Source organism: Choloepus didactylus, chromosome 24 (assembly GCF_015220235.1).
Source record: "Choloepus didactylus isolate mChoDid1 chromosome 24, mChoDid1.pri, whole genome shotgun sequence".
In the NCBI taxonomy this organism is placed as follows: domain Eukaryota; kingdom Metazoa; phylum Chordata; class Mammalia; order Pilosa; family Megalonychidae; genus Choloepus; species Choloepus didactylus.
In genome coordinates, this window is record NC_051330.1 from 311,186 (window position 1) to 455,364 (window position 144,179).

General features: G+C 40.4%; 1 protein-coding gene across 2 annotated transcripts; it reads right to left on the reverse strand.

Moving 5' to 3' along the window:
* Nucleotides 1-5,531: 5,531 nt before the first annotated feature.
* On the reverse strand, nt 5,532-106,052 carry CNOT6 (CCR4-NOT transcription complex subunit 6). Of its 2 annotated transcripts, XM_037817644.1 has the most exons (12): nt 105,862-106,052; nt 75,220-75,333; nt 36,835-37,021; nt 34,995-35,080; nt 18,985-19,089; nt 18,835-18,903; nt 17,684-17,841; nt 16,742-16,896; nt 15,944-16,098; nt 14,873-15,103; nt 12,988-13,190; nt 5,532-9,647 (listed from the first exon to the last, which is right to left on the reverse strand). In XM_037817644.1, exons 2-12 carry the CDS (start codon nt 75,329-75,331, stop codon nt 9,435-9,437), a joined length of 1,674 nt encoding a protein of 557 aa, XP_037673572.1. In that variant the 5' UTR covers nt 75,332-75,333; nt 105,862-106,052; the 3' UTR covers nt 5,532-9,434. The 2 variants fall into 2 exon arrangements, with proteins under 2 accessions (XP_037673572.1, XP_037673573.1); XM_037817645.1 differs by lacking the exons at nt 75,220-75,333; nt 105,862-106,052 and adding an exon at nt 38,093-38,275.
* Nucleotides 106,053-144,179: the final 38,127 nt, after the last annotated feature.

The window sequence follows — 144,179 nt, forward strand, 5'->3', positions numbered from 1 at the left end:
GAAGCCTATCTAGTAAAGCTGAACATATGCATGCCCTACCACCCAGCAATTCTGAGCTTTACACTCCAGAGACGGTGCTCACAAACCTGCACAAATATACCTATCAGAATACTCAGAACAGAAGCGTTTATAAGAGAAAAAATAAATAAAACTAGAAACTTCAAAGATATTTTGAGAGAATGGATAAATGTATTTGGGTTTGTTCATACAATGCAATATCACAACAGCACAACGAATATGAATAAACTACAGTTACTACAGCTGCAAGGATTAATAGGAATGAACCTCAAAAGCATATTATTGAGCGAATAAATAAAGTTCTAGAAGAAAGTATACTATTCTATTGTAGGTATTTAAATTTTATTTTTTTATTGAGGTAATTCATATACCATATAATTTACCCTTTTAAAGTACACAATCCAGAGGCTTTTAGTGTATTCATAGTTGTGCAAACATCACCACTGTTTAATTTCATTTTCATCACTTCAAATGGAAAAGAAAACCCATTAGCAGTCAAACACTCACCATTCCAGTATACACCCCTTCCCAACCTCAGTCCCTTACAACCGCTAATCTACATTTTGTGTCCAAGGATTTGCCAATTCTGGACATTTCTTGTAATGGCAATCACACAATATATGGACTTTTGTGATGGGCATCTTTCACTTAGCATGTTCTCGAAGTTCATTCATGTTGTAACATGTATCAGTACTTCATTTCTTCTTATGTGGCAATAATATTCTATTGTGTGGATATCACATTTTATTTGTCCACTGATCATCCAAATGTTGATTTGGCTACTATTTTTTTCACTAGAGCTTTTATAAAATATACAGTTGGAAAGTAGATTCCACAGCCAATTTGTCCCAAAGATACTTAAGTTTTCAAATTACTGAATTAAATCCCAAAAAAATCATTTAAAAAAGATTTCAGATCCACTGGTTATCATTTTTTTTTTCAGAAGAACTGAATTAATCTGTAACTTAATGGTTTTCGTCCAAGTTTAGTAAATCTTCTCTTATCAATTCAAGACTATTACCATCAAATTCAAAGGGATATTGCATAATCTGAAAAGCAACTCTACCGATACCAGCAAAGTGTTCTTCAAATCGTTCTTGTAGTTTTTGCAACCAATTACAAAATGCTGTCAACCACAAAATCTATAAATAACAATGTAAGAAGAACGTGTAAAATCAATATTCTTGTTTTGTACTGAGGTTTTGATTTGAGCATGAGTTCTTGCACAGACAGGCTTACTTTCTTTGCAGCTTCAGCTGTGGTTCATTCACATGCAATGTGATACTGGTGGTAAAATGTGTATCACGCTGCCATTTTTCTACTTTTCATTACTAACTATTTGGCAAGTGTTCCTTCTCTTTCAAGATAATCTTGAATTGGAATTGTAAATCTTCATAAAACCCCTCTACAATTAAAGCATTGAGCATTAGCAAAGAATGCAAGACCATTTAATTGTCATTCTCTGATGACACTGGTTGTTGAATGTTTTCTTTGGACAGTCCTGTACACTGGTGCCAATTCATCGATTTGAACAATTTTATCAACTGTATCCATGACACTTTCCAGTCTGCTCCAGAAAACTGAGCACAACTATTTTTAGTAAGTATCATATAGTAAAATAAAACAATAAAGGAAGATATTAATCTCATTTTAAAATTCCAGCAAATCCAGGTTTTTGACTTAACATAGCTGGAGCACTATCTGGAGTGATAGGAAGAATGCTTTCTTACTTCTTTGGCAGGTGTAAGAGGCTAAAAAATATTTGTGCCATAAAGTCAATCTTTTAAGCCAAGAATCCACATTTCTTGGTAAATCTGGAAGTCCTTTAAGACGAAATATATAGCCCAAGTATTAACCAGGCTGTATCTTTTATAATGCACAACTCATCTAAAGCTAAAGAGAAGTATCTGTAATTTTTCAAATTTTGAATCAGCTTATCTTTAATATTGTTAGGAAAGTCTAGTTAAGGGCAAACTATTTGTTACCTTAATTGAAGATTTTTCATTTTTAAAAAATATCTTTTTTTGTCTTTTCCTCCTAATTTCCTAGCAAAATTTCCATAACTGAAATACTCTATCGACCTAATTTTTTTTTTCTTTTGGTACAAACAATACAAGCTGTTTTATATCTGGCCAAATCGTCAAGCTCAGATCCTGTTAAAAATCATTTTAAAAACATGGACATTTATTTCTGATTTCAGGTGGTTAATTTCACCTATTTTTGGATTAACAGGATCATTAACATACTAAATTCAGTACGTTATTTACTGGAAATGTGTCAATATTGTTCACTATTTCTCTCAATTTTTTTTTTTTTACACAACAAATGATTGTTTTCCTTTTGCTCTGACAAAGCACAGTACACTTTTCAATGAGGAATGTGTGCCACACCTTCTGATCTCTAGGATTCCGGCTGGGGTAATAGCTCTGTTATCGACACTCAGTTGCACATCAATAGAACCAAATAAAAAATCTGTCCATATTCATTTTTTTACTAGAAAGATAGTTTAAGTATATTACAATGAAAGTACTTCAGTTTAACACGTTACAATGTTACTTTGTTGAGCAGTGAAACATCATCAGGATGGAATCCATTCTTCGACCTGGTTAATGTGTTTATGTATAGCATGGGCATGCAAGACAATGGTTCTGCATCTTCCTCAACAAGAAATGTGTTCCTACCAAAATAACACACTGTGTTTAGCAGGAAACTATTTTACAGTTCCACAGTCTCACCCACCACATTTCAAGCACTCAAAAGCCACATGTGGCCAGAGGCCACACTGGTAGCACAGATCTACCTCCAGCACGAGGGGCAACTTGCCCAGGTTTAGAATTCTTGCACCCCTTCCTCTTGTTGTGTGCTGCTCTATTAAAGTACCTTCTAATGCCTGGTCTTACTGGAAACCTCTGAAACGCAGTCTTTTATGCTTAAACCATTAAAGGAAGGAAGACGCAATTTGAGAAACAAACTCCTTGACTAAACATTTTTGTCAGGATGGTAAAGGAAAAAAGTGTCTTGTGAAGACACAGGACATAGGGTTTGCATAAGGAACTAGGAAATGACTGGACATGAACCATTCAAGCAGCTTTATTCAAAACTCACTCACCTGTCTCTTCACCTACATCTGACTGAGGCAGGAACTGAAGTTCTTGATTCTATTTCCTAAACACTTCGAATCCCTCTCCCTGTCTATTCTCACAGCCCTCCAAGTAGTTCTCAGTTTATCATTTGTCACCTGGACCACATCACGAGCCAGCGAATACTCTAAGACTGGTGTTCTTTAATCCAGCTTCCACAGTGCTGCTCGGGATCTTTCTAAAACACAAATCTAGTAATGTGATTCCTATTGGAAGCCCTGCACGGCTCTCCACCACTACCTACAGGACCAAGTTCAAACTTCAGCATGTGGTTCCAGGTTCAAAAGGCCCCGAGTCTGCCCACTTCCTGGGTGTACTCTCCACCCATGGACTCATACCATCCATTTGCATCGCTTCACACATTCTAGAGAGGCCTGCAGTATGGTTCTCTGTTATTCCGGGAAACAAGTTCTCAGTCCTTCAGAACCCAGCTCAAAGTCGCCTCTGAGATTTTAGACCACGGAGATGGCTGCTTGCTCCACAACTGGCTATCTCTTGAGCACACACTGTATTGGACTATAATCATCAGTGAGCAACTTGAAAGCAGGGACTGTGTCTGACGAATCTTTACCTCCAAAGGAAGTGCAGTCTCTGACAAGAAAAATCTAAATACATGCTGATCAGTATGGTGTCCAGGAAGCAATTTAAGAACAAGTGAGTCACCAAACCGGACCAATGCCTCACAGCCTTCCACCCACCGGGTCTAGCTCAGCCACCACTACTGCGTATGCACCATGTGGTCAGCAGTGAGGGGAGAAGGTTCTGGTAACTCCCAGCCAAGGCTCGGGAGAACACACGCCCTCTCCACCCCATCACTGCCATGAGACTCGAACCCCCTCTGTGGAGTCTTGCAGATTTCTTCTGTCTGGATTTGGTCCCATCATCATTCCATTCCAACAGCCTTCATGCACCAGGTTTTCAAAAATTAAACAAAGGCAGGAACTGAAGTATTACTAGTGGGACTGCCATGAGGGAAGACGGGGAATCTGTGGGATCAGGCAGGAGGCATTGAGCTGTCCGGCTCTGTCAGCTCTCTGAAGCCCTCCTCAGGGCTTGCTATTCTAAGCAAAGCCTGCTGCAAAAGACCAAAGCAATTTAAGAGCTCCTGGGTAAATGCGAGTGATCTGAAGTTTGCAGTTCAAAGAAAATGAGAAAACTGACATCTTATTCATTTGATTAACGATATTAAATGTTGCTTTAAAAACAAAAGCTGCAGAAATAGGCTTTCCAGCCACCTTGTAATCCAGTAGTTTTTCCCGATTCTGACTACAGCCTATTTGGTTAGTGTCATTTGGGGAACAATTACTTAAAACATTTTGTATTTTATTATTTGGGGGAAACTTACTTAGAGAAATAGTTCTCAAAACTCTTAAAATTATCATAAAAGCTATTTTAATAATACTCTCATATATAACTCATATATTAAAATTGTCTTTAAAGTATTTATGAAGGCATATTTTAATATAAATGTAAATCTTAAAACTAAACAATACCGCCAAAAGAGAATTCTCAATATATTAAACATTGTTACCTAGAATCTTTATTCTAAACATACTGCAGTTATGTTTCTTTAGGTATTTGTTCCTTGAAAGAACGTTAACTGGAATTTATAAAGTAACATGGACATACTTCATTAATTTTTACATATATTTTTTTGTGTGTGGCAATTATAAGGACCCAAACTCCCGCTATGTATGGGTAGAGATAAAATTACATATTAAGGATTAAGTAGAAAATGTCTACTTTAATGTCCATTTTATTTAAATTATCTTCTGATTCTAATTGCAAATCATTTTTTCCAGCTTCTACATAACTTTCATTTATTTGTTTATTATTTGTTTTCTTAAAAAAAGCAAACAAATAATGCTCTTTCCTCAACTGTGAGCCAACTCTCAATATCTTAACAGTTGGGAAGTCACACACTTTAAGTTTATATGTACAACAAAAATATACATTAACAAGGAAAACATTTAATGAATTAGTATGACCTCACCAACACAGTGCTTGCTACTGTATTAATAGCTTTTATTTAAAATAAGTCAATCTCCTTCCAAAAGATGGGAGGACACCAGTCCATTTCTCATATTACGAGGTATATGTTGACAACACCAACAAAAGTCCTGAATGCAAAAAGACTATCAGCTGTCTGAATATCAAATCTAACTTTGGCAAAGTTATGAGCATCATAGACAACAACACAGACAATGAGGAAATATGTAAGTTCACGCCATTTCTCCATATCACAACCCTGTCCCCACAGAAAGGAGTTAAAACCCTGTCCCAGATGTCTTGGAGTTTCAAATACGTGGTCTGCTAATTAATTTATTTTTCTCAAACCTCAGTACTATGGCTATAGAAATTACACTTTAAAAGTATTTGAAACAGATATTGAATTTATTGGTTGGCTATGAGTAGGAAAATACATTGGTAAGGAAAAGAGACCCTGTATATAAATATAATACTAGCTAGTTACAGTCGGACCAGGAAGATCCACTGAAGAGAACAGTAAGAGCCCTTGTTACCGCCAGTCCATCTTGTACACAGTCAGCTCCCCATCACCCCTTTCCAAGAGGCGCCTTGGCAGATGCAACACTCCACAAGCTTCGTGCAGACAACACCTTGGGTTTTGTTACATGAATGGTAAACAAGAGTCAGTTCAGTGCATTACACAATATAATGTACTGTGAATAAAGACTAGATACTCTATTTTAGACACTACTCCAAAAAACCAAGACATTTGAGTTATTAAAATGTACATAACCTAAAAGAAGAGCAAAGCGAAATCTTTAAAATACTGTTAAAATACTGTTTATGTGGGGGGTGGGGGTGGGGAGAAACACTCGCTAAAGTTGTTGTTTCAATTACCTGCAGCATTTGTACTGGATATTCTGATTGTTTCATTAAAAGAACAAACTGCTCTAATGGTTTTGCCTGGGTTGGCTTCTGTCCTTACATGACATGACCCCAAAACCTTAAAAGGGACCATGGACACTGGCTCCATGGGTTTAAATAGTAAAGAGGGGAATACTAACACTTGAATTTCTTACTGAAAACCTGGATCTTAGAAGAGCTTTGAATTTTAATTTCAACATTCAGAAGTGCATTCCACCCAATTTAATAAATATCCTTAAGTTTCAAAGTGCTAACCAAGCATAAGTTTTCCTGGTTGTTACCAAATCAAATCAAATAAAAAACAAAAACACTTCTCCTGGAGATTTCTCCACCTATCTTCTGGGACTATTAAGGTATTCAACAATTTACTTCTGCAACTTTAGTTAAATTGTGTCATAAATTAATTTTGATGAACATTATTTAAATTCTCAAAGAATAAATAATTACCACTAACACTGTAGACTGTATGCACTTCAAAAGATTTACAAGGAACTGAATGCTCCAAATTTCTGATCTTTAAAACAGAAGATATACCCCAAATTTTCTATAAAACATTCATAAAATGGGTTTATCGGCAAGAGCACTGAACTTACATTATAACAATACCACATTAAATATACTTGTTACAGAACTTTTGGGACAAAACCTGCACTATGAAAACATACAGTTTTTATTGCATTTTAGGGAGTATGAACTATTGGAAATTATTCAGGATAGAAAACATTTAAAACACAAACCTTGCTTAACAAAAGTACTGCAGTTTATTTTGGTGCGACCATTTATTCCGCATAAGCCCAAAATACTTCTTTCCCTCTTGAAGGTTACAGCTGTAAATCTACACCCTTGGTTTGATTTATCACTATCTAAATAAGGTGGAGAAGCCGTTCAAACCGACCCAGAAAATGCGGTGTGCCTCTAAGAGACAAGAACAAATATTTTCAAGACACAACAGGCCATTATATCTTACTATGCTGCCCCAGAATTCAAATACATTGTAGACAATAACAAAGACATGAAAACATTTGTGTAAAGCTCAAACCTTTAGCATCTAACAAGTGCACTCCAGTTCCAGCATCTATGGAAAGAGTATCACCTTCCAGTAACAATTACAGAACGAGGAAGTGCTTCTCCCACCCCCTTCCCTAAAGCTTTCTGGACCCGCGGCTACATAATGCAGATCACAGGGGAGGCAGTTTCCTTCGTCTGATCAGTCCACCGCCTCCAGCTCACCCTCACTGGGAATTGTCATGATGCATATTACCAACACAGTGTTTAGGAAAAATGAGTAAACATACCTTTTATTCACACTTTACAAAAAATTAAAAACAAAAATCTCATAAAAAGCTATGCACTGGTTCTACATCAATTAATACCAGCTTTCCAATGTACTGATTATAAACTGGACATGTTTGGTGTCAGTGCAACTTAAAATTAAAAAAAAAAAAAAAAAAAATTAAAGAAACAAAACACACATACACACACAAAACATCACAACAAAACCTTTAAAAACAAGAAAACACTCAAAGGAAAAACCAGGTCCCCAGGTCCCAGACAAACAGTCTAAAATCGAAACCTTTCTGGAGTATTTTAAAAAAAAGGAAAATCTTTGAGTTTAAACAGGATGTAACTGTAATTTTATTTTCTCTTAAAAACAGAATAGTAAGCACATTTTAAGTGCTCAACATTTTTCATAAAATTTTAAGTCATCCAACATGACCTTCTCTGTATAAAAATTGTTAATAACATTTAACAATTTTTTTCTTAATGCTCACATGGTGTCCTTTTGCTCTCCTGCCTGCAGTTGAAACAAAAGCAGTTAGATCAAGCTTTCTTAGAAATAATTTGATTTTCTGAGAGAAGAATGAATGAAAGAGAACAGAGTGTGCACACAAGTTAACCCTGGAAAGTTAAAGCTGGCTTTACCTCTCTAAGTCGACGAATGGCACTATCGGAAGAATACAGGGCACAAATAACTTTCATCTTGGATGACATATTAAAATGACTCAGTCACCTTAAAAATGATCTGAAGAATTGTCTGGGGGACCTGCTGCATCTAATTTATACTGCTGCATACACAGAAAGTTACTTCTTTTTTTTTTTCTTAAAAAAAGGAATGCTTAAGACAACAACACATGAAGACTAAGGAATACATGGGAAACAAAAAGGATTCGCATGATAGTAGTAATCTGGGTGGCGAACAGCACTGTGCAGTGACACCAAGAAGCAAAGCCCCAGGGACCCACCCTCTGAACACATCCCCAAATGTGATAGTCAAGGCTTCACACAATGGAAAGAAAGCCACAGCTCATACAAAAGCAGTTTCATAAAATTCTCACAAATGTTAAACAGCATTTAAAAATATAAAAGAGGATGCACAGATTTTCTCTGTATGCACAGGCAGTGCTTGGTGAGAACAAATTTAGGCAGGCACAGTGGAGATAGGACAGGAAGTATCTCAAAGAGAAGTTAAGAAGCTGTACCTAAGCAGCTGTAATTTTTGAACTTAAAAAAGTCAAAGATTTAAAAATATCAGAATGTACATGTATCAACCATTACATTCAGTCAATAAATGCCTACAGATCATTCACTGCTCAGCTTATCTGTCCTGGTAGATAGTTTTCATAAAAATTCAGGAATTCATGCATACGTAGTTACCTCTGGTCAGAGAAAATGTCCTAAGGTTTAAACAGATTTAGATTTAAAAAGCAATGTTCTCAATTTAAAAATAAAGTAGTACAAAAGGGCTAACAAAAACCCTAACAGTGCAAATCATTAGAGAAAGTCTGTTGCAACTTCTTTTACAAGCTGGCCTTTATTATAACACATGAAACAGGTAAAAAAATTTAGCCTTAGTTTACAATACAATCATTTCCAAATCTGATTTTTTTAGTACAAAATTTCATAAATCAGGTCTTCCGTGGATCATATACAATCATAAAGGCTAAATTCAAATTCTCTATTTTACAAATGAGTCTGAAAAAGGAGGGAGTCAAGTATGGAAGAATGGTCTCTGGATGTTACTACTGGCCTCAGAAAAGTAGTGCTACAGATTTCTGTGCAAAGAGAATATGCTGTTCAAACATTTTCCTATTTCAAGGCATGAAAATATTATATTGGAGAGAAGAAACAGGAAAATTACTTGTAACAAATTATAGATAGGTGCAAACACACCAATCCCTGTCTAACAGTTTGTAAAGCATATTGGGCTCAGAATTTGTCTGTTGCTAGCACCTGGCTTTCATCTATATCCTTATCAAATCGTTGGGCTGAAAATTCAAATCATCATCAGGAAAAAAAAACCCTAGTGGCCGTACCTCACTCCCCTGTACTCGGATTTTTTCGAGTTTACACACGACACCGAGGCTGTCCCCTGAAGGTGCTTGACTACCTCCTGCCAGGAAGGTGGACGCCGTTCACCGGGGGCAGCAAGGGCAGCAGGAGCTCCAGTTGTGCAAAAAGGGAGAAGTGGTCAGAGGGGATGAGTGGGTGTGGGCAGCCGCTGATGTTGTTCTCCACGAGCCAGTGGTGGTCCAGAGGCCCCAGGATGCCTAAAGTGTTCAGCTGAGGTTTCGAGTAGAAAATGTAATCAATTATACCCTGAAAAACAGAAAAAAGAGACAAGGCATCCACATAAGGTATCACTGAAATCCTGAAAGCTTTCAAGGTATACCCTTATTGTCATGTGTAGGAAACAAAACAAAAAGAAAATTTATTAGCTTGAAAATCAAATGATCCCCCCAAAGGTCGAATCCAGTAAGAATGAAAGAAGTTTAAGGGATGATAACCACTTACCTATCTTCTGCCTGGAACTTTTCAAGATCTTTAATGAGACCTAAAAGCCCCTTCATGACATGGCCTCGGCTTCTCTTTCCTAACTTAACCTGTGCCACTCTCCCTTGCTCTGACTCACTGCCACACACCCCTTTCTGTGGGTGTGGGTGAACCCCCTGAACGTGTCACGCTGTCTCTGGCCTCAGGGCTTCCATGTATGCTCTCCGCTGGCCTGGAACTCGTCCTCTACCTGTGACCTGGTGAACCACAAATCCACCTTCCAAGTCTCAGCTTCCATCACCTTCCTGAATCCCCAGTGCCTTGCACCCTCGTGCTTCCTCCCTCCCTCACCGACCCTCTTCCCTTACTAACTAGAGGCCCGTCCCCAGCCTGCCACCCGCAGGCTCTTGCAGAGTAGGGCTACTCCTCCATCTACCATGTGTGCCCTGGCACCAAGCACAACTCCTGGCACACGGCAGAGGAGCGCAGGCTCACCTTGTCCCGTAACTGCAGCCTCGCCTCACCTTGCACTTGGCCAAAAGCACTTAGGCACATGCAAGTGCCTTCTTCCTACTTCTATACCAGAAACAAGAGAAAAACGTCTCTCAATCTCCCCCACTCTTTCCTCCTCTTCAATCCATCTGCTTGGAAGAGGAGTCCAAAGTTGTCTTTACTAGCCTCTCTTCCCAATTATCACTCCCCGCCCTCCACATTCTCATCTCTGCCTCACCTGCCAGTGGAATATCTCTCAGCATCTTCCTGAAGCTTGGCGCCGGCGCCTCTTCCCCTTGACAGGTGTTCTTTCCTTGGCATTTAACTTCTACACTCCTGGCTTTCCTCCCCTTCTCTGGCTATCCTCTATCTCGTAAATGTCAGCATTCTCCAGGGTCTACTCCAGCCCCCCTCAACTCTGCCCCTTCATCTGTTCCCAGGCTAAAGTGCTAGCTGTGGTCCTGCGAATTCCACAAAGACAAATGAAAAAAAACTGCACGGGTTTCACTGCTTTCTCCAAGGGGTTGCTAAACCACCTTCCCCTCCAAAATTAAGAACCAGTTAACACTATCAACTTCCAAATCTCTATCTTCAATCCCTCCCTGTCTCTGCAGTTCAAATCTGTTTCTCTGCTTTAGAATACCCCGCCCCCCACCTAGTGGCTTCACAGGGACTTCTAAACTCAGTTTGTCTAAACACGGATCATTGTCCCAGTTCAAACTGGTGCTTTCTCCAATAATTCTTATCTTGGAGAACAAAATTTGTCCAAAACAGAAAACTGGGAGGCATCTATGATTCTTTCCTCCCTCTTTCTCAACATTCGAACATCAAATCAATCACAGTATTCTGTCAATTACTGACTTCCTAAATGTCTTTTGAGTTGGTTCACTTTTCTACAAGTCTACCGACACTATCTTAGTTCAAACTATCATCACTTACTGTCTGGCCAACTCAGCCTCCCACGTGGTCTGTCTGCTTCTGTTTGCCCCTCCAATCAGTCCACCAGAGGCTTCAAGACAAACTCTTGCTTAGAGTTCTTCAGTGTCTCCCCAGTGCCTCAGGATAGAGTCCTAACTGCTCAACTCCACAGAGGTTCCTCCTTTGGGCCCCAGTCAAACCTCCACACAACTCACCCAGGTGAGACTCCACATGCTATACCTCTCGTAATTCCTCATGATCTTTTCATGAAGTGCTTGTACTTTCTTCTAGAAGCATTTTTTCTCACCAACTCTTCATCTGACTAATTTCTTTAAGATTCAGCTTAGGCATCCCTTCTTATAAGCACTCCATGACCTCGCCATGGCTGTGTGTGTGTGTGTGTGTGTGTGTGTGTGTTTTACATCTTCCTGTGATGCCCTCTGCCACATTAGGCTGTAATCAATCGCCTGTTTACTGGCCCGTTTTCAGGCTGGACTGTAAGGTCCCTGTAAGGAAGCCATGCTACGCCCATCACTACAGACTCAAACCCTAACAGTGATGGGCACAGAAGAGGACTTTCAGTGTTAATGGAATGAAAAAAAGCCCAAAGGACTTCAGCTTTGGTACTGCATGAAGAGATATATAGAAAGGTAAGCCCAAATTAATCTAAAACTTTTGACACCTAATTTTTCATTTATCACCCAATACAGCTTTAACAGTAACTGATAAACCAATTTCAGAGAAAAATTATACTAGTGAAGAGAATTAAGCAATCTATGCCACTGGATTATACTTTCCAATGACCCAAGGTGAGTATCAGGAGGTTCACATCTTATACACATGCCAGTAAAACTTTTGGTGGCCTTTTCTCCTATAATGTACAATTTTCAAGTGGGATCTTCATTTTAAGCTTCATTGGCAAGGCTGCTGCCAACTTACTGTCGGTGTGGCACTGCCTTACTCCCCGGAGATGACTCTCAGAGAAGCCCTGACCCAAGTCTCTAAGCATGACGGGAGAAAGGGGCACTTGAAGGACAAACAGTGGTCACCACCATGCTGTCCTGAGACTCTACCTAAGCTCCTACTTACACTCTACTATACAATCTAACCCAAATGATTATTTTACCAGCAGCCTAGAATAAAAAAAAAACTGGCAATTTAAGAGAACAGACATCCAAAAAGTGACCAAAAGGACAGCTAAATGCAAGGAAAGTGACAGTCTAAATTAGTCACTAATATAAAATATGATGAGTTACAGACAAAAGGCTCCATACTGTGAACAGTTAACTGTGCAAAAAGGCATGTGAGCATAAAATATATTTTAGAAACATTAAAAAAAATGGGTAATATAAAATACATTCGGCACTCAAAGGAATATACGGTTTCCGTTAAGTTAAAATATGAACTAGAATACCTCACCCCAAATGACACCAAATTAGCTGTGACGGTTCTGCATACTCTGCATATTCAGTAGTGAACACATAAGAAACATAGTTGCTTAAAAAAAAGATGAATTAGCTTTATACTGTTGTTTGATCTGAGTCTGCCTCCTGGTATTCTAATAGAGTAAGGATAAGACCTTAATTACGTGGAATCCTACAAAAGGATGATTAAAAGAATATTGCTGCCAACTAATTCAAGCTTGCTTATTCCAGTCTGAATATATCTATCAACATTTTAAAGACATATTTAAGTGAAGGTACAAGACTCTCTAGTAAAATGGAGGTTTTAAAAGCATATAAATCTCAACACTCACCTTAAAGTCAAATGTATAATTTGTGTAAGGCATCAGGCCATTCTCATAGGCACTCTTTAACTTGAAACCATGAGTGATCCTTCCGTTGGTTGTTCCATTTTTCCCATTACAGCTGAAGTTTGTGAGACTTTCATTGTATCTCAGTTCCTTAAAGTCTTTATGATTTGTTTCTACTCCACCAGTGCTCAAATATTCTACAACACCTATAATGAAGATCATTGTAGTTTTATGACTGTCAAAGTCTGAATTAGTATAGGGTACAAAATGTGATTAAAAAAGATCACGTAATAGTAAACAGTTTTAAACCACACATACACCCTCCCCCACTTTCTAAAATGTTGCACTTTGTATTTTATATTTGCCAGCACTTGTCCAAATCCATTTTTACATAGTTTAAATAATAGTGTACTGAACACCTTATACTATGTTGTTTTTTCATTTAATACTGTATCACATATGTTCATACGGGACTTTGAAATTATCATTTTTTAAAGTTACACAATGCATCTCGGCTGGTATATGACATTTGCTAAACTAGTTCTCTTACTTTTAAAAATTCAAGTTGCTTCAAATTTTCAAAAAGAATTAAAAATCCCAAGATTAGTACTGAATGTACTGTTTTATAATTCACCAACTGTGGAAGAGAATACTACCAGTTAGTTACAGAGCAACTTTACCATCCCAGGGCATTATTTTTCAAATTTCGTAAAACACACGATGGGCACTACAAACACATTTTAATTTTCACTGAATTAGTTAGCAAGGTTGAACATCTTCCCATGTGTTTGCTGTTTAAAAGAGTAGATTTTGAACACAGAAATGTGTCTTAACACAGGGAGTATTTGACAATAGAGTCTCTCCTTGCCCCTCAGGTACTTCGGAGAGATGTGGCCATAGAATAACCTTCCACAGCCCCAGAGCAGTGATCCCCAGACAGCTTTATGAGACGGACAAAAGAATTATGGGATCTCAGATACCTTTATTTTCCTTGAATAGTTTCTACCTTCTTGGTGTCTCTCATCTAGTGAGATGGCAATGAGGCGGTACTTAATGAACCCAATCCAAAGTGTGCCTGGCAGACAGGTACACGTGCACACGCACAGGTCGAAGGAGAAGCACACTTGTGTGTATGAGCGAGTATGGATGAGGAGTTGAAATATAAAAAGGAAAAAATCTTGGGCTTGATATTACAAGGGCTATGGTTAAGTGACTGTATGAATGACAAGCTCATTAATGAATGACCGTGAACTAAGGATGGTGGAAAAGCACTCAAAAATCAGACCCTCTATAGTCTTCTATTCGGTGATAAAATCCAGATCCTTATTCTTTTCTTTCCTTTTTTTTGGTGTTGTTAAAATCACTTGCCTGATCTGTGTCAACAAAGGGTCCTCAAATTTCCACCTGGGGTAAATTTTTCTCATCAAGCCAAACAAAAGAAATGAAATTTGAAATCCCATAATGTACGGTCAAATTTACAATGTGATTATATTACCACATGCTGGAATCCCAAAGGGAGCTGTCCTAATAAATTTTTCCAGAGACTGGATTACATGACTCGGGGATAATAAAATACAGTTCTACGTTCTTTGATAAGCTGTTTTAAGTTATTGTCTGCATGTTTGCCAAACATGATTAATGTCCATCCTCCACATTAGGTTTTCTTAATACTGTTCCATTTTCAAAATAGTCTCCCTACCACACACACACACACACACACACACACACACACACACACACACACACACACAAATTAAGACTTCATTTGTGGCTGCCACTACAAACTGAATTTTCATTTGACTACATTTGAAATTATCAGATATACAATACATCACAAAAAGATGTTAAGTTGCAAGAGTATTCTACACAAAACACATCCTCTTCTCACCAGAGTCTGGCAAAGAATTAAGATCTGCACATAACACAAGTGGGATAGTTCCCAGCTCCCCCACTACACTGGATCTGAGGCTCCAGGAGGCTTTGTCAATAATGTTCTTCACTTCGGACAGGAACATCATAGTCTGCACCAGCTTCACATCCGAGTATTCAGGGTCCCAGTGCATGTGAGCATTTGCCACGAGAATAAGTTGTTTTTCTGTTCCAAGATGTGGCTTTCCAGCTATAATTAGATAAAAAGAAAACAAACAAACACACAAAAGCCCACCCATCAGCCCATATATTCTTGAGTATCAGAAAGCAAGTGATCTGTCTTAGAATAGAAAAATACCTAAAAAATCCACCCTCCCACAAACCTGAGAACAAGATAGCGCCACCTGTAAGTGAGTGTTCCCAGCCCGGCACGCTCACTGCCCGTTCTACGTGGGGCAGCTGTGATTTTTACACAGTTCTTTCTTCTTGAAACTTTTAGGCTGAGTTCAGATGTCCTAAACTAAGTCTCACAAAAAGATATGGACATCTTCTTTCTTAGATATATTTAAGACAGTCATTAAGTTCTCTCTCTCCTCCTCTCTATCCTTTCAGATTAAATACCCCCACTTCCAACTGTTCTTCAAACAACAAAAGTTTAGGTTCTCAGCATACTCAACACTGATATACTTTTAATTTGAAATAAGTGGTCCATTTATCCAAAACTCAAGACCTTTAAAATAACTCTAAGTACGTTAGGAAGAAAAGTTGGCTTAACAGAATATTCTGTCATGAAATTATGGAAGTATACGGAGTTAGTTCTTATCTCCGAAATGTTATTTTAACTCATATTTACTTCAACATTTCTTTTGAAATGTTTTTTGGCTTTATGCCTTTTCATCTTAAGCTTTGTGGTAGAGAAAAAAAGAGTATGATATTTTAGAAAATATTTAAATTCCAACTGAGTTTCTTCAGGTGTTACACAAGATCATTAATACATAATGTATTTTCTGTTTTATTCTTTTCAAAGATGTCAAGAAAGAACATTTAAATTTGGGAGGTCAATTTCACAAGAAGTGAAAGGGTCACTCACATGACATTTCAACCAATTCCTTTCGAAGTTCTAGCAGTACTGCAACTCCGATGTTATCTTTTGTCATGACTCTGTTCAGCATAGCTTCAGACCCTTCTGAATTTGCCATTGCTAGCTGGTTAAACTCAACAGTGTGTTTCTGAACCAAAGTAAATCTAAAACGAAAACAAAAACACACACACAAACATAGAATTGGGAATACCAAGATATTAGCTTAGTGGGAAATGTAGTTTCCCCAAACTTCCATAACAGATATGGTGGCACTTAAACCACATTATGGAAAATCCTCCACACTTAACACCTAGCTGCCCATCTCCACTTAAGGTTGCTCTCAGCCTGTCACTGCTACAAATAATATCTTGAGGTACCTTTACAACCTAAGATAAAGTAATCATCTTCTGTTTAGGTTTCAGGTTGAAATACTCCATCTTGTAATTTTTGAGCAATTCTTTTCCCAAGTATCCATTTAAGAATCCCTCCAGCATCCTAGAGGGAATGTTAACTACATGGTGTTTCAATTAACAATTGGAGTGAAACCCTAAACACCTGAAGAAACAACAGTACTTTTAAACATGTCTCCAAAACAAGACAATTTCTGACAATTAAAAAAAAAACCCAAAACAAAAAAAACAACACCCGCCCTCACACACAAAAAAATCAAAACCCAAAACAGTGCTGTTTTCTTGAATAAAATAACATGGTGCCTCGTTCTCTTATTTGCCAACTAATCGCCACACTGTTGGTCCCAACACTACAAATACCGAGAACATTTTCTTTTGCAAAAATAAAATGACTTACTTTTCTGTCTTGAAGAATATTGCACAGCCGTCAACATGCTTTCGTTCTTGTTCTGACATCGTCCTAGCTCTAGACTTAGGGCTAAAGAATCCATTATAACCACGGTCTTTCAGTTCTACCAGAAAAAAACTGTAATACTGTTCCGTTTCAACCTCCTGAAAAATTATAAACAGCAGACTTATTTCATGAGACAAAAAGGAGTCCTATATATTAACTTTGTGTATACAGTTTGAGAGCTCAAAATAATATCAAAGGACAGAGCTACAGAATTAAAAATGTAACATCTTTTCAATGTAATTTTTCTAAACCAGCTGGAACACCTACTTGTCATTTTACAGGGATCATCTGCCAAGGTCAATTCTTTGTTGTTGAGGAGTAAAGGAATGGAAAGATATATAACATCCATTTTCCTTTTATTTTAGAATTGATGGGGAACAAAAATCTTCTGAGGCGGAGGGAACTTCACAGATCATAATTTTAGACCCGTGGGGAGAAAAGTGACTTGCCCAGAGTCACAAAGGTTAGTATGAGGTGAACTGAGAACCCAACATCACTGAGCACCAGGTTCAAATGCTCTTTCCACCATGCCCTAATTACTCTAGTAACACTGGTGGTAAAGCAAAATTATACCCTGGCAATGCCATAATTGCTATCCAATTCAAAATAGTGTGCAGGACATTGGAGTAGAAAAGGTGAATATTTAGCTGTCGGGCAAATGCTTCCCCCCCGGCGTAATCCATGTGCTGAGTGCGGCACCACACAGCACGGCACAGCAGGCAGGTGCTCTCCAGAGCACTAGGAACAGAGCAGGCCACCAGCTGAAGAACTGATAATGGTGGGACTTCAAATGTGTCAGCATAACATATTCCAAGTTTGTTCCTTGCTTTCCCAATGCTGGGGGAATTTGTGCAATTGAAACAAAAAGTCTTCTGTATGACTTACCTGAAGACTTATGATATCAGCATTGCAGCTCAAGATTTCTTGAATAATGGCCTTTTTCCTGTAGTCCCAATTTAGTGCCCATGATGGACAGTAGCCGTATAACTGCCGGGTCGCATATTTATCACAAAGAACATTATAGCACATGACAGAAAATAAGGCTGTAGGAAAGATAACTTTACTTATTCACACACATGGCAGAAACAAAAACATAATTAATTTCAGCAGTTTTTCATTTAAATACTAAATTTCACTTAAGTCATTCAATACATAGTCATTGATAAGCTACTATACGTCACATGGGTTATAGAAATAAAATCAGGTAACAATGGAAGGACAAATACGTGAACAAATTATCATATGTTACCTGCTAAGGAGGTAAGTACAGAAGATCCGGAAGCTAAAAGACTAAGATTTTGAGACCTTCAGCCTCCTCATTCCTCGTTCCACCACTACACCACCCCATCAACTGTTAAGCAGAATATGAAACTCGACAAGTACATTCCTTACTAGGCATAGCCAGGTTTCATCTACAAAACAACCACTGCTAACTCATGCAAAGTACCATGGACCAAGTCCTGTTACACACACCATGGAAGCTCCCAAACTACTTCTGCACAATTAAAAGTTAAGAGAAGATTAGAGGTCACTAGTTCAATTTCTCTCTCAATTGATGGTTTTGGCTGCCTTACAATTTCGTGGTGTCAACTACATCTGGGACATGAGGAATTCATGCTAGGGTTTGGAAACTTCCATATAGAAAGATTTTGGTATATTTATTATAAGTGAATTTGATTAATACTTAATAGGGGAGTTTCTCAACATTGGTCCTACTGGCGTTTTGGGTGGGGTAATTCTTCGTGGTGGGGGCTGTCTCGTGTCCTGCAGGACGTCTGGCAGCCTCCCGGGCTTCTACCCACGAGATGCCAGTGGCAACCACCCCCACTAGCTGTGACAACCCAACGTATCTCCAGACATTGTCAAATGGCCCCTGGCGGACAAAATCATCCCTAGTTGAGAAGCACTGCATTGTAACAGACTTTCTAGAGCATTCAATACAAAGAGGTCAGAAGAGCGAGAATTAAATCTTTATACAATACATTATATTTACAAAGAAAAACTAAAAATAAGAGTAAAAAAATGAGGCGACCAACCAGTTGGCCTTGTTCTGTCTGGTTCTTGTAACATAATCCAAGATCTTGGAGGTGGCTGTTCTGTTGAAACTAGTTGAATGGAAAACACAAAATTAAACAATATTCTGGTATGTCTTCCTGATAAAAGAGTTCAAACAAATGACCACTTACTTCGTTTTGCAGTACCTGCCAAATTATCAAGCAAATAGTTCAGTAGCCTTCTTGTTCCATCTGGTTCCAGATAGAGGGTCAAGATATCCTGGGTAAGTGGATTTCCTGGAAACATTTTTAAAACAGGTAAAATGACAGCCAGGCAAGTACTAAATAATTCTACACCAAAACAACAAGAAAAACCCAAAACAACAACAAAAAACATCAAAATCATCAGGTCAGCTACTACAAGGCATATGGTTGCTAGAACCAAACAAATTTTTGGAAAATATGATTTTTCCAGTTACTGATATAAAGAATAAAAGCGAGTCATAGCTTGCCCAGTAGTGTCCAAAGAACAATTACTAGTAAGCTGCTGCTGACCCAGAAGCTCTCTAGAGTGTCTGCACTGGGCCCTGCTGCATGAACACTTTCAATAACAGATGGTCCAACTGGTGATCAAAAGCAAGTAAAACTGGATTTGGGGGGAGAAGCAGAGAGAGGGATCAGAGAAGGAAAAGATGACAGCCAGCATAATGAACCTGGCAATCAGAATTCAAAAATGCCACAAAGCCAGTAAGAAAACATCCCGTGACAAGTGTAGTTTTGCACTTAGATTTAAAAAACACTACCAAACAAAGTAACAAGAAAAGACTTAGCTTAAGAGCTAAGGGCAGGAAAAATCCTACGGTCTTAAGCTATCTGCAAATTCAACAATTCACATGTATCTATGGAAGTCTCAAAAGGATTTAAGTATATATGAGGAATAACAGGGTGGTGTCCAGAACAGCAAAGTTCCCATCCATGGAAGTGTGCATCTTGTTCTGGATGTCACAAGCCCACTTAAGATGATTACATGGATTCTACAGATTGACGAAGGCAGCTCTATGGTGAAAGAGATTTATCATACCAAATGAGGAAAAATGAAAGGATATGGAATATAAAAATGATCACAGTCCAGGGGAAAAAAAGTGTTTTTTTCCTTCTCCCTACTCTCCAGTGAAAAACTAAAGACCCAAACGGGGACTGAGGATGAAGGGACAGAATCTAAGGGCCTGCTCCAAATGGAAGAGGCTGGTAAGCACTACCACTATTGAAAACGAAATGCTCTGTCGTACGAGATAACAGAGCCCTCTCCTAGGAAGCTGGATCACAGGGATAGGAAGAGGAACTAAATTAGTCGACCTTTAAGACCTCTTTCAATTTTAAGCTACCAGGATTCTAAGAACTACAAGGGTAGAAATGTATTCAAGTAAGTCCAAACTATGTCTTTGCAGGAAGACAGGTTACAATCATTCCCTCGTGTTTGCACAGTTCTCTATCACTACTGAAGCCCTTTCACATTTTTATTCAGTTCACCACAATCCTGTGAGGCAGGCACACTGGTAACCTAAATGGCCAGGACTCTTTCTTTCTTAAAGATATCTTTGGAAAATGGAGTCAACTAGAAAACTTCACACCAGTTAAGCAGCCCATTCTAACTACACCTAAACTAATGCTGTGTTTTTACTACTCTCTAGTGCAAAAAAATATTTTGAAGTGACCAGTGACTTCTTATAGCTAAGTGATCTTTCCTTCTAGAAGCTTTCTTTATAAATAAAACCCATCTCTCAACACAAACATCTATTTATTTTTTCTTTAAACACTCTTCCTTTATCCCTCCTCCCTCCCCAAAAACCTCTAATCTGCTTTTGTTCTCTGCAGACTTGCTAATTTCTAATCCTTTTAAGTGATAGCATGTAATTTTTGTCCTTCTGGGACTTGCTAGTTTCACTGAGCATTATGTTTTCAAGGTTCTTCCATATTGGAGAGTATCCCATAACTTCATTGTTTCTTACGGCAGAATAATATCCCATTGTGTATATCTACCAAATTTTGTTTATCCAGTTCATTTGTTAAAGGACTTTTGGGTTGTTTCCAGCTTTTGGCTACTGTGAATGATGCTGCTATTAACAGTGGGGAACAAGTATCTGTTGCAACCCTGCTTCAGTATATACTCTCTTAGTATGTACTGAGAAGTGGGGCTGCTGGGTCAAATGATAATCTATATTTAATTTTCTAATTTACATTTAATGTATTGCTTTTCACAGTGGCTGCACCATTTCACGTTCTCACCAACAACGCAATAGGGCTCCAACTTCTCCGCATCCTCTCAAACACTTGTAATTTTCTGTTCTTTTAATAAAAGCCATCCTTGTGGGTGTGAAGTGGTATCTCATTGTGGTTTTAACTTGCTTTTCTACTAGCTAATCATATTGAGCATCTTTTCATGTGTTTATTGGCTACATGTATTTCTTCTTTGGAGAAATGCCTATTTAAGTCCTTCACCCATTTTTAAATTGGGTTGCCTGTCTTTTTGCTGTTGAGATGTAACAATTCTTTATATGTACTGGATATTAAACCCTTATCCAACATATAGTTTGAAACTATTCTTTCCCATTCTGAAGGATGTCTTTTCACTTTCTTGATAATTTCCTTTAGTGCAAAAAAATTTTTAATTTTGATGAAATGAAATTTGTCTATTGCTACTTTTGATTCTTTGGGCTTTTGGTGTCGTATGTAAGAACCCACTGCTGAATCTCAGGTTATGAAGGTTTGCCCCTATGTTATCTTCTAAGATTTTTAGTTTTAGCTCTTGTATTTAGGTCCTTGATCCCTTTTGAGTTGATTTTGAAACATGGTGTGAGAATGGAGTCTGACTTCATTCTCCTGCATGTGAATATGTGGTTTTCCCAACATGATTTTTTTGAAGAGAGCATTCTTTCCCCGCTTAGCACCCTTGTCAAAATCAACTGACGTGCCACAATCTATATATGTCTGTTAGATTTAATTCACTTACATTGTTTGGTTCTCTTTCCTTAGTGGTCCTCTGTCTGGTTGTTCTAGCTACTGAAGTGAGTCGTGTGTTGCAGTCTCCCACTATTACTGTAGAAACGTCTATTGCTACCTTCAGTTTTGCCAGTATTTGCCTCATGTACATTGGAGCTCCCTGACTGGTTATACAAACAATTATGATTGTTATTTCTTCTTGGTGAATTGCTACTTTTATTAGCATATAATGTCCTTGTCTCTTAAGACATCTTTACATTTAAAGTCTATTTTGTCTGATATTAATATAGCTACCCCAGCTTTCTTTTGGTTACTACTTGCATGGATTATCTTTTTCCATCCATTAACTTTCAACCTATTTACATCTTTGGGTCTAATATGAGTCTTTTGTAAACAGCATATAAATAGATCATGTTTTTTAATCAATTCTGCCAATCTGTGTCATTTAATTTGGAAGTTTAATCCATTAACATTCAAAGTTATTATTGTGAAGGCAGTTCATGATTCAACTATCTTATCCTTTGGTTTTTAATTGTCAGATCTATCTTTTTTCTCTCTCTCTTTTTATCCTGTAAGTTACCCTTCTAATACTCTTCAATTCTGAGCCATCCTCCAGGCCTCTCTCTTCTGATGTTTTTTTTCAGCTGACAGAGAACTCCCTTTAGTATTTATTTTAGGGAAGGCCTCTTGTTAACAAATTCTCTCAGCATTTGTTTATCTGTGAAAATTTTAAACTCTCCCTCACTTTTGAAGGACAGTATTGCTGGATAAAGGATTCTCGGCTGGCAATTTTTCTCTTTCAGAATCTTAAATATGTCACACCACTGCCTTCTCACCTCCACGGTGCCCGATGAGCAGTCAGCGCTTCGTCTTATGTGGCTTCCTTTGTATGTGGTGAATCGCTTCTCTCTTGATGCTCTCAGGACTTTCTCCTCCTCTTCAGCATTTGATAATCCGATTAGTATGTGTCTTGGAGTGGGTCTAATTGGAACTCTATTGGAGTTCGTTCAGCTTTTTGATTTCTACATTTATGTCTTTTATAAGGGTTGGGAAGTTTTCCCCAACTATTTCCTCAAATAATCTTCCTAGCCTTTCACTCTTCTCTTCTTCTGGGACACCAGTGTAGATTGCTGCACCCCAACACACCAGGATGTATATTCTTCTCAAGTGCTCATGGAACATTTTCCAGGATAGATCATATGCTGGGACACAAAAATAGGTCTTAATAATTTTAAAAGGACTGAAATTACTCAAAGTACTTTCTCTGATCATAATGAAGTTGGAAATCAATGACCATCGAAGAACCAGAACTTTCACAGATATATGGAGGTTAAACAACACACTCTTAAACTATCAGTGGGTCAAAGAAGGAATTGCAAGAAAAATCAGTAAATATCTGGGGAAGAATGAAAACAAGAATACAATATATCAAAACCTACGGGATGCAGCAGACGTACCAAGAGGGAAATTTATAGCTCTAAATGCCTACATTAAAAAGGAAGAAAGAGCTAAAAACTGAAGACCTAACTCAACAATTGAAGTAACTGAAGGAAGAACAGCAAACTCAACCCAAGGCAAGCAGAAGAAAAGAAATATCGAGGATTAAAGCAGAAATAAATGAATTAGAGAACAACAACATCAACAAAAAAACAACTAAAGAGAATCAACAAAACCAAAAAGATAGTTCTTTGAGAAGATCAACAAGATTGACAAAACGTTAGCTAGATTGACAAAGTCAAAAAGAGAGAAGATACAAATAAATAGAATCAGAAATGATTTTATGGACCCCAAAGAAATAAAAAAAACATAAGAGGATACTATGAACAACTGTATGCCAACAAACTAGACAACTTAGATGAAATGGAAAATTTCCTAAAACACAACCAACAACCTAAACTGACTTGAGAAGAAATAGAAGACCTCAACAAACCAATCAAAAGTAAAGAGATTCACTCAGTCATCAAAAGCTCCCAACAAAGAAAAGTCCAGGGCCAATGGCTTCACAGGGAAATTTTACCAAACAATCCAAGAAGAACCAACACCACTCCGACTAAAACCCTTCCAAACAACTGAAGAAAAGGAATACTACCTAGATCCCCCTATGAAGCAAACATTACTCTAATATCAAAACAAGATAAAAGATACAAGAAAGGAAAACTACAGACCAATCTCTCTAATGAATATAAATGTAAAAATTCTCAACAAAATACTTGCAAATCCAATCCAATGGCATGTTAAAAGAATTATACCCCACGACCAAGTGGGGTTTATTCCAGGCATGCAAGGGCAGTTCAGCACAAGGAAATCAATCAGTGCAACACAACACATTAACAAACTAAAAGGGAAATATCACACGATCCTCATGATTTGACATGGAAAAGGCATTAGACAAAATTCAGCACCCTTTCTTGATAAAAACACTCCAAAAGGTAGGAATTGAAGGAAACTTCCTCAATATGATAAAGGTCATAGGAAATCCCACAGCCAGCATCATACTCAATGTTGAAAGACTCAAAGCCTTCCCCCTAACATCAGGAACGAGACAAGTATGTCTCCATTGTCACCACTGTTATTCAACACCGTGCTAGATGTTCTAGCTAGAGAAATTAGGCAAGAAAAAGAAAGACATCCAAATCAGAAATGAAGACGAAAAACTCTCATTATTTGCAGATCACAGGATCCTATATTTGGAAATCCTGAGAAATCTTCAACAAAGCTACTTGAACTAATAATTCAGCAAAGTGGCAGGATACAAGAATAACGTGCAAAAATCAGTATTTCTATACACTAGTAATGACCTAACCAAGACAATTAAGAAAAAAATTCCATTCATAATAGCAAGTATCTAGGAATAAACTTAATCAAGAATGTAAAGGGCCTGTACACATAAAGCAACAAAACACTGCTAAAAGAAATCAAAGAAGATCTAAATAGATGGAAAGACATTCCATGTTCATGTATAGGAAGGCCAAATATCATTAAGATGTCAATTCTACCCAAACTGATCCACAGATTCAATGCAATACCAATCAAAATTCCAACAACCTACTTTGCAGACTTGGAAAAGCTAGTTATCAAATTTACTTGGAAGGGAAAGGGGCCTCAAATAGCCAAAAGTATCCTTAAAAAGAAGAACAAAGTAGGAAGACTTACACTTCCTGACTTTAAAAGCTTATTAAAAAAACACAGTGGTCAAAACAGTATGGTATTGGCACAAAGACAGACCTCAGAACTATGGTCAATTGATTTTTGACAAGGCCCCCAACTCCACTGAACTGGTACAAAATAGTCTCTTCAATAAATGGGGCTAGCAGAATTGGATTTCCATATGCAAAGGAATGAAAGTGGACCACTACCTCATACCCTATCAAAAATCAACTCGAAATGAGTAAAAGACCTTAATATAAGAGCCAGTACCATAAAACACCTAGAAGAAAACAGGGAAACACTTTGAAGATGTAGTGATAGGAGGAAACGTCTTAGACCTTACACCCATGGCACAAGCAACAAAAGAAAAAATAGATAAATGGGAACTCCTCAAGACTGAACACTTCTGCTCTTCAAAGGACTTTTCAAAAAAGTGAAGAGGCAGCCAACTCAATGGGAGAGAATACTGGTAACCATATATCTGATAAGGTTTTGATACCAAGTATATATAAAGAAATCCTACAACTCAACAATAAAAGGACAAACAACCCTATTATAAAATGGGCAAAAGATATGAACAGACATTTTTCAAACAGGAAATACAAATGGCTAAATGGCACATGAAAAGATGTTCCTCTTCATTAGCTATTAGGGAAATGCAAATCAAAACCACAATGAGGTATCATCACACACCTATAAGAATTGCCGCTATTAAACAAATGGGAAACCACAAATGTCAGAGAGGATTTGGAGAAATAGGAACACTTAGCCACTGCTTGTGGGAATGTAAAATGGTACAGCCACTGTGGAAGACAGTTTGACGGTTCCTCAGAAAACGAAATATTGAGTTAACTTACAACCCAGCAATTCTGCTACTGAGTATATACTCAGAAGATCTAAAAGCAGGGACCCGTACAGACCTTTGAACACCAATGTTCAAAATGGCATTATTCACAATTGCCAAAAGATGGAAACAATCCAAGGGTTCAACAGATGAGTGGATAAACAAAATGTGGTAAATACATACAATGGATGGAATATTAAGCAGCAAGAAAGAATGAGGCCCTAAAGCATGTGACAACATGGATGAACCTTGAGGACCTAATGCTGACTGAAATAAGCCAGACAAAAAAAGGATGGATATTGTACGATTTCACTAACTAGAACACATAAACTCAGAGTCTTAAAATGTAGAATACAGGGTACCTAGAAGCTGGAGAAGGGCAAATGGTTACCTAATATGTACAGAACTGTTAATAAGGTTGACATTAAATGTTTGGGAATGGATAGAGATGAGGGTAGCTTGTTATTAGGATTATAAGCAATAGTGCCAAATTATAGTTCAATCTGATTGAAAGTGGTTGTTTAAAGTCATGTATGTCACCAATTAACACTACAAAATATAAATAAGCTCTTGTATGAACTGCTACAAATTACAATATTTAAAGCAGAAGAACATCACCAGGATTTCCTTCCGTGTAAGGTTTTCTGTAGTGTAATGTCTTAATCATAGACTACCATCAAATATTTTAGGAGTATCTTTAATGTTTAGACAGGATATTAGCAGCATGCAATAATTACATCATAAGCTCTAGAGCAGAGGCAGTCTATTGCAAGGACCTTCTTTGCTGCTAGTTATCATAGGCTGTTCTATTTTAGAAAACATAATAGCAACACTGAATACTGTAGAAATGCACTTTGCATGTAATACTGGAGTTGTTGCAATATTTGATTATCCATTTGGTTGTTACAGAAAAATTCTTAATTGTAATTGATGGTTATTGTCATAATAGTGTACTGCCTGCATTTCTATCTCTAGTAATGGGCTTTATGTGCTCGATTTTAATATCCTTGCACCTGGGCAAGTGCACAAGTCTTTTTAAAAGACACATGGTTTACTTGCACAAAACTGATTAGTTCTGAGATCATTAACGCCCCTGAAGTGGTTTTTGTGGGTGTGAAACAAATGGTGAGAATCTGAATTGGTCCCTCTTATTAAAATATTAGTCTACTTGATTTATCAAATCATGTTCATGCTCTGATTTTACATACTTGTACCCTTCAATAAACAATAAACAGAGTGATGTCAGAGAAAGCTGGTTAAAAGAGAAAGTTGAAATCAGATCCAAGGCTCACAAATAATGAAAGAATGTCCAGGTTTCAACCAAAAAAGCTCATCATACCAAGAACCAGGCATCTTGAAATGAATGAAAAAATGACAAACAACAGATGCCAATACCAAGATGACAGAAATGTTAGAATTATCTAATGAAGACTTTAAAGCAGCCATTATAAAAACGCATCAATTAGAAATTCCAAACATGCCTGAAGTTAATGAAAAATAGGAAGACTCGGCAAAGAAAAAGAAAGCCTTATCAAATAAACAGAAGATGAAGTACCAAATGGAAATTTTAGAACTGAAAAATAAAATAATGATATTAAAAAGTCCAGTGGATGTGATTAACAGAAGAATGGAGGGAGCAGTGGAAAGAAGCAGTAAACCGGAAAATAAAATAATAAAAATTACCCAATCTGAACAAAAGAGAGAAACTAGACTAAAAGAAATGAATGGAGTCTCAGGGACCTGTTGGACTGTAACAAAAGATCTAACATTTGTGCCACTGGGAAAAGGAGGGCAGGGCTGGAAATGCCCCACATTTGGCAAGAAACATAAACTTATACATTCAAGAACTGAAACAACCCCCAAACAGGGTAGCCCCCAAGGGAACATCCATCATAAACAAACTTCTGAAAACCTTACCCATAACAGAAAAATAATTTGAATGATAGCTGATTTCTCATCAGAAACCATATTCAAGTGCTGAAAGAAAAGAACTGTAAACCCAGAACCCTATACCCAGAGAAAACATCCTTTGGAATGAAAGAGAAATAAAGACATTCTCAGATGGAGGAACATTAGGAAAATTTGTTGCCAGCAAACCTACCCTAAAAGAATTGCTAGAGGAAGTTCTCCAGACAGAATGGAAACAATAAAAGAAGGAGCTTTGGAACATCAGAAAGGAAGAAAAAAAGAACACCATAAATAAAACATTTGGACAAATACAATAGGCTTTCTTTTTCCTCTTGAGTTTTTTAAATCATGTCTGGCAGTTAAAAATTTTCTAAGTTATGTGGTTCAATATGTATGTAGAGGAAAATTTAAGACGATTATTACAAACAGGGGACATATATATACACACACATATATATATATAAGGGACGTAAACAAAGTTAAGGCTTCTATACCTCACTCAAACGGGGGAAACTGATGACACCATTAGACTGTGATAAGTTATGTGCATATAATAAGTAAAAACAGAAAGCAGCCAATCAAAAAGTGACACAAAGGGATACACTCAAAAACACTACTGCTAAATCAAAAAGGAATGCTAAAAAATGTTTAATCCATAAGAATACAAGAAAAAGAAATCAGAGAAAGAAAATAAAAGGAGAAACAGAGAACAAAAAATAAAACGGCAGGCTTAAGTCCTAACATATCAATACTTGCACTAAATATGTAAGTGGTCTAACTTAATTACAGTAATTAAAGGACAGAGATTGGCAAAGTGGCTTTGAAACTGCGCGCTATTGTGCTGGTTTGGATGTATTATTTCCCCCAAAACACCATGCTCTTTAATGCAGTCTTGTGGGGGAAGACTGGAATCTTTGGATTAGGTTGTTCCCATGGAGATGTGACCCACTCAACTGTGGGCATACGTTTGATTAGACTATTTCCATGGGCCCTGCCCATTCAGCGTGGATACTGATTAAATCATTGGAGTCCTATATAAGAGCTAAGACAGAAAGAACTCACAGCTGCACCTTGGAGAGACATTTTGAAACGCTATCTAGGAGCAAGCAGACGCCAGCCATGTGCCTTCCCAGCTAACAGGTTTTCCAGATGCCATCGATGTTCTTCAGTGAAGGTATCCTTGTGCTGGTGCCTTAATTTGGACATTTTCATGGCCTTCAGACTGTAAATTTGTAACCAAATAACCCCCCTTTAAAAAAGCCAATCCATTTCTGGTATTTTGCATAACAGCAGCATTAGCAAACAGGAACAGCTAACTATAAGGAATTAACTTCAACTACAAAGGCATAGGCAGGCTGCAAGTAAAAGGATAGAAAAACATGTATCATACAAACATTACTGAGAGGAAAATGGAGTGACTATATTAATATCAGATAAAATAGACTTCAGAGCAAATAAAATGACCAGAGACTGAGAGCAACATTCTATTATGATAAAAGGGTCAATTCCCCAAGAACACATAGCAATCCTAAATGTATTTCCACCAAACAGAACTGTAAAATATTTGAAGCAAAGAGTGATAGAACTGAAAGAAGGATAAATTCACAATTAGAGCTGTGGAGACTTCAACACCCCCTCTCAAAAACTGATAAAAATAACTTAAAACTAGAACTCATAATACCATCAATCTAATAGGCATTTAATTAATAAACAGAATCTAATAGGCATTTATAGAACACTCCATCCAGTAACAGCAGTATATACATTATTTCTCAGTGCCCAAGTAACATACTAAAATAGATCAAATCCTGGGCCATTAAACAAATTTCAACAAACATAAAACAATGGAAATCATGTACAGTATGTTTTCCAACCACAATGAAATCAAACTAGAAATCAATGACAGGCAACAACAACAAAAAACTCCAAATTTTGGAGACTAAACAACATACTTCTAGATAATCCATGGATTAAAGAGGAAGTCTCAAGTAAAATTTTTTAAATGCACTGAACTGAATGAAACTGAAAATAAAACATCAAAATTTATGGGACACAGCTAAAGCAGGGCTGAGCTGAGAGGGGTAGTCACGGTACTAAACACATCCATCAGAAAAGAGGAAATGTCTGACCGGGAAAAAAAGTCAACAACCTAGATAAAAAAGAGAAAAATAAGACCAAAGCAAGCAGAAGGAAAGAATTGTTAAAGAGCAGAAATCAATGGCACTGAAAACAGAAAAACAGAGAAAATCAATAAACAAAGAGATGATTCTTTTCAAGATCAATAATACTGACACAGAGAAAAAGAGAGAAGACAAAAATAACCAATAGCAGGAATGAAATGGGATATCACAGTCCCTGCAGACATCAAAAGGATAATAAAGGAATACCATGAATAATTCTTCATACAAAAACTTGACAACACAGACAAAATGGATCACTGCTTTGAAAACTACAAACTCACAACTCACCCAACATGAAATAGATAATTTGACCAGCTCAGTAACTACTAAGGAAATTGAATTTGTAATTTTAACACTACCAAAAAAGAAATCCTCAGGCCCAGATAGCTTCACTGGAAAATCCCACCAAACATTTAAAGAAGAATTAACACTACACAATCTCTTCAAGAAAAGATGAGAAAAACTTTCCAATTCATTTTATGAAGCTAATATATTGCCCTGATACCAAAATCAAAAACAGTATAAAAAAGAAAACTACAGACAAACACCCTTCATGAATATAGAGCCAAAAATCGTTAAGGAAATATCAGCAAATGGAATTCAGCAATCTATAAAAAGAATTATACACCAGGACCAGGTGAGTTTATTCCAGGGATACAAGGCTGGTTCAATATTAAAAACAAACAAGCAAACAAAAAAATCACCACAATCAATGTAATCCACCATATTAACAGGATAAAGAAGGAAAATCACATGATCACATCAATAAAGGCAGGAAAAGCAGGTGACAAAAATCAATGCCCACTCTCAGAAAAATAGGAATAGAGAGGGAACTTCCTCAAATTGATAAAGAATGTCTACAAAAACCTACTGCTAATATTATACTTAATTATGAATAACTGCATAGGAACAAGACAAGGATATCTGCTCTCATCACTCTAATTTAACACAGTAGTGGAAATTCTAGCCACTGCAAGAAGGTAGGAAGAGGAAATAATAGGCAGACAGATTGGAAAGGAAGAAATAAAACTGTCTCTACCTGTAGATGACATGATTTTCCACAAAGAAAATTCCAAGAAATTAAAAACAAACAAACTCCTAGAAGTGCGTTCAGTAAGGCTGCAGTGCAGGGCACAAGATAAGCCTACAAAATTCGTCACATTTCTATATAATAGTAGAGACAATGTAGGTATCAAGATAAACAAATATAACACCATTTACAATTGCTCAAGAAAAACAGGAAGATTTAGGTGTAAATCGAACAGAACATGTACAGGACTTGTAAACTGAAGAAATCAAAGATCTAAAGAAATGGAGCACCAGATGGTTTTCATGGATTGGAAGACACCACAGAGTAAGGATGTCAATTCTCCCCAAACTGATAATTCAGGTTTAATACAATTCTGATCAAAATTCCAGCAATATATTTGTAGATATAGAAAAGATTATTCTAAAATTTATATGGAAAGGGCAAGGACCTAGAATAGCTAAGATGTTTTGAAAAAGAAGAATGAAGTGTGAGGAATCAGTCCACCCTAGTTCGAGACTCATTAGGGAGGTACAGTTCTCAAGACTGTGATGCCAGTGGAGAGGGCAACTCAGAGACCCATGGACAGAGCAGGGAATGTAAAGACAGACCCACACAGACACGCCCACCTGGTTTCTGCTCAATGTGCAAAAGCAATTTAGTGGAGAAAGGATAGCCTTTTCAACAAATGGTGCCAGAGCAACTGGAGAATTTATAGGGAAAATAAATGAACCTCGACCCAAGTCTTAAACCTTATACAAAAATTAACTCAAAACTGATTACAGACTTAAAAGTAAAACCTAAAACTGTACAACATTTTGAAAAGGAAAAGTTGATAAACTGGACGTCATCAAAGTAAAAATTCTTCAATGCAAAAGATCAAATGCAAAAACTTTCCCTATACAAAAGAGGCTGGAAGGAGAAGCTACAGACTGGGAGAAAATATTTGCAAAGCACATCTCTAACAAAAGATTAGTATCTGAAGTGCATAAAGAACTGTCAAAACTCAACAGTACAAAATCACACAATCCAGTTAGAACATGGGCAAAGAATGAAGAGATATTTCACAGACTATATGTAGATGGCAAGCACATGAAAGTCTTGAGCCATTAGGGAAATGTAAACTCAAACCACAGGCCTCCCTACGCCATCTATCAGAATGGCTAAAATTAAAAAATGCTGACATTTGGTGTGGATATGGAGAAACTGGATCACGCACACATTGCTGATGAGTATGTATAACAGTACCGCTACGCTGGAAAAGTTTGGTAGTTTCTTAGAAAACTAAATATGCAGTTACCATGTGACCCAGCAATTGTTCTGGGCATTGACTGCAGGGATATGGAGACTTCAGTTCACATCAGATCTGCACATGAATGTTCACAGATGCTTTATTAGCAACAGCCAGAACCTGGCAACAGCCCAGATGTCCTTCGATTAGTGAATGGTTAAACAAACTGCAATACATTCATACCACGGACTACTATTCAGCATTAAAAAAGAATGAACTACTGATACACGCCACAATCGGGCTGAATCGCCACAAAGTATGCTGAGTGAAAAAAGCCAACCTCAACAGGTTATATACTGTATGCTTCCATGTATATACCATTCCTGAAATGACAAAACTACAGAAATGAACAGATTAGAGGTTGCCAGAAATTAGGGAGCAAGTTAGGGGGAGGAGGGAAGCAGGTGTAGCTATTAAGAGGGCATTATAAGGGGTTCTTTGGTGATGGCTCTTAAAAAAAAACAAACATTAACATTCCATTATCCACCAAATGAACACCCTCCCTTCCCAGTCATCTCTACTCTACTGTTCTGTGATCTGCCATTTGTAGACATCTCTTGTAACTGACACCATACACTATTTGCCCTTAAGTATCTTGCTTAGGAAACATTTTCGTCTTGACTGAATCAATGTCAACATCCTGGCCATGATGCACTTCCAGTTGTTTTTTTTTGTTGTTGTTGTTGTTTTTAAAACAGTTACCTAAGCTAAGTCAAGTATGTACAGGATAGGACTTAACACCCTGTAGGTACTATAGTTTTGTAAGATGTGTTACCTTTGGAGGAAACTGGTACAGGGAACAAAGGATCACTCTGTAGTGTATCTTACAACTGCATGTGAATCGACAAGTACCTCAAACTAAAAGGTTTATTACACACACACAGAGCAGCTACAAACACAGTCTTGCTGTTCACTGTGAGTACAATTTCTAAGGACATGGAAAAATGTGAAAAAAAATTAGCATACTAGCCTTATGTAACAGACATTTAAAAGAAATAGTATGAACTGATTCATGAGGTAGAAACATTGTGGCTCTGTATGAATGTTAAGATATGACAAACAGACATGATTTTGAACTAAGTGATGACTTTAGCAAATACACGTTCTCTCTTCCAAATAATTTACAGGGCTATTGGGAAAGCAATGACAGAGATTTTCGGAGTGAGCAAGGATGACACAACTGCTGGCACATCAAAGTTCACAAGTAAGCTGCAAAGCTCAGGAAAAAAACATATGGACTTTGTCCCATGAGGGGGAAAATCAGGGAAGCCTGCAATTACAGACAATGTGTAACACTGACCAAAGGATATCTGAAATCAACAAATGGCTCTGTAAAACTACACTTCCAAGGAAGAAACATAAAAACCTATAAAAAGAGGTAAAGGATCTTTCTGAAATGAAAGAGTAAGGGATCACTGAAAACAAAGGTATCATAAAGACTCCCCACCTTCCCCAAGCACTTACTTTCAGAGGCTTTAATGCACATTAAACCAGAAAAAAAATTTCTGATTGATGATCCTAACTTCAAATAGTTAATGGGTTCTTAGAGTAATGAATATGGACTAAGGTATGTAAGATAACTGGAAGGACATATAATAGTAGTTGCCTCTGAGATGAAAAAGGAACTGAAAGAGGAACAAAGAAGGCCTTAAACTTTTCTTATGTTCTATTCCTTTTGCATTAAAAAGGTGATCTAATGTGACAGAATATTAAGATTTGTTAATTTGAAAACAGAAAAGAAAAAGACCCATGCTTACCATGGGGAAATGTAACAGCAAAAGGCACCATCAATTCACTTTTCACAGGCATCTATTTTAAGAAGCTTCAGCCAGTCCAGCCCACAATTGTAAAAATATATTTGTATTTTTTCATTTATTTTTGATTATTTTCCAGGAATCAATTACATACCAAGCTAAAAACACCTATCCAAGACTGGTGAAGAATTACTTGTGATAAAAATTTAAAGGCATTGGCATATTAAAATACGACTTTAAATCTTGCTGGCTGCAGTAGATTGTTATGTACTCCAGAAAAAACATGTTCTTAATCAACTGGATTCCTGTGGGTATAAACCCACTGTAAATAGGACTTCTAAAGATGCTGTTTTTAGTTAAGGTGTGACCAAATGTATTAGGATGGGTCTTAATCCTATTACTGGAGGCCTTTTAAAGAGAAAGCCATCGGGAGGAGTCAGAAGCTGGAAGTCAAAGGAACCCAAAAGAGAAAGGAAAGGACATCACCATGTGACAGGAAAGCCAAGGAACCCGAGGACTAACAGCTAGCCAGAATGCTACCAACCCAGGTAGGAAATAAGCCTTTTAGGCTCTGAAACCATGAGCCAATAAATTCCTATTGTTTAAGCCAACACATTGTGTGGTACTTGTTATATCTGCCAGGAAAGTAAGACATAACTGGCTTTAAAGAAATATTCCCAATCCCAAGATCAAATATGCCCCCAAATTCTAACATATTAATCAAGTTCTCCTAAATCAAGTTTTAAAAAATATGCTCAAATCCTGATAAAAATTTTTCTACTTCTTGTTTTCTGCACTTTGAGAGAATCTTCCTTTTTTTGAGATTTGAACATAAAAGCAAGGCTAGGCCAGGAACAAAAAAAGAATACAAAGACTAACAGTCTATAGTTTAACAGATAAGAGAGAAAACCAGTGGGATATATTCTAAGAGACAAAGGGGTTTGGCACAAAGTGAACCTGCAGATCTCCTGGCAAAATGATTCTCTCTCCCAAGGCTTCTTTAGATTTAACACATACACAAACCATTAGAGCACAAATACAGATGTCATACCTTTCAGGCCTAATGTCTGTAACTGAAACAGTTTTCCCAGTTCAAAAGGTAGAACTCGTAACAGGTTGTTATTTAAATGGAGTTCCCTGTTGATGTAAAAATTCCAGTAAGTCAGAAGACATTTCAACAGTGAAATTTTTAAGAATATAGGCTACTAAAAATGACAAAATTTTATATTATATTGCCTAGCACAGTGCTTCTCAAACCATATGCAGTTAAAAAACAATACAAAACAAAAACAAGAAACTGCCATAAACCAATAGTTTTTTAAACTACAAGAAAAAAGGGAATTACTAGAAAAATCAAATGAGAAAAAAAAAAAAAAACCCCACAAAATACGAGCCCCAACTTAAAAAAACCTTTAAATGCATGTTTAAGAAAGTGAAAATGATAAAACAGCCCTACATGTGAATTGTTAAGGAGCTTTTTATAGCTACACAATTAAATTTATAATTCACTTTTTTCCCACTTTACCAAAGTATCACTTTAGAAAAAAATAGCAGCTATATTAACTTTATTAATGATCATTTTAATGATTTGTTTTAAACAAATATAAATTTCAAAGGAATCTTCAGCAGGGGGAAAACAAACAAACAAAAAACAGAGACTCAATCCTATAATACCGACAATCTCCTATAAGTTTATTTATCAATTTTTAAGTGTGAAAGAACACTAGTCCTATAATTCTTGGTTCTTGAAGTTTAAATGAACCTTGGTTACCACTGAGCAAAAAGAGGTTGGTGAGGCCATAAAATGAACAAGAAAAACTAGTTCTGAATAATTGGTTCCTTTTTATTTCCAAATATATCACATCGGAAAGGAGGTCCTTTATGTAAACTTGGTTCAGGTGATGAAAAATTATAGTATATCCTCAATAATTCAGCATAGAAAAATGTCAAAAGACTCAACTAGGAGCTATAAACAAGAATAGTAAACAAATATTCATGAAGCTTTTTACTGCGTCTAATTGTAAAAAAGACAGTAAAAAAGCCAGTGGAACAACAGAGAAAAGGTGAGTAAGATACAAGGGGCAAGATTTTCTATTGGGCTTAACATAATAGCTGGATTTGGCTTTATATTCAACTTGACTAATCTCATCTATCTTATAAAACACAGTTAATAAGTAATCAGCAACTACCATTTATTCACCACCAAGATATATCAGGCAGGGTGACAGAAGCCATTTATTCTTTATCTCAAATATCCCTAATCTCAGCCTTGCTGAGTAGGTATACATCACTGAGGAAACAGGCTCGGGGAGATTCAGAAGCTTGCCCAAGATCACACCATAGTCAATGGTAAAGTCAGGGCTCCAGCCTGAACTCTGTGACTCCAAAGCCCGTGCTCTGTCTGTCCTATACACCCAGAGTTCCCTAGATTCAATGAAATGCTTCTAGGCTCTTTCAAGTCCAGGCTTTAATACTAGCCCTGGGATGGCAATAAGTTTTCACCACATAGCAGTGGTTTCCTGGACTGCATATTAAGGATCATATGGTACCCCAAGGTTTAGTGGAGGGTAAGCACCGAAACTGATGAGAAATGTCTGTCACAGGTAGGTGGGTGTGTATGTTTAATTTACTTACCCCCAGTTTGTCCGAAAATTTTGGTTTCAGGATAAAGTACATTACACAAAACATACCAATAAAACAAATTTCAGGCAATGAATCTATTTGACTTACTATTTAGTTGACATCAAAATTTTCCAAAAAACTTGAAAGGATTTAGTTATGTACACTTTTGTTCAAATACCCACTAAACTGCCAAATGCTTTTTCGTAACAAAATTAATGCTATATTTTGTTTTAGGGAGCTTACAGTTATATATTATGTTCTCTGCATACCTGAGTGATACCATGTTTCCGAGTTCTGCCGGTAAACTACGGATTTTATTAGAGGACAGGTCCAGATACACCAGATTATGAAGCTTGGCAATGTCTGAAGGAATGCGGGACAAAGAATTGTCACTCAGATGCAAAGCTGTCAAGTGAGTTAGTGACCACAAAGATGAGCTTAAACTTTTTACTTTTCCTGTAAGAGAAGAAAAAATAGGGGAAGAATTATATAACATTCTCCAACATTTTGTCTCTGGGTTAAATAAGATTTAGATGTTTTGCTAAGCAACTTAAAATAATCTATCATCCAAGAAACTGTGGGAAGGGGTTATCCTTAACTATTCTAAAAAATTCACTGCTTTTTAAGATTTAATTATTATTATTTAATTTAATTATTTCCACATAGCATATTAAAAAAAAATTCAGACAATACTGTCAATGCTTAGATTGCATCTTTATTTTAAGAGAATAAAGGGAAAGAATTTGTCCTTTAAAATGGCCTCAAATATGACATCAGAGAATGAGTACAAAAAACTTTATAGTAACTGTAAATCCTAATTCTGAACATAATTCATTTGATCTTAAGCAAAAAAGTCAAACTCGAGTATTGCACAGGCTGTTTACATCCATTCTTCAGAAAAGGATTTGGCCTAAAATCTATAAGGGAAATAAGATATTCTCAGCTCAGTTGAGTTTTCAGACTGGCATACCCAAGTGATAATTGCAACAAGAATCATGTAATTAAACAAAATGTGCATTGTATAAAGTACAAGTAAAAATACTTGCCCCTCAGAAATATTTAGATATGATGTCATAACTATAATCACATTGGTTAACACAGGTTTCGGTGACTAAGAACAAAATGATACTCTCTTTCCACACAATATTAAATCTGTATTTTGGCCCTGCTTGGCAAGATGGTTAATGGTTTCTACAGTCCCTCTAAGAAAGCTATGCATAATCCTCTGAATGGTCCAGTGCCTAGTTTCAGAAAGAATGAAACAGACAGATGCAATGGGAATATATCAGTCTTCAAGAACCATTTTCTATAGGCAGAAAAATCAATCTTGAAATTTCTATTTCCAATCAAGATGAATTAAAAGGGACTAGATTTACCATTCCGCCTGAAACAACTACAGAACCAAACAAAACAGATGAATCAACAATTTTCAGTGACTGAACACCAAGCAGAGCAGAAGAGTGATACCTGAGGGACAGGAAACAAGCAAGGGGGTGGGGAGTGGGGTCCCACAGTGTCTCAGCTTACTTCCTAGATGGCATCTGCAGGAGGTGGAGCAGGGAGGGGATGTCCCCTGTGTTCATGGGACAGAGCAAAGTGTCCAAGGAAGTCAAGGTGGCCGGAATTCACAAGGCAGGGAGAGCTGAACAGACAGAGGAGTCTGTAGATCTGCAGGCGATGCCTCCGAATTTTCAACTGACTGCTGATCAGCACATGCATTTGAGAAACTTCCTAAGCCAGAGAAAAAAAATCATCCAAAAGGAACAGACGCAACAATCTCCAGATTTACACAGAACCAAACGGCAGAGGGTAAACCTCATAACTCATGAGGTATCGGGCGTCATTAGTGGGACAAAACTAGCCTTAAATCAAAGACTGCTCTGGTCACACCTAACAAAGTTTAAAATCAAGGCTTAAAAAAGAATCAACTTGTTTCCAGCAGCTTAACTGCATCACAGACCAAAGCTCAAGAATAGCTAGTGGAATACAAAAAAAAATACCTATTACCCACAGGTAAAATTCACAAGGTATGGCATCCAATAAAAAATTATAAGGCACTCAAAAGGAAAGAGGAAAATACAATCCATAATAAGGACAAAGAAATTAACCGACCGAGAAGTGATAAAGATGACAAAATTAGTACACAAAGACATTAAAAGTTAATGTAACTGTATTTCATATGGTCAAGAAGCTAGAAGATTGAAACTATGAAGTAGAGACACAGATGACAGCAAAGGCACTTGAACTTCTAAAGTTGAAAATGCAGAAAGGAAGATTAGATGGGACTGAAAGCAGACTAACATTACACAAGGAAACAGTGAAACTGAAGATATAACAATAGAAATTATCCAAAATGAAACACAGAGAGAAAAAGAGACTGAAAAAGAGGAGAGAACATCAGTGAGCTCTGGGACAACTTAAGCAGTCTAATACCCATGTAATTGGAGTCGCAATACAGGAATGGAGTGGGGACAGAAAAAAATAAAATAAAGCCAAGGGACAACTAGATGAAGTTGGATGCTGTGGTAGGTTGAATTATGTATCCCAGAAAAAATACACAGCCTTAATCTCAATGCGTCCCTATGGGTGTGGACACACTGCCAATCCTTTTGGAGATGTTATCCTTAGATAAGGTGTGGCCCAACTCAACAAGGGCAGGCCTTAATCCTATCACTGGAGGCTTAATGAAGAGAAAGCCACATGGAGGAACAGAAGCTGGAAGTCAATGGAATGTGGAACAGAATGGAAAGGACAGGAAAGCCAAGGAACCCAAGGATCGCCAGCCAGCCAGAACGCTACCAACCCCAGGAGGAAACAAGCCTTCTGGTCTCTAAAACTGTGAGCCAATAAATTCCCGCTATTTAAGCCGCCCACTGTAGTGTTTGCCTTAGCAGCCTGGGAAACTACAGTTTTTGGCACCAGAAAGTGGGGTGCACTCTTACAAATACTTAAAAACGTGGAAACGGCTCTGAAATTGGGTCATGGGTAGAGGCTGGAAGAACTGTGAGATACCTGACAGAAAAAGCCTAGATGGCTGTGGAGACTGTTGGTAGAAATATGGACATGAAAGGTATTTCCAATGATGAATGTGTCGCTGGAAACTGGAGGAAAGGGGATTCTTTTTATAAAGTAACAGACAACTTGATGAAATTGTGCCCTAATGCTGGATTGAAAGTGGAACTTATACGTGACGAACCTGCATATTCAGCCAAGATTTCCAAGATAAGTGTGGAAGATGCCACCTGGTCTCTCCTTGCAGCTTATAGCAAAATGCAAAAAGGAAAGGGATAAGTTGAGAATTAAACTCTTATGCAAAAAGGAACCAGAAGCTGATGATTTTTTAAACTCTCAGCTCATCCAGAGAGTGTGCTCTGAGACCAGGGCCAGAAGCAGCTCCATCTCCCTGAACTTTCGGGAAGTGAGTCCCCAGAGGACAGGGCTCCATGTGAGGGTTTAACTGAATGACCATCTGCTAAAGACAGTGTGAGTGAAAAATAATCTGGTAAGACATCTCAGAGGAAGTCAGGATTGGAAAGGCAGTTATCCAGGAAGGATTGTGGAAAGTCCTTTAGTCTGATGGCTTGGAACCTTGAGCTGCAAGCAAAGCTGACAAGGCTTTTGGCAAAAGGGACAAATTAGGGAAAACGGAGGGGAGAACTGCTTTAAGGACAGAACCGTGGCAGCTGAGGTCTGGACTGAAGAGACCTCCCCGGTCAAGAGTGAGCCCACCCACGTGCGTAGAAAGGCGAGGTGGGCCTTGTTCCCTAATGTCTTCCACTCTTGGGAATGGTGGGGCCTGGGCCCTGGTGATCGCAGAGCCTGGCTGCCACCCCAAGTCTCAGAGAGGACCAGGCCTACACCCTGTGTTCTAGGGGAGCACAGCCTCTGTGGAAGCACTTGGGAAGGGTCGGGCTGCTGCTCCAGCAGGCCCAGAGGACCAAGTATGGTCCAGAGATGCTTCTCAGACCTTGAAGTCTAATGGAGTTTGCCCTGCTGGGACCCATGACCCATTTTTTCTTCCAATTTCTACCTTCTGGAATGTGAATGTCTATCCTATGCCTGACCCACCATTGTACACTAGAAGCAGATAACTTTTTTTTTTAGGTTTCAAAGGTCTCTCCAACAGAATTTTGCCCCAGGAAGGACAACACCCAAAACTGACTTTGATGAGACTATGTGTTTAGCATGATTACAGAAATGCCTTAAGGCTTTTGGGATGCTGTGATGGAATGAGTTTATTTTGTGTATGAGCAGACTATGGTAGGCTGAATTATGTACTCAGGAAAAAACACATTCTTCATCTTAACCCATTCCTGTGGGTGTGAACTCACTGTAAATAAGATCTTTTACAGATGTTATTGTGGCCAACAGAATGAGCTGGGGTCTTAATCCTATAACTGGAGGCTTTATAAAGAGAAAGCCACAGAAACAGAAGAAGCTGGAAGTCAAGGAAACCCAGAAGAGAAAGGAGAGGACATCGCCATGTGACAGGGAAGCCAAGGAACCCAAGGACTGCCAACCAGTCAGAATGCTACCAAGCCCAGGAGGAAACAAGCCTTTCTAGCCTCTGAACTATTAACCAATAAACTGACAATCTATCTGTGTGGTATTTGTCTTAGCAGTTTGGGAAACTGAGATAGACACCTATCTCCTGCCATATAGAAAAATGAACTCATATGGATCAAAGACCTAAATGTAAGAGCTCAAACTAAAATGCTCAAAAGAAAACAGCATAAACCTTCAGGACCTTGGATCAGACAAAGTCACATCAATATGACAAAAACATAAGAATAAATAAAAAATTGAAATTCATCAAAATTTACAACTTCTTGTACTTCAAAGAACAACATCAATAAAGTGAAAACACACACACACACACACACACACACACACACACACACACACACACACACCCACCCCCAGAGAATAGAGAAAATGTTTGCAAAGCATACATCTGATGAGGGGCTTTTTAGCTAACATATATAAAGAATTCTTTTAACTTAATAAAAATGCAAAATGATCTGATAGGTGTTTCTCCAAAGAAGATATACAAATGGCTAATAAGTATGTCAAAAGATGCTCAGTATCATTAGCCATCAGGGAAATGCAGATCAAAACAATGAGATACCACTTTGCTCACATCTACTAGGACTGCCATAATAAAAAAAAACAGGTAAAATAAATGTTAGCAACAATGTGGAGAAATTGCAATTCCTTGTAGCAATATACTGTTGGTGGGAATGTGAAATGCAGCAGCTGGTTTGAAAAACAATGTGGCAGTTCTTCAAAATGTTAAACATAGAGTTCCATTTGACCAAGCAGTTCCATTTCTAGATACAACCAAAGAGGAGTGAACACATGCCCACAGAAAAACTTACACATGAATGTTCAGTCGCATTCTGCATAATAGCCAGAAAGTGGAAACAACTGAAATGTCCCTCAGCAGCAGAATGCATAAACTAAATGTGGCATAACCAGGCAGTGGAATACTATTCAGCCATAAAAAAAGAATGAAGTACTGATACATGGTACTATTCAGCCATAAAAAAGGAATGAAGTACTGATACATGGTATAACATGAATTAACCTTGAAAACACTGTAGTAAATGGAAGGAGCCACATACAAAAGGCCACATATTGCATGATTCCATTTGTATGAACTGTCCAGAACAGACAGTCTCTAGAGAAAGAATGGAGATTAGTGGTTGTCTAGGTCTGGGGGAAGATGGGTGAGGGGGGCCTGTGGTTGCTAAAGGATACAGGATTTTGTTTTTGTTTTTTAATGCAATTTTATTGGGATATATTCACATACTGGATACTCATCCAAAGGGCAGAATCACCGGTTCAGAGTATCATCATATAGTTGTGTATTTATCACCAAAATCAATTTTTGAACATATTCAATACTCCAAAAAAGAAAAAGTAGTAAGAATAAAAATTAAAAAAAAGAACACCCAAAACATCCCATACACCTTACCCGCCACCGCTCCCACCCCCCACCATTATTTATTTTGTTTTCTTACTCATCTGTCCATACACTGGATAAAGGATTGTCAGTCACACGGTTTTTGCAATAACAGTCACACCTTAAAAGCTATATAGTTATACAATCATCTTCAAGAATCAAGGCTACTGGATTAGAGTTCAACAGTTTTCAGGTATTTCCATTTAGCTATTCTAATACACTAAAAGCTACAAAGGGATAGTTGTATAATGTATAATGTCCAAAATGGCCTTTATTTCTCTTCCCCCCTTTTGGTCAAGAAGGCATTCTTGATTCCATGATGTCAGGGCCAGCATCATCCTGGGAGTCATGTCCCACATTGCTAGGGAGATTTACGCTCCTGGGAGTCATGTCCCATGTAGGGGGAAGGGCAGTGAGTTCACCTGCAGGGTTGGCTTATACAAAGAGGCCACATCTGAGCAACAAAAGAGGTTCTCTGGGGGTGACTCTCAGGCACAATTATAAATAGGCTTAGCCTCTCCTTTGTAGTAACAAACTTTATAAGGGCAAGCCCCCAAATTGAGGGCTTGCTCTATTAAATTTGTAATCCCCAATGCTTGCAAGAATACCAGGAACTCCCCAGGTGGGGAAGTTTAATATTTCCACATTTTTCCTCAGTCCTCAAGGGAACTTTGCAAATAATTTTATTGTCTGTTCAAATTACTCTGGGATGAACAGGATTTCTTTTTTGAGGCAATGAAATGTTCTAAAATTGATTGTGGTGATGGTTGCATAATGCTGTGACTATACTAAAAACCGCTCAATGTACACTTCATTTAAATGGGTAACCTGTTAACATGTGAAATACATCTGAAAGAAAGGTGTTACCAAAAACAAACAAAAAAACCCACATATAAAGCAGAACATTTTCCAAATTTGACAAAAATTTTAAACTCACAGACCCAAAAAGCTCAATGAATCTTAGAAACATGTAACAAAAAGAAAATTACATTAAAGCAAATCAAACGGCTTAAAACAAATGCTAAAGAAATATTAAAAGCAGCCAGAAGCGGGGGAAAAACATTACAGGGGATTAAAGATAAAATGTCAGCAGACTTGAAGATGGTGGTATAGAGAGGTCTGGAATTTAGTTAGTCCTCTAGAGCAACTAGTAAATAGCCAGAAACAACTAGTAAACAGCCTGGAACAACTGCTGGGGGACAATCATGGCTGTCTACAAATCGAACACCAACCCTGATAGAGGGGAATGGCTGAGATGGCAGCATAAATTCTCTAAGTAAAAACTGTAGACCTGTACTGGGACCCCCCAATGGCAGGCTGAGCTGCAAAACCTCACTGTGGGTGAAAGCAGCAGTCCCTATTGGGAGAAAGTGAATACAGCTCAACCTAACTCCAACAGGGGTTTTAATTAACAAATGTGGATTGCTGAATACAAGCTACAAACACAGACAAACCCCTAACAAGCAGCAAGGTACCCAGAGGAAGCTCCTGGTGGAGAGGAGGTGGGGATGACAGAAAAAAAAAACACAGAGGCTTTTGGAGATGACTGTACTTGGAATACTCCAAAAGCATGTGCCCCAAGAAAAGGAGCAAAGAAGACCTGGGCACTATCTGGGCGACAGGCGAAACTGGGGGTCTGGAGACTGGCTCTGAAAAGGGCTTTCTTTCCTCTCTTTTTTCTCTCTAAATCTAGGTGGCTCAGTGGAGAAAGCCTCAGGCATTTTCAGTTCACAGCACTCTGACCAAGGCAGAGGTGAAGATAACAGAGTCAGAGAGACAAAGGAATAACTCAAATGTAGAGGATAATACCCTAGGGTGGTGTATCTTCCCTACGAGGAAGGAGGTGGGACCCAGCTCTAGTGCCTGCCTCCCTTCAGAACTCAGACCCCAGGGCCTGGGGGAAAAGAATCAAAACAGAAACAACCTAAGCTGAGAACTAAAGGGACCACACCTCTTTGCACCAGTGGGGAGCAATAGGCTGACAAGCACCACCTGCTGAGCAGGTTAGGAAAAGCACAGTGGTGAGAGGTGTCACAGGGTGTGTCAATCTTCTAAGACACACCGTTGGGGAACCAAGAGACTGAATATAACCCCCTTGAGACCTGAGCCTGTTCTGGTCTGGGAAAATATGACTGGGGTAATCAAGGAAACTAGATGCCTAGACAACAGAAAACTACCAAATACAATAGGAAAAATGAAGATATGGCTCAGTCAAAGGAACAAACTTACACTTCAACTGAGATACAGGAATTGAAACAAGTAGTTATTAATCAAACAAATCTCCTAAAACATTCCAAAAATCAAAACAACAAGTTGAGGGAAGATACAGCAAAAGAGATGAAGGATTTAAAGAAAACATTGGGAGAACATAAGGAAGAACTCAAAAGCTTGAAAAAACAACTGGCAGAATCTATGGAAATGATAGGCACACCACAAGAGATGAAAAACCCAATGGAGACATACAACAGCATACCTCAAGAGGCAAAAGGAAACATTCAAGAATTGGAGAACAAGACACCTGAAATCCTACACACAAAAGAACAGATAAGGAAAACAATGGAAAAATATGAGCAACGTCTCTGGGAATTGAATGACAACATGAAACGCAAGGATGTACATGTCATAGGTGTCCCAGAAGGAGAAGAGAAGGGAAAAGGGGCAGAAGCAATAATGGAGGAAATAATCAATGAAAATTTCCCATCTCTTATGAAAGACATAAAATTACAGATCCAAAAAGCACAGCGTACCCCAAACAGAACAGATCTGAATAGGCCTACACCAAGACACTCAATAATCAGATTATCAAACATCAAAGATAAAGAGAGAATCCTGAAAGCAGCAAGAGAAAAGTGATCCATCACATACAAAGGAAGCTTGATAAGACTATGTGCGGATTTCTCAGTAGAAACCATGGAGGCAAGAAGGAAGTGGTGTGATATATTTAAGATACTGAAAGAGAAAAACCACCAAACAAGAATTTTATATCCAGCAAAACTGTCCTTCAAATATGAGGGAGAGCTTAAAATATTCTCTGACAAACAGAGAAAGAAAGAGTTTTGTCAACAAGATACCTGCTCTACAGGAAATACTGAAGGGAGCACTACAGACAGGAAAAGAGAGGAGTGAGAGGTTTTGAACACAATTTTAGATGATGATAGCACAACAATGTGGGTACACTGAACAAAGATGACTGTGAGTATGGTGTTGGGGAAAAAATACAATCAATGCAAACTAGAGTCTATAGTTAACAGAAACACTGTATTATGCTTCCTTTAATGTAACAAAGGCAATATACCAAAGCTGAGTGCCTATAAGAGGGGGACATAAGGGAGGGGTATGGGACTCTTGGCATTGGTGATGCTGTCTGACACTTTTATTGTAGTTTAATTTAATTCTATCTTACCTTTTGTTGCTTTTTAGCTGTCATTTTTTTTTCTTTTTTTCTTTTGTCTCTCTACTTTCTTTGACTCTTCCTCCTTCTTTGTGGAAGAAATGGAGATGTCCTTATATAGATAGTGGTGACTGCATAAATATGTGATTATACAGGGAAACATTGATTGTTTACTTAGGACAGAATGTATGGTGTGTGAACGGAACCATCTTAAAAAAAAAAAAACAAGTTGATGAAGAAACCTTGAGGACATTATATTGAGAGAAATAAGTCAAGACACAAAAGGACAAATACTGTATGATTTCACTGATAGGAACTAATTATATGTAAATCATAGACATGAAATATAGGCTACCAGGATATAGAATTAGTCTGAATGGGGAAGCAGTTGCTTAATATGACCAGAACATTTAATTAGGTTGATCTTAAGTGTTTGGAAATGGACAGAGGTGACAGTAGCAAGTTATTGTGAAAATAACTAACACTGCTGAAAGGTGTGTGAATGTGATGGAAAGGGGAAGCTTAGGGTCATGTATGTCACCAGAAGGAAAGTTGGAGGTTAAAATACGGGAACATACAAAACAGCGAATCTTGTGGTGGACACTATACAAATATTAGAAATCTCTTTCATGAACTAGAACAAAACATGACACTATAACTAGAAGTTAATAATACAGGGGTATATAGGGAAAAATATACCTATTGCAAACTATGTACCACAGTTAGTAGTAATTTTAACATTCTTTCATCAACAGTAACAAATGTACTATATGAGTCAAGAATGGGGGGGGTTAGGGATATGGGAGGATTTGAGTTTTCTTTTTTGTTTTTATTTCTCTTCTGGAGTAATGAAAATGTTCTAAATACTGAAAAAAAAATTAATTGTGGTGATGGATGCACAGCTGTAGGACGGTACCGTGGGCAACTGATTGTGCACTTTGCATCTTTGGATGATTGTACGGTATGTGAACAATCTCAATAAAATTGAATTTAAAAATATCAAATGGGAAATTTAAAAATCACCTGTCAACCTCACAACCCAGAAAAAAATTTTTCAAACATGAAGACAAGTTAATGACCTTTTTGATATATAAAAGCTGGAAGAATTCACTGCCAGCAGACCTGTACTACAGGAAATTAGTTAAACAAAGTTCTTTAGGCAGAAGAAAAATAATACCCAGTGGCAATCTGCATCAACACAAAGGAAAGAAGAGCTCCAGAAATGGTGAATAGGCAGGTAAATATGGGAACTTCCTGTATAGAAGTATCTTATTTGACTGTTCAAAGCAAATATAAAATATTGTGGGGTTTATGACATGAAGTGAAATGTATGAAGGCAAAATATAAAGGATGGAAGAGGGAAATAAAGGTGTACTGTTGTACGATTTTTATACTGTAAGTGAAGGGGTATATTATTTGGATACAGACTGATAAGTTAAACATATATACCATTAAAGCTTAATTCAACTAATGAAACAGTTACAGAAAAAAGTCAACAAAGGAGATAAAATAGAATGCTAAAAAATACTCAATCCAAAGCAAGGTAGAAAAAAGAAAAAAATGGAACTAAAAGCAAATGGGACAAACGGGAAACAAAAAGCAAGACAGTAGATTTAAATTCAACCATAGCAATAATCATGTTAAATATGAACCCTGAACACCCCAAGGAAAATGCAGAGATTGTCAGTGTGGATAAACAAGAACCAATTGTATGTTGTCCATGCACTTCAAATATAAAGATAAATAAGCTAAAAGTACGTGCTAACAGTAAGCAAAAGAAAATTGGTGTGGTTATAATAATATCAGACAAAGTATTTTTCGCAGCAAAGATTGCCAAGGATAAAGAAGGTCATTTCATAAAGATAAGATTCAGGTAATTCATCAAGAGGAATAACAAATCTTAAATGTTTACATAACTAATACCAAAACATCAAAATACCTGAATGAAAGTGACAGAACAGCAAGGAGAAACAGATAAACCCACAATCATAGTCAACACTTTCAAAATCCCTTCTCTCAAGTAATATAACAAGGAGAAAGAAAATCAGAAAGGTTATAGAAGACTCAAATAACGTATCAATACACCTGAGCTGACATTTCTATATGTCATTTATATATAATACTCCACCCAAGAGCGGAATACATTTTCTGTTCAAGTATATAAAAAACACTCAGCAAGACAAGCCATATATGAAGAGCCATAAAACAAAGTCTCAATAAATGTAAAGGGATTCAAGTAATAAAAAGTGCATTTTCAAACCAAGGTGTATTGGGATTAAATCAGAAATCACAGATATCTGGAAAATCCCCCCAATACGTGGAAACTAAATAACTCACCTCTTCATAACCTCTAAGTCAAAGAAGCAATCTAAACGGAGATTAGAAAACATATTGAACTGAAAGAAAATGAAAACATATACCAAAAATTGTAGGATGCAGGTACAACAGTACTTAGAAGGACATTCGTAATACTAAATACCTATGCTAGAAAATATATAAGGTCTCAAATCAATGATCTCACCTTCTACCTTGACATGCCAGAAAAGAAATTAAACCCAAAGGAAGCAGAAGAAAAGAGATAAACCTAAGAGCAGAGATCAATGAAATAGAAAAAAGAAAAACAGATTAAATCAAGGAACCAAAAGCTAGTTCTTTGAGAAGCAGAGTAAAATGATAAACCTACCCTGATTTATTAGGAGAAAAAGAGAAAAGACACAAACTATCAATATCTGGGAAACAGTCGAAATCACAACACAGTCTAAAGATATTAAAAAAGATAAAGGTCAAAAAAACCTGTTCGTGTATGTTTGTAGTGGCTTTATTTCTTTATTTATTTACTTCAAATGCAATTTTATTGAGATATATTTACATAACATACAATCCTTCAAAGCATGCAATCAGTTGTTCATAATTGGGCACTGATCACCACAATCGATCTTTGAACCTTTTTATTACTCCATAAAATAAAATTAGAATAAAAAAAGAACATCCCAAACATTCCATTCCCCTCTTCCCCCTTTTCATTTACTTTTTTTCCCAGTCATTCATTGTTTTTTTAACTTAATCAAAAAAATTGAAGAAACACAATAAAAAACATTTCAAAGAAAACCAAAACAAAGAAATAAGAAAAAACAAATAACCTAAAATAACTACATTGCTTTCAACATGTTCCTACCCTACCCCAAGAAATAAACAGACTATAACCCAACAAAGGAATAAGAAAAATAATCTAAAATAACAACATTTCTGTGAATTTGTTCCTCCCATACCCCCCAGAATTGAACAAACCATTTGTTCCTAAGCATTCCCAGAACTTTACCCTCCAATAACTTACCTGTTTTTGTTAGATTATCGGTCCCTGTTCTAGTTTGCTAATGCTGCAGAATGCAAAACACCAGAGATGGACAGGCTTTTATTAAACGGGGGTTTATTTCGCTACACAGTCTTAAGGCCACAAAGCGTCCAAGGTAACACCTCAGCAATCGGGTACCTTCACCGGAGGATGGCCAATGGCATCCGGAAAACCTCTGTTAGCTGGGAAGGCAGCTGGTGTCTGCTCCAAAGCTCCAGCCTCAAAACGGCTTTCTCCCAGGACATTCCTCTCTAGCAAGCTTGCTCCTCTTCAAAACATCACTCCCAGCTGCACTCAGTTTCCTCTCTTTGAGTCAGCTCATTTATATGGCTCCACTGATCAAGGCCCACCCTGAATGGGCGGGGCCACGCCTCCATGGGAACATCTCATCAGAATCATTACCCACAGCTGGGTGGGGCACATTCCAAGCAAATCCAACCATCACCAAAACGTATGCCCCACAAAACTACAAAGACAATAGCATTTGGGGGACACAATACATTCAAACTGGCACAGTCCCCCTTCACTATTTGCTGTCTATTGCTAGGTCCCCTACATCCTACAATGTAAACCAGTTATTTTACATTTTTTACAGTGTTCACATTAGTGGTAAGATACATATTTCTCTTTTTGTGCCTGGTTTGTTCCGCTCAGCAGTACGTCCTCAAGGTTCATATGTTTCAAGACATTGTTACTTCTTACTGCCGCACAGCATTCCATTGTGTGTATGTACCACATTTTGTTTATTCACGCATCTGTAGAAAGACATTTGGGTTGTTTCCATTTCTTGGCAATTAAGAATATTGTGGCCATGAACATGGGCGTGCAGAAATCTGTTTGTGTCACTGCTTTCAGATCTTCCAGGTACATGCTGAGACGTGCAACTGCTGAATCGAAGGGTAACTCTGTATCTAGTTTTCTAAAGAACCGCCAGACTGTCTTCCAGAGTGGCTGTACCATTATACAGTCCCACCAGCAATGAATAAGAGTTCCAATTGCTCCACATCCTTTCCAGCACTTCTAGTTTCCTGTTTGTTTAATGGCAGCTAATATAATTGGTGTGAGATGATATCTCATTGTGGTCTTAATTTACATCTCCCTAACAGCTATGAAGCTGAACATTTTTTCATGTGTTTTTGGGCCATTTGTATTTCCTCTTCATATCTTTTGCCCATTTTATAATTGGGCTGTCTGTACTACTGTCGTTGAGTTGTAGGATTTCTTTACATATGCAAAATATCTGTTGTTTAGAAGGGTTGGGAAGTTTTCTCCAACAATTTCTTTGAATACTCTTCCTAGACCTTTACCCTTCTCTTCCCCTTCTGGAACACCAATGATTCTTATATGCGTGCGCTTTATGTTGTCCATCATATCCCTGAGATCCACTTCAATTTTTTTTTATTTTTTCCTCCATTCTTTCTTTTGTACTTTCACTTTCCATTCTGCACTCTTCCAGTTTGCTTATTCTTTCCTCAGCTTCCTCTAATCTAGTACTTTGTGTATCCAGAATTTTTTTAAATTTGATCAACAGTTTCTTTTATTTCTATAAGATCATCTATTTTTCTAATTTACTCTTGCAAATTCTTCTTTATGCTCTTCTAGGGTCTTCTTCATGTCCTTTATATCCTGTGCCATGATCTTGTTTGTGACTACTTCTTTGACTAACTGCTCTAAGTACTGTGTCTCCTCTGATTTTTTGATGTGGGTATTTGGGTTTGGGTTATCCATCTCTTCTGGTTTCTTCATACACTTTAAATTTTTCTGTTGTTTTTGGCCTCTTGGCATTTGCTTATCTTGATAGGGTTCTTTTAGGATATGCAGGCTTACTGGAACAACTATCTATAATTTGTCAGAGCTACAGCTTGGTAGAGTGCACTTTCCTTGACTTACCAGCAGATGGTGCCCCCGAACCACCTATTAACCCTCAAGCCAGTTCTCCCCAACTTCATCTATGTGGCGACTGGCGGTCCAAATCTTGTGGGGTCCAATCAAGTGCACTAAATTTCCGTGTGCAGTTGGTGTCAACAGCCCTAAAGTTGGGGGGTGTGCCCTGTGCAGTTAGGGAGGGAGGGTGGCTTTAAGACTCAACTCTCCCAGCTGTTCCTGGAAACTTAAAGCTGTTGCCTGAGTCCAACCCTTCAGTTCAGACTCCCCACAATCTCTCTCTGCTTCAGCTCACAAGTCCCTGGGATTGGCGTAGAGCCCTTGGGACTTCATGTAGGACTCTGCCTTCAAGCCTTGCCATCCGCGGGCCTCCGTGGAGGAAGACTGCACAATGTCAAAGGCAAATGAAATCCCCTAGGGAAGCTCTTGGCCTGCAGCACTGAGGAGGGGCATTCCCAGCCCACTGAGAAGATGGCTGTATGGGGTGTGGTAAGCTCCCCCTACTGTGGACCTCCATCTTCCTAGCTCTGGGACAATTAGCTGCGGGTGTGTGAAAGGTTATCACTCATGCCAGATACTGAGGCGGGTGCCTGGGTGGGGAAGGCACTCCCCACCACACTCTACCTGTGGCACTCAACTGTGTGGTTCTTGCTGCCAGATCCGCAGCTGCATTTGGGGTTTTTAAACTAATCCGTCTCCAAACACCGACCCCCAGTTTCTCCCGACTGCAGCGTGGCTGCTGTTTCCCCAGCAGCTTCACTCGTTTCTGAATGGAGATTCTCGGTTTCACCAAGTATACAGTCCCTGTGGATTTACGAGACCTTGCCCAGCCACTGCAACGCTGGAACTGGTATTCTGGAGAACTTTGCCTTTTATCTAGTGTTTTTCATGGAGAAATATTTTGCTCTGTCTCTCCTAATCCGCCATCTTGGGTCCTCCTCTGCCATTATCATTTAAAAAGTTCTTTTGCCGGTGCTCTGGGATCTGCTCCCCACTGTTTCCGCCACCCGCTCCCCATCCACGGCCCCCCGAGGCCCCCTTTATTTTTAACACAGTTTTATTCACACACCATACAGACCATCAGAAGTATACAATCAAAGGCTCTCAGTATAATCACAGAGCTGTGCTTACATTGCCCCTATCAATTTTAGAACATTTTCATAGCTCAAGAAAGAAAACCCCATGCCCCTTACACACCCCTATTACTGACACTTAGCTTTGGTGTGGTACCTTTGTTACAACTGATGGAAGAACATTAAGATACTACTGTTAACTATAGTCTGTAGTTTGCATGAGGTGCATTTTCCCCATATACCACCCTAATACCACAGTAATAATAATTATGTTGTGACATACATTTATTCTAATCCATGGAAGAATATCCCCGTATTTGTACCATCAACCACCTTCATCATCCACAACAGGGTTAGACAGTCCATTCCACTCACGATATTAGTTTGTCATTGTGAAAAGATTATAGCATCTCCAAAGAAGATACACAAATAGCCAATAAGCACATGAAAAGATGCTCAACATCACTAGACATCAGGGAAATGCAAATCAAAACCACAATGAGATGCCACCTGGAGCCACTAGGATGGCTCCAATCAAAAAGGCAGATAATACTGAAACCTAAAAGAACAATTCTCTTAAAGATCCTAATAAGCAGAGGCTATGTAGTGTGTATAGCAATCAATGTCCCAGCACATCCCTATGGTGAGTCCACTATATACATAACGGTTACAACATCTCTGAATCACTCACTGGCTCTACCTTAGATAAGTTTTCACAAACAGTTGGTTTTTAAAGTTTTTTGAATTAAATGGGGCAATGGAAGTAAAACAGAAAATGAGAGAAGGAGGGAAGGAAGGGAGGAAGGGAGGGAGGGAGAAAGGGAGGCAGGGAGATAGAGAGGGTCAAGCTTAAACAATGTTAGTGTACACTGAACAAACTGAATCCATTTCAGTGCACCTGAGATACAAAATAGCAACAACACAACAAAGTAAAGGGAGAAAAATGGGAAGGGAGAGGGAAAGAACTAAGATTTACTGATCAACCGTCAAATATTAGGCAATGAGCAAAATGCCTTGGGTCCATTTTATTATTTATGCCAGCTTTTTAGCAGCTTCTGACTACCCCTTCAAGAAGGATGTGTACAAAAAACACTGAATTTCAGAGGTAAAAGAGACTCTAGAAGTACAGTAGCCAAGGGCTCTCATTTTAAAGGTGAAAAAGGCTCAAAAAGGCTAAGTCTCTTGTCAAATGTCACACATCTAGTGGGAGGCACTTGGTTATGCTGATATTAACAACAGAAAATAAATTTTAAGTTTGGCATCTAATCTGATATCTGGGAGACATTAACCCTAGAATAGGCATAAAACGAGTATCAGCAGTCTTGCGCTCCAGGTTATCTTCTCTTGTATTCCCAAAATCTCATAGACAGTATAGTAGAAAGAAACGAATTACATAAAAAATGAGTTATTTTGACCCATCTACTCTGTATACACTGGTTTTAAGGTTTCCACCTTTGAGAACAGGGGTTGCAGTTGTTAGTTGCTATACTACTGGCATACTAGAACTCTGGTTGGTTGCTGTGAATACACTGAACTATAGTTTTAAACAAATTCTGCTGTGAGTTCAAACACTGTGCTCGAGGTCACAATTTCACCTGTCTTTACAGTAAGAATGGTAATAAGCATCAGGAGAAGTGCTATATTCAAGGAATCATCCAGTATAAACATATAATACAAAACTGAAATTCTGTTTGACATGGCAGGGTCTCAGCTGGAGGATGAACTGTGCCTGCCCCGGTTCACACATGCTGAAGTCATCTGGAGGACTGAGGGGGTTGATTAAGCAGGAGTTTATTTGCCATGGGAGACTGAAGAGTCACCTGGGAAAGACCTCCCCATGAGGATGGAGTCATGCCCCCAAGCATCATCTTCAAAAATAACACCTTGGCTTTGAAGACAGGATGGTGAGTTATTACCCCTTAGCCAGCTGCTATGGGTTCAATCTCACATCCTAGTAAGAATCTGCAAGGAATACCAAAGGACTTTCTTTTTCTCGGTAAACACAATGTTCAAAATTTGTTAAGAGTACATTTTGGAGCAAAAGTCAGGGAATGTGCCAGACCTGAGTTTCCAGCTGCTTCCTTTTCTTCTCCACCTGGATGTCCAAATGACAGCTCACACTCCCAATGTCCAAAATCATTCTCAATGATCATTCACCCAAACCTACATATTTCAGTGCTCCTTCCATGTCTCAGCAAATGACATCAACATTAATTTAGTTCCATGAACCATCTTTCGCATCTTTTTAACTTCTCCCCCTCTTCTCTGCAGTCTCTCTTTCTTAGTTTCTTTAACATACCATACCTTTCTTGCTCAGCACTTCTGCTTGTAAGGTTTCTTCTGTCCTGAGAAACGTCGAACCCCCTTTCCAGCACAATTTCCAGTTATTTTCTCAAATCTTTCAGGCCATCCCTGAATGCAGAGTAACTCCAGTTGTGCAGACTCCTTTAGGGAACCAATGGGCCAAAGCAAAGCCTCTGCTGCAGCTCTACCTGGCCACCTTGTATCTGTTCAGGTTCTGAATCAACAATGGCTTATTAAATCAGCATGTAACAGTGGGTACGTTTACCAGATATCTTCTCTTTAGCCTCCAGACCTACTCACTCTATTTCTCCACACTGCTGGGCCAAGAGCGGTCACTACAAGAGGTGAGAAGGGCTATGGATCCATGAGATTTCTGAGGTTGCCCACTTGCCTCTCACCATGCCAGGGATAAAATTACAGCATCCTACTCCCAAGGCAGCAAAGGCGGAAAACTGGTCTCTGGAGGATTCCCACTACTTGGCTGTTGTTACTCTTCTGGTGTGATTTATCTCCTAACTCTCTTGGGAGCATTTAAAAGCAGTAGTGTTGTGGACCTCTTTTATAGGATCACACACAGTATTAGTGCTTTGCTCATAGTGAATCACAATAATTATTCCTTAATGGTGACTTGAATAATAGTCAATCAAAATGTATTTGTTTGTGTCTTAAATTTAATTTACAATTGAGTAATTACTGAATCATTTGAAACATTCAAGTAAACTAAGGTCCTGTGAAAACTACTTCTCACTTAACTTTTAAAGCACATTATTATATATTATTGGGCCATTTTTGTCAATATTCACAAACTAGCTGACAAGTTTCAATTGGCATACTTCTGCTGATTTGAAGAAATGATGATAAAATAGGATTTCTATAAATGCTTGAATAGTGGAGTAATGTGCATTTGCATTTCACTGACAAAACAGTACTTTTCACAGCCACGTGGTCTCAGGCAGGTCTGATTTCTATCCCAGCACTGACTGCATTTGGCTTTTACATGTGAGAGGCACAGAGGGTCCCCACATTGAGAGTGCACATAACAGGAAGGCAGTCACTGTCCAGATGGAGGAAACACAAGGGGATGAAGCACCAACAAGACCCTAAGGAAAAAGAGACAGCACTGGGGGCTCTTCTGCCACAGAACCAGGTCTACAGCTAAAAGTGACCCAAGAAGTAGTTTTATGGACATGTAACCCACACAAGCCACAAAGCGCTAACTCTGAGATCTTCCAGATAATCTTCTGGCCCAACATCCTCTCTGAACCACACTGGGGGGTGTGGGAGTAAGAGGGGTTTCTTTGACCCCTGACAGATGGCAGACTATGGAGCAGGAAAGAAGGTGTGAATTCTTGCACAGAGGAACCTATATAGCTTTTATTGTGTGACTGAACGACCATGAAAACCTTGTGACTGACACTCGCTTTATCCAGTGTATGGGCATATGAGTAAAAAAAAAAAAATTAAAGACAAAAAATATATATATAAAAATAATGGGGGGTGAGGGGATAAAAGGTATGGGAGGTTTTAGGTTTTTTTTTTATTTTTTTCTTTATTTTGGAGCAACGAAAATGTTCTAAAATTGACTGTGGCAATGAATGCACTATATGATGACACTGTGAGCCACTGATTATATACTTTGAATGGATTATGTGGTGTGTGAGTGTGTCTCAATAAAATTGCATTAAAAAAAGGATAAGGTAGTTCTCTATACACTTATTTAGAAATTTCTCCAAGACACAATGCTAAGTGAAAAAGGTATGATACAGAAATCTATATATAGTATACTATGTTTTGAACTAGAAATAACAGACGTGGGATACGAATCTCTATTTATATTTGTTTACATGCATAGTGAAACTCCTGGAAGGAGCATAACAAAACTAATAATTCCACGAGGTGGAAGGGGGAATGAGAGGGAGACTGCACTGTATTACATTCGCATGTGTCCCCTCTTTCTGAAATGCATAAACACCACTTTCCCCTGGCTACAACACCAAGTCAACAGTAGCTATTCTAGGAAGCTTTCGCTGATCCCTCCCACCAGGCTGGTTAGGACTTCTCAAAGGAAAGATAATAGTTCAAGTATTTGTCCTGTATTTATCACATGATTTTATAATTTCCTGTTTTAATTTCCTCCTATAGCCTGTGAGATTCCTTAAATTTTTTATGTTCCCGTCACCTAATACATTAGAAGTTTCAGAATAAATGGAAGAATTAGTGACTTAAGAGTGGCTCTCAATGAACAAGCAATGATTTCAGAAATGACATTTACATAACTGCTCCCTCAACTCACATTTCCTTCCTCACTTATTTACCTATCCCAGAACTTCTACACACCAAATGCCAGGACTCTCTAGGGGATGAGCAGCTACACAGGCTGATAAACTTAATAAAAGCTACTTGACTTTGGTACCACCATTACAAAAAGAGCTACATATAATTCTCATGAAAAAATTTAAAAAATGGGGAGGAAAAAAACAAAACCAAAACCAAAACCAAAATCAAGAAACAAAAACCCAGAAGACATACAGACGGTTTGAGGGATGTGGCCTATCACCCTCTGTGGAAAAACAGCACATCTGAATTGAGCTCACTTCCTCGCTACGATCAGGTCTTCAAAATAATGTCACAAAGTAGACCAAAGCTAATGTGTGGCCTACAGCCAAGGCACCTGAATCAAAATCATTTAATACCTTCCAAGGAGTTGAGACCCAAGCCTCTTGTGCCCTGCAAGCTTCCTGAGCTGTGGCTCTGGTCAAAACATTTCTCGCTGCCTTGCACTGCCACCTCAAGGGTCTGGAACAAGTACAGCTCTTCTGGGCTGCAAATGTACCTCAAAAGCAGGTAACCGCAGTCTAGCCCGATGAGCTGAACAAAAACCAAAGGAATATGTGAGTTCTTTGGTATCTTCAGATTCTTTGGGCAGAATTAAAAATGTTGTACACATCTGGATTTCAGCTTCCTGTGGTAGAACTGTCTCTTGCTCACCAACCATTCCACTGGGGAGCAGCGCACAAAGAGGTAAGCAGGACACTTCATATCAGTTGATCTCTTGAAGCACATGTGATATGATTGCGATGTGATTGTGATGTGATGTGGAATCACAAGCAGCAGCTAAGAGGCAAGAAGAGGAGCAGAAAGCTGAGACTGTGAGGCTGAGAAGTTGAGCAAAGATCTCATCAGACTCAGAAAGCTGGGAAGACAAGATGGGAGTTCAGGAACCATCAAAGAGGAAGACCCCATTACACCACCAAGATTTCAGTTAGAGTCTACAAATGGTTACATGGAATAAAGGTGAACTAGCAATCGGCCAGCCCTAACAACCACTGAATGTCACGTTTGAGTTAGATGAATCCCTGACTGGATTAAGGTGTTCTGCCCCTATTGCAAGTGACTGGAAAACACAAAAGTATATTCACTCCTATGGAAGAGAATATCATCTAGACCATCAAATTATTTCTTTATTTCTATCATTTCATACACAATTTCCAGCACTCAGTAAAAATTACCAGACATATCAAGAACAGACCAAAGGACTGAATGCGAGAAGGAAGAAAGATCAGTAGAGAGAGAACCAAAGATGGCAGCTAGGTGAGACAGGGCAAAAAAAAAACCCACCTCTGTGTAAAATACTAGATAAAAGCCAGAAAGTGACCCAGAACACCAGTTCCAGCGATGCACCAGCTGGACAAGGTCTGCTAAATCCACAGGGACCATACATTTGTTGAAACTGGGAGTCTGTGTTCTGAAACAAGTGGGTGAGCCGGCTGAAAGTCCAGCGGCCATGCTGGAGTGTGGGGAAACCGTGGATGGGCGTTTGGAGACAGACTAGCTCTTAAAAAAAAACAACAAAAAAACCCAGGAGCGGCTGCGTTTACAACAGTGAGAACCGCGCAGTGAAGCACGGCAGGAGCGTGCTGTGCCAATGTCTTGGTGTCTGGCGTGGAGGACAGCCCTTCCAACACTCGCTGCTGATTGTCTCGGGGCTCGGGGGCCGAGGGGAGCCAAAAGGAGAAAGAAACAGTGCCCCTTGCAGCCATCTCCCCAGCGGGCTGGGAATGCTCCTGCCCAGGGCCGGAGCCATAGCCCAGGGCCACGCCAAGGGTTCCAGTGTGACAGGGAGCACTTCCCACAGCACCGCGCACATGCCACAATATCGGCCACGGACAGTGGCCTTTAGTGCACCCACAGCTAATTGTTCCAGAGCTGGGAAGGTGGAGCTGTGCAAACGGGGAAATTAACACGCCCCATTCAGCCATCTTTACAGCAGGATCGGAACGTCCCTGCAGGGCCCCACGGCCCAGGGCTTCCCTGGAGGGCTGGTGCATACTTGTGACGTGGCACAACGTTCCCTCAGCAGAGGTCCTGGAAGAGCATGGCTGGGAAGGGGGACCCACTAAAAAACCCCAGGGACCCTACGCCAATACCAAGGACTTGTGGGTCAGTGGCAGAGACAATCCGTGGCAAGACTGAAATGAAAGCTTAGACTCTTGCAACAGCCTTAACTCTCCGGGAACACCTGGGAGGTTTGATTATTAAAGCCGCCCTGCCTCCCTAACCACCCAGTCACACACCCCACATTCAGGGTGGACAGCACCAACAACATACCCAAACTTAGTGCATCAATTGAACCCCATAAGAATCAGATCCCCACAGACCACAAAGACAAAGTTGGGGAGAAATGACTTGAGGGGAATAGGTGACTCATGGACACCATCTGCTGGCTAGTTAGGGAAAGTGTACACCAGAAAGCTGTAGATCTGACAAATGAGAGATCAGTACTTTTTATATCCAGAAAGAACCCTATCAAGTAAAGCAAATGCCAAGAGGCCAAAGACAACAGAAAATGTTAAAGCATATGATAAAACCAGACAATATGGAGAAGCTAAACCCAAACACCCAAATCAAAAGATCAGAAGAGACACAGTACTTGGCACAATTAATCAAAGAACTAAAGTCAAACAACGAGAACATGGCACAGGACATAAAGGACATGAAGAAGAGCATGGCACAGGATATAAAGGACATAAAGAAGACCCTAGAAGAACATAAAGAAGAAATTGCAAGAGTAAATAAAAAAACAGAAGATCTTATGGAAATAAAAGAAACTGTTGGCCAAATTAAAAAGACTGGATACCCATAACACAAGATTAGAGGAAGATGAACAACTACTCAGCGTCCTCGAGGACCACAGAATGGAAAATGAAAGAACAAAAGAAAGAATGGGGAAAAAAATCAAGAAAATCAAGATGGATCTCAGGTATATGATAAATAAAATAAAACGTCCAAATTTAAGACTCATTGGTGTTCCAGAAGGGGAAGAGAAGGGTAAAGGTCTAGAAAGAGTATTCAAAGAAATTGGTGGAGAATAATTCCCAAGCCTTCTACACAATATAAATACACAAAGCATAAATGCCCAGTGAACTCCAAATAGAATAAATCCAAATAAACCCACTCCAAGACATATTCTGATCAGACTGTCAAATACTGAAGAGAAGGAGCAAGTCCTGAAAGCAGCAAGAGAAAAGCTATTCACCACATACAAAGGAAACAACATAAGACTAAGTAGTGACTACTCAGCGGCCACCATGAAGGCAAGAAAGCAGTGGCATGATATATTTAAAATTCTGAGAGATAAAAATTTCCAACCAAGAATACCTTACCCAGCAAAACTCTCCTTCAAATTTGAGGGAGAGCTTAAATCTTTCACAGATAAACAAATCCTGAGAGAGTTTGCTAATAAAAGACCTGCCCTACTTCAGTTACTAAAGAGAGCCCTACTGACAGAGAAACAAAGAAAGAAGAGAGAGAAATAGAGAAATTTAACAGACATATATAGAACATTACATCCCAAATCACCAGGACACACATTCTTCTAAAGTGATCATGGCTCTTTCTCCAGAATAGACTATAGGCTGGGACATAAAACCAGCCTCAATAAATTAAAAAAAAAAAATTGAATTTATTCAAAGCACATTCTCTGACCACAATGGAATACAAATAGAAGTCAATAACCATCAGAGACTCAGAAAATTCACAAACACCTGGAGGGTAAAAATGAGGGGGAGATGGGAGGCGGGGCAAGATGGCAGACTGGTGAGCTGTAAGTTTTAGTTACTCCTCCAGGGAAGTAGGTAGAAAGCCAGGAACTGCGTGGACTGGACACCACAGAGCAATCTGACTTTGGGCATACTTCATACAACACTCATGAAAATGTCGAACTGCTGAGATCAGCGAAATCTGTAAGTTTTTGCGGCCAGGGGACCCGCGCCCCTCCCTGCCAGGCTCAGTCCCGTGGGAGGAGGGGCTGCCAGCTCCGGGAAGGAGAAGGGAGAACTGCAGTGGCAGCCCTTATCGGAAACTCATTCTACTGATCCATACTCCAACCATAGATAGACTGAGACCAGACACCAGAGAATCTGAGAGCTGCCAGCCCAGCAGAGAGGAGACAGGCATAGAAAAAAAAAACAACACGAAAAACTCCAAAATAAAAGCAGAGGATTTTTGGAGTTCTGGTGAACACAGAAAGGGGAAGGGCGGAGCTCAGGCCTTGAGGCGCATATGCAAATCCCGAAGAAAAGCTGATCTCTCTGCCCTGTGGACCTTTCCTTAATGGCCCTGGTTGCTTTGTCTATTAGCATTTCAATAACCCATTAGATCTCTGAGGAGGGCCCCCTTTTTTTTTTTTTTTTTTTTAATCCTTTTTTCTTTTTCTAAAACAATTACTCTAAGAAGCCCAATACAGAAAGCTTCAAAGAATTGCAATTTGGGCACGTCAAGTCAAGAGCAGAACTAAGAGAGCTCTGAGACAAAAGGCAATAATCCAGTGGCTGAGAAAATTCACTAAACAACACAACTTCCCAAGAAAAGGGGGGTGTCCGCTCACAGCCACCATCCTGGTGGACAGGAAACACTCCTCCCCATCGCCAGCCCCATAGCCCAGAGCTGCCCCAGACAACCCAGTGTGACGGAAGTGCTTCAAATAACAGGCACACACCACAAAACTGGGCGTGGACATTAGCCTTCCCTGCAACCTCAGCTGATTGTCCCAGAGCTGGGAAGGTGGAGCAGTGTGAATTAACAAAGCCCCATTCAGCCATCATTTGAGCAGACTGGGAGCCTCCCTACACAGCCCAGCAGCCCAGAACTGCCCTGGGGGGACGGCACTCACCTGTGACATAGCACAGTCATCCCTCAACAGAGGAACCGGGGTGCACAGCCTGGAAGAGGAGCCCACTTGCAAGTCTCAGGAGCCATACGCCAATACCAAGGACTTGTGGGTCAGTGGCAGAGACAAACTGTGGCAGGACTGAACTGAAGGATTAGACTATTGCAGCAGCTTTAAAACTCTAGGATCATCAGGGAGATTTGATTGTTAGGGCCACTCCCCCTCCCCGACTGCCCAGAAACACGCCCACATACAGGGCAGGCAACACCAACTACACACGCAAGCTTGGTACACCAATTGGGCCCCACAAGACTCACTCCCCCACTCACCAAAAAGGCTAAGCAGGGGAGAACTGGCTTGTGGGGAACAGGTGGCTCGTGGACGCCACCTGCTGGTTAGTTAGAGAAAGTGTACTCCACGAAGCTGTAGATCTGATAAATTAGAGATAAGGACTTCAATAGGTCTACAAACCCTAAAAGAACCCTATCAAGTTCAGCAAATGCCACGAGGCCAAAAACAACAGAAAATTATAAAGCATATGAAAAAACCAGATGATATGGATAACCCAAGCCCAAGCACCCAAATGAAAAGATCAGAAGAGACACAGCACCTAGAGCAGCTACTCAAAGAACTAAAGATGAACAATGAGACCATAGTACGGGATATAAAGGAAATCAAGAAGACTCTAGAAGAGTATAAAGAAGACATTGCAAGACTAAATAAAAAAATGGATGATCTTATGGAAATTAAAGAAACTGTTGACCAAATTAAAAAGATTCTGGACACTCATAGTACAAGACTAGAGGAAGTTGAACAACGAATCAGTGACCTGGAAGATGACAGAATGGAAAATGAAAGCATAAAAGAAAGAATGGGGAAAAAAATTGAAAAAATTGAAATGGACCTCAGGGATATGATAGATAATATGAAACGTCCAAATATAAGACTCATTGGTGTCCCAGAAGGGGAAGAAAAGGGTAAAGGTCTAGGAAGAGTATTCAAAGAAATTGTTGGGGAAAACTTCCCAAATCTTCTAAAACAACATAAATACACAAATCATAAATGCTCAGCGAACTCCAAATAGAATAAATCCAAATAAACCCACTCCGAGACATATACTGATCACACTGTCAAACACAGAAGAGAAGGAGCAAGTTCTGAAAGCAGCAAGAGAAAAGCAATTCACCACATACAAAGGAAACAGCATAAGACTAAGTAGTGGACTACTCAGCAGCCACCATGGAGGCAAGAAGGCAGTGGCACGATATATTTAAAATTCTGAGTGAGAAAAATTTCCAACCAAGAATACTTTATCCAGCAAAGCTCTCCTTCAAATTTGAGGGAGAGCTTAAATTTTTCACAAACAAACAAATGCTGAGAGAATTTGCTAACAAGAGACCTGCCCTACTGGAGATACTAAAGGGAGCCCTACAGACAGAGAAACAAAGACAGGACAGAGAGACTTGGAGAAAGGTTCAGTACTAAAGAGATTCGGTATGGGTACAATAAAGGATATTAATAGAGAGAGGGAAAAATATGGCAAACATAAACCAAAGGATAAGATGGCCGATTCAAGAAATGACTTCACGGTTATAACGTTGAATGTAAATGGATTAAACTCCCCAATTAAAAGATATAGATTCGCAGAATGGATCAAAAAAAATGAACCATCAATATGTTGCATACAAGAGACTCATCTTAGACACAGGGACACAAAGAAACTGAAAGTGAAAGGATGGAAAACAATATTTCATGCAAGCTACAACCAAAAGAAAGCAGGTGTAGCAATATTAATCTCAGATAAAATAGACTTCAAATGCAGGGATGTTTTGAGAGACAAAGAAGGCCACTACATACTAATAAAAGGGGGCAATTCAGCAAGAAGAAATAACAATCGTAAATGTCTATGCACCCAATCAAGGTGCCACAAAATACATGAGAGAAACACTGGCAAAACTAAAGGAAGCAATTGATGTTTCCACAATAATTGTGGGAGACTTCAACACATCACTCTCTCCTATAGATAGATCAACCAGACAGAAGACCAATAAGGAAATTGAAAACCTAAACAATCTGATAAATGAATTAGATTTAACAGACATATACAGGACATTACATCCCAAATCACCAGGATACACATACTTTTCTAGTGCTCACGGAACTTTCTCCAGAATAGATCATATGCTAGGACATAAAACAAGCCTCAATAAATTTAAAAAGATTGAAATTATTCACAGCACATTCTCTGACCACAATGGAATACAATTAGAAGTCAATAACCATCAGAGACTTAGAAAATTCACAAATACCTGGAGGTTAAACAACACACTCCTAAACAATCAGTGGGTTAAAGAAGAAATAGCAAGAGAAATTGCTAAATATAGAGAGACGAATGAAAATGAGAACACAACATACCAAAACCTATGGGATGCAGCAAAAGCAGTGCTAAGGGGGAAATTTATAGCACTAAACGCATATATTAAAAAGGAAGAAAGAGCCAAAATCAAAGTACTAATGGATCAACTGAAGAAGCTAGAAAATGAACAGCAAACCAATCCTAAACCAAGTAGAAGAAAAGAAATAACAAGGATTAAAGCAGAAATAAATGACATAGAGAACAAAAAAACAATAGAGAGGATAAATATCACCAAAAGTTGGTTCTTTGAGAAGATCAACAAGATTGACAAGCCCCTAGCTGGACTGACAAAATCAAAAAGAGAGAAGACCCATATAAACAAAATAATGAATGAAAAAGGTGACATAACTGCAGAGCCTGAAGAAATTAAAAAAATTATAAGAGGATATTATGAACAACTGTATGGCAACAAACTGGATAATGTAGAAGAAATGGACAATTTCCTGGAAACATATCAACAACCTAGACTCACCAGAGAAGAAATAGAAGACCTCAACCAACCCATCACAAGCAAAGAGATCCAATCAGTCATCAGAAATCTTCCCACAAATAAATGCCCAGGGCCACATGGCTTCACAGGGGAATTCTACCAAACTTTCCAGAAAGAACTGACACCAATCTTACTCAAACTCTTTCAAAACATTGAAAAAAATGGAACACTACCTAACTCATTTTATGAAGCTAACATCAATCTAATATCAAAACCAGGCAAAGATGCTACAAAAAAGGAAAACTACCAGCCAATCTCCCTAATGAATATAGATGCAAAAATCCTCAACAAAATACTTGCAAATCGAATCCAAAGACACATTAAAAAAATCATACACCATGACCAAGTGGGGTTCATTCCAGGCATGCAAGGATGGTTCAACATAAGAAAATCAATCAATGTATTACAACAAATTAAAAACTCGAAAGGGAAAAATCAATTGATCATCTCAATAGATGCTGAAAAAGCATTTGACAAAACCCAACATCCCTTTTTGATAAAAACACTTCAAAAGGTAGGAATTGAAGGAAACTTCCTCAACATGATAAAGAGCATACATGAAAAACCCACAGCCAGCACAGTACTCAATGGTGAGAGACTGAAAGCCTTTCCTCTAAGATCAGGAATGAGACAAGGATGCCCGCTGTCACCACTGTTATTCAACATTGTGCTGGAAGTGCTAGCCAGGGCAATCTGGCAAGACAAAGAAATAAAGGGCATCCAAATTGGAAAAGAAGAAGTAAAACTGTCATTGTTTGCAGATGATATGATCTTATATCTACAACATCCTGAGAAATCAACGATACAGCTACTAGAGCTAGTAAACAAATTTAGCAAAGTAGCGGGATACAAGATTAATGCACATAAGTCAGTAATGTTTCTATATGCTAGAAATGAACAAACTGAAGAGACACTCAAGAAAAAGATACCATTTTCAATAGCAACTAAAAAAATCAAGTACCTAGGAATCAACTTAACCAAAGATGTAAAAGACCTATGCAAAGAAAACTACATAACTCTACTAAAAGAAATAGAAGGGGACCTTAAAAGATGGAAAAATATTCCATGTTCATGGATAGGAAGGCTAAATGTCACTAAGATGTCAATTCTACCCAAACTCATCTACAGATTCAATGCAATCCCAATCAAAATTCCAACAACCTACTTTGCAGACTTGGAAAAGCAAGTTATCAAATTTATTTGGAAAGGGAAGATGCCTCGAATTGCTAAAGACACTCTAAAAAAGAAAAACGAAGTGGGAGGACTTACACTCCCTGACTTTGAAGCTTATTATAAAGCCACAGTTGCCAAAACAGCATGGTACTGGCACAAAGATAGACATATAGATCAATGGAATCGAATTGAGAATTCAGAGATAGACCCTCAGATCTATGGCTGACTGATCTTTGATAAGGCCCCCAAAGTCACCGAACTGAGCCATAATGGTCTTTTCAACAAATGGGGCTGGGAGAGCTGGATATCCATATCCAAAAGAATGAAAGAGGACCCCTACCTCACCCCCCTACACAAAAATTAACTCAAAATGGACCAAAGATCTCAATATAAAAGAAAGTACCATAAAACTCCTAGAAGATAATGTAGGAAAACATCTTCAAGACCTTGTATTAGGCGGCCACTTCCTAGACTTTACACCCAAAGCACAAGCAACAAAAGAGAAAATAGATAAATGGGAACTCCTCAAGCTTAGAAGTTTCTGCACCTCAAAGGAATTTCTCAAAAAGGTAAAGAGGCAGCCAACTCAATGGGAAAAAATTTTTGGAAACCATGTATCTGACAAAAGACTGATATCTTGCATATATAAAGAAATCCTACAACTCAATGACAATAGTACAGTCGGCCCAATTATAAAATGGGCAAAAGATATGAAAAGACAGTTCTCTGAAGAGGAAATACAAATGGCCAAGAAACACATGAAAAAATGTTCAGCTTCACTAGCTATTAGAGAGATGCAAATTAAGACCACAATGAGATACCATCTAACACCGGTTAGAATGGCTGCCATTAAACAAACAGGAAACTACAAATGCTGGAGGGGATGTGGAGAAATTGGAACTCTTATTCATTGTTGGTGGGACTATATAATGGTTCAGCCACTCTGGAAGTCAGTCTGGCAGTTCCTTAGAAAACTAGATATAGAGCTATCATTCGATCCAGTGATTGCACTTCTCGGTATATACCCGGAAGATCGGAAAGCAGTGACACGAACAGATATCTGCACGCCAATGTTCATAGCAGCATTATTCACAATTGCCAAGAGATGGAAACAACCCACATGTCCTTCAACAGATGAGTGGATAAATAAAATGTGGTATATACACACGATGGAATACTACACGGCAGTAAGAAGGAACGATCTCGTGAAACATATGACAACATGGATGAACCCTGAAGACATAATGCTGAGCAAAATAAGCCAGGCACAAAAAGAGAAATATTATATGCTACCACTAATGTGAACTTTGAAAAATGTAAAACAAATGGTTTATAATGTAGAATGTAGGGGAACTAGCAGTAGAGAGCAATTAAGGAAGGGGGAACAATAATCCAAGAAGAACAGATAAGCTATTTAACGTTCTGGGGATGCCCAGAAATGACTATGGTCTGTTAATTTCTGATGGATATAGTAGGAACAAGTTCACAGAAATGTTGCTATATTATGTAACTTTCTTGGGGTAAAGTAGGAACATGTTGGAAGTTAAGCAGTTATCTTAGGTTAGTTGTCTTTTTCTTACTCCCTTGTTATGGTCTCTTTGAAATGTTCTTTTATTGTATGTTTGTTTTCTTTTTAACTTTTTTTTTTCATACAGTTGATTTAAAAAAGAAGGGAAAGTTAAAAAAAAAAAAAAAGAAAAACAAGGAAAAAAAAAAAGATGTAGTGCCCCCTTGAGGAGCCTGTGGAGAATGCAGGGGTATTCGCCTAGCCCACCTCCATGGTTGCTAACAAGACCACAGACATAGGGGACTGGTGGTTTGATGGGTTGAGCCCTCTACCATAAGTTTTACCCTTGGGAAGACGGTTGCTGCAAAGGAGAGGCTAGGCCTCCCTATATTTGTGCCTAAGAGTCTCCTCCTGAATGCCTCTTTGTTGCTCAGATGTGGCCCTCTCTGTCTGGCTAAGCCAACTTGAAAGGTGAAATCACTGCCCTCCCCCCTATGTGGGATCAGACACCCAGGGGAGTGAATCTCCCTGGCAACGTGGAATATGACTCCCGGGGAGGAATGTAGACCCAGCATCGTGGGACGGAGAACATCTTCTTGACCAAAAGGGGGATGTGAAAGGAAATGAAATAAGCTTCAGTGGCAGAGAGAATCCAAAACGAGCCGAGAGGTCACTCTGGTGGGCACTCTTACGCACACTTTAGACAACCCTTTTTAGGTTCTAAAGAATTGGGGTAGCTGGTGGTGGATACCTGAAACTATCAAACTACAACCCAGAACCCATGAATCTCGAAGACAGTTGTATAAAAATGTAGCTTATGAGGGGTGACAATGGGATTGGGAAAGCCATAAGGACCACACTCCACTTTGTCTAGTTTATGGATGGATGTGTAGAAAAATAGGGGAAGGAAACAAACAAAGGTACCCAGTGTTCTTTTTTACTTCAATTGCTCTTTTTCACTCTAATTATTATTCTTGTTATTTTTGTGTGTGTGCTAATGAAGGTGTCAGGGATTGATTTAGGTGATGAATGTACAACTATGTAATGGTACTGTAAACAATCGAAAGTACGATTTGTTTTGTATGACTGCGTGGTATGTGAATATATCTCAATAAAATGATGATTAAAAAAAGAAAAAAAAAAAAAATGAGGGGGAGATAAAAGCATTCCCGGATAATCAAAGGCTGAGGGACTTCATAACCAGTAGATCAGTCCTATAAGAAACGTTAATGGGAACTGAGCAGGCTGAAAGGAAGGGACACTAAACAATTGACTGAAACCACATGAAGAAATAAGGATTTCCAGTAAAGATCACATGGTATATATAAATACCAATACTACTGTATTTTTAATTTGTAACTCCACTCTTTACTTCCTACAGAATCTAAAATACATAAACTGTAATGATAAATCAGTGGTTTTGGACTTAACGTAAAATATGTAATTTTTGACAAGAACTACATAAAGGCGGGGGAATGGAGGAGTATAGGAACATAGTTTATATGTCCTATTGAAGTTAAGTTGGTATCAAAGAAAAACAAGATTGTTATAGATTTAAGAGGTTAAATTTAAGCCCCACTGTAAACACAAAGAAAGTTTCAGAGAATATGACCACAGAGATGAAAAGTAGAGTATGGGTTACAACAAGTGGGGGAAGGGGCAATGGGAAGTTAAGAAATGAGTGTAGGGTTTCTGTTTGGGGTGAAGGGAAACTTCTAGTAATGGATGGTGGGAAGGTAATAGCATTGCAACATTCTAAATGTGATTAATCCCACTAACGGAATGCCAGGAAGGGGTTGGAATGGGAAGATTTAGGCTGTACATATGTTTCCACAACTGAAAAAAAAAAAAAAAGACAGTCTAAATAGATAATGACAATTAAATGACAAGGATGATCCTGGATGGGATCTCAGGATGGAGGCGACAAGGCTCAAAGGGACACAGCTGGGACAAAAGAAAGAAAAACAATGAAATATAGAATGTAAACTTTGTATCAATGTTGAATTTCTTGAACTTCTTAGCTGCGCTTAATGGAATTGCATAAAAGAATGTGCTTGTACATGGGAAATGCATATGTGAATCATATTGTTTGTTCAAGGATGTGTGCAGCTTACTCACATGTTCAGAAGACAGAGCAATAGATGATGGACGATAGATAGGGAGGGAAAGAAAGAAATGGTGGTGTGACAGGATGTTAAAGTTAGTAGATTGGGGTATTGGGGGAGGGGGGTCGGGGTATTCTGGAGTTCTGTGTATGGGGTTTGTATTGTCTTTGCAAATGTTCCTGTAAGTTTGAATTTATTTAAAAAAAAAAAAAAAAAAAAAAAAAAAGAGCAGTAGAGTTCCCCCAGGAGATTCAGATATTTAAGTATCTGTCAGATATATAAGTATCTTTAAAATAACTATGATGCATTTACACTTTGAGACAAGAAACAGTAACAGAGACTGGATTTACCCTCCCACCTAAAACTATTGAGAAATCAGAAAAAACAGGTGACAAATGGTTTTCAGACACTGGACAATAAGGCAGCACAGGACAGCAATTACTGATAGATGCAAAATAAACAAGGTGAGTCCTTTCAACTGTTCCAGCTTACTGCCTGGACAGCTTCCAGAGGACAGCACAAGGAGAGGGAACCCAGCAGAGCCTGGTGGTCTCCCTAAATCAAGGAGAGGAAGATGGGAGTTCAGGGAGGCCAAGGTGGCTAGAGTTCACCGGGCAGAGTACCAAAGAGGAGAGAGCCACACAGATAGAAAGCTCTGGAGACCTGAAGAGGGACCCCCTTGAATCTTCAGCTGAGTAATGATCAGCACATGCACGTGAGGAAACATACCACAAAGAGCAGAGGGAACAATCGTGGGGTATCACACAGGGCCAGGAACAGTTTATGTTCCCACCAGTCAGAGAAGAAAACCTTGTAACTTACAGGGCACCAGAAAAAGTTCTCAGGAAGGTTTCACTTAAAAGCAAGCCCAAACTGCTTCTAAACAATTTAACTACATCCCAGAACAAACTCACTCAATAATATGTAGATGAATTCAAAAATATCCAGCGCTCAAACAAGATAGAATTAATAATGTGTTGCATCCAATCAAAAATCACTAGGTTTTTGGAAAAATTTAAAAACTGAACACATTAAGTAAAGTCATGGAAGATAAAAAAGATCCACATTGAACGTCTAGTAATGAAAACTTTACATAGTAATATGGGATGGGATTAGATCCTGCAATGAAAAGATTAGTGAAACTGATAGCAAGAGAAACAATCCAAAATGAAATAGAAAATAAAGAATAAATTAAACAGAGTAAGTTCTGGAACAACTTCAAGCAGCCTAATATAGAAGTAACTATAGTCCATGAGGAGCTGGAAGTTGGGGTAGAGAAAATATTTGAATAAATAGTTACCTGAACTTTTCCAAACTGGATAAAAACTATAAACTCACAGACCCAAATTCAATAAAACCAAAGCATATGGAATGTGAAAAAACAGCAAAGCCGATCATAACCACATTGATTAAAATCAGTGATAAAAAGAAAATTCTAGAAGCAGCCTGAGAAAAATGACATTACATAAAAGAAACAACGATTAAGCATGACGGCAGACTTCCCCTCAGAAGCAACACACGCGGAAAGCAGGGGAACATCCTTAAAGTACTGAAAGGTAAAAACTGTTAACCTATAACTATTCTATACCCAGCAATAATCTTTCAAAAATGAAGGCCAAATATGTTTTCATCAGATAAAAATCTGAAAAATTATCACTAGCAGATCTGCATTACAAGAAACATTAAAGAAGTCTTCAGTTGGAAGGAAAATAACCTGCCTATACACAAAGGAATGGTAAATCTTTTGTTGGTAAATAAAAAGACATTTATCCTATGGACTGTTTAAAGGAAAAAAATTATATATTGTGAAATTTATAACATATGGAAACATTATAACATTTATAACATATTATAATATTAACATATTATAACATATGGAAACACATTATAACACATTTTCCTTCAGTTGGAAGGAAAATAACCTGCCTATACACAAAGGAATGGTAAATCTTTTGTTGGTAAATAAAAAGACATTTATCCTATGGACTGTTTAAAGGAAAAAATAACAATGTATTGTGAAATTTATAACATATGCATGATGACAATACAACAAAGACTAGGAAAGGAGATACAGAAGTATACTATCATAAGATTCTTATATTGTATAGGAAGTGGTATAGTGTTACTGATAAGTTAAAAATTCATAATATAAACCCTAACACAACCATCAATTAAAGAAAAAGATATAGCTAATTAGCCAATAAAGGAGATAAAATGGAATCTTAAAATAAACTCAGTTAATTCAAAAGAAGAGAGAAAAAAAGAGGGAGAGGCAACAAAGAATCCATGAGAAACAGAAAATACATTGTAAGACAGCAGATTTAAACCCAAGGGCACATCAATAATTACATTAAATTTAAATATGTCTACTGGATCTGAAAAGAGTGAAAACAAACCACAAGGTCTCCACCAGACAGCAGCAATTTGAGGAAATAAGGTGAAACTGGGAGGGGTTTTGCCCAATTCAGTAACCAGGTGAGTACAAAGTGTCTGTGGTAACTATGAAAGGGGGGAACTGTCTAGGACCCAGGGACTCTAAACTCATGGGCGAGGTCCCACAGGACCAAAATATGGAGAAAAACACCAGGAATGGAATTACAATTGAGCAGGACAGGAATAAAGGAGATGAAAGAAAGAGAAGGTCCAGATAAAAAATGAGAGAAGAGAACAGAACCAGAAAGTCTCAGAAAGGAAGTTCCAACAGTTGTAAACAGAAGAGGGGGCTCTAAAGTTAGAAAAACTATCCTGAATCACATGTTCTAAAAGTTCAGAAAAACTAAATTTAAATAAAAACGAGCAATAGAAAAGTACTGAGGTAAAATTCCACAAAAGTGATTATGCAAAAAGATGTTACTAAAAGAAAAAAGAGCATAAGGAAGAGAGCAACCCTCTACAGACAAGGAAAGCATCCCACAAATACGCCTGTGAAACAATCAACACTATTACCTACTTTTTGAAAATGAGCTGAAAGATATTAAGAAATGATAGATGCAATAGAAGAACATAAATTAGATGTAGAAAAATTAAGGAAAGAAAATTAAACTTCAGGAGAACTAAACCATAAGGAACTGAATCTTGAATAACCACAGAAAGAGAATGCTTTTAGAAAAATAGGAGGACATTTTTAAACTCCAAAATATATAGAGATTCCAAAAGGATTCAAGAGAAAGTATCAAATAAGTAATATAAAGATAATAGACTCCTCTGATGAAGAAAACCAAAACAAGGGATCAGAACAAATACTAAAAATTTTAAGTTAAGAAAACTTTCCTGAAATTAAAAAAAAAAATTCAGATTATGAATTGAAAGAACACACCACGCAACTGAGAATACCAATGTAGAAAAGCCAACAACAAATATGTTCTAATAAAACTGTCAATTTGAAGGAAAGACTGTCACCAGACTTACAGCAAAGCTTTATGCCAGACCTAAATTCGTACATACATACATAACTTAAAATGGAGCAATATACTTAAAATTCTTAAGGAAAGAATGTGAGCCAAGAATTTTACAGCCAGCAAAACTGACTTTCAAATATTAAGGGCACAAACTGTTATCAACATGCAAGAAACTGAGGGAATATTCTCCCCATGAGCCCATGCTGAGGAATCATCTAGAGACCAAGTTTCATAAAACCAAAATGATTAGAGACATAAGAACTGGTGGTGGGCATTTAGTCCGCAGTTATTTGCAAAACTAAGTCTAAATGTTGGGTAAACAGGAAAGCTGATGGTCCATAACGGCTACATACTGACAATGCAGACAGGTACAATTATTTTCAATGCAGGGAGTGGGGCGGGGTGAGGTGGGGTGTGGGGAGCAACATGCAAACAAATTTTGACCTGCTCTCAGTAATCCTACTGGTAGTGGTATTGTTAGTACTGGCATTCTGAGATGGTTAAGCATGTAATATGGGATAAAACAAACGAGTAACTATGGGACAGTCTGATTCTATCATCCCATGTCTGTGAGAACCAGGACATAGTATTAAAGGAGAGACAGATGCCATTAGAGGAAAGTTAACTAAAATGCAATCATATTCGTTTCCTAGGACTGCTGAATGTGAACCAAACTGAAAGCATCAGTATGTTCATGATTCTTTACCATAGGACTCATGGACATGTACGCATACATGAAATAAATGTCTAAGCATGAAATGACTTCAGCCTAGAGAATTTACAGACATGTAACAAAGACTGATTAAGAAAATCAAGTGGCATGCTTGTGGATGGTTTTAAAATTACCAGATCCAGTACTAATACACTATTCACCCCACAGTTCTATCCTCCCTGAAGGCAGCAGGTGAAAATATGAGTAACTGTTAAGAATGTTACTTTAGGGGACTCTTCCCATCTTTCTTCCTCTCCTGCATCTAGAATTTCTTCTCAGAATTCAGAATAAGCAGAGCAGTGACTCAAAAGTACCAAGAAGTTTCTAACATGAAGCAGAGGAAGGGGAAAGTGGAAGAGACACCCATTCAGATCGGAGATATAATCTCCGTGACCTAAGTGAGTACTTTCTAGCTGGTATTGATGATAGAAGAAAGGGGAAAGTTCCCTATAAGCAAAGCACATGTAATTCAAAGAAAGGCTAATACAGTTTTATAAAGGAACAGAAAAGTACGGCTAAACACCCATCCTGCAGGCACGAACAATAACCGTGCGAGTGGGCATGCCTGTGCTGAGGGTGCCCGGTGAATGAGAGCACACTTCTCTCTGGAAACAGGCAGGAGAGGAGAAACGCAGGCCTTTCACTTGACTTGACTGAACTCTGCTTAGTGAAGGCCAGCAAGCTAAAAACTGGCAGAAGGTAAGAGCAGAGACCCAGGTGGGCAACTACCTCCAGTGCGGCTGCACAGGAGAAGCTGTGAGCAGGCCACGAGTGCTAGTCACAGCCTCTTTTCTGCTTCCTGTGCAGCACTTTTACGTAGAAACCTGGCAGTCACGTTTGGGCTACTGTTTATACTGTGCACTCTCCTCACTCCCTAATATATCATAAGCTCCATAAGGACAGGGACTGTGCTTTATTCGTCTATAAATTTTGCACATCTATGACAGTGCCTGACGAGATGTTTTACACTAGTGTATGGTCAGTATGTTTGTTGCATTACATTAAAACAAACAAAAAAAAGACAACGGGTAGTCAGGCAGAAGAGAAAACTTGCTCTGTATTATATCAAAGACAAAAATCAGGACAAACTGGAAGGAGAGCATGAGGAGGCATATTAGGCCAACATTAAGAGAAAACTTCTTTGGCACTAGGTTTCCTCAAGAAATAATAATGCCCCTTTCACCACCTCTAGAGTATTAAAGAAGATGCTGGATGACCACTGGCAGGGACCCTGGGGAAAGGATATCCTCTCCGGGTCTAGGGCTCATATATTTCTTTGAATTTGAGATCTGCTTCAAACTTCTTTGATTTAAGGCTGCCCTGAGAGAGCCAGGCTGAAAAAGGAGAAACAATCTATCCCAAAACCTTTACTATCCCAATGTAAATTTGATAATGCAAAAGCTCACCGCTACTTTATCAAAGAATTAAATATCAAAACAAACCTTTGAGCACCAGGCATTTCACACTGTTATTTTCATTGAATCCTTGATATTATTATCCCCATTTTATAAGAGGACACTGACATTGAGAGAATAAGCAATGAGTCAGTTTTGAACTTCAACTCAAACCACATTCTTTCCACTGAACCTTACTGCTTCTAAGATGTTAGCATTTGTAAAATACAATCATTGCCTCTTTTGTGTATTGGAATTAAAAAACTTAATTTTCTACTGTATCTTAATTTCCATACCATAAACTCATGCTTCCATGTCTTACCACTTATTTCAAGCTCTGCCCAATGTGATTTCTTTCCATTTGCTGCTTCCTCAGAGGACATAATTGAGTACATCCTCCGAGGGTCAGGGGGCTCGTATTTTTCTTTGGGCATGCCTGTTGAATTAAGAAAAAAAAAAAAAACCAATCAGTATTCTCAGGAATCAAATAACCAAAAGCAACAACAACTTCCTAAGAAGCAGATACCAATGCTATGGTCTCTTAATGCCATTTCCCACTAAAAGGAACTAGGGTTCCTTGGAGAAACTGACGTTTTTAGGTCCGGGACAGAAAAGGTACAAAATAAGCCTGGGAAGCTACAAAGGTATTGTGACTGTGAAGGAGAGGAGTGAACTTGAAAAAACTCTTAGTGGCCAAAGGGGAGACAATGTGAACATTGTAAGAATGACTATGAGTCATGGTGAAGTACGTAACTCATAATTTTAATTAAAAAAATAAAAACCCAGTCACCTGAAAAATCAAGCATTTATCCTGCCTTTCTGGCATAAACTAGATGAGAAAATATGTTTCTTAAGAGAATTCCAGCTAATAAATGCAGAAGAAATTATATCCTTAGGAAATCATAATTTTGCAACTCCAAATGAAATAACAGATCTAGGCAATGATCATCAGTGGTTAATAAAACCACTATGTGAAAATAATCAATAGAAACATTTTTTAATGGCTAGAGCAGACTATATGTAACACCTGAATCCAATGATCAATTTCATCACTAGGACAATCAGATGTTAGGGGCCTCCTGTGAGACATGATATGAAGTACAAAACACTACATCTGTTCTTGTGTCCCCAACAAAAAACAAGAAAAAGAAAAAAGACTGAACCTGAATCAAATGAACTAGTTTATAAACAGTAAGGGGATAGAGGAACATGTTAAAAATAAGACCACGAGGAACAGGCAGCAGGCGGGATTTGAACCCCCAGTCATACAGTTCGCCAAATCTTGACTAGAACTCTGATAGGAGAGACAAAATAAAACAAAAAGTAAAGTAAAATAAACCAGGCAGGTAGGACAATGCCAAAGGAATGCACAGATACAGAGGAAAAGAAAAGGGAGAAATGGTGGGCTAAAAAAGTAAGAATATGATTTTAATTTCTAAGTGAAGGAAACAATAATAATGCAGGCTAATTCTCTTTTAAAGCATCTTCCTTATATACAAGTATTCATGCATCATCAACTAACAAATTCTCATGAACAAATAAAGGATTCCTAATTAAAAAAAAATAAGTAAATAACGCCACAAGATACAGCCAGCCAGATGAAGAATATGGAAAGCTTTATGTGACAAATGACCCAGTTTCTCCAGCAAATGAATGAAACGAAAAAAAGGAGAGCAAAAGGAACCGGATATAGATTAAATGGCTTAAGAATTACAGCAATGGAATGTAATGTGTAGACTGTGTTCCTGATTTGAACAGACCAAGTGTAAAAAGACACTTGAGAATCAGGGAAATCTGAACATGGATTAAATATTAGATGATATTAAAGAAGTGCTGGTCATTTTGTTTGTGCCTATGTTTCTTTTTTTAAAAGTCCTTTTATTCATTATAGATACATAGTGAAATATTTAGGCGAAATGAAATAGCACTCCTCTTGCCCTTGCCCTGCTCTTGTTTGATCTTATTTGTGTGGATAAACCCATAATCCAGGTTTAATCCACCTCTCCACTTAGTCTGTATACCTACACAGCTAAACATACCTGGAGAAAAACCTACAACCAATGGGTTCTTAATGCTGCCCAAAAATAATACTGTGAATTCTGAGCCCATCCCCTCTTCCTAGATGACTTCTCTCCTCAAACCTCTATCACCTCCTCCTCTATTTTCCCTCTCAGCTGAAGACCTTACTTCTATTTCCTCAGTACAACAGGAAACAACCAGAACTGGCCTTTCTACAAACTCCCACATACATCTAGCGATACTCTCTTTTTACTGTGGACACACTGCCTGCCCTTTTAGCAATTAATCCACCTATGCACCTAATCCCACTCTATCACCTTGCCTACCGAAAGACATTACTCCAGCAATTCTCTTTCTCTCCTACATCAATTTTCTCCTTCCTACTGGTATTATTTTCCCTATTTAGAAAAAAAAAGTCCTGATCTCATGTCCTTCTCCAGCTACCACTCTTTCTCCTCCTCCTCTTTACAGTAAAAAAATCCTCAAGGGTTGCATACGCTCTCTGTCACCTAGTCCTCTTCTCCCAGTCTTAAATCCATTTTAGTCAGTAAGTACCTTTAACTTCCACCAAAAACTGCCTGTCAAGAGGAATCCCGGTGACCTCCACACTGCCATATCCAATGGTCCTTTCTGATACCACTTTTTACTTGTCCTATGGTCAGCATCTGATGTACATGATCATTCCCTCCTAGGAATACTTACTTTACTTGGCTTCTAGGATACCTTTCTCTAGGTTTTCCTCCTGTCTCTCTAGATTTAGTCTTTCACTAGTTCTTCCTGCAGAGCTGAGGCTTTGACAGGTTTAAGTAATTTGCCCAGTGTCAGAAGGTTGAAGAGTAGCAGAATCAAGGTTTGAATATAGACCTGCTTGATTAAAAGTCAAGTTATTTTCATTGTTATGCTGCCTCCCTGTGGTGGGAAGCAGAGCTCCTTTCCAAACACAGAAATGGGCTCTGAACATTTATATATATTCATAGCCAAAGGACAGAAGTTAATAATCCTAAAAACAATCCTAAAGCTGTTTAAAATAAGTAAGGATATGAACGGTGAGACTCATCATAGGCACAAGAAAGAGTCTATCCAAAACAGTATTGTTAATTACTGACTCTTGTATGTTAATGTCTTCAGTACAGAAATGCAATGACTGAAGTTTTCAGATTGACAAAAAACGCCTAATATAGTCAGCTAGAGAAAAGAATTGTTCATTGTGTCTAGAGGACAATCTGGTGAAGCAAATGGCCTTTCTGAATGTCTTGAATATGTGAGTTTTAGCCTAAAAAATATTAAATGCCATGTAAGTCTATTAGAACTTGATGACAATATCCCTTAACATCCCTCAAGCTATCCCATAAGATCACCCAAATGCTATTATTCTGACCGGCTTCTACTTACAAACCAACCTTCTGATCTCCATCGGCTTTTCCAAATCAAATTTTGTAAAGGGAAATTTCTCTGACCAGCTGAGATTAGTATTTTGGTCCTATTTATCACTTCATTTCTCAGTGAAAGTCAGAAGTCTGACTTACCAATCGCATGTGAGTTTAGCGGGTGTGCATCAATGCCCAGAGTTTGATCACACTGGCGAACTGACAAAAGTGTTACTGAACTAAGGAATCTGAAACAGGCTCTGAACCTATCTTGGCCATTCTATCAAAGTTAGGATTTCTGCCTCAGCAGCCAACCACTCCCTTTCTTGTTTTCATAATGTAAGACAGGCTGTTTTAAATTTAAGGGAAATTCACTCTAAATTCAAAAGCAGTGAAGAAATACTTTCTATTTTCCAAGTCCCTGAGATTGGGGGTAAAGAAGTGGAAAAAAAAAAAAAAAATACAATAGAATAAAAGAAATAGTAGCAACCCGAACCATCAAGCTCCCAAACGGTAGCAGCAGGAGAGCGTGTGCCAACTGGGAAACTCTACCCGTTTTTCTGAGAGTCCATCAAAACACAGCACAGAGACCAGCTACAGAAAAGGATATTAGGAATAGCCTACAATTCAGGGTATTTTCCAAAGCTTTGAAATCAACAAGTAGATCTTGATCTCTTAAAAACACAGCATGTCACTGTAGACTGCTATCAAAAAAGAAATGAAAGGCTTCCCAAAAATCACAAACTGTCAAGGAGAATTACAAAAGACTATTTTCAAAGAAGGCTAGGCCAAGGTCAGCAGGAATTTAGCATCTGACTAGTCAATCTCCTCCTTAACCAATCCAGTGCCAGACATCACTACTGAGCTTGGCAGCAAGAAATCCAGCCCTGTTCCAGCCCTAGGAGTAATGGCTTTTCATTATTCTAGAATAATTATTTTACTTCAAGAAACAGAGGACATTAGTTACCATATTTATTTAAAAGTTATGTTTACATACTTAAACATTTTATAAAATGGTTTAAAGGTTAAAAACCACAACAAACCAACTAGAACCATCCTGGGAAAGTTAGTGGCAAAAAAGCAGAATTACAGTTCATAACACAATGAACTGAAGGACTCTTCTGGAGCATTTAAACTAAGGGTGGCCTAACTGCATACCATAAACCTTGAAAAACTACCATCTAGAGGGAGAAAGAAAAACCTTCAGGAACCCACACAGTCTGTACCCCACACTCCCACAAACAGGGTGTGGGTGTGTGTGGGTGTGTTGGGGGGGCTTGGTAAGACGAAGGGGGTAGGGGCAGGAATCAGAGACGGGTTGAAGAAATTTATCAGCATGTAAAGTAAAAGAGAAAAGAAGTAAGATAAGAACTAAGAAAGAGTTCTTTCCATGGGAAAAGGATATGCAAGAACAAAATTACAAAAACCAATCATAACTGCCCGTAGCCAACAGGTATGCCACAGCCTTGCCTCTCCCTCATCCGTACAAGCACGAGAAAAACCAGTGTAGCTTTCACAACAAATCTCTAAGGAGAAAACAAGAGAGGTGCCAAAAGAATCCAGCCACTTTACATTTGATAAAGAGCAAGTTAACACAGAGGGGCCAATGTAACAAGAGTTAATTTCAACACACAAACAGCATAATAACTATACAAAATCACCACTGCAAAGAACCCACGAAGAATCCATTTTTGGGGGAAAATGCTACAGAAATAGAAAAACAAAATTCACAAACAAGTGCTTTTCATGCTTGAAGAAATTTAGAGTCTATGAAGTCTCTAAAATAAAGAAGTCAAATACAGAACAAGACAAGTTGAAATAAAAAGGAAGACTACAGAGCTAATGGGAAAAAAATGAGTATTCTTAAAATGGAATATAAGTATTTTTAAAACTTAAAAATAAGTTGAGGCAAAAAAAAAAAAAAAGGCAAATCAGAGAAGAATATATACATGATTCCCACTAATTCCTAATTCAAAAGACAAAACAGGCAAAGTTGAACACATTATTTAGAGAAACACTTTTGTGGCACAACAAAACAAAAGCAAAGAAATGATTAATATGATATCCAAGGCAGTAATTACCTCTACCAGAGACAAGAGATTTCAAAGATACTGCTAATGTCCAATTTTGTAGCTGGGTAGTAAACACACAGGTGTTTCATTTTATTATTATTCATTAGTGCCCTTCTGTATACGTAGTATACTTCGCAAAAAGTAAAAAAAAAAAAACCTGAGGAACAAAGCAACCCAATTACAAAACTGATAAAAATTTAGAAACCCTGAATAAAATACATGCCACTAAAAACTCAATCAGAAACATGTACTAATAGAAAATGTAGAGAAAAGCAGATATGAAAGCAATGAAAAAGAAAGTGGATATGGAGGTTGGATAATGAAGGTCCATTCTATGTAAAACTGGTTATCTCTGTAAAGGAAATGAATGGAAAAACATTATCCAAAGACATACAATATTTCAAGGCACAAATTTTTAAATTTTATTTCTGTGAAGTGGGGATGCATCTTACAATCAATCATGTTTCATCATTAAGTTTGCAGATTTTTCTCTTTGTGGTATATAAAATGATGCACTTTACCACCAATGACACCTTTGATTTGATAAAAAAAATCAAAACAGGATAAAATTTTCCTAAAATAAAGGAAGAACTGACCCTACAGCTTGAAGTGGGAGGGAGGGATGGAAGGAAGGAGGAAGGGAGGGAGGGAGGGAAGGAAGGATATCTATTAATACAAACTCAGTGACACACCTAGGGAACATAATGGTCAAACTGCTGAAAATCAAAGACAAAATCTCGAAAGCAGCCAAATATAGAAAACACAATATGTAGGGAAAATAACAATAAGAATGACCACTGAATTCTCAACAGAAGCAATGTAAGCCTAGGAGCACTGGAATACCTTTAAAGTGCAGAAATAGTTTTTAATGAAGTGTCTACCTACAATTTTGTATCCAGTGAAAATACCCTTTAAATATGAAGTTAAAATAAAGACATTTTTAGATAAACAAAAGCTGGAAGAATTCATCACCATCAGACCTGTACTGTAAAAATGCTAAAGGTAATTCTTAAGGCCAGTGAAACTGTATGGTAACAGACTACAAGAAGGAATGAAGAACACCAAAATGACATAAAGAAAGGTAAATATCAAACTTTTTTGCTTCTTTTCTAGCTCTATCATAGGACAACTATCTATTCAAAGCAAAAATTATAGCATATATTTTAAAGTTTATGAAATAGCACAAAGGACAAAAGCAGGAGAGGACAGGAAGAATTTACTATCATAAAGGTTTATATTTACTGTGAAAAAAGGAATTCAATATTAAGTCTATTTAGATGTGGTGAGTTAAGTATGTATACTATAATCTTTAATTTAACAACAAAAACAAGAATATTTGTGTAGGTAAAATGCCAATAAAGGAATAGAACACTGAAGATTATAGGATTAACACAAAAGAAAGGAAAAACAGAGGACCACAAACAGAGAGGCAAACAGAAAAAAATAGCAAAGTGGCAGCACTTAAACCCAACCACATCACATTAAATGTTAATGGAATAAACACACCAAATGAAAGGGCAGACTATCAAACTGGATTTAACAAGCAAGATCCACCCATGTGCTACCAGCAAAAGAGGCACTGTAAGCAAAAAAACAAGTGGATAAAGAAAGATACATCATGAAATCAGTATGCATAAGAAAACAGGTGGCTAAATTAATCAGAAAGAGTAGGCTTCGAAGAAGTATTAGCAAAGATAAGACATTTCATGACAAAAGGTCAATTCATTAGGAATACAAAACAATATGCAATGTGTGTGCCTCTTATCAGGTGTGCTTCAAATTACATTAAGCAAAAATTGACAGAAAACAGAAAAACAGATAATTCCACAGAGAAATCATATTTGGAGATTTAAACAGCTCTTCCCAATAATTAATAGAAGTAGACAAAAAAATCAGTAAGGATACAAAATATTTGAACACTATCAATGTCATCAACTTTGCACTTAACCCTACACCCAACCATTGCAGAATACACATTCTTTTCAAATGCAGAGGTACATTCACCATGATAGACCATCTGCTGAGTTATAAAATAAATCTTAGATCATATGTTGGACCACAAAATAAATCTCAGTAAATTTTAAAACACTTAAATCCTAACATAGGTTTTCTGCCAACGATCAAAAAAGAAAATAAACCCCCAAAATAAGAAAGCTAAAAAACCTCCCAAATACTTGGAATTTAAACATATGTATGAATAATCATGGGTCAAATAAAAAAAAATCACAAGTAAAATTAGAAAATACTTCATATGAGGTAACAATGAAAATATAATGTATCAAAATTTATAGAATGCAGGTAAAACAGAGGGCTTAGAAGAAAATTTAAAGCTGTTTTAGATGCTTATATTAGAAAAGAAGGACCTAAATGAACAATATAAGATGCCAATTTAAGAAACTCGAAAAAGAATAAGAAATTTGAATAAGAAAAATTAATACAAAAAACTAACAAAGCCTAAGTTGGTTCTTTGAAAAGATCAATAAAACTCATAACTCCCTAGGAGATGGATCAAGAAATAAAGAGAAAACACACACACTACCAATATTAGTAATGAAAGAAGGACTATCATTACAGAACTCACAGATAACAAAAGAATATTAAACAACTTTGGGCCAATAAATTGAACAACTACTTAACCTTTTTTATGAGGCCAGCAAAACTCCTGACACCAAAACCTGACAAAGGCGTTACAGGAAAACAAAAATAGACACTAATACTGTTCAAGGAGACAGAAGCAAAAATTCTTAAAATCTCAGTATATCAAATTCAGTAATATATAAAAGACATAATGCATCATGACCACATATGGGGTTCATCACAGAAACACAAAACTGACTTAACATTCTAAAATCAATGTAATTTACCTAATTAACAAAAATTTAAAATGGAGGAAAAAACATATGATCATCCCAACAGCTGCAGAAAAAAAGCATTTGACCAAATGCAGTGCCAATTTATGAAAAGAACACATTAAGAATAGGAAAGACCACTGCCAATCTCATAAACAGTATCTACGAAAAACCTTCAGGTAACTTAAAGGTGAAACATATAATGCTTTCAATACAAAGTGTCCAGCAAAATTGTTAGTGAAATACTGAAAGCGTTCCCCTTAACAATGAAATAAAACAAGCATGTCTGTTCTTACAATTTCTATTCAGTATTGTATTGGAAGTTCTGGCCTGTGTAATAAAGAAAATGAAATAAAAGGTCACTTTGCAGAGAAAGAAGTGAAAGTGTATTCATAAACAACATGAATTAAGTTTACAGAGAAAAATCTAACAAGCCTACAATATAACCACTAGATAGGTGAAGGTAAAAATATCCTAGGATACAAGGTCATACAAAAATCAGCTGTATTTCTATGTAACAGCATCAAATAATTGGAAAAGGAAAACTGAAAAATTAATTTCATTTATAATAGCATTAAAATATATTACTTAGGAATAAACCTAGCAAAAGATATATATGACCTCTATATTAAAAACTACAAAACAATGCTGAGAAAAACTAAAGACCTAAAGAAACGGAGAAATATTTATCACTACAGTGGTTGCCTATAGTACTGACCAAGAGAATTTTCTGAGTAACGGAAATATTCAATATCTTGATTGGGGTATGTGTCTATATGGGTAGGCATACATTTATTAAAACTCAAATGTACATTTAAGGTCTGTACATTTCATCTGATGTAAACTTTATTTCAATTTAAAAAAATTCTATACTCAAACCCTAAGTCAAGTGCAAGACAGACAAAAGAGAATTTGCAAACAACTGTTAACAAACAATTCATGTACTTTTTGTTAAAAATTTACCCTTCATTACAGGATTCTGTGACAGAAAAAATGCAAACAATCTAAATGACCATCAGTAAGAATATTTGGTTAATAAGTTACAGTACATTCATACTATGGTATTTTTGTATTAAGCAAATAACTATTTATGTTAATGATGTTAGGAACCAAGATTTTCAGGTTAAGAGAACATTTATAAAATCAAAGAAAAGTAAATGAAAACACCAATACTAAAACTGACTTGACAATATAATATAAATCATGTTTTTCCATTTGCTTCTAACTATCCAATTAAATGTTCTAGAAGCAATGTTACCTCTAGAATTACCGCACTCTTAATCCTCAACTTTAATCTCTAATACCAAGAAAGCCAAATTCTTTATAGAAAATGGCCAAAGAGGGGAAGGCAAAATGGGGCAAGGTGGGGTTACAGTGGTTGGGAGATTTCCAGTGGAGTCGGGGGGGGGGGTCCACTCTGGGGGGCGTTCTTGTGCACTGTAAGATAGTCTTTTTTGGTTTTTGGTGTGTTGGAGTGGTTGGAGGGGGGTGCCTGAAGCTGTCTAACTGCAGCCCAGTGGCCTTGATTCTTGGGGACAATTGTGTGGCTGTGTAGCTTGCGCGGTGTGACTGTGTGGTTGTGGGACCTTGTGGCTCACACTCCCTTTTATCCAGTGTATGGGTTGATGGATATAAAAATAGGGACAAAAATTAAATGAAAAATAGGGCAGGATGGGAGGATGGAATGCTCTGGGTGTTCTTTTCTACTTTTACTTTTGTTCTTGTTCCTATTTTTTGGGGAGTGGGGAAGATATTCCGGAATTGATTGTGGTGGTGAATGCACACTGTTAAGATGGTGCTGGGTGCTGTGAAGAGTTGATTGTACACTGTGGATGATTTCATGGGGTGTAAATATATCTCAGTAAAAATGAAATAAAAGTCTGGGGCAGAAAATGTAAAAAATGAGCCCCAGGAAAGAGTGCCAAAAAGCTAAGTCTAGTAGGATCATCATGTCCAAATAATACAGACACAAGCTAGGGATCCCTACTGGCCAAATTTCTGATTTTTTTTTTTTTTAATTGAGATTGTTCACATACCATACAATTATCCAAAGATCCAACGTGTACAATCAATTGCCCCCAGTACCATCATACAGCTATCATCCATCACCACAACTAATCCTTTTTTTTCAATTTTTAGAACATTTCCATTACTCTAGAAAAGAAATAAAGACAAAAAAAGGAAACTCAAATCCTCCCATACCCCTAACCAACCCCCTCTGTTACCAATTCATAGTTTTGGTATAGCACATTTGTTAATTTGATGAAAATGTTAAAATACTACTAACTGTAGTACATAGTTTGCAATAGGTATATATTTTTTTCTATATGCCCCTCGATTATTAACTTCTAGTTATAGTGTCATACATTTGTTCTAGTTCATGAGAGAGATTTCTAATATTTGTACAGTTAATCATGGACATTGTTCACCACTAGATTCACTGTTTTATACACTCCCATCTGTTAACGTCCAACTTTCCTTCTGGTGACATACGTGACTGAGCTTCCCCTTTCCACCATATTCATATACCATTCAACACTGTTAGTTATTCTCACAATGTGCTACCATCACCTCTGACCATTTCCAAACGTTTAAGTCCACCCTAGTTGAACATTCTACTCATATAAGCAACCGCTCCCCATTCTTTAGTCTCATTCTATATCCTGGTAACTTATATTTCATGTCTATGAGTTTACATATCATAATTAGTTCATATCAATGAGACCCTGCAATATATGTCTTTATGTGTCTCTTATTTCACTTAATAAAGTGCCCTCAAGGTTTCTTCATCAACCCATTTCTTTCTTTTTTAATAAAAAAAAAAACAGTAAAAAAAATTTCAAACTACCCATTTTTAAAAAAAAAACGGTTTTGTTCACACACTATATATTCTGTACTAAGTAAACAATCTTGCTTCCCTATACATATTTATGTATTCACCACCATCACCACTATCTATATAAGGACATCTCCATTTCTTCCACAAAGAAGGAAGAGTCAAAGAAGGTAGAAAGACAAAAGAAAAAGAAAAAAGAAAGAGACAAAACAAAACAAAACATGACAGCTAGGAAGCAACAAAAGGAAAGACAGCATTAAACTAAAGTAGAACAGAGTCAGACAACTTCACCAATGCCAAGAGTCCCATACCCCTTCCCCTTCCCCCCTCCCCATAAGCATTTAGCTTTGGTATATTGCCTTTGTTATATTAAAGGAAGCAAAATACAATGTTTCTGTTAATTATAGTCTTTAGTTTGCACTGACTGTATTTCCCCCCAACCCCATCCTATTTTTAACACCTTTCAGTGTTGACATTCATTTGTTCTACCTCACGTAAAAACATATTTGTACCTTTTATCACAACCGTTGGAGCACCCTAGGTTTCACAGAGTATACAGTCCCAGTCTTTATCTTTTCTTTTTCCTTCTCATGTCCCACATGCTCCTAACCTTCCTCTTTCAACCATGCTCACAGTCATCTTTATTCAGTGTACTCACATTGCTGTGCTATCTCCCAATTGTGTTCCAAACCTCTCACTCCTGTCTTTTCCTTTCTGCCTGCAGTGCTCCCTTTAGTGTTTCCCGTAGAGCAGGTACCTTGTTCACAAACTTGCTCATTGTCTGTTTGTCAGAGAATATTTTAAACTTTCCCTCATATGTGAAGGACAGTTTTGTTGGATATAGGATTCTTGGTTGGTGGTTTTTCTCTTTCAGTATCTTAAATGTATCAGCCCACTTCCTTCTTGCCTCCATGGTTTCTATTGAGAAATCCGCACATAGTCTTATCAAGCTTCCTTTGTATGTGATGGATTGCCTTTCTCTCGCTGCTTTCAGGATTCTCTCTTTATTCTTTAAAGTTCACAGCCACCCTCAGTTTCACCCGTCGGCCAGAGACAGCACCTGGTCCTCTGGGAACTCCCTCCCTCCCAGAGAGGTCCTCCGGCTCTCCAAGGTCAATCGTCACCAAAAGCCTCTGTCTGCTTGTTGGGGATTCAGAGCTTGTATTGAGCAGTCCACGTTTGTTAATTAAAACCTCAGATGGAGCTGGGCTGAGCTATATTTGCTTGCTGGGAGAGTGTTGCTCTCTATCACAGCGAGGCTTTGCAGTTCAGGCTGTAGGGGGAGGGGACTCCCGGCTCGAGTCCGCCATCTTTACTTACAGATTTTACGCTGCGATCTCGGTCATTCCTCCCAATTCAAGTTGGTGTATGATGAGTGGACAGTCAAGTTTGTTCCCCTGCAGTTATGCCAGATTATTTACCAGTTGTTCCCGGTTGTTTATTAGTTATTGCAGGGGGACTAACTAGCTTCCACTTCTCTCTATGCCACTGTCTGCTTCCAAATTTGTGATATTTTAACAGAAAGAATAATAATTGCAATGGACTGAAACACAATGAGTCAATACAAATCCATGAGTTCCTCAGAGAGGTAAGACAAAGTGGAAAAGGGATAATATGATCATATTTGTGCTACAGAAACACAGCTGGCAGTGACATAAAAAAAAAAAAAATGGATTAGCAGCAGAGGATACTAATAAGGTAGCCAAAGCAAGAAGAAAGCAAGCAAGCATGGACTTGCGCAAGCCAGCCACCATTTGGGGCAACTACTCAACTTTGAAAGCTGGTAACTAAAGAGAAAGATTCAAATGTTTACCCTTTCACTAGGAATTCTATTTCACAGTAATCAAATAGCCCCACTTGAAGGAAAGCCCTATTTTACAAAAGAAGGTCAGCCAATAAATGAATGAAGAAGCAATTTATTCTTTATGAAGGAAATTCAGGCAAACATTATAAATGAACCATTGACACTGATGTAATGCACCCAGATTACTTTCTGATTACAAGGTAGAAAATGTTCAGTGGAGAAATAATGGTTATCCCCTTCATCAATCTTAGCATTACTAATGGTTGGATAACTAGACACTGGGGCTCTTGATGTGATGAAATACAAAGCACACTTCCATAATGTTTACCTTGATTAAATGCCAGATAACAACAAAGAAGCAATCAGACAAAATGACACAGTAGGACTTTCTGCAGGACAACTGGTCCGCTACCTTTAACAGGCTGGTGTCATGACTGTTCAAGATCTGAAGAGAATTAAGGGATATAATCATATGCAATGAATCGTCCCTACACTGGCTTCAAAAACCAGCAATAAAGGACATTTTGTCAACAACTGAAGATAACACTTACTAGCCAGTTCATTTTTACAAAATTAAAGAATTATGTGAAATTTCTTTAGCCATGTACAAAAATGTGCTCTTTGTTAAAAGGCATTCTGCAGTTAAATAATTTATTTTAATTATATTGGCCAGATTTTTTCCAAGGGGAATATTGAGTCAATCTCAACTGAGAAGATAGATAAAGGAAAAGTAAATTTGGCAAGTCTCTTTTCTTCTAAATGCTCACCATTTTCTTCTTCTCCATTCTTTGTGGTTTACTTCTCTCCCAAACATAAAGGAGGAAAAAAGGAGAGGAGGAGAACAAAGTAAGGAAGGGAAGAAGAAAGAAATAAATTCATATGCAGAAATACTCTTATCTTTAACCAGTAAGGCTCCTCTCATAGTTACAAAGACTTAGCGTACATTTGAAAAAGTAGTGACACTAAATTTGCCACCAATGCATTCTTCCAGTCCAATAAATCTTACTGATTTTTACCTCCTCAAGATCTCTTAACCTGTCTTTTCTACCTTCCCTGTAACTAAAATTAATTTACACCCTCCTCATTTCTCAACTTCCACTATTAGCCTCCTAATTAAACTTTTGGACTCTGCCCATCCAATCCCATTTCTACAGTGCTATTATTTTCTTGATATATGTTTGCTCATTTCACTCTCCTACTTAAAAACCTACGACAGCCCTTTTTGCCTAAAGTCTGAACTTCAATGTCCTTTACAATCCGGACTTAGCCAACTATTTTCTCACGGATCTTCAGCCACTTTTACCCATGCTACCCTATAAGGTCCTCAACTAAGTCAAGCAAACCTACTTCTAAAACACACTCTATCTATATGTGCTAATCCCTTTGCCAAAGATAACCTTCCCCCTAAACCCGTTCTTAAGTTTCATGGCAACTCAGGTCACAAGGTATAGGCTCTGTAAGCCCTTCCCAACAAAGGCACAAGTTCACTACTCCATCCTCTACACAATGCACATTTACAATAGCACCTAACATCATTACTTTGATTATCCATCACCCCAAAAAGTTTGTATATCCCTGTATGGTGTAATAATGCCTAGCACATCACACTAATGAACTGGTCTAAACATTCTTTCCTTCATGACCCAGAATGAGGTTTCCATAGATGATAAATCCAAAAAGTAATTCAACATATACATCAGAACAACGCTTCCTTAAGGGAACATTCTTTTATAGAATTATTCATTCAACAAATATTTACTGAGCATCTTCTATGTGCCTAGCACTCTGCTAGATGCTAGGAATAGAAAGAGTAAATAAGAAATTCACGAACTCACAGCTTAATCTACTGGGTGAGCAAACAAAAATCTCACAACTGTATGATCATACTATAACACTACTACAACACTTTCTTTTTTTTACTGCCAGTACGTTAATTTAGGACTTTATTTTCTCTTTCTTCAATTATTACAATGGCCTCCTATAATTGGTATTTAGGATTACACTCTAGCTTATATACTGGTCTCAAATTACTCTCCCTAACACAGAGTTGTAATTGCATGGCACGATTCAGAAAAAGGAGCCATCCTTTGTAGACTGGACTTCTGAATATAAAACTGAAAAATGTTAACAATGATTTCTGTTCCCATACCAGCTTTAAGACAATGATTTTATGGTACTCCTCCCTATTTTAAGATTTCTGTTCAGAAAACAAATTCAAACTCCTCAGTCTAGAATTCAAAATACTCCACTTTACCAGGCTTTTGTCCTAATACTTCTCTCTTTACCTTTTAATGTAACTCCAGACAAACTGCATTCCTCAAACAGACTCCATCTTCCCTATCCCCAAGTCATTACTTATACCATTTTCACATCGGAATTCTACCTGTATTCCAAGGCTAAACCCAAATATTCCCCAGCCCACCCCCAGCCACCACAGTGGATCACAAACGTCTCACAAGCTGTTTTTCCACAGCACTACAACCATGAATGCCTTTCAAAAAGCAAGATCAACAAAAACAGTATGTGTCTGCTGAATGTCCTTCAAAGACCATTCTGAAATCCCAACCTTCAGGTATAGACTAAAATACAGTAACCCATATTTCCAATTAATTCTATGCCAAATTTATTATATCCTATCATTTTCACACCTTAACACTGAGAGGATGTCCTGATGGCTCAATGAAGAACAAAAAAAAGTCTACTAATTTCAAAACAGATTAGCAGAAATGAGATCCAAGCCATACTTTTGGTGGAAAGGGAAGGAGGAAAATGTTGATATTTAACAATAGATGAGGAAATATTCAAAGAAAGGAAACCAAATCATAAATATGAATCAAAAATCTTTTCTGTTCTCCATTATTGCAAAAAAAGACACCAAACCACTATTCAAAGACACACACACATTACTTCCACCTTGAATACAATGCAAATGAAAATTCAGTCACAGGTAAATTAAACACTTAGGGGTAACAACAAGTACTAATTTAGCCTATATTCTGTTTCTACCAAGACATGTAACATATCTGAAATGTCATATAAATACAATTGATAAATTTTTTTAAGATGGAAATATTCTGGCATTTAAAATGTATGATATTAATTATAGCTGAGATGGCAGGCCTACCACACTCTTTAAATTATTCATCTATTTTTGTCAAGTATATCAAATTATATAAGTATAGAATGTAACTCTAATGGAAATAAAACCAGTTGGCGCTCTTGGACCACACTTCCTAAACCCTTCTTAATCTCAATTCGAATAAGGTACTCTACATCTCACTTTAAATCAAAACCATTCTGATTCTCAGTTTCATCAAATTTGTTTCCTTCTATTTCTATCCAAGTTTCCACCATGTATTATGCAGTTAAAAGTTTACTCAGGTGATAAATCTCATTCAGGAGCTACCCTTAATGGCAAAATTTGTATCACAAGTGCACTTGTGAATACACACACACCTCTCTTCGACATATGAATTATGTAAGAGGTATAGAATTTAAAAGTTAGTGAAAGAAACTAGGTATCAAAAAGATATTGCTAAAAAGTGAAATTATCATCATGGTCTTCACACCTGCCCTCAGTCCTATAATCACCATCCAGTTTTCCAAGCCAGAAATAAGTAGCATTATCCTTGGCTCTTTCTTATCCAATCACAGCCTTCACATCTTGACTCTAGTTCTAGTCCATTTTACCCCCTAAATTTTTTTCTCATCCACTCTGCCTTAATCCTCTCTCCTCTCACCTGAGCTACGCTGTCTCAGACCCATGTCTATGCTCTACTCTCCTCCATTCTAATCCATCAAATGCTGTCCAAAGTGATCTTCCTAAAAACACAAGCATGGCCCTGAAACCACATCTCACACTCATCTTTGTACCCTTCTCATCTACACCAGCATCTGATACAAAACAGGCTCAGATATTTGTTGAACTAACTAAACAGAGGAAATCCAGGCTCATTTATAAAACATACAAGGTATTTTTACAACTGGTCCATCTCCTTGGCTCCTCCTACAATTCCCACTGATCTCTCACAAACTTCCACCCTAGCATATGCTGCTGCTTCTGACTGAAATGCCTGATCTCCCCTGCCACCCCACCTCCCCCCAACACTTAAGGGCTCCCATCCTTCAAGCTCCAACTTTAATAGCACTACCTTCAAAAAGGGCCCTCACGACCTTCTTCCCTATCCCTTCCAAACAAAGGAGTTTGTATTCCCTGCCTTGAGCTATTCTGAACACTGAAAATACTTCTATTGTATTCAGTAATCCCGCCTTAATTTTTTTACATGCCTCATTGGCCTACATAATAAAAGCTTCTTGGGCTGATATTTTAAATATTTTTATAACTCCAGAGACTAACATATATTAAGTACTCGTTGAATGCTTTCATGAAATCAAGGGGAGATGCCTGTTAAATCATTGCATAGTCAGTAAAAAAGCAAACATTAGGAGACAAGTGTGCTAACAGAAGCAACAGAAGCAGTGTCTGCCTTACAGGCATAAGAAAAAGAATATCTAGGCTTCTGATCTTGATGACAAAATTTAGAGAAACCAGAGAGAAAGGAACTTAGCAACCATGAGAGCTGAGAATATGGGTTCTAGGATAGCCTGGGACAAGAAGCAAGAGGACAAACTAAGTTAAACTGAGTATAAACCTAACTTAGTGACAAAGCTATGACAGAATATTATAGCAAACCTCAAGCAGATGGGGGTAATGGGAAAAAACGTGTTGCACACTGTGACGGTTTGAATGTATTGTGTCCCCCAAATGCCATTATCTTTGTGGTCTTGTGGGACAGACTTTTGGTGCTGATTAGATTTGCTTGGAATGTGCCCCACCCAGCTGTGGGTGGTGACTCTGGTGGGATACTCCCATGGAGGCGTGGCCCTGCCCATTCAGGGTGGGCCTTGATCAGGGGAGCCATATAAACGTGCTGGCTCAAGGAGAGAAAACGGAGTGCAGCTGTGAGTGACGGTTTGAAGAGGAGCAAGCTTGCTAGAGAAGAATGTCCTGGGAGAAAGCCATTTTGAAACTAGAACTTTGGAGCAGATGCCAGCCACGTGCCTTCCCCGCTAACAGAGGTTTTCCGGATGCCATCTGCCATCCTCCAGTGAAGGTACCTGATTACTGATGTGTTACCTTGGACACTTTATGGCCTTAAGACTGTAACTGTATAGCCAAATAAACCCCCTTTTTATAAAAGTCAATCCATCTCTGGTATTTTGCATTCTGCAGCATTAGCAAACTAGGACACACACCCACTGCACAGAACCGCTAACTTTTTTTTTAGCACTTTCTATGTGTCAGGCACTGTACAGGCACTTTACATTATCTCATTTAACCCTCAATACACTTGTGAGTAGATGCCATTTTTCTCATATAGACAAAGAAACTGAGGTCCAGAGAATGAGTTACTAGCCGAAAATCTCCGAGCTACAAGGTGGCACAAAATTGTGATTTTAACCCAAGTCTGGCTCAAAGGCCTGTGCTTTCAACTACTATGCAATGATTTAGCTATATTATCCCAACTTAATTCTCCTAACAACCCATGAGGTAGATGCTGTCCTCATTTTACAGATGAGGTAATGGAGACCCAGGGTTAAATATCTGGCCCAAAGTCACATGCTCTTAATAAGTTCTAAAGCTGGGATTTATCCAAATTGACAGTCTTTCTATTAACATCGCTGCCTCACGGAACTCTGTAGAAGTGTGTCAATGTCAAAACCAAGACCTCATGTTCATTCTCTAAATATTACATTGGGTCCATGATCCCTCTCGTTTACTTCCAGCAGATCTCAAATTCTATTGCTTTAGGACCCTCTTCCAACTCTAAAAAATTAATGAGTACCTCAAAGAGCTTCTGGCTATATGGGTTATATCCATTGACATTTACTGTATTAAAAATTAAAGTTGAGAAATTTTAAAATATTTTATTAACTCATTAAAAATAATAAACCTATCACATGTTAAACAATTTTATGAAAACTATTTTCAAAACTAAAATTCAGTGGAAGAGTCAATTGTTTTACATTGTAAATCTCTAACAGTTCACTACACTAGAAAACAGCTGGCTTCTCCTTTCTCTGCATTCAATCTGACAGGCTATCACATACCATTTTGTTAGCCTCTGGAAAACTCTACTGTACACTCAGAGGGAATAAGAATGTAAAACGCAGATATCTTAGTATTATTTCTAAGAAACTTAATGTTTCTGTAGCAAATACCTTCTCAAAACAAAATCTCATGCACAATTTCCTTAAATACTTTTCTCTAGGAGAACAAAAATAAATTTCAGTCCAAACTGGTTTAACTGAAATTTTCAAATCAACAAGACCTCAATAAAAAGAGATTTTTACAGCACAAGAAAATATTTTTCAAAAATATAGGAGTAGACACATAGTCAATACCCATTTCTATTAGGAAAAAACTGTCCTATACATCCCCAGTGCTGGCACATAATGGACAGCCCTAACAGTTTACTAGACTACTGTTAAATATGCAATTCTAACTAGGTGTATGCACCTAATAATACATAAATAAATACAAAATACAAAGAGAAGCACAGGGCATGTTGCAACAGCCCAATATTAGGTTGAATCACAAACTGCCAATTGTGAAGGTGAGAAATGGTCCAATAGTGGCAATTTCATTTGGTTCAACACAATAAATCAACTCAAAATACAACTATAAAAACACAGCAATATAAGCCACCCACAAATTTCAATGCAACATAAATACAAATATCTGTTAGCTTAAAAATTGTTAATTTCTGTATTTTAAATCAAATATAAAAGTATAGATCCAAAGAACATATTAAGATAAACAAATAGTTGAAGATCAAATCACCAAAGATGACTGTCCACTACATGCAGGGTACCAAGTAAAAACATCGCATAGTAGTTGAAAGCACAGGCCTTAGAGCCAGACTTGGGTTAAAATCACAATTTTGTGCCACCTTGTGGCTCTGAGATTTTCGGCTAGTAACTATTCTCTGGACCTCAGTTTCTTTATCTATATGAGAAAAATGGCGTCTCCTCACAAGTGTATTGAAGGTCAAATGAGACAATGTGTGTGCTAAAATCTCACCAAGACTGAAAAGGTAAAAAGGAGGCCATCAATCCTAAATCTGTTCTTTGGCATGAGACAAGCCACAGCTACCAAGTTTACAACATCAGCACCAAATGATAGCTGCCAACATAAATCATTTTTCTTTCTTACCTTTTGCCAGATTTTCCCATAATCTCGTACAATGAATTATAACATTCTAGCTACCACTATCTAGTGAGAATTTTGGCCTTTTGAGGCAACGGTTGAATATTTTAGCTACTAATTCACACATAGAATCACTTGCGAGGTTCTAATACACTTTTAAACTGTTTTAATACATTAGTTTTGATTAGAGCACACCAAGTTTTGATCTAGTTTTTTTTTCCCCTGAAACTAATAAAGAAAATTATACATGAAATGCTGACTTGACAAGCATGATGAAACCTTAACACTAGAATCTTGATTTAAAACCAATGAGTAAAAAGAAAACCAGGAAAAAAAAAAAAAAAAACAATGAGTAATGTTTCAAAAGATTTCAAATGAAATCCAAAGCAACTGTGCTCAAATGGAGTTCTACTATACACTGATTTTTGTCTGCAGATGCAATGAGTTACTGTATTTTCCTAAAATAGTGAAATGCTTGAAAACTGGTTCTGACTAGCACGAACATGTTCTTACACGTACTCTAGTGAGATTTTAGATCCATAACCAAAAAAAAAAAAAAAAAAAAAAGTATCATAAATATTAAGAAAGATTCTGCCGGTTACTGTTATTATGCCAGTCACTAATGCTCCATTCGAAGCCACAGCACCATGACAGACGTTAAGAGGAAAGAAGAGAGTAGAGCGACGATGAAGAATGCAGGCCTGGGAGTCAACCAGACCTAATGCAAACCCTGGCTCCGCAACAATAAGGTCACAGTCACCTTTAAGATTAAGCTTCCTCATTTATAAGTTAGGGAAAATAATGCCTATCTCACAATTTTGTTGTGAGGATTAAATGAGATAAGGTGTATGTTCCGGTTTGCTAATGCTGCCCTTATGCAAAACACCAAAAATGGACTGGTTTTCATACAGGGGATTTCTTTGGTTACAAACTCAATAAAAGTGTCAAAACAAAGGCATCAACAATAGGCTATCTTCACTGAAGAACAATGAAGGTGTCCGAAAAATCTGCTAGCTGGGAAGGCACAGGCACGTGGCTGCATCTGCTCCAGGGTTCCGGTTTCAAAATGGCTTTCTCCCAGGACGTTCCTCTCTAGGCGCCTGGGGGTATCTAGTTTCTCCCAGGCAAACTCTGGGCTAGTCATCCACTTTCAACGGCCATCTCCAAAATGTCTCTCTGAGCTGCTCTGAGGTCCTTCAGTTTGTGAGCTCTTTCATAGGACTCCAGTGATTAAATCAAGATCCATGCTGAATGGACAGGGCCACACCTTCATGGAAATAATCTAATCAAAGGCATCACCCACAGTTGGGTGGGTCACCTCTCCATGGAAACAACCTAATCCAAAGATTCCAACCTAATCAACACTAATACGTCTGCTCCCATAAGACTGCACTAAAGAACAAGGTGTTCCACAGGACACTATACATCTAAACCGTTACAGCATATAAAGCACAGTGTCATCCACATCATTATCATTTAAAATGTACTACCTTTTTTTCCTGTGACCAAAACTCCTAAACTTTGAGTCTCTGTAGTTTCCCTAAAACTAGAATCCATTGACAATTCTTTAATGTCCCAAATAAATGAGCTTTCTTTTTTGATAATTTTTAATTAATACAAACAAAGAGCGCTATTGGCCTAAAACAAAGCAGTTAGCTTAATCAGACATTGCTTTATTATGCCGCAGTGTTTACTTCCTTTATTTAGAATTTTAAACTATTTATTTTGAAATACTTTCCAACTTACAGGACAGATACAAAATAATACAAACCCCATACAGAGAACTCCAACATACCCTTCTCTCCACCCTAGATCCACCAATTTTAACATTTTGCTGCATTTGCCACATCATTCTATCTATCCATCAATCTATCAATCCATCTGTCTACCTATCTGTGTATTTATCAATCCATTTTCTGAACACTTGAGTATATGCTGCCTATGTCAGGCTCTTTGAACACTTAACACTGCCACTTCCTAAGAACAAGGTGTTCACTTATGTATGTCTTAAGTGCAGTTTATCAAGTTCAAAAAATCTAACACTCATACAAAGCTTACAGTCTAAATTCCAAGTTTTTCATATGTCCCAATAACATACTTTTGAGCCTTCTTTCCTCCCTTGTTAGATGCCACCCAAGATGATGTATTGTCTTTAATTGTCATTTCTTTGCTAGTTGCTTTTTATTTTTATTGTGGGAATATATATATATATAAAACATGAACTTTCCCATCTCACCCACTCCCAAGCATACCATTCTTTGGGATTAATCACCTTCACTATGTTGCAGTACCTTCCCCACCTGTCATTACTAAACTTTTTCATCTCCCCAAACAGAAACCCCACACTCATTTCGTATTAACTCCCCATTCCCTCTGACCCCCAGCGGCAATCTGAACTCCATAATTTTTGTCTCTACAAGCTTGTGTAGTCTCTGATACTTTCTTTGTAGTTTCCAAGGGGCTTAAATTTAACACCCTAAATCTATAACAATCTTGTTTGCTTTGATATCCCCTTAACTCCAATAGTATACACAAACTATGCTCCTATAACTCTCTGTCCCCTCACTTTATGTAGTTCTTGACACAAATTACATGTTTATAAATTACAAGTCCAAAACCGCTGATTTCTCATTACATTTTACGCATTTACCTTTTAGATCCCATAGAAAGTAAAAAGTGGAGTTACAGGTCAAAGATACAATAGTTCTGGCATTTATTTTTACCCCCACTGTTAACCTTATCAGAGATCTATTGTCTATTGTTCTTTCTTTCCAACCTGCAGAACTTTCTTAAGAATCTCTTATAGGGATGGTCTTTGGTGACAAATTCCCTTGGCTTTTGCTTATCTAGGAATGTCTTAATCTCGCCTTCATTTTTGAAAGACAGTTTTGCTGGATTTAGAATTCTTGACTGGCAGTTTTTTGCTTTCAGCACTTTAAATACGTCATCCCAGTGCCTGATAAGAAATTGGCATTTAATCTTTTTGTGACTCCCTTGTATGTGGCATGTTGCTTCCCTCTTGCAGCATTTAGAATTCTCTATCTTCAGTATTCGACATTTTAATTATAATATGCCAAGGCATGAGTCTATCTGGGTTATCCTGTTGTATTGTTGAACATCTTGATATGAATATTCAAGTCATTAAATTTTGGAAGTTTTCAGCATTATTTCTTTGCATATTCTCTCTGCCCCTTTCTCTTTTTCTTCTCCTTCTGGAACTTCCACAAAGCCTTTCTTGGTACACTTGATGACGTCCCACAGATTCCTCAGGCTCTGTTCACTTTTCTTCATTCTTTCTTCCGTCTCCTCACTCTGGATTCTTTCTACTGCCAGCTCCAATCTTCTGTTGAACCCCCCCCCAGGGAGTTTTTCATTTTTGTTACTGTGGTCTTCAGCTCTGTTTGGTTCCTTTTCATAAGTTCCATCTCTCTACTGATGTTCTTTGCATCCATCTATCATATTCCTGATTTCCTTTAGTTCTTTGTCCATATTTTCCTTTAGCTCTTTAAGCATTTTTTTTTAAGTCTTTGTCTGGTAAGCCCCAGGCCTGCTCCTCATCATTAATGGTTTCTAATGCTTTAATTTTCTTCTTTGCCTGGGTCATCACTTTCTGTTTCTTTGTATGTTTTCTAATCTTTTGTTGAAACTTGGACATTTTTATATTTTAATGTGTTACTGAAATTTAGATGCTGAGGCATCTGTTCATAAGCTTGTAAACCAGCTAATGTTATGATAAAGCTTTCCCTGAATGCCAGGAACCAAAAAAAAAAAAAAAAAGGAAAAAAAGATTAACCTGTAAGAGTGCTTTCCTTCAGAGCTTACCCATACAGTGAGCTTAGAGAATAGCCACAGGCCAAAGCATAGGGGCTGTCCTGATTGTTTTGGTACCTCTTGGGCATATGTGTGGCCCTTCCCCCATTTATATGAATAAGAATGTCCCCTCTTCCCTAGAAAACAGTTTCCTAATGGTGCTGGGTCTTGCAATGTATATCCTACAGCCAGCAATCCCTTGCACCAAGCAGCCACCTGACTGCTTTCCCACAGTGTTCTCTGTAGAAGAGTGCAAGGTGAGCTGCCTTCTACTTGTGGGGCAAGTTCTGGGAGGGTGAGTCCCTCAGGTGACCACGAGACAGACTGTGCCATACACACATGCTCCCAGTACATGCAGGAGGGTTACTCTGCTCTCTCCAGAACTGGGATCAGAAATCCGCACTGGCCCACACCCAAGCAGGCGAGGGGGTGGGGGTGGGAGACGAGCCAGGGCTCCAAGATCCCACTATTTTTAAAGTAGCCTTTATCTTGAGTCAGAGCTCTCCCTGTTACTGCAGTCCTTTAACTGTTTACTGGAGCTTTAAGAAAGATGTTCATGCCAGTTCTTGCTGGTTGTTCAAAGCTTCTGTGGGGGAACAGAGTCCTGAAGCCTCTCACTCTGCCATCTTTACCAAGGTGGGGCCTGTTTTCTTTGGACTATACATAGCTTTATGAAAGAAAAATTTCTGCCTCCTTAAAAGGTGAATGTAAATAAAATCTTAGACAATTTTCAGAAGTCGTATCTTCATTTCTATTTGCTGTTTAATTAGCAGGGACTCCTAATATCTTGTTTCTTTTTTTACCTATCTCCCCACACCTGTCCCCACTCAAAATCTACCAAGTAAAAATCTATACACAACTACTCAAATGTAGCTAAAGATTCATCAGTAAGTCTTTTTGGATACAAATATCCACTGTCTAATTTCTGTTTTAAGTCTCCACATTCTTTATGTTTACTTTATGAGGTATATATATGTAGCAAATAAAATTGAAAGAAAAGTATTAAGCCTAGTGATTCCTACCTTGCTACCATTCTATATTTAAATGCATCATCTATTAACTGAACTTTGGGCTAAATCTTATACACAGCATACTAATAAACTTTTCAAATATGAAAAGCAAATTCTGGTCTTTTAGTAATGGAAGACTGAAGGCTCTAATATAATTTTACATCACATAATTCCCATCTCCAATGAGGAAGACTTCCCTTTACTGTTTTTGAAATCATATAAAATTAAAACAATTTTATATGACCAAACAAAAAGTCAGTAATTTCGACCGATATATCAAGGAAAAGTTTCAACTATATAACCATATATAGCTGTATAACTACACAACTGTATATACGTATTAGAAATTTACTTCCTAAATTTTGGAAGTAAAAAGAACATACGTATCTACCTTCTCTTGACTCTGCCTCCGCTCAAACTATCATCCTCTATCCTTCTAGCTTAAACTTTTCCAAGGAACAGTCTATAACCTTCTTCATTCAAACCTCCCATTTGCTCCCCAGTCTAATCTAAAATCTGACTTTACTTCCCTGGTCCCATAAAAATTTGCTCTGCTTATATTCAACTATCAAATCCCATCAACCACTTTCAGACCCCATCCTACACTAAACCTTGGCACCATCTGTCACCATTGAAAACTTCCTTTCTCAACACTCATACCTCTCTTGGCATGTTATGCTGCTATCTACTGGTTCTCCTCCTACCTCTTCCACAACTTCGCTGCAATCTTGTCAGAAATGAAATGTTGGCTGTTCCCTTGGTCCTCCCCTCTTCTGTGTATCTCTCTATTAACCTCTGGTCCATGGGTAAGTTCCACACTTGTATATGTGCATACTTCCAATTTCTTCAGCAGGGTCCATAATTTTCAACTGATTCTCAAAGGGCACCTTCCCCCACCAACAGAGGTTGGAAAAAATTTCTCCATATACTCTCGCAGAGTGATCTCATCCATTCTCTAACTTCCAACAACCAAAAACTTGCAATGACTAAATCTGTTGAATCCCCCACTACTCTCTGATCCAGATGCCTATCTCTGCCTAAATATCCTATAGGCACGTCAAGCTCAACAGACTCAAAATCAAACTTTCACTTTCCTTACCCAAACCTGCTTTTCTTCCTCTATTTCCTGAATTAAATCATACCAACAGGTTCCTAAACTAAAGAACTTCTGAATCATAATCAACTACTTCCTACTTTTACATCTCACTGGGGACCTGACTTTATTTGTCACTAATTCTGATTATCTTCCAAATGTATCCTATTCTTTTCTATACCATCCGCTGGTGCCTTGATTATCTTTTACATGTACTTAAATGACACTTCTGACCCCAGCTTCCTGACCCTTTTAATCCAGCCTCTACATTTTTACTGTCTCCCTAAGAAGCATGTCACACACACAACTTCTGCACCCCCCTCCACTTGTTCTCTCAATGGATCCCTATCAAATACAGACAGAAGTCCCGACTCTTTAACAAACAGCGTAAGGCTGTTCACAGCTGTTTCTGGGCACACCTCCTATCCCTCACATCCTTGTATCCTAGGCCCCATCACTCACACTATATATAGATTGACTCTACACCTGCAGTTCCTTCGTCCTGAGATGTCCTCAGCCTGGCAAACCCCTATCAGTCTTCAAAACTCAGCTCAGAGTACTGAGATGACTCCCTCAAATTTCCCAAGCAGAATTAATTGTTCCTTCCTTAGAATGCCTAATTTGCAGATAACCTGATGAGTGGAGCACTTTATTGGTTCAAGGCCCTTTCTCCCCGTACCACTATAAATTCATTTGGAACAATAGGCCATAAGCCCCATAAGGGCAGCAAGTCTATACATGGTGCCTGAGAACATGGGTGGCTCAACAAGTTTTTCTGGAACTGAGTTTTGGTTCTATTTTAAAATGTTACATCCAAGTACAGTAAGTTCCGCTGGAAAAGGCTTGTTTTGAAAATCTGACTCTGTTCCAACATGAGATATACATATGAACAATTTGAGCATAATGGGAATTTCCCAATTACTTACATATGCTTTCATATAAAAAACACCAGGTGAAGGTAGAAAACTGCACCCATGTGGACAGAGCTGTGCTGAAATACACAAAAACACGAAACGCACACACACCTCAAACACCTACTAGCCGCCTCAAGTCACTGTGTTATGATCCACACCCACCCACATCCACGTGGTGTTACAACTCTCCATATGATTTCAGAGAACCCTCTTCCAACTACTTTAAAATAACTCGCACATTGCAACCCTTCAGATATCCACCTCCATAAGCAAACCAGGTCTTTTCCAAGGCAAAGTGCCACATTCATTGTAGTATTTATGTGTTTCTTAACCATTTAACATATGCAAAACTGTGCTACCATTTTTGTTGTTGTTTTTTTTTTTTTAGGTTTCAATGACAAAACTCTTGGTGCTATGTCCCAACCTTTTCCCCATTAGCCCTGTGGTTTTAATGGTGCAATTTTGTATAGTGTGGTGATTTTTAAGAACCTATGTTGCTTTATAGCAGAACTGATGGTAAAAATTAACAACTGCATGAACAGTTCTTAGGCTTCAAGAAATCTGCAGTATTCCAATTCCAATAATTTACTGGAGAAAACCTCTGCCTTCCCTCTAAATTCCACAAAACGTTTACAGTCCATACCCTAACACACCATTAGGATATTCGTAACCTTTAGGCTTGGTGGCTCTGACTTCTGGTGAACACGGGGTTAATTTTTTCAGCTTAAGCTTTAGTCTGCCTAAAACTAACTCAGAAGACAAGTTTTCATTGCCTGTATTTTCATGCATATCACTTACAGTTTCATTGTTTCGTTTGCTTTTAACCTCTGGAGTGTAAAACATATTGACACTTTGATTTTAAATGACACTGGCAGAGCTCTCTAGCCCACTAAAGACATGAGTCCCTATCCAGGTTAAAATAGATTTAGTCACTAGCTGCATAACATCACAAATGTCATTTTTTATTTTTACATATAAAGTTTCCACTCTATCCTTCACACTGATGCCAAAATGATCTCTAAATCCCCTTACTCCCCTACCAAAACCTTTTTGGCTCCCTCCTTTGCTATACGGTAAAGGGAGAAACCCTACTTTTAGCTTAGCAAACACGGTCCGGTCCTACAAAATTGAGGCCAGACACACCTTAGTAGACTCATCTGAAGCCACTCCCACCACTCCAGTAACACCTAAGCACTGGCCTTACCCCAAAGCTTGACACCTCAGTGCACCCACTGTTCCCTGCTTGAAATGACAACCTCTCTCCAGTTTGGCCAACTCCTATTCAGTGTTAATATCTGTAAACTGTTCCTACGCCCTCCACAAATTTAATCATTCTTTTTTCTGTTCTCCCACAGCACTCTGTACAGCTATTAAGCTAATAGCTAATACACGCCATTAGAAGGCAGAAAGTATTATTCTTCTTCGAAATCTCATTGTCCAACACTGGGCCCAGCTTATACTATTCCTGGAGATGTAACTAACGTTACCAAGAAAATAAAAATGGATGAGGGAGAGGAAACGTCCAGAAAAGGGTAAAGTTAAGACAGTACTAATGAGTCCCCATCTTGGGTCCAAAAACATCTCCTCCTCTTTAATTACTTGCTCAAATAACAAAATACAGCGTATTCCATTGTCCTCTAATGCAGACAGCCTATGTGTATAGCATGTTTTTGGTTTTTTTAACTATACTTTTCTTAATTTTATATGTATAGTGCTTTATTAATCATACTTCATTGTTAAAAAATGGCTACCTTCCTAAGGTAAGTAATGGGTAAAGTTAAAATAAAAAGTACACCAGTAAAAAGTTTGTGGAAGCTAGCGGATTTGAAAATTAAAATTGCAAGTCTCTTTTCTAGATAATACATTAAGTTCCAATCACAAGAAATATGCAAACAGGATTACACAGCCACAAATCCAAGTATTTTCTCCATTAAAATATATTGTCTTGGCCAAACCAATCTGGACTTTTCCAGAGTGAAAGCTTTAAAGCAGAGCTCCCAACCAGTATAGCTTGCAAAAGGGAATGGGTTACAAGGATGCTGAAGACACTGATGGTCTTGGCCCTCACGGTCCAAAGGTTCCTGCTAGAAGCAGCCTTGGCCATTTACCCCAGTATGCCTTACATGTATTGTCCTTATCTGCTGTGTAAGGACATGAAAAAGCTTTATGCTTTAAAGTGCATAAGAAGGATAATATGGATATAGTGAGATGCCCAAGCATTAACCACATGAATACCTATGAACCTATAAGTACAATGGGCAAATTCCTACAAGGCCTTAATTTGTGGTGGTCAGAACCAAGCTCTATAAACCAGCCTCATGTCTGTTCAAAAGATAACAGTCTGAAATTTCCCAATAATCACGGTCTTACTCTGCCACCAAGATGCATTTAAGAAATCTGAAAATACCTACAAATAGAATAAGCTTTCAAAAGGAGCTCCTTCTACACTACCCCTAATCAAGACATATTTGAAACTATGCAAGGAGATTTTCAGAATCTTTGCCTCACAAGAAAATTTATATCTTTTGTCACATCCTTTTTTGACCATCTCATTAACAGCGAATTCACCCACAACAACTGACCAAACTCAGTTACCTTAAATAACTTCTGTCCATTAAAACATGCTCCCCCTTCCCCAAAGAACAAACCTCCAGCAATTACATCACAATCTCATGCTAATATTCACACAAACCGGGTCTTCCTCTTAACAGTGGTATCTAGGGAAAGTCTCTTCAACCTTTCCAGGCCTCATTTGCCTCATCAGTAAATATGAAGTATTTCCTTTAAAGCAAGACTACTTGGAATGGATCAACGGTCTAAAAGAGCTAAACAATTTTTATTCTAAAAGTTACCACATTCAAATACTATAACTGCTCTGACAGCAATTACAAAAAGAATCTCCAAAACCTTTGGTCAATGGCCACATCAGCTCTTACAATCTAGAAAACTGTTTTAGAAGTGTAAATTCAAGTGCACTGTGAAAAACAACAAGTCCTTTCACACATCATTTTCTTTTCCACTTATTCATAAACCACTCTCCTCCTCTCCAAAATTAACTTCCCAGACACAAAGGGACAAGAAAACTCGGCATTAGTAATAACGAACCAATCCACTTGGAAAACAGGCAATTACTGGAACTCCAGTTCAAGCAAGTTATTTAAACAACGTTAGGCTAAAACGATAACAAATCCAAGGAAGTCAAGCAAGATGATCATTCAGCAATGCTGTCGTTTGCAATAAGAGTTACAAAAAAGGGAATAAAGTCACAGATGTTAAGTCAGCAGGCTCTTTGGGACAGGTGAAGAGGGAAGACCGGTCAATGAAAGATAAAGGTTTCCAAAGAAAAGGACGACTGGTGTTTAAAAGTAAAAAGGAGAGCGGAAACTCGGATTATTGCTTTAAGTCACTGGTAGAGAGGACGGTATCTCAGAGTCCTTAGCAATACCAGAAAATCAGTAGTCTCCTCATCTAGTGCTAAGTGCTGCTTCAACCATGCAATCGTCCGCCACTATTCCAAAAAAATGAAAAACAAAAAAACCTGCGCTAAGATGAAGTGAATTTTAATACCTTTGGTGGGGGGCAGTTAGATGCCCGCTTTGGGGTACCTGAGGCCGCGGAGTGCGAAGTTCCCCGCTCCCCGGGGCGCAATCCCCGACGGACACGGCCACTCCTCTGAGGTTGCCACCCATCCCGGCCACGGGGGCCGAGACCCCGACTCACCTCCTCAGGGTGACAGGGGCCGGGGTCCCGGAGCCGAGGCGCCCGCCCCCACCGTCAATCAACGACCCCGACCCCAGACTCGGCGCGGGGGCGCGGTCCCGGGAGGAGCGGGATCGCAACGGCGGCGCGTCTAGGGGTCCCGCAGCAGCCGCCCGCCGGGCCAAGCAGTGGCGCCGTCACCCACAAAACAGAAAGTTGCCTTCGACAGAGCCCGGGCACTCCGCCTCGCCGCGACCAGGCCTCGGGCCCGCCGCGCTCACCTCTCGGGGTGCGCCGCCCGCCTCCGCCGCCGCTGCCGCCGCCTCCTCCCTGTGAGTGCAGCGGGGTCTGACCTGTGGAACCACCATACCAGTCTCGCCCGCTGCTGCAGCGCCGCCGCCGCTCCTCAGCCGCCGCCGCCGCTCTTTGTTCCCCCGCCGAGCGCCACCGCTTCAGCCGGCCGCCTCAGCCGCCCCGCGGGGCCGCCACTACGCCCTCCCACCCGCGGCCTCGCTCTCCGCGCTGCGACCGTCGCCGCCTTCGCCTCCGCGCCGCCGCCGCCGCCGCCACCGACGCCGCCGCCGCCTCCTCCGCGCCCCCCTCGTTTTCATTGAAAGCAAACAAGCATCATGGCGGCGGCCGCCGTCCCCCGCCCCCCCAGCCAGCGAGAGTCCGCCCCGCGGCCGCCGCTCCAACATCGCGGCCTCCCATTGGTCGCCGCGGTCCTCCCAGCCAGAGAGGTCCCGCCCCGCGACAGCCGCTCCAATATCCCGGCCGCTCATTGGCCAATTCCACCGGACGCGCCCACTAGGCGAGCGGCGTGGGGGTGGCGGCCCGAATGACGTTTCCCTAGGCCCCGCCTCTCTACCCCCGTGCCCGACAGCGGTGAGCCGGCCCAGGCCCGCCCTCCCGCGCCTGTTCCCGCGCTCCTCGCCGCTTTCCTGCCAGGGCTTTCTATTTTCTTTCTCTTCCGAAGGCTCTTCCGTTTCTCATCCAGCCCCCTTTTCGTCTCGGACGACTCACTTTGCTCTCCTCTCGCCCCTCGTGTTTCTCGATCGTCCTGCCCTTCGCCTCTTCCCTTCCTTTCCCTTAGGCTTTCGCCTGTCAATCACATGGGAGCGAGTGCCTGCTCCGGAGACTTTTGACCTCGGCGAGTACCTGGAGCTGCCTACAGATGAGCAATTCATTCGTAAACAGCCGCGTAATTCATCCTGCCTCAGTTATGCAGAAACGTGGATTAGTGGACCGTTTCGGTCCGTTAGTGGGCGTTCTTTTCAGTAAATGAATGGACGGCTTGCGTGGTTGGGTCCTGTCCTGGGGACCACTGACCACAGCTGCCTTCAGAGATCCAGGTGTTCTTTTCACGGCAAACTGTGGTGATGGAAGGTGAGCAGAGAAAGGCCTGGCACTGTATATGAGGACTGATTCATGATGCAGCAAGAGAGATTTGACTGGTCATGGTGGCCTGGCCCGGCCGGGGCACAGAGGCGAATCAGACCCCACCCTCCGCTGAGTAAGCTCGTAGTCTAAGGGCAAGAAAAACACCCAACAGAGGGTGACAGTGCATTAGAGAAGTATGCTGAAGAGCACGGTGTGAGGGGAAGAAATGGCTTCCTACCAGTCTATGAGGGGAACTAGGAATGGACCACTGACTCCTTCCTGGAAAAATTAACCCTGAAGTTTCGGGAGCACAAAGGAACTAGCTATAACAGCACCACTGAAGGCTGTTTTAAGCTAGAGTTTATAGGAAATGGGTGGCTGCTGCCTGAGGCAGGGCAATGCAAAAGCCCAGCAAGGGTGAGGGACTTGATAAGAACTGCAGACTGACCAGCTGCCTGCCATGCACATCCTGTTCTTTCTGAACATTTGAAGAGAATCCTACAAATGCCTACCAGCCTTTTTCAGATCCAGATCAAAGTTCCCTTTTCAAGTTATTGAACCCCAACTCAAATAGGCTTATGCAAAAGGGGGTATCAGGAATCACATAACTGCCCAGTTCCGGCATCATAAGATGTCATCAACCCCACATTCTGTTCTCTCCACTGACTTCCTGACCAGGCAGGGAAGATGGCCACCAGCACCTGCAGCCCTAGATTCTACCAGCTTCTCCACTTGGCTAGAGAAAGTACAGCTTTCCTAATAGTTCCAGCAAAAGACCCAAGGCAGGCTCTCAGTGGCCTGGCCTGTGCCGTGCCCGCACCCCTGAAACTAGGTGTAAAGTCAGCCCCACCTGAACCAGGTATACTGAGAGTGGGAAAGGGGTGCTTCTTCAAGGGAAGTTGGGGGTGGTCGCCAGAAGACAGAGATCAGATTCCACCTCACCGCTCCTCCATGAAGGTTTCCCCGGCAGAATTAGTCACTGTCTCCTCCAGAGTTGGTCAAGCCTTTATCCCTTTGTCACATCACTTACCAGACAGCACGCTTATCCCTTGCTTCTCTACCTCCCCTGCCGGGCTGTGAGCTACTTAAGGACAAGGACCCTCGTCTCGTGTTTGCACCTCCACCCCTCCCATGGAGGTTGCTTTGGAGTCTTTTCCACCTTCCGGTTTTCCCAGTTCCTTCGTCTGTTAAAAGAATCTTGCCTTTCAGCCACAGGGATGGGCATGACACCCAAGCACGACTGGTTGCTCCGCGGGGGCTAAACAAGGACACTAGGGAACAGGGCATCCAGCCGCCATCTTCCCCATCAACTTGTGGAGAGATGAGGGAATGGTAAAGACACTGAGTCTCAGTGCCAGATCCTGAGGTCCTGATTTTGTGTAGTTTTTTGTTTTAGCTTGTGACCAACTGATCTACCATGTGCATGAACCAATGAGTTCTCTTTTCCTTTTTTTTTTTTTTTTTTGTCTTTAGTTTGAGTTGGGCTTCTGTCACTTGCTACCCAAATAATTCTAATTTGATGCTCAATTAGAGCATTGGAGGGATGGCTGGATGAAGGTAAACAGCCAGGTGGCGGCCGTGGTCTCCGATGTTGCTGTGGAATCTATTAATTACTTGGCGTGGCTGGAGCATTGGAATTCAATCCTGGGGTTAAGGTGAGATGTAGACCATAGCTTTACGGGTCAGAAACTGGAGGTGCCAGAGTCCCCAGAGAAGGGCAGGGTTGAGCAGATGGATTACAATGAATAAAATTCAGGAGGACTGCTGAATATAGCAGGTGCCAAGGTTTATTTGCTGTGTGACCAGAATGCATGGGCCGGCAGGTCCACACATCCCCTCCCAGCAGGAAGGCTACATGGGAAGCTAAGCCATGCTTGGAGGTTGCTTGATGAGCCTGGAACATACATCCCATGGAGGCGTTCAACTCTGACCGACTTCTCTCGGGGGAGACTAGCTGGCCCAGGGACAAGCACTGACGGCCAAAATTCCTCATGCCTGCCCAGTTCTGAGGACACGGACAAAGCCTGGCCCTGTCTCCCCTTCTCTGAGTCTGAGGCTCCAGGCCACTGTTTTCTTCAGATAGGGCCCGATACAATAGATGAAATTTCAGATCCCAAGTCAGATCTCCCTATATTGTCCTTTGCCTCTGGATCCACTGTATTAGCCTAGAATTGTTTGAAAACCCAACTCAAAGAGGTTGAAGTGGGGGGAGGGGAGGAGTTGGTTCAAAAGACATTAAAAGGCCAGGGAAGGTCTGTCAGCTTCAGGTGTGACTTGATCTGGGGGCTAAAGTCACCTCTCAGCTCTGCTCACCACCATGTGGATTTTTTCCTCGGGCGCCATATACGAGCGAAACAGCGCCAGCTTCTGCAAGGTCCACGCCCAACAGAAAAAGAAAGGGCTTCCCTCAACGGTGAACAAACGTTCCCGTCCTGAGCCAAACACCACGTTCAAGGGAATGTCCTGTCCTGGCCAGGAGTAGGTCACATGCCCACTCCTGGAGCTGGATGTCTTCAGCCTCATCCAAAGGAAGAGTTGGGGGGCTCCAGGGAAAGTTGGGGCTGCTATTGCTGGAAGAAAGAGGAATGGATGCTGAGTGGCTGAAAGAAGCCAACGGCCAGTCTAACCAGGCCGTGCCTGCACGTGCAGAAGCCCTGGCAGCTGCCTCTCCCGGCGTTTGTCTCACCCGCCACCATGCCCAGTGCCAGGAATGAGGAGACAATGCCTTTATGTCTGCTTGTGTGGGAGAGGGAGGGCTCTGTGATTTGGGGGCTCAGGTGCTCTCCCTGAAGACTTACCTTAGAGAATTAACAAAAAGGGAAAGGGCAGCAGATCTGTTCCTTTTCTTCAATATATGCTATTCTGGTTTGCTAATGCTGGAATGCAAAATACCAGAAATGGATTGGCTTTTATAAAAGGAGGTTTATTTGGTTACACAGTTACAGTCTTAAGGCCATAAAGTGTCCAAGGTAACACATCAGCAATCGGGTACCTTCACTGGAGGATGGCCAATGGTGTCCAGAAAACCTCTGTTAGCTGGGAAGGCACGTGGCTGGTGTCTGCTCCAAAGTTCTGGTTTCAAAATGGCTTTCTCCCAGGACGTTCCTCTCTAGGCTGCAGTTCCTCAAAAATGTCACTCTTAGTTGCACTTGGGGTGTTTGTCCTCTCTTAGCTTCTCCAGAGCAAAAGTTTGCTTTCAACGGCCGTCTTCAAATGTCTCTCATCTGCAGCTCCTCTCTCAGCTTCTGTGCATTCTTCAATGTGTCCCTCTTGGCTGTAGCTCCTCTTCAAAATGTCACTCTCAGCTGCACTTCAAAATGTCACTCACAGCTGCACTCAGTTCCTTCTGTTTGTCAGCTCATTTATATGACTCCAGTGATTTAATTTAGACCCACCCTGAATGGGTGGGCCAACACCTCCATGGAAATTATCCCAATCAGAGTCATCACCCACAGTTGAGTGGGGCACATCTCCATGGAAACACTCAAAGAATTACAATCTAATCAAAACTGATACATCTGCCCATACAAGATTACATCAAAGATAATGGCGTTTGGGGGGACATAATACATTCAAACCAGTACATATGCTATCTTTTTCTGAGATTAAGCCATCTTTTTCGTTGTTATAAAAATAATTTCTGGTCATTGTTTAAAACAGTTGTAACTGAAGAAGCAGAAAGGCAGAGAGAAGAAAGTGTACATCTCATGCTCTATCCCCATCGTGGCTCCACTTCCCAAAGACGGACATCCGAATTGATTGGAATGCTTTGGGCTTCAAAAAAAATCAAACAAATCAACAACCCTCCCGTGTGCGTGGAAGATGAGGGTGCTCACTGACTGTCATGCGCAGCCCAGACGTGGGGCAGCCTTTGGTGGTAATTGATTTAAGGCTCGACGCAGGTGTCTGAAAACTGTAGAAACAGAATGAATTTATTTTTAAACAGTATGTTAGCTCCATTTCTAATAATCTTCTCAATATGTTTTTCTTCAACTACCATCTAAACATAAATTTAGATGAATTTCCTCTAAATTTAAACCAATAGGTCCAATTGTTGATCTGGAAAAAAAAATATGATAAATACTGTCTTCCCTGTGTTCCGCTGTTTTTGGACGCTCAGCAGTGTGTTTGTTGTGCTCGGTTCAGGACTGCCTGACGGCCGGGGTGTGTGGTGTGGGAGAAGGGAGGAGTCGAGCTGGCTCAGAGGTGTCTGGCCTGAACCGGGAGAAAGGATCGGCTGTCAGCCGTGATGCCCAGGGCTGGGGTTCAACCTGCTGAGCCCGTGATGAAAGCAAGGTGGGTCCTCCCTCTCGGACATCACGAGATCCCGAGGCCTTCAGGCAGACACAGCCACTGATAATGCCCTGGGTAGAAAAATCATTCTGGATTACCCTGCTCCTTAATGGGATATAGGATGTTGGAGTGATGGGAGGGGGGCGTGAAAGATGCTGATGGTGGAGACAGCTGAGGAAAAGTTGACTCACTCGTGGCAGGCCTTTTAAGTTCCCTGAAACTGACCTCCCGAGGTCTCCAGGGAAGCCGTAGGGCATAAGCTGAGGATTGGCGTGAGCCGTGAGGCCATCCATTTGGGCATGGGCACTGGACAGATGGCACAGTCGGCTTCCCTAGGCAGGATGTTTGTCCAGAACCCCGAGGGGGGCCTCCAGAGATGCTGAGGGCAGAAACTTAAGGAGATGCAGAGGACATGGGTCCCCCCAGAGACCTGGGAGCCGTGGGGCTTCATCCAGGGGGTTGGGGTGACAAACCCCAGATGTCATCATGTCCTCCAGTACTGTGGTAGATTGGAATTTGGGGCTGCAAACCTTTTGATGCGGTTACTAAAGATAAGATGTGGCCCAGAATGGGTCTTAATCCTGTTCCCGAAGGCCTTGTAGGGAAGGCCACAAATGGAGCAGCCAGAAGCCGACACCAGCAGAATCTGGAAGAGAAGGCAGGGGCCAGAGAGGCCGCCATGTGCATCGCCACGTGATGGAGGAGCCCAGGGCCGAGGGTCGTGGGCAGCCGGCCCAGAGCAGCAGTCTTCAGGAAGATTTGATGACCTGAAGACGATGACACCTTGAGCTGGACTTTTCCTGGCCTCAAAGCCACAAACCAGCAAATTTCCATTGTTTAAGCCAACCCATTGCATGGTATTTGCTAGAGCAACGAGGAAACTAAAACAACCACAAATCTGTTGCTATCTCTAAAGTTATGTTATTTCACAACTGTTATATAAATGGAATCATTCAGTGTGGATCCTCTTGAGATTAGCTTTTCTTACTCAGCAGAATTTCCTTGAGGCTCACCAAGGTTGTTGTGAGTTTCAGTAGTTCCATCCTTTCTATTGCTGGGTGGTTTTCAGAGTTTGTTTAACCACTCACTCGATGAGGACATTTGGGTAATTTCTGGTCTGCTTTGAACATCCAGGTACAAAGTTCTGCATGAAATTAATTTTCCATTATTCTGTGATAAACGCCCAAGGGTGCAGCTGCTTGGTCATACGGTAAGTGCACATTTAGTTTTAAAAGGAGCTACCAACTATTTGCTAGAGTGGTTGTAACATTTTTGCCCATTTGCTGATTGGATCGATTGCTTTTTTTAATGTTGAGTTTTGAAAGTTTTTCGTATATTCTGTATGCAATCCCTTTGTCAGATATGTGATTTGCAAATATTTTCTCCCATTCTGTATATTTACTCATACCCTTACCAGGGTTTTTCACAGAGCAAAAGTTTTTAATTCTGCTGAGGTCCAATCATCAACATTTCCTTTTGTGGATGATGCTTCTGATATTGAGTCTGAGAACGGTGTCTAGCCTAGGTCCTGAAGATTTTGTCTTATGTTTTTTTCCCAGAAGTTCTACAGTTTTACATTTTACATTTAAGTCTGTGATCCATTTTGAGTTAATTTTTGTATAAATTGTGAGAATTGGGTCAAGATTCTTTTTTTTTTTCTTCCTAATGGCTAATTACTCAAGCAGCATTTATTGAAAAAGCTACCCCTCCTCCAATGATTCGCTTTTTTTGTCAAAAATTAGTTGGGCATATTTGTGTGGATCTATTTTGGAGTTCTTTATTCTGCTCCAATGATCGTGTGCGTAAGCCTCCACCAGTAGTAACTGTTTTTTGATTACTGTAGCCTTAACTTCAGAAAGATTGTTTTCTCCCACTTTTTTCTTCTTTTTAAAAATGGTTTTGGTTATTTTAGGGCCTTTTCCTTTCCATATCAGATTTAGAATAAGCTTATCTATGTCTACAAAAAAGCTTGATGAAATTTTAATAGGAATTTCAGTAAACCTATAGATCCGTTTAGGGAGAATTTACATATTACTATGTAGAGCCTTTCAAATCTTGAGCATGGTATGCTTCTCCAGTTACTCAGGTCTTCACCAACATTTTATAAATTTTATCATACAGCTCCTGTGCATATTTTGTTAGATGTTTTGTTAGATTTATACCTAAGCATTTCATTTTTTGGGAGCAATCTTAAGTGGAATTTTCAAATGTGGTTTTCACTTGTTCATTGTCAGTACATAGAAATGAAATCGGTTTATATAGATATGAAATTGGTTTTTGTGTGTTGACCTTGTACCCTGGCACATTACTGAATTCAGTTATTAGTTTGAGGAGGTTTTTTGTACATTCCTTGAGATTTTCTATGTAGACAATCATGTTATCTGCAAATAGAGACTGTTTTATTTCTTCCTTTCCAATCTGTATGTCTTTTATTGCTTTTTCTTGCTTTTTTTTGCAGCGCCTAGAACTCTCAGTACCATGTTGATGAGGAGTAGTGAAAGCAGATGTGCTTGCCTAGCTCCCAATCTCAGAGGGAAAGCATCCATCCAAAGCATACGATCACTGGCTCACAGTATCTCACAGAATTGTGCATACACTCCTGTGATAGATTTTAAAACATTTTTGTTACTTCAGAACAGAAATAAGAATAAAATAGTAAAATCCCCAGCCCAATCCACCTGCTCCCATCCTCACCGCTCTGTGGAAAACTTCAATGTCTGACACCCCTTTTCTTTGTGTTAGGGGCTCCTATGCCTTTATTCCTTTACTCTCATTTCAACAGGGTCCTGGGAAAACAGCAAACATTGAGACTCGGAACGCTGCTAAGTCAGTTGTCACTCGAGCATCCGCTTTCTGGCTTCCACCGGAAAAGATGGGCTGCTGTCACCCCCAGCCTGTCTTCCCCGTGCTTGTAGATCTGTCGTTCAGAAAGTCAAAGGCTGAGCCAGCTGTTCTGTTTCCCTCTGGTTGGTAAATAAGGGCTGCCCCAAAGCCCCCAAGTGTCTCCACGGCCCAGCCCCTTCCCTGGGACCCCAGGACCCCTCATGATCCAACAACCAAGGTGGGAAGATCTGGTTCACCGGGGGGCTTCAGAGCCCACTCTCGCTCTGGTTGGCCGGAGTGTCCCCACCAGTGACCGTTTGAAGGTCTTCCCTGCGAGGGAGGGTGAGGAGCCACACATCTGTGGGTGATGCTGGAGGACTCGTCTCTAGTTCGAAAAGGCTCCCGATTTCCAAACCACTGGAGCCGAGACAGGGCTGGGGTTCAGTCATCCTGGGGTCTAATCCTGGCTCTCTCACTTCCAAGACAGGTGCTTTTGGAGACGTCACTTCCACTTTCTGAGCCTCAGTTTCCCCAGCGGTGAAATGGGGGTGAGGAGCTCTACTGCAAAGGGCTGCTGGGAAAATGAGAAGAGATCCTGCATGTAGCGACCCCAAACCTTGTGCAAGCAGAGGACCCTGCAGGGGCTTCCTCCTGAGGACAGCGCCGCAACTCACCCGACGGCCACCAGGTGGGGCCATCGGCATCAGCGGCGAGGGGACACTGCTCCAACGTTGGAGATGAAATGTGGGAAAGGGCACGTTCTGCATCATTTTTGTTTGTTTGTTGATGGCGCCCCCCGGAATCAGAATCTCTGAGCTGGAGCTAAGTCATCTGTATTTTAACAAGTGATTTCAGTCCACACTTTGAAAATCCGAGAACCACGGGCTTAGAGCATCAAGCAAAAGGGGTGCTGGGGCCTCCCTCCCTCCTCTCCTGGCTCCTCCTCGTTTGGGCTCTGACCCCCGGGGCCCTTGTTGGATGAGCCCACGGGATCCATGGATTGGCCCCTCTCACGCTCATTTCCCGACTCTGATCTCGGCAGCCCCGGTGTCCTCCAGGACAGGGCTCCCGCTGCACCCTCCAGCCCCAGGAACCATGTCTGTGGGTGAGGAGAGTCTTGGACCCGCAGCCTGCCTTTGGCCGTCGGGTGGAGACGTGAACCTGCTGTAGCCCAGGTCAGAGGTGACAGGCTGAACTCAGGTGCGGTGGAAGGAGGGCAGGTGGGGCCACATTCAGGGACCACCAGGAGCTGGTGGTTGACTGGACGGAGAGAAGAGTCTAGAAGAGCCTCCCTCTGCCAGCGGTGCACCCAGGGCCAGCACATCAGCACCCGCTGGGGGTCGTCAGAAGTGCAGAAACGTGAGCCTTCAGGTGATTCATGTTTATCCTAAAAGAATATAAACGTGTGTTGACCTGGTCCAGCATGACTCCCGGGCTTCTGGCTGATGTGAGCGGATGGCGGTGATCCTGCCCCTGGCAGGGATGGGGTGGGGGACAGGCCAGGGGAGCGGAGGGAGTATGGTGAGCTCCACTGGGGCCTCCTTGAGTTGGGGGTGCCCGAGGACGCCCAGGTGCAGTGTCTGGGAGGAGCCAGGCAAGTGCTGAGGTTCCTCGTGCAGGTGAGACCCTGCGGGTGAGGGTAGCACCGAAGGCACCCAAAGGTTCCCTGGCTGACCTGCGGCGGAGCGGTTGGGAAGCAGGCCTTCCGGTGCAGGGTGAGAGCCAGACTTCCATGCCACAGGGACCCAGGTCTGTCTTCTGCTCTGGCCTCTCCTTGGACCCTTGTGACAACTTGTCCACCGTCTCTTTCACGGGCATCTCACGCCTGTCGTCCCCACTGGAGCTCAGGGCCTTCTCTCGTCTGCACCTGAGTCTGTGGCTGCCTCCTCAGTGAGCTGCGCTGCGCTGCACTTGGCTGCTTTTTCCAGAACCCTGGGCCTCAGCTTGGGAGCCTGCCCCTTTCTCAACCCCCAAGTCTCATGGGTTCTGCTCCTCAGACCCATCCACTTCTCATTCCCACTGCTGCCAATCCTGGTCCAAGGGCTCCATCCTGAACCCACATGACTGCCATGGCCCCTAAGTGGTGTGCCGGGACCCAGTCCTGACCTCTCCAATCCACTCCACCCACGGCAGCCAAGAGATCATTCCAAAATGCAAACCTGTCCCTACACACCCTTGGGTAGGATTCTACCCTTGGCTTTCCATTGCTTTTAGAACAAAACCCAAACCTGTCACCAGATGTACTAGTCAGGGTTCTCCAGAGACACAGAACCAGCAGAATATATGGATAGACAGACAAACAGATAGAAAGACAGATAGATAGATGATGGATGGATGATGGATGGATGGATAGATACAGATGAAAGATGGAAAGATAGGTAGATACAGATGATAGATTTTACAGAATTGGCTCATGCAGTTGTGGGGGCTGCCGTGTCTGAATTCTACAGGGCAGGTTTGCAGGCTGGAGAGTCTGGTCAGAGTGATGTTGGAGTCTTATGTCCAAAATCTGTAGAGAAGGTCAGCAGGCTGGAAGCTCAGAGAAGAGAGGAGGGTATAGTTGGAGGCAGAATTTCTTCTTGGAACCCTCTGTTCTTTGCTCTTAAGGCCTCTGGGATGGTTGGTTCATGTGTCAACTTGGCCAGGGGATGGTGCCCAGGTGTCTGGTCAAGCAAACACTGGCCTAACTGTTACTGCAAGGACATTTGTGGCTGGTTAATAAACCAGAAGGCTGGTTTGTTAAATCATCAGTCAATTGATTATGTCTGTAGCTGATTACACCTACAGTCAACTAAGGGAGTGTCTTCCACAATGAGAGAATCCAGTCAATTGGATTTAGGTCAATCAGTTGAAGACTTTTAAGGAAGAAGAGAGAACTTGCACTCCTTTTTCAGCCAGCCGGCCTCTCCTGGGGAGATCATCAAAGACTTTCCTTGGAGTTCCTAGCTCACTGCCTGTCCTACTGAATTTGGACTCGTGCATCCCCACAGTTGTGCAAGACACATTTATAAAATCTCATATTTACAGATATCTCCTGTGGGTTCTGTTTCCCTGGGGAACCCTGACAAATACAGCCTCCGACTGATTGGATGAGGCTCACCCACATTATGGATGTTTATCCCCTTCCCTGAAAGTCAACTGATCGTAGATGGTAATCCCATCTATGAACTACCTCCACCATGTTTGACCAAACAACTGGACACCACAGCCTAGCCACATTGACACAAAAAATTAGCCACCTCGCCAGGCTTCTCCCCGCTGCTCCCCCGGGCCAGCCATCCCAGGCCATCCTCCTGCACCCCAGCCTGGACGACATCAGTGTGCCTCTCCGGTTTCCCTAGCAGACTCCTCCCTACCTTCCCGTCTCGGAGAGGCCTTGCCATTGTCTCAGTGGACATGTGGAGTAGCTCCTTCTTGACCAATGTCAGAGCCATGGTTGGGTATCTGTTCTTTTCCCCAGCTATTGTCCACGTCTCCCCACGACTGTCAGCTCTGCACTGCGAGGACGGGTGACGTTTTCCCCACAAGTGCCCACCACACCTTTGTGCTCACGGCGCCTGCCAAGTGACTGGGTGACGTGTTCCAGGATCCAGAGAAATCCCAGGTGCCCGTGGCTGGAGTGGACAAGGAAAGCCTCCGGAGGCCCTTCCGGAGATAAGGGAGGGCAGGCTTTTTATAAACAATGACTATTTTTGGCGGTACCAACGGTGAGAGATGAGATGGAAGTGGCTACGGGACAGGGAGGAGATGGCCGTGTCTAAAGAGGTCCCATGGGAGTAACTGTTGGGGCGTCCAGGAACGTGAGCTCAGGGGATGAGGCTCCGCTTCATTCCCAGGGCTCGAGGAAGCCCCAGGCCCCACCTTGCTGGCCAGACCCCAGCCCGCGGGCTGCTCCCACCAGGTCCGCGCTGTTGTGGCCACGCGGCCTCCCGGGCTGCCCCTCCCGCTTCGGGTCAGTAACTGTGTTTCCCGACACAGGTCCACGTGGCCTTTCTCGCCCAGTCCGGGGCCAGCAGTCACCACCCCGGGCTGCTCCCGGCCTGCACCGTCCACCTGCTCTGGAGTCAGCTGCACCCATGCTCTGACCCTAAGACCGTAAGATGGAGCGGAGAGTTTCCTCTCTGGCGAGGGTGACACGCCTTCCCCACCTGCCCCACCGTCCCCTCTCTGATCCTCCGGCCTGGAGAACAGCCCCTAGCACCCTGGAGCTTGACCGGGAGCCCTTCGCCCCTCGCTCATCTGCCAGTGGAGGGCGGCGGCCCTGCAATCGCCCCTGCCCTTATCTCTGGGGATTCTTGTCTCCGCTCAGCCGGGCCTCTGCGGCACGTCAGGGACACCACTCCCCCCTCCTGGTGATCTGCCAGGCCTGTCTTACTTCTCCTGCCAGGGGCAGAGCGTGCAGCTGCCCGGGAGGGGCCGTCCAGGGTTTCCCGCCCGGCTCGCTGGCCTCTGGAAAGCCCTGGGGAATTCCGAGATCACCCGCTGGCCCCGGCTCCCGGCCGCGCCCTGCTCCCCCGCACCTCGCGGCCTCGCCCACCAGCACCCCCGGCCCCCACCCGCTCTCAGCCCCAGGCCCGGCTTTCCTCCCTACTAGGGGGTCTCCCTGATGACCCCCATCCCCGAGACCCCTCCTCCCCTGAGGTGCAGGGAGCACTCGGAGTGGAGACACTGGGCGCCTGCAGCACTCCTTTCACCCATCAGTGCCCTGTGGGGTGTAGGGCCCCCCCCTTGCATTGGGCCAAGGCTCCTCCGTGCTTTGGGGCTGCCAGGCGCCCAGGGCTGCAGGGAGAGGAGCACCCCGCCCCGTTGCCTGGGGAGCCCGGCTGTGCTCCAGGCAGCCTTCGGGGGCACCCTACTCTGGACTTGTCTGGTTCCCGTGGGAGCAACCACAGGTGCCTGGGGGGCGGCTGCGGGAGGGCTCAGGTGGCTCCCCAGCCTGGATCCCGGGGTGACAGGTGCAGCTGGAGCTCGGAACGCAGGTGCCCAGGCCAGCGCTGTCCATCCAGCAGAGGATGGCAGAGGGCGCCTGCAGAGGGAGGGCTGCCGCGGGGTACTTTCTCTTTTCCCCTTTTCTTTCTTTCTCTTTTTTGCGGAAGCTCTCTGATTCGATGCAAACCAGAGTGAGGGGAACTCAACACATTGAGCAACAAATTCCTCCATCTCCTCCCTTCTTGTGCTACAAAATGGACTCTTCTCACTGGACACTGTTCTCTCCTGCTCTCTTTCAGTTTTTATTTTAAAATTTCCAAAATTCCCAAGCACTCTGTACCCAGCAAGGAGCAGCTCTCTGTTTACCCCCCTTCCGCACCCTGGTAACTTCTAATCCACTTTCTGTCCCTATGAATTTGCCTCTTCTAGATATTCCACGTAAGTGGAATCATATATTTGTCCTTCATGTCTGGCTTATTTCCCTCCGCAGACCATGCTCAAGGTTCATCCATATTGCCGCATGTATCGGAACTTCATTCCTCTTCATGGCTGCATAATAACCCCCTGTGTGTAGGCTCCACCCTGTGCTTATCCGTTGATGGACACTGGGTTGCTTCCCTCTTTTGGCTGTTGTGCATATGCTGCTTTGGACATCGGTGTACGAATATGCTTGAATCCTTGTTTTCTCCATGGGGTTTTTAAACAGGAAGTCATGAGCAAAGCCCTGTGCAGTGTGCTGGGTCCACAGCCCGCCAGGGCCCGTGGAGGAGCGAGCAGCCCACAGAGGAAGGAGCTGTCGGGACGGGGTCTGTGGCCCACAGGGCTGAGCCACTGGGACCAGCTCAGGGCTCCAGAGCTGCCCCTGCCGGTGGCTTCCAGGGACCGTCGCGTCTAACTGAAGAGTAAAGTCGGCATCTGGTTTGCAGGAACAAATCAAGCGAATCTGGGAACCCTGGTCCACGGCAGGTTCTGCACACTCAGTGCCTTTTGGGGGAACTTCCCTGGGGAGCTATTGGCCAGTGCACATTTGAACCAGGCCTCTAGGCTTTGAAATCTCCTCTTCTGGCTGTGCTCCCGCCCTGACAGAGAAACTGGATTCCTGTACCCGTCTCACAAATGAGGAAACTGAGGTCAGGGAAGCGAGTACCTCATTCCCCAGGGCGACGAGTAGCAGACATGTCTCACTCCTCTTCCAGCTGGGGAAGGTATAAAGGGTCTCAGGGCAGGATGTGGTTGGTTCAATCTAGTCCCTACAAGGCTGGGGCTGAGACCCTGGCAAGAGGGGCAAACAGAGCAGGGGGCCCTGCGCCCCGATGGCCCTCCCAGTGGCCGGCTCAGCCCCATAGCCAGGCCCCAGGCAGCCTGTTGGCAGTGGGGAGCTCGGGGGCCAAGGAGGGCCGGCAGGAGGGCAGGGCGGAGCTGGGCACCCTTTGGTGAAGCATCTGCTCGTCTGCCCACCCAGCAGCCACTCTCTCTGTCGGGTCGTCCCTCGGCAGATGGGTCTCCAGGGAGGTCACCCCCACCCCTACTCCAGGCATGGGGCCAAGCTCCCAAGGCTGCTCCAGAGAATGCCATTCTCTGCCGGCAGTACCGCTGCTCCGGAGCTGGGCAGGGACGCCACGTGGGGGCTTTCGTGGGGACACTTCTTGTGGGTTTGGAAGTGTGAAATGCTGGGGCTGGCTGCCAGGATGCAGAATCCCAGGCTGGGAGTCCAGTTCTTTCATGAGCTCCCTGGCGGACTCAGATGCTACCGAGGTCCGGGCACCACCAGGGGACAGTCCACCCCTGTGGACGAAACGGTCCCTCTGAGAATCGCTTGTGTTCAGAAGGGGGCTTCCCTCACCACTGCGGGAGGCCCAGGAGGCCTGGGGGATGGACGGGCAGAGCCAACAGGCTCCCACCGCTGCTGGGGGAAGCACAGCAACCACCGATCCCACCAGCAAGCCCCGAGGTGTCTCCAAACGCAGAGCCCTAGGAGCTCAGGCAGGACAAGCCCCCCCCGACCGTGAAGGCAGCACCCCCTCTCCCAGGTGGTCCTGCCGCCTAATGGTGGCTTCCCGTGAAGACAGCCCACGGCCCACCCTGAAGGAGACTCGGCCGACCCTGCAGGCTGGGATGTTCCCCATCACCCCGTAGGCACCGATGAAGGGTCCACAATGCGCAGGCACCGACGGGGCCCTCGGACAGCTCTGTGAATGAGGGAGACAAGCCTGCCCTTGCAAAGCCAACCTTGTAGAGGATGGGGCTGTGCGGGGCTGAGCAGGGATGGAAACCCCCTCCCTGGGTGGGACGGACAGTGACGTCCTCCATCTGCTCTCGCTCCCACCTGCCCTCAAGCCTCGGGGGGCTGCTTCCCCGGCTTTCAGGGGCTTGTCTGCCTCCTCTCAGGATTCTTTGCCTTGGCCGTCCTGAGTCCATCCTCCCCTCCACGACCTTCCAGTCAGGTCATAAGCACCTGCTTCCTGTCCACAAGAGAGGAGCGGCCCAGAGAGGGCAGGCGTCCACTGCCCCGCGGCACAGCCCCCAGTCTCCCTTCCTCTCCTCTCCCTCCCCCGTGTCCCGCTGGCCTCAGCCCCGAGGAGCTGCCTTCATCTAGGGCGGCCACAGCCCATCATCGCAAGCTGAGGGCTTAAAGAAAGCCAGAAGTTTCTTCTCTCACGGTTCAGGAGGCCAGAAATCTGCCCCAGGTGTTGGAAGGGGCCGGGCTCCCCTGAGGCTTTAGGGAAGGGCCTTCCCGGCCCCGTCCAGCCTCCGGTGGCTCCTGGGATTCCGTGGCTTGCGGCTGCTTCCCTCCGATCTCGGCCTCCTCCGTCTTCACGTGGCCTCTTCCCGGGGTCTCTGTGCCTTCTCCTCTTACGGATGCTGGTCACTGGATTTAGGGCTCACCCGAATCCAGCGTGCTCTCTCTCGATCCTGACTTACCTGCTGAGGTCACGGTCTGAGGTTCTGGGTAAACATAAACTTGGGGGTCACACTCTTCAACCCACCACAGATACACAGCGGCCGTCTCTGCTACATGAGTGGGAAAGCGGGAGGTGCCTTCTGACGTGGCTGGGGCTGGAATCCCAAAGGGCTCGACCAGCCCAGGCGCTGCGTTCCGCGGCCCCAGTCACGGGCGAGTCTGCTCGGGGTGCGCTCACCTCCACACTCCCCCAGCTCCATGCTGTGCTATTTCTCTTCATCTGCGGAAAGCGTCCTCCACCTGCGGCTTCAGGCACGTGACCCGAATGTCTACCAACCACCGAGTGTGCACCAGCTACCATGCCGAGCCCTGGGGACACGGCGACGGACGACACAGAGCTCCTGCCCCATGGAGGCTTCTAGTGGGGCTGGAGGGGGGCACAGAGAGCGGAACAAACACCAAGGAAAGAAATGGAGCTGGGCGGTGGCACGCGCCACGGAGAAAGAGAAAGCCGGGCTGGTGGGCAGTGGGCTCCAGGGTGGGAGAGGGTCCTGATTTCTAGAAGGAGCCGGGGAAGGCCTCATTGAGAAGAGATCGCTTCAGCAGAGACCGAGGGATTCCAGGCAGACGCCAGGCTGAGCACCAATCCAGAGGCCCTGGCGGGACCGTGTGGGTGTGGGGGGGGAGCGTTCGCCTTGGTCCTGGAGCTGCGGCTCCCTCCCCACCCAGGGCCAAAGCCAACAAGCTGGGGGAGAGGACGGGGTGACGGTGGGGGTCCGTGCGCTAGCTCCAGCTGTCCCCCAGGCTGCCCTCACCCCTGCCCTGAGTTGGTTTTCTCTCCTTTCCCACCAGAAAGTCCTCCTCTGCCTTCTCCACATGTGAAACTCTCCCCTAGTTTTTCAGACCCAGCTTGAATGTCACCGTCTTCAAAAAACCTCCCTCCCTCCTCTGGATCCTGCAACCACGGAGCTAAGTAGCCAGACCGCAGGCCACTGGGGCAGAGACGCTCAACGGCTGGTGTCCCCTGGAATCCAGCACAACAGTCAGGAGGTGCTGAGGGACGTGCCCCTCTTCGTGCCCAAATCAGAGCTGATTGCTCGGAAGCGGATGCAAGGCTTTAAAGAAGGACTCCTCAAAATACAGCAAAAGCTTTCCAAAGGGCGCCCCAGTACTTTCCCTTGGAAGTCACTCCTCAAACTAAAAAAGCTTTCTGCATAGAAGTGTTCATCACAGTGTTACTTGTTTTAAGTTTACATTGACCATCAAAATTCCGCACACATGCAACGTATAGACATAAGAAGTCCCACAAGCACCGCACCAAGAGCAGCAGTCCTCATTCCGAGTTCAGCTCTCAGCTGATTCTTCTTTTTGACTGTCATATCTCTGAATAGCAGCTGAATAGCAAGCTTACGTTGCTAACTTCTTGATTGTTCCACTGTAAGCTTCGTTTACTGTGTTTCCACAACGCAAGATGCAAAGTTAGCTCTTTCCTTCCCTCTCTGTGCCCAACCCTGTCCGCAACTTTGAATCCCTGATCTTCCCGACACACGCAGTTGTATTGTCATTTTGTTAGAGTAATATCGTGGCAACTATGTAAAAGTTATTCACGACTGGACCCTGTGGTCCTCTAAGTACTTTTCCTTTCCTAGAACAGCCATTTCTTTGTGCTGGAGGTCATGAAGTTCATCTGTTTTTCTGTGTTCCTTTCACTAATTTTATCCTGAAGCTTCGCTCTAACTAGGTAAATCTCCTTCGACTCCTTTTGACAGGTTAAATGTCTTTGTGGTGTTTTACCCTCTCTGGGCACTCTCTCCTGGAGGCTCCTGACCTGCTCCAGTGTCCAGTATCCCTGTGGCTGTCATCGGGAACCTGCCTCTGCCCCCAGCCTGGCTCTCTGTTGCCTCCCTGCTGGGCTAGATCCTCTCTTTCTTGGATCCGAGCCTTCCTCTTTCTTGATGTTTGTTCCTGCATTGTAAGCACATTGTACAGCAGCTTCTAGAAACCAGAAGCATGGGAGGCCGTTATTCTGAGAACTTGCATGTCTGAAAGGGTCCTCTTACTCTATCGTCCTACACGACTGGCGGTTTTGTTGAATATAGATTCCTAAGTTGAAATTTGTTCCCCATCGTTCTGAAGGTGTCTGCTTCCTTCCAGCACTGCTACTGAGAAATCTGAAGCATTCGAATTGCCGACTTGCTTTCACGGAACTTGGTTTTATTGTTTTTCTTTCTGTCTGAGAGTTTATAAAATCTGTGTTTTTTGTTGAGTGTGCTGAGATTTCATAGTTATGTAATTTGGTTTCGGTCTATTGTCATCAGTTGTGCAGAACAATTGCAGGGGGGGTCATTCTGGAAGGCTTCCGTTCCTGAGAACTTTCTTGAATTATTTCTTTGGTATCTTGCCTCTATTTTCTCAGCTCTCTCTTTCTGAGTCTCCTATTATTCAGATGTTAGACTACTTGCACTGGATCCAAGATTTTTAAAAAGCATTTTTTTCTCATATTTTGTTGAGTTTTATATTTCTGGGTCATATTTTCATTTTCTAAAAGCAGTTTTTTACTTTGCATAGCTTCCACCCTTTTCAAAACTAAAATCCCAATCTTGGATCATGGATGCAGTATTTCTGAGAATATTAATAATAGGGTATTTTTCTAAGTTTTTCTTTCCATGCATGGTTTCTTTTTTCTTTTTCTTCCTTTGGCAGAAGGACTGATATTCATTTATTCAACATGGAGACAGAAGGGACTTAGCCATTCGCAGACATTTGATTTTTCCAAACCCAGACTGTGGCATGGAATATTAAGTGGAAATCCATACCATGCCCTAAAGGAGTAGGGGCAGCCCAGTGGAAGACGACCTGGAAACTTCGGCTGGCCAAGACCATTCAACACAGAGCCCCTTGGCACAGAGAATCGGGTGATGTGGAGCTGGGGCAGGGGAAATGAGAGTGAGCAGTAGGAGACCTGAAGGCTGTCAAGAGCTCACACTGAAGACTGGGGTCACAGACCCCGTCGGGAAGGCCCTGAAAGTTCTCAGTGCCAGCCAGGATGGAGGATAATATTTAAGACACTAGATTTGGAGCGTGAGTGGGGAGACCCATCCCATGCCTGGTTTCTGCCTCCTCCAAGTTCTTTGTTCAATCGTTTGTTTACTTGTTAGTTTTGGTCTCTGGCCTTGATATAAAAAGCTTTCCTCCAATGTATGTTAATACTTGATCATCCATTCACATTTTGAAGTGGGTATAAGTAGAAAGAGAATTTTTGGTTCCAGCCATGAAAAACAGGTACTGGGTTTACCTTCCTGCCTGTTTCAGTTTGCTAAAGCTGCCAGAATACAATATACCAGAAATGGGCTGGCTTTTGCAATGGGGGTTTATTAGGTTGCACATTTATGGTTCCAAGGCCGTGACAATGTCCGAATTAAGGCATCAGGAGCTGGACAACTTCTGCAAGGAAAGGCCGATGGCATCCCTGGTTCCTCCGTCACTTGGGAAGGCACATGGCAACATCCGCTGGTCCTTCTCTCCCAGCTTCTGGTTTCAAAATGGCTTTCTCCAAACTTCCTCTGGGCTTCTGTCTCTCTTAGTTCCTTGGAGTTCTCTGAGTTTCATCTGTCTTCCCTTCTCATAGATGACTCCAGCAAGGGGATTAAGACCCACCTTGAATGGGCAGGGTCACATCTCCATGGAAACAACCTAATCAAAAGGTCCCCCCACAATTGGTCTATCCCCACAAGAATGGATTAAAAGAACATAGGGGGGGCAAGATGGCGGACTGGTGAGCTGTATGTTTTAGTTACTCCTCCAGGAAAGTAGGTAGAAAGCCAGGAACTGCGTGGACTGGACACCACAGAGCAATCGGACTTTGGGCATACTTCATACAACATACATGAAAACATGGAGCTGCTGAGATAAGCGAAATCTGTAAGTTTTTGCGGCCAGGGGACCCGCGCCCCTCCCTGCCAGGCTCAGTCCCATGGGAGGAGGGGCCGTCAGCTCCGGGAAGGAGAAGGGAGAACTGCAGTGGCAGCCCTTATCGGAAACTCATTCTACTGAATCAAACTTCAACCATAGATAGACTGAGACCAGACACCAGAGAATCTGAGAGCAGCCAGCCCAGCAGAGAGGAGACAGACATAGAGAAAAAAAACAACACAAAAAACTCCAAAATAAAAGCGGAGGATTTTTGGAGTTCTGGTGAACATAGAAAGAGGAAGGGCAGAGCTCAGGCCCTGAGGCTCATCTGCAAATCCCGAAGAAAAGCTGATCTCTCTGCCCTGTGGACTTTTCCTTAATGGCCCTAATTGCTTTGTCTCTTAGCATTTCAATAACCCATTAGATCTGTGAGGAGGGCCCTTTTTTTTTCATCTTTTTTTCTTTTTCTAAAACAATTACTCTAAGAAGCCCAATACAGAACGCCTCAAAGACTTGCAATTTGGGCAGGTCAAGACAAGAGCAGAACGAAGAGAGCTCTGAGACAAAAGGCAATAATCCAGTGGCTGAGAAAATTCACTAAACACCACAACTTCCCAAGAAAAGGGGGGTGTCCGCTCACAGCCATCATCCTGGTGGACAGGAAACACTCCTGCCCATCGCCAGCCCCATAGCCCAGAGCTGCCCCAGACAACCCAGTGTGATGGAAGTGCTTCAAATAACAGACACACACCACAAAACTGGGCGTGGACATTAGCCTTCCCTGCAACCTCATCTGATTGTCCCAGAGTTGGGAAGGTGGAGCAATGTAAATTAACAAAGCCCCATTCAGCCATCATGTCAGCAGACTGGGAGCCTCCCTACACAGCCCAGCAGCCCAGAACTGCCCTGGGGGGATGGCACTCACCTGTGACATAGCACAGTCATCCCTCAACAGAGGACCCGGGGTGCACAGCCTGGAAGAGGGGCCCACTTGCAAGTCTCAGGAGCCATAAGCCAATACCAAGGACTTGTGGGTCAGTGGCAGAGACAAACTGTGGCAGGACTGAACTGAAGGATTAGACTATTGCAGCAGCTTTAAAACTCCAGGAACACCAGGGAGATTTGATTGTTAGAGGCACCCCCCCTCCCTGACTGCCCAGACACACGCCCCTTATACAGGGCGGGCAACACCAACTACACACGCAAGCTTGGTACACCAATTGGGCCCCATAAGACTCACTCCCCCACTCACCAAAAAGGCTAAGCAGGGGAGAACTGGCTTGTGGAGAACAGGTGGCTTGTGGACGCCACCTGCTGGTTAGTTAGAGAAAGTGTACTCCACGATGCTGTAGATCTGATAAATTAGAGATAAGGACTTCAATTGGTCTACAAATCCTAAAAGAGCCCTATCAAGTTAAGCAAATGCCAAGAGGCCAAAAACAACAGAAAATTATAAAGCATATGAAAAAACCGGACGATATGGATAACCCAAGCCCAAGCACCCAAATCAAAAGATCAGAAGAGACACAGCACCTAGAGCAACTACTCAAAGAACTAAAGATGAACAATGAGACCATAGTACGGGATACAAAGGATATCAAGAAGACCCTAGAAGAGCATAAAGAAGACATTGCAAGACTAAATAAAAAAAAAAATGGATGATCTTATGGAAATTAAAGAAACTGTTGACCAAATTTAAAAGATTCTGGATACTCATAGTACAAGACTAGAGGAAGTTGAACAACGAATCAGTGACCTGCAAGAAGACAGAATGGAAAATGAAAGCATAAAAGAAAGAATGGGGAAAAAAATAGAAAAAATCGAAACGGACCTCAAGGATATGATAGATAATATAAAATGTCCGAATATAAGACTCATTGGTGTTCCAAAAGGGGAAGTAAAGGGTTAAGGTCTAGGAAGGGTATTCAAAGAAATTGTTGGGGAAAACTTCCCAAATCTTCTAAACAACATAAATACACAAATCATAAATGCTCAGCGAACTCCAAATAGAATAAATCCAAATAAACCCACTCCGAGACATATTCTGATCACACTGTCAAACACAGAAGAGAAGAAGCAAGTTCTGAAAGCAGCAAGAGAAAAGCAATTCACCACATACAAAGGAAACAGCATAAGATTAAGTAGTGACCACTCAGCAGCCACCATGGAGGCGAGAAGGCAGTGGCACGATACATTTAAAATTCTGAGTGAGAAAAATTTCCAACCAAGGATACTTTATCCAGCAAAGCTCTCCTTCAAATTGGAGGGAGAGCTTAAATTTTTCACAAACAAATGCTGAGAGAATTTGCTAACAAGAGACCTGCCCTACTGGAGATACTAAAGGGAGCCCTATAGACAGAGAAACAAAGAAAGGACAGAGAGACTTGGAGAAAGGTTCAGTACTAAAGAGATTCGGTATGGGTACAATAAAGGATATTAATAGAGAGAGGGGAAAAATATATATGACAAACATAAACCAAAGGATAAGATGGCTGATTCAAGAAATGCCTTCACGGTTATAACGTTGAATGTAAATGGATTAAACTCCCCAATTAAAAGATATAGATTCGCAGAATGGATCAAAAAAAATGAACCATCAATATGTTGCATACAAGAGACTCATCTTAGACATAGGGACACAAAGAAATTGAAAGTGAAAGGATGGGAAAAAATATTTCATGCAAGCTACAGCCAAAAGAAAGCAGGCGTAACATATTAATCTCAGGTAAAATAGACTTTAAATGCAGGGATGTTTTGAGAGACAAAGAAGGCCACTACATACTAATAAAAGGAGCAATTCAACAAGAAGAAATAACAATCGTAAATGTCTATGCACCCAATCAAGGTGCCACAAAATACATGAGAGAAACGCTGGCAAAACTAAAGGAAGCAATCGAAGTTTCCACAATAATTGTGGGAGACTTCAACACATCACTCTCTCCTATAGATAGATCAACCAGACAGAAGACCAATAAGGAAATTGAAAACCTAAACAATCTGATAAATGAATTAGATTTAACAGACATATACAGAACATTACATCCCAAATCACCAGGATACACATACTTTTCTAGTGCTCACGGAACTTTCTCCAGAATAGATCATATGCTGGGACATAAAACAAGGCTCAATAAATTTAAAAAGACTGAAATTATTCAAAGCACATTCTCTGACCACAGTGGAATACAATTAGAAGTCAATAACCATTAGAGACTTAGAAAATTCACAAATACCTAGAGGTTAAACAACACACTCCTAAACAATCAGTGGGTTAAAGAAGAAATAGCAAGAGAAATTGCTAAATATAGAGAGACAAATGAAAATGAGAACACAACATACCAAAACCTATGGGATGCAGCAAAAGCGGTACTGAGGGGGAAATTTATAGCACTGAATGCATATATTAAAAAGGAAGAAAGAGCCAAAATCAAAGAATTAATGGATCAACTGAAGAAGCTAGAAAATGAACAGCAAACCAATCCTAAACCAAGTACAAGAAAAGAAATAACAAGGATTAAAGCAGAAATAAATGACATAGAGAACAAAAAAACAATAGAGAGGATAAATATCACCAAAAGTTGGTTCTTTGAGATCAACAAGATTGACAAGCCCCTAGCTAGACTGACAAAATCAAAAAGAGAGAAGACCCATATAAACAAAATAATGAATGAAAAAGGTGATATAACTGCAGATCCTGAAGAAATTAAAAAAATTATAAGAGGATACTATGAACAACTGTATGGCAACAAACTGGATAATGTAGAGGAAATGGACAATTTCCTGGAAACAGATGAACAACCTAGACTGACCAGAGAAGAAATAGAAGACCTCAACCAACCCATCACAAGCAAAGAGATCCAATCAGTCATCAAAAATCTTCCCACAAATAAATGCCCAGGGCCAGATGGCTTCACAGGGGAATTCTACCAAACTTTCCAGAAAGAACTGACACCAATCTTACTCAAACTCTTTCAAAACATTGAAGAAAATGGAACACTACCTAACTCATTTTATGAAGCTAACATCAATCTAATACCAAAACCAGGCAAAGATGCTACAAAAAAGGAGAACTACCGGCCAATCTCCCTAATGAATATAGATGCAAAAATCCTCAACAAAATACTTGTAAATCGAATCCAAAGACACATTAAAAAAATCATACACCATGACCAAGTGGGGTTCATTCCAGGCATGCAAGGATGGTTCAACATAAGAAAATCAATCAGTGTATTACAGCACATTAAAAATTCCAAAGGGAAAAATCAAATGATCATCTCAATAGATGCTGAAAAAGCATTTGACAAAATCCAACATCCATTTTTGATAAAAACACTTCAAAAGGTAGGAATTGAAGGAAACTTCCTCAACATGATAAAGAGCATATATGAAAAACCCACAGCCAGCATAGTACTCAATGGTGAGAGACTGAAAGCCTTCCCTCTAAGATCAGGAATGAGACAAGGATGCCCGCTGTCACCACTGTTATTCAACATTGTGCTGGAAGTGCTAGCCAGGGCAATCCGGCAAGACAAAGAAATAAAAGGCATCCAAATTGGAAAAGAAGAAGTAAAACTGTCATTGTTTGCAGATGATATGATCTTATATCTGGAAAACCCTGAGAAATCGACGATACAGCTACTAGAACTAATAAACAAATTTAGCAAAGTAGCGGGATACAAGATTAATGCACATAAGTCAGTAATGTTTCTATATGCTAGAAATGAACAAACTGAAGAGACACTCAAGAAAAAGATACCATTTTCAATAGCAACTAAAAAAATCAGGTACCTAGGAATAAACTTAACCAAAGATGTAAAAGACCTATACAAAGAAAACTACATAACTGTACTAAAATAAATAGAAGGGGAACTTAAAAGATGGAAAAATATTCCATGTTCATGGATAGGAAGGCTAAATGTCATCAAGATGTCAATTCTACCCAAACTCATCTACAGATTCAATGCAATCCCAATCAAAATTCCAACAACCTACTTTGCAGACTTGGAAAAGCTAGTTATCAAATTTATTTGGAAAGGGAAGATGCCTCGAATTGCTAAAGACACTGTATAAAAGAAAACGAAGTAGGAGGACTTACACTCCCTGACTTTGAAGCTTATTATAAAGCCACAGTTGTCAAAACAGCATGGTATTGGCACAAAGATAGACATGCAGATCAACAGATTCGAATTGAGAATTTGGAGATAGACCCCCAGATCTATGGCCGACTCATCTTTGATAAGGCCCCCAAAGTCACTGAACTGGGTCATAATGGTCTTTTCAACAAATGGGGCTGGGAGAGTTGGATATCCATATCCAAAAGAATGAAAGAGGACCCCTACCTCACACCCTACACAAAAATTAACTCAAAATGGACCAAAGATCTCAATATGAAAGAAAGTACCATAAAACTCCTAGAAGATAATGTAGGAAAACATCTTCAAGACTTTGTATTAGGCGGACACTTCCTAGACTTTACACCCAAAGCACAAGCAACAAAAGAAAAAATAGATAAATGGAAACTCCTCAAGCTTAGAAGCTTCTGCATCTCAAAGGAATTTCTCAAAAAGGTAAAGAGGCAGCCAACTCAATGGGAAAAAATCTTTGGAAACCACGTATCTGACAAAAGACTGATATCTTGCATATATAAAGAAATCCTACAACTCAATGACAATAGTACAGACAGCCCAATTATAAAATGGGCAAAAGATATGAAAAGACAGTTCTCTGAAGAGGAAATACAAATGGCCAAGAAACACATGAAAAAATGTTCAGCTTCACTACCTATTAGAGAGCTGCAAATTAAGGCCGCAACGAGATACCATCTCACACCGATTAGAATGGCTGCCATTAAACAAACAGGAAACTACAAATGCTGGAGGGGATGTGGAGAAATTGGAACTCTTATTCATTGTTGGTGGGACTGTATAATGGTTCAGCCACTCTGGAAGTCAGTCTGGCAGTTCCTTAGAAAACTAGATATAGAGTTACCATTCGATCCAGCGATTGCACTTCTCGGTATATACCCGGAAGATCGGAAAGCAGTGACACGAACAGATATCTGCACGCCAATGTTCATAGCAGCATTATTCACAATTGCCAAAAGATGGAAACAACCTAAATGTCCTTCAACAGATGAGTGGATAAAGAAAATGTGGTATATACACACGATGGAATACTACACGGCAGTAAGAAGGAACGATCTCGTGAAACATATGACAACATGGATGAACCCTGAAGACATAATGCTGAGTGAAATAAGCCAGGCACAAAAAGAGAAATATTATGTGCTACCACTAATGTGAACTTTGAAAAATGTAAAACAAATGGTTTATAATGTAGAATGTAGGGGAACTAGCAATAGAGAGTAATTAAGGAAGGGGGAACAATAATCCAAGAAGAACAGATAAGCTATTTAACGTTCTGGGGAATGCCCAGGAATGACTATGGTCTGTTAATTTCTGATGGATATAGTAGGAACAAGTTCACAGAAATGTTGCTGTATTAGGTAACTTTCTTGGGGTAAAGTAGGAACATGTTGGAAGTAAAGCAGTTATCTTAGGTTAGTTGTCTTTTTTCTTACTCCCTTGTTATGGTCTCTTTGAAATGTTCTTTTATTGTATGTTTTTTTTTAATTTTTTTTCAATTTTTAATTTTTCATACAGTTGATTTAAAAAAAAAAGTTAAAAAAAAAAAAACAAGGAAAAAATATGTAGTGCCCCCTTGAGGAGCCTGTGGAGAATGCAGGGGTATTGGCCTACCCCACCTCCATGGTTGCTAACATGACCACAGACATAGGGGACTGGTGGTTTGATGGGCTGAGCCCTCTACCATAGGATTTACCCTTGGGAAGATGGTTGCTGCAAAGGAGAGGCTAGGCCTCCCTATAATTGTGCCTAAGAGCCTCCTTCCGAATGCCTCTTTGTTGCTCAGATGTGGCCCTGTCTCTCTAGCCAAGCCAATTTGAAAGGTGAAATCACTGCCCTCCCCCCTACGTGGGATCAGACACCCAGGGGAGGGAATCCCCCTGGCAACGTGGAATATGACTCCCGGGGAGGAATGTAGACCCGGCATCGTGGGATGGAGAACATCTTCTTGACCAAAAGGGGGATGTGAAAGGAAATGAAATAAGCTTCAGTGGCAAAGAGATTCCAAAAGGAGCCGAGAGGTCACTCTGGTGAGCACTCTTATGCACAATTTAGACAACCCTTTTTAGGTTCTAAAGAATTGGGGTAGCTGGTGGTAGATACCTGAAACTATCAAACTACAACCCAGAACCCATGAATCTCAAAGACAATTGTATAAAAATGTAGCTTATGAGGGGTGACAATGGGATTGGGAAAGCCATAAGGACCACCCTCCACTTTGTCTAGTTTATGGATGGATGAGTAGAAAAATAGGGGAAGGAAACAAACAAACAAACAGACAAAGGTACCCAGTGTTCTTTTTTACTTCAATTGCTCTTTTTCACTTTAATTATTATTCTTGTTATTTTTGTATGTGCTAATGAAGGTGTCACGGATTGATTTAGGTGATGAATGTACAACTATGTAATGGTACTGTGAACAATCGAATGTACGATTTGTTTTGTATGACTGCATGGTATGTGAATATATCTCAATAAAATGAGGATTTAAAGAAAAAAAAAAAGAACATAGGCTTTTCTGGGGCACATAATAGCTCCAAACCAGCACACTGCCTTAGACAACTATAAAACTGAAGAAAATATATGAAGTAGTGCCATAGGATGTGACACTTGAGAGAAGGGAGACACGTGGTGAGATCCGTTCACCCCAGTTTCCCGGCTAGGAGCTCCCTCCAAACCACAAATGGGGACACTGGTTTGGTTGGGAGGAAGAAATGGAGATTAGAGTTTGCAGCCTCTGGAATTTGTGAAGCAGAGTAATAGAGAAGGGGGGTCTGTGCAGAGAAGGACACTCGGAAATCTGCAGAGCAGTTCCCTTGAGTCTTTGGACAAATACTAAGCTGCGAATGTTCAGTGTAAGAGTCTGTGAAGCTAACCAGAGAACAGCTTCAAAGAAACTGAACAGAATTGAGATTTCTGAAGTCACACAGTGCAGTTCTAAACAGCTACAACAGAGAGAACTTGCTGAATTCCAAGCATTCAGATGAGACACCAAAAAGGTAAAATAACTTCCAGAAAAGTGATGCAGCACTCTTTAAAGACAAGCAACATAATACTTATGCACAGTAATATAATATCTACAATGTCAGCATACCATCAAAAATTATTAGACATAAGAGGTAGCAGGAAACCCATAAAATAAAAAATAAAAAATAAAAAATCATAAAAACAGATCCAAAGATTACACAGATGCTGAGATTAGTAGATGAGGTCTTTAAAAATAGCTATCATAAGATATTCAAGGATTTAAAGGAAAAGATGTTAATAAAGAGTGAACAGATGGGGCCTCAACACACAAATAAAAACATAAAAAAAAAAAAAAGAACGGGGTGAAATTCCAGACCTTAAAAATACAAAACTGAAATGAAAAAAATCTTAGGAGGTGCTTAAACGTGTATAAGAAAGTCTACATTCTTTCTCCTCATGCATTACTTTTGTAATAAAGTTCTTTGAAGATATTTACAAGGATAAACTTTTTCTTTTCTTAACATGTGACCATTTACTATGTGGTGAATATTTTTTCATAGAATTCATACATTGCAAACTAATTACATCCTTATAGCTTACAGCAATTACATATTAACAGAGAAGATATACTGCAAAATATTATAAAAGTGATACAATTTTGTGGCTTTTAAATGTTTAATTACTTGATTTGAACAGGAGAATGGAAAAAAATGGACAGTATGGAAAAAAGTATTAGTAAATGTGCTGGTTTATATATTTATGTCCCCCAGAAAAAGCCATATTCTTTAATGCATTGTTGTGGGGCAGACATATTAGTGTGGATTGGTTTGGAACCTATTGGCTCAGTGTCCATGGAGATGTGACTCACCCAACTGTAGGTGATAACTCTGATTGGATAATTTCCATGGAGGTGTGGCCCTGCCCATTCAGCTTGGGCCTTTTTTTAGTTTATTGGAGCATTATATAAGCTCCGACAGAAGGAGCGCATAGCTAGCTGGAGCTGAGATAGACATTTTGAAGATGGCCATTGGAAGCTGATGCAGACATTTTGGAGAACGCCATTTTGAAATGCAACCTGGAATCAAGCAGACACCAGCCACGTGCCTTCCCAGCTGTCAGAGGTTTTCTGGATGTCATTGGCCATCCTCCAGTGAAGGTACCTTTTGTTGATTGACACTTTATGTCCTTAAAACTGTAACTGTGTAACCAAATAAACCCCCTGTTATAAAAACCAGTCCATTTCTGGTGGTTTGCGTTCCAGCAGCATTAGCAAACTAGAACAGTGAACTTAAAAGCAGGGCAGTAAAAACTACTCAAACTGAAGCACATAGAGAAAAACAAAAAATCAGAATCTCAGTGATCTGTGAGGGCAATATCAAGCACTACAAGATACATGTAAGTACAGTCTCAGAAGGAGAGGAGAGATTTTGGAGCAGATATATTATTTGAAGTATTGATGGTCAAAGTTTTTCTGATTTTAATAGAAAATATAAATCTTCATGTCCAAGAATTTCAGTGGACCCCCAGCAGTATATACAAAAATATACAATCACGTACACAAACACACACCCCTAGCCACATTATAGTAGAATTGCTGAAAATGAAAGATACAGAGAAAAATCCTAAGATAAACCAGGGAAAAAGGAAAACAGTAAGAATGATTGTGGAATTCTCATCAGAAATAATATAAATCAAAAGAAAATGGAATGGCACCTTTAAAGGGCCTAAAGGAAGCAAACTGTCAATCAGAATTATATATTATATTTATATATATATATGTTTTTATGCTGCTCCATAAAACAAATCTTAATAAATGCAGAATGATTGAAATCATTCAGAGTGTGTTCTCTGACCTCAGTGGAACTAAATTAGAAATCAAAAACAAAACAAAAAAAATCTGGAAAATTCCTAAAAATTTGAAATTAGTCTGTACACATTCAAATAATGAATGGGTCAAAGAAAAAAACACAAAGAAAATTAGAAGATATTTTAAACTGAATGATAATAAAAACCAGATATATATCAGTATTAGTGCAATCCAGCTAATGCATTAGAGGGAAATTTATAGCTTTAAGGGCTTATACTGTAAAAGAATAAAGGTTTAAAAGCAATTTTGTTTCTACCTGCAAACTTATGGAAAAATAACAAATTAAACCTGAAGGATAAGTACATAATATTAAAAGCAGAAAACAATGAAGTAGCAAATACAGGGTGTGAATGAACTGGTGCCTATATGCACGAGGCAGTAACATTTTTTCTTTGATGCATTTTTTAAAATTCATTTTATTGAGATATATTCACATGCCATGCAGTCATACAAAACAAAGCATACATTCGATTGTTCACAGTACCATTACATAGTTGTACATTCATCACCTAAATCAACCCCTGACACCTTCATTACCACACACGCAAAACTAACAAGAATAATAATTAAAGTGAAAAAGAGCAATTAAAGTGAAAAAGAGCAATTAAAGTAAAAAAGAACACTGGTGCCTTTTTTTTTTTTAACTCCCCCATTTTTCTACTCATCCATCCATACACTGGACAAAGGGGAGTGTGATACACACGGCTTCCCCAGTCACATTGTCACCCCTCATAAGCTACATTTTTATACAATCGTCTTCAAGATTCATGGGTTCTGGGTGGTAGTTTGATAGTTTCAGGTATTTACTGCTAGCTATTCTAATTCACCAGAACCTAAAAAGGGTCCTTTGATGCATTTTATAGGTGCCTGAGAGACGTTTGTCAGGGAATAACGGTTTGGGGAAGAAAGTGCTTAAGAAGAACATGGATTTTGAAGTTGGACAGACTTACATTCCAGTTCCCAGTTCAGCCACATAGTTGGGCAAATTATTTACATTTCAGCTTCAACATGTGAAAAATATATTCTTCTGTTTATGAGGATTTTTTCAAGAACATGTGGGTCCAGCTTGAGATTGTCTATTTTCAAACGGCAGCACTACTTCTGTGTATCCTCCTATGAAATCATAAAGCACGGACTTCTGAAAAAATAGCAAATACATAAACAGAGGAATCAACAGTCAAAGGACGGAGCCAACACAAAGTAACTCCCAAAAGTGGAAAACTTGAGCAACAAAATAAATAACAATTCTAATGAATTATAACTCAAATGATAAAATGTGCCCATGAGTCCACACTGATTTAGATGAATATTTAAATATATAATGAAATGGGGGAGAAGGAAAGGCTCTTCCTTACAGCCGAATTCTAATTCATAAATGTAGAAGGAATAAAGGAAATAGAAAATCGCTGTGTAGCGAGCACCACTGTAAAATTGTCAAAGGTAAAAATCATCAATGGATGCTAAACATTAGTAGCCTCAAAGGATTCCCCCCACATGATCTCTGTCGATTACAAACAAGAAAATTGTAACCTCATAGTGGAGAAAACTGGCAGACTTCACCTTAGCCAAGTGGTCAGGGTTAGATTAGCAGAAATGAGACGTACCGGCCATCGCTATCTCCTCGTAGTTTGCACAGGGAGAGACACTGCATGTTCGTCTTGGGTGGCCCGGCAGCCCCTCGCGTGTGCAGCCTCTTGCCCTCCACGCCACATCCAGGGTGCTGGAGATAAGGTCAGGGTGACCTCGGTGTCAGGATTTGACCCGAGAAGCAGCACCATCAGGAAACTACAGCAATTCATTCGAGGGAGTGGACTTCATGAGACAGTGGGAGCTAATTAAACGGTGACTCTGCTGCTTCTGCATCTGGTTTGGAGACTGATGTTGGCCGAGCAGGCAAACGGAAAAGAAGATGAATCGGAAGTGGGACAAACCAGAACAAGCTAGAAACTGTAAGGATAACCTGGAACCTGTGTTGGTCTCTCACCACCTTCAAGTTTCCGACTGATGGTGGAAGTGACCTGCTGGAGAAGCTGGCCCCATTCGCCAAGGAGCTAAATGTATTCCTGGCCCAGGAGCTGGAGCAGCCGAAGGGGGTTCTGGCAGGAGCTGGAGGAGCTGCAAAGCCAGGGGTGGCTGCCCTGCCCTGTCAGGAGCCAGCAGGTGCGCCATCTGTGTGAGCCGCCAGGTGCGCCATCTGTGTGAGCCGCCACGGGGCCTCCTGTTCACCGTCCTGGCTAGCGTCAAAGCAGAGAGGCTGCTGCTTTGCTTCCACCTTCAGAATCTCATACAGAATGTCCCTGTGACCCATGCTAACCCGGAACAGCGCAGGGACGGATTCCGGAAAAGTTCTAGCTCAGCTAACTCGATACGGCACAAGCCACCGCACTTCAGCACAGGTTTCCCTCCCTTCCTGCCAGCTCACAGCTCTCCCAGTCTAAGCTCAGGCACAGTCTAGGGGGTTTACAGCAAACACCACTTCTGGTGCACAGCATTCCGTCCCACGGGTATCCGGACTCCACGAGTTTCCAAGGGAAGAGTGCTACGAGGAAAGCAAAGGTGAGGTCATTGTCCCGGGTGAGCATACTTCTGCGAAGGAAAGGTTGAGGCTGTTAACTTTTCTCGTGAGAGTGTCCCCTCTTCTCGTATTCTCTGGAAGAGTTAGTAAGAGCTTACAAGTTCCTCCTTCCATGTTTGGTACCATTAGTTCACCAGCAGAGCCATCAGGGCCTGGAGTGTTTCGTAGGAGGTTTCAAATCATGAACTAAATCACTTTAATAGTTCAACTGTTCACGTTTTCTATTTATTCTTTCTATTTTGCTAGACTGAGTTTTTCTAGGAATTTATCTATGTCATCTACATTTTCAAATTTCTTGATATAAAGTTTGACATAATGTCTTAGACAGAAGAGTAATAAGGAACTAGAGGACTTGAACAACACTACATATCAACTAGCCCTAACAGAAATATAGAGAACACTCCACCCAACAACAGCAGAATCTGCGTTCTCCTGAAGGGCACATGGAACTTTCCCCAGGATAGACCATATATTAGACAAACATGTCTCAATAAATTTTAAAATGTTGAAATCATTTAAGTGTCAATACCATTAGACCACAATGGTACAGAACCAGAAATCAATAACATAAGTAAAGCTAGAAGGTTTGTAAATATATGGAAATTAAACAACATGCTCACACAACCAATGGGTCAAACAAGAAATCACAGAGAAATTAGAAAATATCTTGAGACAAATGAAAACAAAAGAATAACATACAAAAACTTATGGGATACAGCAAAGGCAGTGCTCAGAGGGAAATTTATAGCTGTAAACCGTAAATTACAAAATAAGATCTCAAATCAATAACATAATGTTCCACCTTACGGAAACAGAAAAAGAAAGACAAGTAAAGTCAAAGGTAGCAGAAAGAAGGAAATATAAAGATTAGAGAAGATATAAATGAAACAGAGAACAGAAAAACAACAGAATCAATGACACCAAAAGTTGGTCCTTTGAAAAGACTAACAAAATTGACAAACCTTTAGCCAGACTGACTAAGAAAGAATTTGAGTCAAATTACTAAAAACAGAAATGAAAATGGGGTCATTATCACCCATCTTACAGAAATAAAAAGGATTACAGGAGAATACTATGAACAATTGTATGCTGACAAATTAGATACCTTAGATGAAATGGACAAATTCATAGAAACACACAAAACAGAATCAAGAAGAAATAGAGATTCTGAATAGATCCCAGAACACATGAAGAGATTAAATCAGTAGTGAAAATTCTCCCAACAAAGAAAAACGTAGGACCAGGTGACTTCACTGGTTAATTCTATCAAACGTTTAAAGAAGAATCAACACCAATACTTCTCAAACTCTTGCAAAAAAATTGAAGAGGAGGTAACATTTCCTAACTCAAACTATGAAGCCAGCATTACCCTGATACCAAAACCAGACAAAGGCATCACAAGGGAACAAAACTATAGACCAATATCCATTATGAATATCGATGTGGAAATCCTTGAAAGGATACAATCAAACCTAATCCAGCAGCACATGAAGAGGATTAAGCCCCATGACCAAGAGGATTTACCCCAGGAATGCAAGGTTGGTTCAATGTACAAAAGTCAATCAATGTAATAGACCACCTGGATAGAAGATAGAACAAAAACACAATCATTGTAGTTGGAGAAAAAAATGCATTTGACAAAATCCAACACTCTTTCTTGGTGAAATTCTTAACAAACTAGAGATAGAAGGGAACGTCTTCAACATGAAAAAAGGTATCTATGAAGAGCCCACAACTAACATTATAATCAGCAGTGAAAGACCTGAAGCATCCCTCTTAAGACAGGAACAAGACAAGGGTGCTCAGTTTTTCACCCCTATTCCTGTTGTACTGGAAGTTCCAACCAGAGAAGTTAGGCAAGAAAAAAATAAATAAAATAAAGGCATCCAAATAGGAAAAGGAGTCATAAAACTATCTCTTTGGCTGATAACATGTTCATATTTGTAGAAAAATCCTAAAGAATCCACAAAAAAACTGGTATAGCTAATAAATGAATCCAGGAAAGTTGCAGTATAATACAAGATCAACACACAATAATCAGTTGTATTTCTACACACTAGCAATGAATAATCCAAAATGGAAATTAAAAAAACAATTCTATTTACAATAGCATCAAAAAGATTAAAATATATAGGAATAAATTTAACCAAGGAAGTGTAAGACATGTACAGTGGAAACTACGAAACATTGCTGAAAGAATTTAAAAACCTAAATAAATGGAAAGACATTCCATGTCCATAAGTTGGAAGACAATTTTTAAGATGACAATACTACCAAAATCAAGATACAGAGTCAATGAAATCCCTATCAAAATCCCAAAGTTCTTTTTTTTCCTGTCAAAATAAAAAATCTGATCATAAAATTCACATGGATTTGCAAGTGGCTCTGAATAGCCAAAACAATTTGAAAAAGAACAAATTTGGAGGGCCCATACTTTCTGATTTCAAAATTTTCTGTTAAGCTGAAGTAATTGAGATAGTGTAGTACTGGTGTAAGTACAGATATTTACGCCAATGAAACAGACTCAACAGTCTAGAAATAAACCAACATATCTATGACCAGTTGATTTTTTTTCTTTTTTTTATTAAATTCAGTTTTATTGAAATACATTCACACACCATACAATCATCCATGATATACAATCCACTGTCCACAGTATGATAACATAGTTATGTGTTCATCACCACAATCTATCTCTGAACATTTTCCTTACATCAGAAAGAACCAGAACAAGAATAAAAAATAAAAGTGAAAAAAGAACACCCAAATCATCCCCCCATCCCACCCCATTTGTCCTTTAGTTTTTATCCCCATTCCTCCACTCATCCATACACTAGATGAAGGGGGTGTGATCCACAAGGTCTTCAAAATCACACTGTCACCCCTTGTAATCTACATTATTATATAATTGTCTTCAGGAGTCCAGACTGCTGGGTTGGAGTTTGGTAGTTTCAGGTGTTTACTTCTAGCTATTCCAATACATTAAAGCCTAAGAGGTGTTATCTATATAGTGCATAAGAATGTCCACCAGAGTGACCTCTCGACTCCATTTGGAATCTCTCAGTCACTGAAACTATTTCGTCTCATTTTGCATCCCCCTTTTGGTCAAGAAGATACTCTCAGTCTCACGATGCCGGGTCCACATTCATCGCCAGGAGTCATACTCTGCATTGCCAGGGAGATTTACAACCCTGGGAGTCGGGTCCCACGTAGCGGGGAGGGCAGTGAGTTCACCTGTCGAGATGGCTCAGTTAGAGAGAGAGAGAGCCACATCTGAGCAACAAAGAGGTACTCGGGGGGAGACTCTTAGGCACCATTACATGCAAGTTTAGACTCTCGTTTGTGGTAATGAGCTTCATAAGGGCAAGTCCCATGCTCGAGGGCTCAGCACATCAAACAGCCAGTCCCGATGTTTGTGACAACATCAACACCAGTCCAGGTGAGGATGTCCAACATATCCGCACCTTCCCCCAGATCCTCGGGGCTGGGGAGGGGGAGGCTGTAAATATATTTTTTATTATCTGCCCAAATTACTCTAGGATGTGTCACTATTTCACTCCAGCCTATACTAACCTACCATATCTCACTTCCTATTCAAAGTTCCATGCAATTGCGGTGTTTGAACAAATCGACTGTAGAGTTGTACCGTTTAGAAAATTTAGATCCTGTACCAAATAGATATCTATTCCCTTGGTCTCATATGAAAGTTGAAGTTTTAAAACACAATCAGTTTCAACCTTTACCCTTTGGTCTGGCTTGCCCTGGTCTTAACCAGACCTGCTTCATTCATATCACTAATTGAAGTCTTATGACCAGTTGATTTTAAACAAGGGAGACAAGAACATTTAATGGGGACAGAAGAGTCTTTTCAACAAATGGGAACTTTGTAGGTAGCCACATGCAAAAGTATGAGTTAGACCTTTACGCAAACCATGTACAAAAACTAACTTAAGATGGATCAAAGACCTAGATGTAATAGCTAAATATATAAAACTCTTAGAAGAAAATATAAAGGCAAGTCTTCATGACCTTGGATATAAGAATGGTTTCTTAGATATGATGCCAAAGGCAAAAGCAACAAAGAAATAAAATAAATTGGACATCATTAAAACTGAACAGCTTTTATGCACCTAAGGACACCCACGAGAGAGTGAAAACAGAACACAGAATAAGGGTCTAGTATCCAGACTAAAGAATTCTTACAGCTCAACAACATAAAACCAACAATCCAATTACAAAATGGGCAAAGGACCTGAATATAAATGGCCAATAAGCACATGAAAATATGCTCAACATGATTCATCATTAGGGGAATGCAAGTCAAAACCGCAATGAGACCCCAATTCATACCTACTGGGATGGCTATTTAAAAAACCCAGAAAATAACGAGTGTTGGAAAGTATGTGGAGAAATTGGAACCCTCCTGCATTGCTGGTGGGAATGTAAAATGGTGCAGCCACTGTGGAAAGCAGTTCAGTTGTTTGTCAGTAATTTAAACACAGAATTATCATACGACCCAGCAGTTACATTCTTAGGTATATATCCAAAAGAACTGAAAACCAGTGTTCAAATGAAAACTTGTGCATGAATGTTCATCAAAGTGCTGTTCACAATAATCCTAAGTCGGAAACAACCTATTCACAGGTGATGGATAAACAAATGTGGTATATCCATACGATGGAATATTATTTAGCCATAAAAAGGGATGAAGTGCTGATCAAAGTTGCAACATGGATAATCGTGGAAAACATTAAGGTAAGTGAAGAAGCCAGACACAAAGGCCACATATTGTATGATTCCTTTTATAGGAAACATCCAGAACAAGCAACGCCGTGGAAACAGAAAGCAGATTACCGGTTTCCAGGGGCTGGGGGAGAAGGGATGGGGAGTGACTGCCTGCCGGGCACAGGAGTTTTGTTGGGTGATGGAAAAGTTCTGAAACTAGAGAACTGATGATGGCACAAACGGGCAATGGACTTAATGCCCCTGAGTGGTTTACTGTAAAAGGGTTAATAGGGTAGGATATATACCTCCCCTATGACGCAGACCGTCAGTGGCCTGGGGCCAAACCTACCCAGGATGCTCCACATCGTGGCGGGAGAAGTGGGCACGTCCGTCTCTCTGAGCCTCTGTTTCTCCATCACAGGGATCTGGTGAGGTTGCCCAGGCACGTGTTTGGGAAGAGAAAGCTCTGTCGGCCTCCTTAGGGACACCCTTCAATGGGACCTGAGGACCCAGCCCTCTGAGGGTTGGCTACCGGGGGTTAGAATCGAGGGCTGGCAGCCTGGTCGCCCATGGAGCCCGTGGGGTGGATCTCGGCTTCCCCCTCGAGAAGCCACAAGGCGCACGGCAGGGAGAGGGAGCCTGGTGAAGGGCTGGCTCCTCGTGTCTCCGTTTGTCCCCGGCGCCTGCTCCAGACAGCCTGGACACAGAGACAGAGCTGGGTGAGTCCCTCAGCTCTATGCCCAAAAGCTGAGCAATCCGGGGAAACGACAGGTGTCTCATCTGTAAAGTGGGGATAGCAGCATCCACCGTGGACTACCGTGGAGAAACAGGGAAGAGCGATTGTACATCATGCCTCGTTCCAAAAGGGTTTTGAGGCAGCAAGATAGTGTGTGCAAAGAGCCTGGCACAAAGAAGTCTCCTTGGCTGCCTCCGTCCCCCCCAGATGCCTTCACGGTCTCACCTTACCTCACCCAAGATTTCGGGAAAGGGTCTGACACGCCCACCCCGGTGGAACGGGCTCACAGAGGAGGGCGCTGGGCAGGAATGGGGTGAGGACCAGCTTTGCCCCTGTGGGGACCTCCG

Coding starts and splice junctions, on each gene's coding strand:
- CNOT6 (XM_037817644.1), bottom strand. CDS start 75,331: ATGCCCAAAGAAAAATACGAGCCCCCTGACCCTCGGAGGATGTACTCA. Junction 37,022..75,219: donor GGCAGAGCTTGAAATAAGTG/GTAAGACATGGA, acceptor CTTCTCTTACAG/GAAAAGTAAAAAGTTTAAGC. Junction 15,104..15,943: donor GGAATTGGTTGAAATGTCAT/GTGAGTGACCCT, acceptor ATCTAATTATAG/CTGGAAAGCCACATCTTGGA.